This window comes from Pomacea canaliculata, linkage group LG2, assembly GCF_003073045.1.
Source record: "Pomacea canaliculata isolate SZHN2017 linkage group LG2, ASM307304v1, whole genome shotgun sequence".
NCBI lineage: Eukaryota > Metazoa > Mollusca > Gastropoda > Architaenioglossa > Ampullariidae > Pomacea > Pomacea canaliculata.
In genome coordinates, this window is record NC_037591.1 from 4,428,166 (window position 1) to 4,568,826 (window position 140,661).

At 40.0% G+C, this 140,661-nt stretch overlaps 14 protein-coding genes, 2 long non-coding RNA genes and 1 pseudogene across 30 annotated transcripts in view; 13 read left to right on the forward strand and 4 right to left on the reverse strand.

Moving 5' to 3' along the window:
- Positions 1-6,905, forward strand: part of LOC112557670 — a 15,343-nt gene extending 8,438 nt beyond the window's left edge. The window contains exons 6-10 of the mRNA XM_025227661.1: positions 1,458-2,441; positions 2,972-3,174; positions 5,116-5,339; positions 5,683-5,925; positions 6,018-6,905. Coding sequence (XP_025083446.1) covers positions 1,458-2,441; positions 2,972-3,174; positions 5,116-5,339; positions 5,683-5,925; positions 6,018-6,696 — 2,333 coding nt within the window. The 3' untranslated portion in view covers positions 6,697-6,905. The remainder of the gene's footprint in view (positions 1-1,457; positions 2,442-2,971; positions 3,175-5,115; positions 5,340-5,682; positions 5,926-6,017) is intronic.
- Positions 6,906-9,169: 2,264 nt separating this feature from the next.
- Positions 9,170-15,158, forward strand: LOC112556853 (poly [ADP-ribose] polymerase 11-like). Of its 2 annotated transcripts, none has more exons than XM_025226246.1 (8): positions 9,170-9,429; positions 9,863-9,999; positions 10,639-10,938; positions 11,287-11,492; positions 11,788-11,982; positions 12,570-12,760; positions 13,205-13,429; positions 13,631-15,158. In XM_025226246.1, exons 3-8 carry the CDS (start codon positions 10,899-10,901, stop codon positions 14,133-14,135), a joined length of 1,362 nt encoding a protein of 453 aa, XP_025082031.1. In that variant the 5' UTR covers positions 9,170-9,429; positions 9,863-9,999; positions 10,639-10,898; the 3' UTR covers positions 14,136-15,158. The 2 variants fall into 2 exon arrangements, with proteins under 2 accessions (XP_025082031.1, XP_025082032.1); XM_025226247.1 differs by having other exon boundaries at positions 9,901-9,999.
- A 6,319-nt stretch (positions 15,159-21,477) lies between these two features.
- LOC112556850 (TCDD-inducible poly [ADP-ribose] polymerase-like) lies at positions 21,478-26,401 on the forward strand. Its single transcript, XM_025226241.1, has 5 exons — positions 21,478-21,684; positions 21,940-22,125; positions 22,505-22,695; positions 23,704-23,928; positions 24,337-26,401. Exons 1-5 carry the CDS (start codon positions 21,640-21,642, stop codon positions 25,403-25,405), a joined length of 1,716 nt encoding a protein of 571 aa, XP_025082026.1. The 5' UTR covers positions 21,478-21,639; the 3' UTR covers positions 25,406-26,401.
- Positions 26,402-29,506: 3,105 nt separating this feature from the next.
- On the forward strand, positions 29,507-32,460 carry LOC112556857 (poly [ADP-ribose] polymerase 12-like). Its single transcript, XM_025226252.1, has 4 exons — positions 29,507-29,725; positions 29,910-30,106; positions 30,886-31,113; positions 31,388-32,460. The coding sequence occupies exons 1-4, from the start codon at positions 29,678-29,680 to the stop codon at positions 31,572-31,574; spliced, it is 660 nt and encodes a 219-aa protein (XP_025082037.1). The 5' UTR covers positions 29,507-29,677; the 3' UTR covers positions 31,575-32,460.
- A 3,704-nt stretch (positions 32,461-36,164) lies between these two features.
- LOC112557671 (poly [ADP-ribose] polymerase 11-like) lies at positions 36,165-38,185 on the forward strand. Its single transcript, XM_025227662.1, has 4 exons — positions 36,165-36,256; positions 36,366-36,593; positions 37,133-37,647; positions 38,181-38,185. Exons 1-4 carry the CDS (start codon positions 36,165-36,167, stop codon positions 38,183-38,185), a joined length of 840 nt encoding a protein of 279 aa, XP_025083447.1.
- A 912-nt stretch (positions 38,186-39,097) lies between these two features.
- On the reverse strand, positions 39,098-41,175 carry LOC112556861. 2 transcript variants are annotated; one of them, XR_003097841.1, is made up of 4 exons: positions 41,042-41,175; positions 40,356-40,624; positions 39,605-39,772; positions 39,098-39,235 (listed from the first exon to the last, which is right to left on the reverse strand). It is a non-coding gene; the product is annotated as an uncharacterized LOC112556861 (long non-coding RNA). The 2 variants fall into 2 exon arrangements; XR_003097840.1 differs by lacking the exons at positions 40,356-40,624; positions 41,042-41,175 and adding an exon at positions 40,003-40,326.
- LOC112556849 (poly [ADP-ribose] polymerase 12-like) lies at positions 40,793-51,262 on the forward strand. The gene is made up of 7 exons (XM_025226240.1): positions 40,793-41,226; positions 42,027-43,657; positions 44,510-44,721; positions 46,558-46,755; positions 47,215-47,408; positions 47,829-48,055; positions 48,468-51,262. Exons 2-7 carry the CDS (start codon positions 42,094-42,096, stop codon positions 48,482-48,484), a joined length of 2,412 nt encoding a protein of 803 aa, XP_025082025.1. The 5' UTR covers positions 40,793-41,226; positions 42,027-42,093; the 3' UTR covers positions 48,485-51,262.
- A 5,169-nt stretch (positions 51,263-56,431) lies between these two features.
- On the forward strand, positions 56,432-62,201 carry LOC112556858 (zinc finger CCCH-type antiviral protein 1-like). Its single transcript, XM_025226254.1, has 6 exons — positions 56,432-56,713; positions 57,023-57,225; positions 57,903-58,076; positions 58,552-58,742; positions 58,936-59,159; positions 59,445-62,201. The coding sequence occupies exons 3-6, from the start codon at positions 57,924-57,926 to the stop codon at positions 59,459-59,461; spliced, it is 585 nt and encodes a 194-aa protein (XP_025082039.1). The 5' UTR covers positions 56,432-56,713; positions 57,023-57,225; positions 57,903-57,923; the 3' UTR covers positions 59,462-62,201.
- A 494-nt stretch (positions 62,202-62,695) lies between these two features.
- LOC112556855 (putative nuclease HARBI1) lies at positions 62,696-65,126 on the forward strand. 2 transcript variants are annotated; one of them, XM_025226249.1, is made up of 4 exons: positions 62,696-63,433; positions 63,829-64,093; positions 64,230-64,502; positions 64,993-65,126. In XM_025226249.1, exons 1-3 carry the CDS (start codon positions 62,906-62,908, stop codon positions 64,499-64,501), a joined length of 1,065 nt encoding a protein of 354 aa, XP_025082034.1. In that variant the 5' UTR covers positions 62,696-62,905; the 3' UTR covers position 64,502; positions 64,993-65,126. The 2 variants fall into 2 exon arrangements, with proteins under 2 accessions (XP_025082034.1, XP_025082035.1); XM_025226250.1 differs by having other exon boundaries at positions 64,997-65,112.
- Positions 64,966-68,531, reverse strand: LOC112557677. Its single transcript, XM_025227670.1, has 6 exons — positions 67,497-68,531; positions 67,184-67,228; positions 66,511-66,579; positions 65,904-65,975; positions 65,258-65,284; positions 64,966-65,048 (listed from the first exon to the last, which is right to left on the reverse strand). Exons 1-6 carry the CDS (start codon positions 67,759-67,761, stop codon positions 64,966-64,968), a joined length of 561 nt encoding a protein of 186 aa, XP_025083455.1. The 5' UTR covers positions 67,762-68,531.
- Positions 68,532-70,748: 2,217 nt separating this feature from the next.
- LOC112556846 (poly [ADP-ribose] polymerase 12-like) lies at positions 70,749-78,400 on the forward strand. Of its 5 annotated transcripts, none has more exons than XM_025226227.1 (7): positions 70,749-71,000; positions 72,690-74,408; positions 74,703-74,917; positions 75,156-75,350; positions 75,687-75,883; positions 76,274-76,501; positions 76,654-78,400. In XM_025226227.1, exons 1-7 carry the CDS (start codon positions 70,988-70,990, stop codon positions 77,459-77,461), a joined length of 3,375 nt encoding a protein of 1,124 aa, XP_025082012.1. In that variant the 5' UTR covers positions 70,749-70,987; the 3' UTR covers positions 77,462-78,400. The 5 variants fall into 5 exon arrangements, with proteins under 5 accessions (XP_025082012.1, XP_025082016.1, XP_025082013.1 ...); XM_025226231.1 differs by having other exon boundaries at positions 75,687-75,784; XM_025226228.1 differs by lacking the exon at positions 70,749-71,000 and adding an exon at positions 71,054-71,193.
- A 5,419-nt stretch (positions 78,401-83,819) lies between these two features.
- On the reverse strand, positions 83,820-87,122 carry LOC112556859. Of its 2 annotated transcripts, XM_025226255.1 has the most exons (7): positions 86,985-87,122; positions 86,280-86,318; positions 85,825-85,863; positions 85,369-85,407; positions 84,943-84,984; positions 84,516-84,737; positions 83,820-83,913 (listed from the first exon to the last, which is right to left on the reverse strand). In XM_025226255.1, the coding sequence occupies exons 1-6, from the start codon at positions 87,112-87,114 to the stop codon at positions 84,577-84,579; spliced, it is 450 nt and encodes a 149-aa protein (XP_025082040.1). In that variant the 5' UTR covers positions 87,115-87,122; the 3' UTR covers positions 83,820-83,913; positions 84,516-84,576. The 2 variants fall into 2 exon arrangements, with proteins under 2 accessions (XP_025082040.1, XP_025082041.1); XM_025226256.1 differs by lacking the exon at positions 85,825-85,863.
- An 8,667-nt stretch (positions 87,123-95,789) lies between these two features.
- LOC112556847 (poly [ADP-ribose] polymerase 12-like) lies at positions 95,790-120,324 on the forward strand. 6 transcript variants are annotated; one of them, XM_025226238.1, is made up of 8 exons: positions 95,790-96,660; positions 104,136-105,854; positions 106,118-106,332; positions 106,917-107,111; positions 107,443-107,639; positions 108,061-108,288; positions 108,442-108,933; positions 119,985-120,324. In XM_025226238.1, the coding sequence occupies exons 2-8, from the start codon at positions 104,195-104,197 to the stop codon at positions 120,208-120,210; spliced, it is 3,213 nt and encodes a 1,070-aa protein (XP_025082023.1). In that variant the 5' UTR covers positions 95,790-96,660; positions 104,136-104,194; the 3' UTR covers positions 120,211-120,324. The 6 variants fall into 6 exon arrangements, with proteins under 6 accessions (XP_025082023.1, XP_025082017.1, XP_025082022.1 ...); XM_025226232.1 differs by lacking the exon at positions 119,985-120,324 and having other exon boundaries at positions 108,442-110,431; XM_025226237.1 differs by lacking the exons at positions 95,790-96,660; positions 119,985-120,324 and adding an exon at positions 99,063-99,082 and having other exon boundaries at positions 108,442-110,431.
- LOC112556860 lies at positions 111,242-118,497 on the forward strand. Of its 2 annotated transcripts, XR_003097839.1 has the most exons (6): positions 111,242-111,256; positions 112,764-113,173; positions 115,399-116,963; positions 117,187-117,537; positions 117,885-118,081; positions 118,310-118,497. It is a non-coding gene; the product is annotated as an uncharacterized LOC112556860 (long non-coding RNA). The 2 variants fall into 2 exon arrangements; XR_003097838.1 differs by having other exon boundaries at positions 117,187-118,081.
- A 1,823-nt stretch (positions 120,325-122,147) lies between the features above and the next one.
- LOC112556854 (serine/threonine-protein kinase PINK1, mitochondrial-like) lies at positions 122,148-130,100 on the reverse strand. The gene is made up of 8 exons (XM_025226248.1): positions 129,606-130,100; positions 129,173-129,323; positions 128,501-128,695; positions 128,170-128,349; positions 126,977-127,146; positions 124,544-124,840; positions 124,043-124,104; positions 122,148-123,313 (listed from the first exon to the last, which is right to left on the reverse strand). Exons 3-8 carry the CDS (start codon positions 128,608-128,610, stop codon positions 123,059-123,061), a joined length of 1,074 nt encoding a protein of 357 aa, XP_025082033.1. The 5' UTR covers positions 128,611-128,695; positions 129,173-129,323; positions 129,606-130,100; the 3' UTR covers positions 122,148-123,058.
- Positions 130,101-131,766: 1,666 nt separating this feature from the next.
- On the forward strand, positions 131,767-137,881 carry LOC112557954 (endoglucanase A-like). Its single transcript, XM_025228122.1, is given in 13 exon segments — positions 131,767-131,790; positions 132,439-132,619; positions 132,737-132,971; positions 133,182-133,340; positions 134,096-134,283; positions 134,468-134,630; positions 135,082-135,181; positions 135,594-135,744; positions 136,286-136,339; positions 136,341-136,431; positions 136,731-136,911; positions 137,167-137,357; positions 137,636-137,881. Coding segments are annotated over 12 exon segments (1,755 nt in total). The 5' UTR covers positions 131,767-131,790; positions 132,439-132,448; the 3' UTR covers positions 137,707-137,881.
- A 1,659-nt stretch (positions 137,882-139,540) lies between these two features.
- Positions 139,541-140,661, forward strand: part of LOC112557689 — a 4,592-nt pseudogene continuing 3,471 nt past the window's right edge.

The following is a 140,661-nucleotide window of genomic DNA, read 5'->3' on the forward strand; positions in this document are numbered from 1 at the left end:
GTTTTTAGTTGAAGTTCTCATTGTTTGTAATGAAAACTATAAGAGGATCTAGTAATTTCTTCATCTCGTTGGCAAAATATCAGAACTATGACAGTAGAATCGGCCTATAAAAAGAAAAAAGACATAATGACCGCATTATGACATTATACCTAACATTATAAAAATAGTATTTATTTGCAAAGGTGCACCATACTGATAAATAAAATATTTTAGTTGTTTAGGAAAAGGATAACCCATGATGTGTTTTAACAGAGACAGCATTTACGTAAATGTCTTTAATATAATTCTACAATCGACCGCTCATGCCATATCTAAACAGTTTTTCCCACAGAATATTCATTTGCACTCTATCCTTCCTGCAATCAATAATCTGCATCTGTCGGTGATAAATAATCAGGACACAGCTGGCTGGCTAACCGCTCACAAGTTTGAAAACGGATGATGTGTCATTCACCATCGATAGAATCGTTCCCTGAAATAACAAAGAACCGTCACCAAAGTTTTCTGTAACTTTTAACACTGCTGCATGGGTGAATACATTGTCAAATGCATGACGATGCTGAGTATGGTGATAGTGTCATAGCTTTAATCTTCATTCATTTCTTGTCAGCCTCTTTTTGTTTTCTAGGTGAGTAAAACAAACATTTCTTTGCCTTACCTGTGAAAGACATTGCTGATATGGCAAGCACTTGCTGGTATTACCTAACCTTCTGTTTTTTTATTTATTTTCTTTGAAACAAGATTGGGACTTCAATAACTTATTTTGATGGTTTATTGAAAAGGAAAATAAATAAATCATTAAAAATAAACAAAAGAAAAAATAAATTAATGTTACAGAGGAACCATAATGGAGGACGATGAATGGGATAGAAAAGTCACCAAGCTGCTCATCTCTGAGTTTGGGGGAAGAGCCAGGACTGCTCAGCTGGAGAAAAGTCTTCTCGAAGCAAACCTGTTGACGGATGGAATGGATCGCGTGCTGAGACGTCTCTCTGACAACAGCAGGTTCTTGATCTTCAGAAGAGGGGAACAGGTGAAATACGTTTCAGTAGACTGGGAGAACGTCGGCATTTGTAGTGAATTCCGGAAAAAGTGCAGGAGAGAAAACTGTCCAAATTTTCATGTTTGTAAGTTCTTCATCAGTTGTAAATGCAAGAAAGGTTCCAATTGTGACTTCAGTCACGACCTTCAAGACACACACAACACAAGAGTGTCTGACAGCCTCGGTCTGTCTTCATTTTCACCGGAAGAAATCCGTGCCATCATATTTCGTAGTCATCCAGCAGTTTGCGTAAATTACAACAAAGGTGGGTGTGAGGACAATGACTGCCCAGACCTTCACGTCTGCTCCTTGTTCATCATACGTCAATGTACAGACTGCAGGTTGGAACATTCCTTTCGAACGTCCGAACACAACCAATGGGTCCTGGACACATTTCATGTTGGCCATTTGACAGATGAGGAGTTAAGGAAGAAAATCCTGGTAAGAAATCTGAACCAAGCTCAGTCCCAGCTCACGCGCAAGGTATCGTCATCAAGTGTGTCCAGGTGTTCCACGTCTACATCAAAAGAAGAAGAAGACTGCATCGTCAATGTCTTCAACTTTCTTCTGAAGCAGTTTTTCGGTCGAACTAAGTTCAACACGTTCTTAACAGACAGAGGGAATCTCCTCCAGGGTCTGAAGAGACCAGGTATTATTGAATGGTTTAAAGACAACCAAGACCGATTCCTCTTGTACGAGAGTGAAGGTGATGTGAAGTACGTTTCTGTTTACAACAGCCGAGCGAGGGCTTGTCGCAGCTACCACAATCCCAGTCGCCCTGACTTCGGCAATCATCGTTGTCATTACTTCCACGTCTGCAGACGTTACGTGGGCGGCGACTGTGTCAACCCCCGGTGTAGTTTAACTCACGATTTATCCTCCGGGTCAAATTTCAAGGTGCGGTCGGATTTGAATTTGGATCAACTCACCGACGATGAAGTCCTGGCGCTCATTCTGTGCAGCAGTCCAGCAGTGTGTGTCAATCATAACAAATCCGGGTGCAAGCTCAGTGATTGCCCGGACCTCCATGTTTGTGTGACGTATATCTTCAACCAGTGTCCCAGAGGTGAGGGCTGCAAGTCAGGCCACGCCATCAGAGACTCGGGGGAACACAACTCGTATGTCTTGAAGGCATTTGGACTGGACGAGTTGCCGGAAGACGATCTGCGCAGACTCGTGATCGTCAAAAAGGGAAATAACCGGGAGGATCCACAGGACGCTGGTGTCTTTGCTGTACAGACAACTCCACCAAGAGGTCAAGAGGTTGCCACAGTCTCATCCATTCATCAGGCAGCGACTGATGTTTATCAAGCAGCAGCATCAGGCGTTGCTGAACCTCAGATAGAGATTAACTTCATTGACTACATTCTAGATCTTTCGAATTGGAGCAGTGTCGAAGGTCAGCACCTCGTTTTCGACTTAACTCTCAAACAACTTTCCTGTAATTATTGACGAGGATTCAAGTAGCGCTGTTACTGCAATTGTTGTGTTATTTAGAAGTAGCTCATTAATCTGCCAAGTTTCTTTATTTGTCTCTATTAACAATCTGTTAACAATTACCACAGCATAAAAAAAGTCGATGGTACTTTAATTAACATTCAAAGGGTTGAAAGAAAGAACTCTTCCATGGCCAGACTAAGCCTTTTAGAACTATTCCTTTTTATTATTGCTAGTCAGCGCAGAGTGCGACCTAGCTTGGTCGTGATGCTGTGCGATACAAGTGCACAAATTATAATTATTATAATAATTATAAGTCATTATCTGTACTTTTTAATCACAAGATGTGCTTAAAGCGATGTCCTACCTTTGTTAAGCTTCCTTATCTACAGTGATACCTTTCATAACGAATACTAGTCAGAAAGGTATGAGCTTTAAACAGACACCAATTGGTATCAAAGTTATAAACATTTTTAATAAATTATTTTACAGCAGATGATGATGTGGACACATACGAATACATCTGTGAAGCATACACCTGGACAGGTGCGTGTCCTAAAGGCTTAAACTGTCCCCATTATCACAGTCCTCATCGCCACCCTTACCTGTGGCTGAAGTTGGAGGACGGACACCCGCCAAGCGTCAGCGTTGTCTTCGAGGAAAGGTTTTGTGCCGTCGATGATATTTTTAACCAGGTGAACTTGATATTTCTCTCTTGCCTACCATACACAAAATATACAAGCAAAGAGACAGACGGTCTGATATTTTTACCTTCGATATCACTTGTCTGAATACGGGCTTGAGTTTTGCGTTTTCCTAAACCGTCAAAAATTGGGGTCCTCTTAAGATGAAGAATATGGTAATCTTAAAAAAAAACCATGGCCATGGCTGGATTTATCTGTTTTACAGTTTCCAGTCGACTTTAGTACGATGTCATTCACTGTGGAAAGAATGGGAACAAATCATTCCATAAAAGTCAGACGACTGTCAACGCCATCATATGTAGATGCAGAGCCAGGAACTCCTCTCAACTTCTACACTCAGTGGGTGTGGTACCGAGAAGAATACGATGGCAGATACGTCGAGTTTTACCCGGTATGTAGGGGCGAAATTTATGTTGGTATCCAGGTTGTTGTTGTTTTTTTTTTTTTTTTGGCAGTATTCCCCCGTTTGAATTTATTTTCTATATTTATATATGTAGAAAGTTACAATATTTGATATATATATATACACATCTCGACATCAAATGGAGATCATCACTCTTAACTCTAACCATATTGTTATCAGCCTCCGTTTGACTGTTACAGTGATTTAAATATTAATAAGAAATGTAACTCTGTTCCCGACCTCATACACTCTGTCTACGATTGACTCATGACATCGCTTGTTCCTCTGCGTGGTAAGGCATGAACTACAAGATTAATTATGTGAACAGCACTTGTGTACACCTTTAGTTTACTCCGATAAAAATCAACATTGCTGCTACAGGATCTGTAGTAATGTTTATCTACTATACCACGTTACACAAAACATTACGTTTCTGTAGGTTAATATACATGTGTGTGTGTGTGTGATATCAGGGAAGCTTGCAGTACACCCTGGAGGAGAAGTACCTCAGGGGACAGCACACGTACTACTTGAGTTTGAAGGCAATCACCTGATGGTGGACACACACAGCTCACCCATGACACAAACCAACCTACATACACAGTTAGGTACACCTATCTGTCGGCGCCCAGTCTTTGTATCCCACGAGATGTCAGACCCAGCCAGCGATGTGAGTGATAAGGATTTAATATTCTGGATTCTTGTTTGTTTGATATAACAGAATTATGCTACAGTCTCCTGTATTTACAAAACTACATCTACAATGTTTAAGGACGATAGTGATGAATTTGCAACAACACATGGAGTATCTTTATAAAAAAAAAACACCAGTCTGTCAGGGTCAAGTCCTGAATTACATTGTGTTTGGTGTTTTTGTACGTATGTTTGAGTTCGAATAAGTAATATTATATTTCAGTTTTTTATGAAAATGCTACAAAGTGCTTATATAAAAACTATATTGAAACCACTAATATAAACTATGAACGTTGACTATTCCTTGATCATTGAGAAATCGGTACATATCTAATAAACCTAAACAATACAAAAACAGAATGAGACAAACTGAAAAACACCACACACTGTGCAAAAATGTACCATAATGGTATACAGACAGACTCAAAAAATATAATGATATGGAAATAGAAAAAACTCTGTAATAGTAATATTTTCCAACAGAATCAACTATAAAACTCTGTAAACGGTATTTTGAAGACAAGAAGTTAAAAGCAATTGCTTCTAAATTATGACATGAGTTCTTAAAGATGACACGAATTTTTTCAAAACAATTGATAAGGAAATAATGAGAGACTAAGGCAGATAAAATTGGATCCGTCATGTATTGTATTATGCCATGTATTGACAGGTATTTCATGGATAGGGTCTGTGTACGGACATCAGTGTTTTTAACGGGACGCGAGTATGAGTATGAGTGTGAGTATGAGTATGAGTATGAGTATGAGTATGACTACAAACATCACTCTAGCCTGCAGTATCCGTGAAGGACACAAAGTCTGGCTCCTGTTCTCTAGGTCTCCATTGCTGTTCAGCGTTGTCCCGACATTATCCACCAGATTCCTGAACACTGGACTGCTGTGGACCGCTTCCAAAGCTTCGAGCTCGTTGAACTGGACTATGATGATCCAAAGTATGTGGATGCGCGACGACAGTTTTTCTCGACGATGAATGAAGAGAAGCACCAAGTTGTACACATATTCCGCGTTCAGAACCCGGCGCTGTGGGATAAATATTGCAGGTAGGTGGGTGTGCTACACAATGTGTCTGAAAGCGTTTGAGGGGTGGGTGAAACTGATATATAACTCCGGGCCATCGACTATGTATGTTGTCCAAGCGCCAAGCAAGCAAAATTGAGAAACAGCACAAAACACAGGCTTGTGGGACAAACATTATTAACAGAGACTACACGTGAGTGCGATGTTTCAAAATCATATTCCTACTCTAAAAACTTGGTAGACAAGGTGTTATATTGGCCATCAATAGCGCAGTACTCGTTACTGAGATTTCATTAGCTCATTTGCTGTTACTTACTGTTTCTCCTGGTATTATAAAATGATAGTATTAATATCTTTTGCCTTCAGTGCCAGACGTGCTATGACACCACACGGTGAGTCACCAGAAGATGTGAAAGAGCGCCAGTTGTTTCACGGAACCCCGACACTTCAGGCGGCCAGGGGCATCTGCGCCAACAGCTTCGACTTCCGCAGGTCTGGAGAAAATGTTGGAGCTATTCACTGGGGCAAGGGAGCTTACTTCTCCACCACAGCTGAGTATAGCCACAGCTACACGACAGACCAAATGGAAGCCAGTGGCCACCACATGCGGTACATGTTTCTGGGAAGAGTGCTTGGGCAGCACACCTTGGGCCATCCTTCGTACAAAATGCCACCAGAACGTAAAGATCGGAAGAAGTATGACTCTTGCGTGAACAATGTAGACGACCCACCATCTTTGTCATCTTTGACCTGGCACAAAGCTACCCGGAGTATTTTATTAAGTACACTGATGTTCCTCAGAACAAACAGTGTAAACGCTATCCAGCTTCTTCACTTGCAGGGTCATCTTGTACTTGTAAACCTGTAGGGTCTTCTTCCATTTGCACATCCACTTCAAGATCTGTAGGATCCCCTTCTACTTCCAAGTCTGTTGGATCACTATCCTCTGTTACACCTTCAGGATTCCCTTCTACATCTACATCCACAGGGTCTCCTTCATCAGCAGGATCAACCCCTACTTCTAAATCTGTAGGGTCTCCATGCACGCCTACAAGTGCAGTATCACCCTCTACTTCTAAACCTCTAAGACCACCCTCTTCTATTTCAACTGCAGCCTCTACTTCAAAATTTATTGGGTCTGCCTCCACTCCTCAAACTTTAGGATGCAACTCTGCTCCTTCATGTAAAGAATCCTGTTATACTTCTACAATTGCTGAATCCTTCTCTTCTTTCAAATCTGTAGCGTCCCCTTCTACTGCTACATCGGCAACAACGGGACTCCCTTCTACATCTGCAGGATCCACCTCTACTAAATCCTCATCTATTTCTCCATCTGCTGGATCTCAGTTCCTTCAATTGCAGGATCCCCGTCTACTTTAAGATGTGTAGGTACACCATCTACATCAGGATCCACTTTTGCTTCTACATCTACATACTCTAAGCCTGCGTCAAATCGTTTGACATCTTCTGCACCCAAGCACACCCCATCCATTCCATGCAGCCAGTGACACAATCGGCACACATGCCTTCTCGGCAGCACAACCTCTACCCGCGTCACACCCAGCACCTCAACCTCCTACTTCAGCAATGACGCCATCAGTGTCGCCATCAACAAACTCGCCTTCCGCTCTGTCTGGCAGGCGCGCGCAGTCCCTCTCACCATCCTCCTCGTCCTCCTCCTCCTCCTGCTCATCATCATCATCATCATCATCATCATCATCATCATCATCACCGAACATGAGCACCTCTGATTATCTACCTTTATCAGACAGCATAAGTGAACTCTTCGACACGGCTACCATCTTTGCCATCATCATCACCATCGTCGCTATTATCATTTTCGTTAGCCCTCACAGGCCGTAGTGGCACGTGATGTTATAACCAGACTGCGCATGTCCTCGTTTCTCTGTTTTTCTTGAGAAGAGTTTGTCTGCGCGCGTCTGCTTCACACTTTCTGGTCGGGTGGCCATTTTATAAGACTTCATCTAACTTCACGGGAAAGGCCAATGCCGGGCACTGTGTACAGCCAACAGTAAATACACGTTTGAGATCCTGTAGTCCTTCTCTTGACACAATCCATTTGGGAAATGGTGTGTCAGGTATTACAAAAAAGATTGTGAACTTTTGTCTGACAAAACAAAATAGTAATTTGATACAGAAAAGCTCATTTTCACAATAACAGTCCATGTCCCACGACTTCCTGTTCTTGTGTTGCTGCCTTGTGTATCACACCCACCATGTCTGACAGTTGAAAAAACTGTTCACAGGAACTCTCCTACAAAGTCATAAGTTCACCAGAAGTATAAACTGTCACAAGTCAGTCTAACTCACAGCCTGAAGTTTGGTTGTGAATTGTTTATTTCAATATTGCCTTTCTTCCCATCACAGAATTTTGTCCGAAAAATCAGGAGTTTTCTAGCCAAATTGTGTTTTAAATTTGAGTGTGTGAGAGATAGAAATTCAAAAGCCACAGATTCACTTATTGTAAATAAACTTTCATGAAACTTGACAGAGCAGTCTCGAATTCTCTATTTTACATGACTCAGCGAATCAGTAATTGCGAGTAATTTTGTAATCATGTAAACTGTACATACACAGGCTCATGTCAAAATAATAATTTGTAATGTAATTTCAAATGATCAGACAGGTGTGTCTTCCACAGGCTGTTAAGCAGAACAAGATTTGTAAAGTTACTGTCAGGCAGCGAGTGGGTAACTACAGTATTACTCATTATATCTATACAGCTGCATGCACAATAAAATATTTCTCTAATATTCTTGTAGTCCGTCTTCTCTTTGTCCAGTCTCGTTATCAACTTCTTGTGGGAGGAGGAGGAGAGAGCTTGTGTCTGTGAGAGAATATGGAGAAGATTTACACACAGAGAGGAGAGCTGCCTACAGTGGGAGACTATGAAGAAGGTTTGAACCCAGTGCCAGTGTTTGGAAAAGGCTTTGTAAGAGTGACTGGAGAAAAACAGTTTGGTAGTGAGAGTGCAGGAAGAAGGAATGAGCATGGTGAGAGAGAGAGACTGTGAATAATGAAAAAAGAAAGAAGAAAGGTTTGTGCACACGTTTATTATCTCGCATGTGATTACTTGTGTTTAACAGGAGACTTCGAGTTTTCATTCCTCTGTTTACAAACGATGATGTAAATGTTTTAAACTGAATAAATTCACACAGTATTCTTCTTTGTAGGTTTAATTTTATTTATAATAATCATTTACAGGTCATAGCGTTTAAACATTTAAATTGTTGATAGGTTTCAATTTATTTCATAATTTTAAAATAAAGCCAAATACCTATGTTTCGATTATTTAGGTAGAATGTTTATTCAACAATGTCGGCAGCACCCAAAGTAAGAATGATTTAGTTTATTTTTCAAAGGCTCCATCTTTCAGAATAAAATGAATATCAATGACAGCCCGTTCTCGAGAACAACTGTGTGTAGTAATAAGTGTCAAACATATAAAGCATTTGGAAATCAAGGCTAAATGTTCTTATCTCGAAATTAGCTGATTGAGGTACCTATAGTATAGTTTACCTATGTTTGACAGTGCGCGATAAAGTGCCGTGAGTAGTCACACATTCAAACGCATTGTCCGGAATCCGGGTTAATGTCCTTGTGTGTGTGTGTGTTCTCCACTGTGATAAACTATCTGTATAAAACGCACAGACCTCAGACTACATCATTTGAGGACCTATCAAGTTTCTCAGTGTTCTTGCAGATCTTGAAAGCAGCATCGCAAAGCTTCTCCCTCTGAAATCGTTTGTTCCAATGTTGTCATTGCATGTGACGAGGACTTGACTACCTGATACACTCTACACCTGTCCCTCGTTATCTATATGTGCACTGTGACACGGACTTACTTCCCCTGTTTAACCTATATCCCACCTACACCTAGGTATGTGTTTACGTGGACGGACTGACCTGGTTATTCGTGCGGAACACGACTCAGTCACACGTAACAGCTTTGCTGCGACGCTCGGAGGTCGTCATACGTTTGTACTCCTTGGCGACGAATATTCAAATGAAGACGGACACCAGACAGGTTCTATGAAGTCATTCCACAGCAAAAGAAGGCGGCCTTACAGAAGTTTTACACGCCATTGTCAGGTAAACCTGTGTCTTGCAGCCAGAGATAAAATAATTCAGAACTTTAGTATTTATCATTTAAGCCCATCTTTCCATTTTTCCTGCATCTTTCAACAAAGTGATTTATTTGACTGATACATTCCACTTATGACAACATATAAAGAAACCGCACTCAATGGCAGGAAATCAATGTCGGCTTTTTTTCAACTTTCGCTTTCGTTTTGTTTTCAATGCGTTCAGTGCAACAGTTTTCTTCACTTTCTAGCTTTATACACACACATAGTCCGTCACTTGCAGTGAGGTTACAAAGAGTGTTTCTGTTGGAAAAACCAATTTCTCTAACTGGACCGCGATCACTTTCGGTATTTGAATCGACAAAATGAAATTATTTCGATGTACGCTTTACTTACGTACCTCACAATTAAATGAGTAATTAATGATTTAATATTTTCAGGCTCTCTGACTAACTAGGCTTTTGAATTGTCAAAATAGACGGTTGGTAGCGAAGTGACCAAAGTGTTTATCACCATTACGGATATCAAAGGTTCATCCCCGGCTGGGACATAACTCTGTTAGCAGCCTGCACAGAAGGTAGGTGGTTTCCTCCCTTTATGTGTGTCTGAGTGGGTGATAACGTTTGTTTTGTCTGTGTATGGTTAAATTACCTTTAGAGAGGATTTGATGTAGAGTGAGCTTATTACCAGACCTGTGAGAGCACAACCATCTGAGTCATAAATGATAGGAAAAAGAGGTCTGTCAGCATTCTTCGAAACCCTTTATAACTTATCTCAACTTTCGGTTTCGTTTTGTTTTCAACGCCTGCAGTGCAACAGTTTTCCTACCTTGTGTGACTGTGTGTGTTGGAGGGTGTGTAGGGTGGCGTTGTGTGTTTGTGTACTTGGTTATGTATGTGTTGTGTGCGTTCGTGTATAAAGTAATATCAGGTACCTACCCTAAAAAGCTGTGTGCTCGTATATCTGTCCATGTTGTGTATAAAGTTATTAAATTTCGTCATCAACACCAACAAAAGTATTAATAACAAATTCGTGATATTTTTAACCTCCTTGGTATTTTTATTTTAGTTTCATTTTTCAATATTTGTTTCCCAGAAGTCTATTAATCATTGAGGGTCTGGTGCCAGCGTGCTATTTTAATAAAACAATATATAATTTTATTATCTAATATTTTAATATTTATTAATTTTTTTGTTTGCTGGCAATTTGTTTCCAGTAAACACAGGAATAGGAAGAAAATTAAGTAGCCGAATAGTCAAGAAGATACTAGGAACCACATCGAGGAACTGTAATGGGTGACGATGACTGAGCAGCAGAAGTCACCAAGCTCCTACTCACCGAGTTTGGCGGAAGTTGAGAGAACTGGACGCAAGGTTGTACCAAAGAAACTTGTGAAGGGTGGAACCTCTCACATGTTCAGAAATATTTCTCATTGCAACAGGTTCTCGATCTTTAAACAGAGTGAGGAGGTGAAACATGTTTCAGTCAACTCAGATGATGTTTGCGTATTTTGAAGGTGAGGACAGGACAAGTGCAGATATAACAGTTACAACCGTTTTATTTAAATAAAGAGTTTGTCGTTCAATGTGTGTATTAAACAGTACAGTGTCGGAGACATTTTAACTTTGTGATAAAGCCGTCTAACATTTAAAAACAAATTGAAGAGATCTTCTGCAATATAACATACAAACACAGAGACACTCCATGGGACAAGGAATAAACAAAGTAACAACATTAAAGCAGCTCGCGATGTCTTTGCCGCCCGCTACGTCAAATGGTTTATTAATTATACTGTCAGGTATAAATTAAACTTTATATAACGGTCAAAGTTGGTATCAAAGTTTCACGAGGTGTTTGTCGACAGATGCAAACCTTGGCAGGTACGAACACCTTTGTGAGACCTACACGTGGACAGGTGTGTGTCGCAATGGTGTCAACTGTCGACATTACCACAATCCTGAACGTCTGCCATACCTGTGGCTGATTGGAAGGGAGGGACAGTGGAGCAAAAGCCCCGACAGTGTCGCACTCGAGAAGCACTTTTGTAAAGTTGAAGAATTTAAACCGAAGGTAAAATTGATATATCATTTTTGGGGTCACATAATAATACACTTTAAGACCGAAAACATTTGTGCTCTGACCTTCAACCAGCTTCTCAGTCAGGTATGCAAGCAAACACAGAGAGAGAAAAAAATTAATTTAAAAAATCGACTCTGAGCGATTTAACAAATTTGTTTGTTTTGTTTGTTTTGTTTGTTTTGTTTTGCTTTGTTTTTGCAATTACTTAAGAACGATCGTTGTGTGGAAAGTTGACCAGCACCATCTGTCATGGTCGTTATCGTGATTACCTTTATCTGTTTCAAAGGTTCCTGATGACTTCATTAACTTCAGTGCCTTGTCAATCACAGAGGAAAGTGAAGAAAGAAATCATTCACCTACTCTCAGGCGACTGTCAACGCCATCATATGTAGATGCAACGCCAGGAATTCCTCTTAACTTCTACACTCAGTGGGTCTGGTACAGCGAAGAATATGATGGCTTCTACACCCCGTTCTACCCGGTATGTAGCTGCTATCTTTATGTTCTTACCCGAATTTCTAATGTATAATTGAGTTTGATTTGACTGATTATTTGTATGTTTATCTACAGCAGGTTACAATATGGAGAAAGAAAGATGGTGAAGAATATATCTTGGGCGTTGGGCGTATAATTTGTAACATGCCACGACACATGGATATAGCTAACCACATCATTTAACTATCTTTGTTTTGTTTTTGTTTTTTGCTCCTTATTTTTAACTTAGCACACATGCTTGGGGCCCTTTGTAATGTAGTGGGTTGAAAAAAAACAGCAGTGAGCGGCTCAGGGTTCAGATCCTGTCTCGGGACACTCTGTATGTGACACCTGTTTACAAGGCTGGGCGTCGGGGACTTTCTCCGGTATTCCGGTTTCCTCCCAGCTACCTCTTCCCCTATAGCGCGAAATCACGTCAAGGTGGAAGCACTTTCCTACTAAATGAACCAACAGCTAGTCAATCTTCTGACACACAAAGTTATTTTCTTCAGATATATATATATGCACACACATCGATACAAAAGCTAGGTTTTTTTTTGTATGTTTTGCGTGAATGTTTCTGCAAAATATTAGGGAAGCCTGCAGTACACTCTGGAGGAGAAGTACCTCAAGGATCAGGGCAAGTACTACTTCGAGATTGAAGACCTGCGCCTGATGGTGGACACGGGGAGTATGAAACAAACCAATCTGGACACGAAGCGATCCACTAAACTCATTCGACGACCAGTCTTTGTACCCCGTGACAAATTAGAGGCCCCAGAGATGTAAGTATTTTAGTCCCTCATTATTCTCAATTATTTCTTTTCGCATTACGATACGGGGAATTTATCGTCTAATCCCGTAAGTTTTAAAAATAATACGCACGAATTGCAATCCAGAACATTGCTGCATGAAAGATATATTTAATTTAATATAGTCTTTAAAATAATAGGAATCATTTAATCAGAAACTTCAAAGAAATAATGAGAAACAGTAAAAGAGTTGCTTTAGGTGTCTAAGAATAAATGTAACCAAAATTTCCAAGACTGTCGCAAACGCCTTCTCTAAATAAATGATTTATTAGAAGACATTGTGTCATCTTAGCTGAGAGGTGTGGGAATACACGGTTGTTAAGTAAAGTCATGATGACTTACATCTAATTTCCAGCGGACAAAGAGTTATAGACCGTAACACCACAGAGTATAGTCACGTGACTTGATGTGTTTCAGGTCCCCGCTGCTGCTTCACGATGTTGCTGAGCACGTGCATCAGGTGCCTGACACCTGGTCTGTCGTGGATCGTTTCCAGGACTTCGAGCTCGTTGAGCTGGATTCAGATAACTCAGATTACTGTGCCGTACACCGACAGTTCTTCTTAACCATGGATGTCACCAAGCACAATATTGTCAACATCTTCCGCGTGCAGAACCCGGGGCTGTGGGATAAATACTGCAGGTAGACTTGCTTTTAAACGCACGTGTGTGTGTTATTGTGTTTGTATTCATAAGTGAGGTAACAGAGTGAAAACGCAAGTCATAAAAGAACAAGAACTGCCATCCACTTTCAATTTATTGGTCCCCAGGGTAATGTCTTGATCTCGTTCAAAGAAATTTTTTTGCAGACAGTTTTATTTTCAATTTATTTTGATACTTTCAGCGCCAAAAGAGCCATGACTCCTAAAGATCAGGTACAAAAAGGGGTAGACGAGCGTCAGTTATTTCACGGAACCCCGACACTTCAGGCGGCCAGGGGCATCTGTGCCAACAGCTTCGACTTCCGCAGGTCTGGAGAGAATGTTGGAGCTGTCTTGGGCAAGGGAGCTTACTTCTCCACCACAGCTAAGTACAGCCATAAGTTCACAAGTGTTCACATCCCAGCCAAGGGCGACCCAACGCGGTTCATGTTCCTGGGAAGGATCCTGGTGGGACAGTACACTCTGGGTCGTTCTTCCTACACCAAACCACCAGAGCGTGTCCGACTAAAGTTGTACGATTCATGCGTGGATAATTTGTCCAACCCCACCATCTTTGTCATCTTTGACCTGACACAGAGCTACCCGGAGTATCTGATCCAGTACACAGATGTTTCAGGCAACAGACGTAAGGCACAAGGCCAACGACCCAAACATATATCACAACTCAACAGATCCCACCAGCCATAGACACGTCAGTGTCTTTATTAGCAAGATCCTCACATCACCAGTTGCCTTCACTAAATTCTCAGACGAGTTCAGTACTGCCCTCTACACTCGGACACCAAAGCACGTCGTCTACTGCAACATCTACCACTACATCTACACCAGCCTTGTCAACATTCTCACTTGCAGTATCGCAAATGTTATCAGAATATTCACTGTCACGCACATATCGGGAGATCGACGTCAGCAACTTCTTCTACATCAGCGCCATCATCAGTAAACTGGCCTTCTCAGGTAGATTATGAAGAGGCTATGGACTGGTTGCCGAGCAGTGGTTCTTAACCGGGGTTCGATCGAACCCTAGGGGTTCGGTGAGTCGGTCTCAGGGGTTCGGCGGAGCATCCGTCACAGAGGTCAAGACACACCCGCAATTCGTGATGACACTAAAGAAGGGTTCGGTGAATGTGCATATGAAATTGTGGGTTCGGTACCTCAAACAAGGTTAAGAACCACTGTTGTAGAGGGACAAGAAATGTTGTTGCTGTTACAGATGGGTTTCGATTTCGTGAATGTTAAGTAGTCTGCATATTCTGCAGAGGACAGTAATCATTCCATTAGATTCTCCAGTGTGTGTGCACTCAAGACCTACTTAATACACTCCTGTAGAAATATTCTGGCCAATTTTGCAGAATATGAATTCAATATTTTTCTGGAAATTATTTTGAAAAATATTTGTCACCTAGATTTTTAAAAACTTTGAAGTACATAATTTTACTTTATGAATTAACACTTTCAAAGTGTATTCTCTATTGGTAATGTCGTTAAATTATTTTTCTCCAAGTTATACCTGTCTTAATGGGAAGGTTTGTTCTGTTTTAAAGAGAATAAATTGTTATTAAGCTTGAATTTGTTTCTCAAATACTGGTTGTCTGTAACCCTTACACAAGTGCATGAATTTAAAAGAAGCAGCAAAATATTTATTTCTCACGTAAATTTTAAAAGTGAATTTGTAACAACTTTTTTTGTAGGTGATACTATCCAAATACAATATATCTTTGTTGGACCTTTTCAGGAAATTGTTTTGTCTGCCAATGATAACAAGAGAATACCAATTTAAATAAAACATGAATAAAACATAAACTTATTACATCCACTCATTTACGCTGACACAGTCTCTGTCTCTGAACTAATTTCACAAGCTAAAACAAACTAACCACATCTGCATCTTTCAGTACAAGTAAGCGTCGTGGGTAAGTGGGTTATAGGGTCAACTAGGAGCAACTGGAAAATAATCGTTTGCCAACAGTTTAGTAGTACAAGTACGTGGTTGCCGCAGTTTTACGATTCGCTTGAACCGCTTCTTGATGTCCAAGGACGAGTAAAAGGCAGGAGAGAAGAAAGCACTCGGTGAAAATGCCTACCTTGATCTCTTATTACAACACGCGTATGGGCGTTGTCGACCATCATAGCTGGCTTGTTTCAAGGTGTACTTTGTACACACAGTATACAGTGTTTGTGTTCGCGTGAGACACCCTTCACCCGCACGTGCTTTGAACTACATAAGAGTTATTATTTGGACTATGAATCCGCTTATACTTTGAAATATGACGAATGTACACTCACCTTGCACGACGTATTACACTCAGCACAACGCTCCACGAACCCCCGCAGATGACGATGACGATGACGATGAAGAGATTTGTAGGTGAATCGAATCGAAGAGACACAAGTTCAGAGGAATGTCACTGAGAGTCATAAAGAAGATGGCGACGAAGACCATTGTTTTCACGCTCACTCGGCCATTTTGACGGAAACTGCTTTTCGTATCTATGACGTCTTTTTCTGCCTCAAATGACGTGGAACAAATGACGCACACAAGACGTCAGACACAAGACACCATTGGTACACGAGACAGCACGTGACCTACACAACTCATTATATATTTGATACTTTCATGCAAGGCTATAATTATGAGAATACATAAAATCGTTCTCATATTGGGCAAAGAGATTATTTTCTCTCAAGTCATCTCAGTGTCATATTTATAGGACAGGCTGTATCTACACAGGCAAAAAAAATCCACTCATATTTTTTATGTTCCGTGGACTCCAAATAACACAAATTTTACAACAGAACCAAAATTACTAAACAGAAAATAATATGGGATATAACCGGTTAACTGTCAAATATTTTCAATATCTTTTTACTTTATTCCTGTTCATCTAAGTACTGATAGTAAGAAGAATATTTATTTCACTGCAGATTGTCTCTCATCGGCGAGGTCTTTTTTCGAGTAAAGCATCCTGTTTTCCTGCTTGACTGACAGATGGCGCTGCGAGATGAGTTTTCAGCTCATTGTGATTTACTCCTTTTCCTTAACCATAATATTTACTTTCGGGGATTTATATGAAGTAAATATGTGAATTACGAATCATTGATGACTCACCAAATGTATGCACCATCTATACAAGCTTTCCATTTTCCATTTGAACCAGTCATCTTGTAAAAGTAGTAACATAGCATGTTCTCACGATGTTTTGCATTTTTTTTTATCAAACTCTAGACATTGGGAACTAGGAACATGAGTGAAAGTTGGTTAAACTCCGACCATCCATGTTAGTATAATACTGTAGTGGTAGTAGTATACAATGAACACACGTCGGTCATAATTAAACAAAGTCGAAGATCACGAGCATCTACACCTGCTCTTCTCGGATCCAAGACACGCGGTTTGCTGTCAACGTATTTATAAAGTTATAAAAACATATTAAGCAACATGTAAACATAGTCTCAGTACCAATACCGCCAGAGACACTTTCAATATTTGTCGGTTACTCTCCACTGGTGATGCCTATCGACTGTTCGTCGTCTTCTCTCACTCGATCTGTCTTCCACGTGAGCAACGACTACTCAGACACGAATATCGATATGAATGCTGAATGAGCAGCTATAAACAACTATAGTGAGACAGAGAGACAGACAGAAAGAAAGTGTGAAAAGTCACTTCCACAATAGACAGGTCACATACATAGTAAATTACTTGAGGTCATCGTCGTTGCCGTCGCCGTCACTATTCCATCTTGACAATAGAGCAGTGTGTGTGTGTTATTCCACTATGGCTAAACTACCTGCACCAACCTCACAGGGTTTAAACTACCGTCATTTGACGACCTGCCAATTATCTCAGTGGTATTACATCTCGTGACCTTTGACATCATAGAGGCCATTAGCAGCAGGTAGACTTCTCAGAGAGAACTCGAATGCGTGGCATTATATGTGATCACTGACGCGGAACCAGCCTCGACGTCGCTGGACGGCCAGAGACTGTTCGTGACGTTCCAATCGAACCGCAGCTGAGCTCAGACTACATGGCAAAGACGGAGACAAAATTTGCGTAAAAAAACTAATTTATTACACACAAAATAATACAAGAAAAATGTCTCATGCATCTCTAACACCCGCAAAAAAAAAAAAGGATAGATTAGAATAAACAAACGAACAAAAAATAAAATAAAACAACTGCCCTGTGCGAGAGACAAAGCAAACCATAAAGAGGACACAACACCCGTGGGGTGGCAAGTCGTAGTTCTTGCTCCGTTAGGAACAGTTTTAACAGCCGTCACGTGACGTGGGAGGAGCTTGGTCGTGCAGGTTACGTTACAACACATCAGTGACGACGACACCGCCGCCTGCACACACACCAAGGACGCCGCTGTTAGCTGTTGGGACATTACAGCTCTGATTACAGGAACATTCACCAGGACAGATTTTGTCTTCTTGTAAGTAATATTTGTCCTATAATTATAACTGTACAGGTGTGTCGGTTAGACCAAGGTGACAGTTGTTTCTAGAAACCATGATAACATTTTTTATGCCTGTTATTTGTTGTACGGCCACGATTTATGTAAAGTTGGTAAGAATGGCTTGATGAGGCCTGTACATTATGAGTCAGCAATGACAGGACAAGGAGATAGTTCAATGTTCGCCAAACACCTTTACAATGGGTCGTTTTCACGTGACGTCATCAGTTTTTGCGAGCTGCTTCAGCGGCCATTTTGTTTACCCTACTAAAGCAGTGCATGGTTACAGAAGCTTGCTAGCAACTGATCGGTTATCATGGTCGTCTGCGGAAACAAGCCCTGCAGTAAACGAAATGTTCCTCTAGATGTATCTTTTCATAGGATACCCAAAATTATTTTGAACCAAGGTGACGAAACGAATACTTACAGAAGAACGACGTCGTCTGTGGATGGCTTTACCGAAAGGATATTACAACAGAAGAGAAGTGGAACAAAATACTTATCTGTTCGAAACACATTGTTGGCGGTAAGAAATCAGACGTTTTCGAATTGCTAAAGTGTTTAACGTTGTTCTGCATGTTGTACACATTGCGATAAATATTCTCTTTAGTGTAGGTTGGTGACAGTTCACGTGACTTGAGTGAACATCAAAACAAGACTTGCATTATGCATGACCATGACTAATAAACTATAGCTATAGAGAGAGAGGATAAAAAATGTTATTTCTATTTCATTATTTTCCTTTTAGACGTGTATTTGGTTTATTTTGTTTCAGTGCTTATTATTATTATTATTATTATTATTATTATTATTATTATTATTATTGTAGTCAATGTCACAAAGATGTAATTCATGGGTTGTTTTATTCTTGTGTCTAGGAAACCCAGCCTATGTGAATTTATGGTGGTGGGTGGGGGGAGTGTCTGATTGATCCAGCAGGCAGACCACACCAAAAGTTCAATACTCAATACCTCAAGAACAAGGAAACAAGGGAAATTTATAACTGTCAAGTCAAGAATAAGTATGAGGCCCTTTCAGGACTGACAGAAGAATCGGTGGAAGAGCACTGGTGAACACTCAAGAGCTTTTGGAAGAAAACCTGTACATATGTTTTAGGGAAGAGTGAAAAAACACAATGAATAGATGACTGGAGAAACCTGGGCAAAGATTGAATCAAGAAATGGGCTAAAACAAGCTCATCCAGTGTCAAGATCAGCAAGAGAAGGAAGATCTGAGAACTGAATATTGGGAAGCCAACTGCCAAGTGAAGAGGTCTGTCAGAGAGGACAAGAGACGCTTCAACCATGAACTGACAGAGGAAGCAGAGACAACAGCTATACAGGGAAACATGAAGCGACTATACGAAATAACATGAACTCCGTCAGGCAGGAACATTAACCTAAACGAGCGGGTGAAAACCAAAGACGGGAAGACCATAGCAAGTGACGCAGAACAAGAGACCGCTGGAGGAAAACTTCGAGGAGATCCTGAATCAACCTAGTCCACCATCTTTACCTGACATACCACTAGCAACTGAGAAACTTCACGTCAACACCAGCCATCACAATCAGACATAAATCATCAAAAATTCAAAAGTATGAAAAGTAGCAAAGCAGCATACCCGGATGGCATACCCTCCAGAAGAACTAAAGGCAGAACCAGAAGCAACAGCTGAAAGTTTACAGAAGATCTGTGAACAAGAGTTAGTACCAACAGACTGGAAACTAGGCCACCTGGTCAAGTTACCCCTGTGCAACAAATGGCGGGAAATCATGCTGCTGTCCATCCCCAGCAAAGTCCAGACAAGTGTAATACTAGAGAGATTGAATAAGGCACTAGACAAGAGACTGAGACCAGAACAAACCAGCTGACATTGTGTGCCAAGCAGGCACTTGACTGGACCCTCAGGGGAAGAGAAGAGTTGGGAGACCGAAGCAGACTTGGAAAAGAACAGTAGAGAGTGAGGCAAAGGGCATCGAAACCACATGGACCAAACCGAAAGGGGGGGGGGAGTTGTCCTATACCGGGTCCTCTGGCGAAGTGTTGTTGTGGCCCTGTGCTCCTCGAGCAGTAACAAGGAATAAACTAAACTTTGGTTAATAAATTATCTCTGGTCCATCCTTAAGAGACTGAAATTCCAAATGTGTTTTACTATCCCCGATAATTTAGGGTTAGGGAATAAATTATTTACGGTGAATTACTTGGCTTAAACACCGGTTAGTGTGATCCTTGAACGGGAGACAAACATACTATCCACTATCTTACCGTATTTTCAACTAAGGAGCGAGCTTTTGCTTCTCAGGAGTCCATAAATCACTGAGGGTCTTGGACAGCATGTTGTTTAATTTGATATAGATTATTAAATATTATAAATATTATAATAACTGTTATATTTTTCTATTTGCAGGTAATTTGTTTCCAGTACACAAAGGATTAGGAAAGAAACTCAAATAGTAGAAGATACATGGAAGAATATCGAAGACACGATGACTGGGCAACAAAAGTCACCAAGCTCCTAATCACAGAGTTTGGCGGAAGAGCCAAGTTTGGAGAACTGGAGACAAGGTTGTACGAAAAAAACCTTGTGGGAGGCGGAACCTCTCACTTGTTAAGAAATCTGTTCCTTTTCAGCAGGTTCTACATCTTTAAACAGAGTGATGGAGTAAAATATGTGTCAGTCCGAAAGGATTATGTCAGTATTTGCAAGTCATTAAGAAGGCGAGGACAGGACACGTGCAAACGTTTTGAATGTAACGGATTTCACGTGTGTAAATTCTTCATCAGTGGCAATTGCAAATATGGTTCAAGATGTGTGTACGGTCACGACCTTAAAAACGAAGCCAACCTGCAGGTGTCTCGCAGATTAAATCTGGATTCTTTTTCACCTGAAGAAATCCGCACCATCATATTTCGCAGCAATCCAGCCGTGTGCTTGAAGTACAACATAGGCTGCTGTGATGACGATGACTGTCCAGACCTTCACGTCTGCTCTCTCTTCATCTTAAAAAAGTGTACAGCTGGATGCAGATGCCTCTTTGAACACTCCCTTAAAGCGTCTGTACACAACCAGTGGGTTCTGGACGCCTTTTTTATGGGCCATCGGGAGGAAGTGAAGTTAATGAAACGCATCCTAGTAACACTTCCCTCCAAGACAGAAATAAGTAATTATAAAGAACATAAATATCTTTATTTAATTATGAATTAGCACTTGCATCTAGTTGGCTTCATGCGAGAAGGCGTCTGTCGAACGCCTGTATTATTATAATGTCGGACATTTTCGCTCTGTGCTAACGCCCCTACCACTTATATCAATAACAAATGGGATGTGCAATCTAACATATAAAGACATAGAAACATACGCAACACACTCATACATAGATACACAAGCTGGCAGTCACAATAATTAGTGTAACAATAATTAGGGTGTTTCATTAAAGTAGCTCGCGATGTCTTTGCAGCTTACTAAAGGACACGTCATCTGGCTTAGTAATTATACTGTCAGGTAAGAATAAACTCTATATAACAATCAAAGTTGGTATCAAAGTTTCACGAGGTGTTTGTCAACAGATGCTGATCCTAGCAGGTTCGAGTACATCTGTGAAACCTACACGTGGACAGGTGTGTGTTACAATGGTGCCAACTGTCCACATTACCACGGCCCTGATCGTCTGCCATACCTGTGGCTGACTGAAGTGAAGGGACACTGGAGCAAAAGCCCCGACAGTGATATGCTCGAAATGCGATTTTGTGATCCTGGAGATTTTACATCGGAGGTAAAACTGGTATATCATTTTAGAGTCCACAAAATAATACACTCTGAGACCGAAATATTTGTGTTCTGACCTACAGCCAGCTTTTCAGTCATGTAGGCAAGCAAACACAGAGACAGAAACTGTAATCGAACATTGGACACAAAATGATTTATGTAGCAAATTTTAAAGGTATTACTCAATAGCGTGGTTATGTGGAAAGCTGACTAGCAGAATTTTTCATGGTAGTTATCATGATTACCTTTATCTGTTTCAAAGTTTCCTAGTGACTTCAATACAATGTCAACCACAGGGGAAAGTAAAGAAATAACTTGTTCAAGAAGTCTTAAACGACTGTCAACACCATCATATGTGACTGCAGCGCCAGGAACTCCTCTCAACTTCTACACTCAGTGGGTGTGGTACCGGCAAGAACATGATGGCAGCTACACCCCCTTCTACCCGGTATGTAGCCGCCATCTTAATGTTCGTATCCAGCTTTTAACTGTCTTGTTGCGACTGACTTGATTGATTATTTGTATGTTTATCTGCACCATTTACTAGATGGAGTAAGATGGTGAGAATACAAGTGTTAGTGGTTCAGCACCTATTTTGTAACACCTGTCACTGGGTGTTACCCCCAGACACACTTGTAACAAGTTGTTTTATTTCTTTTTCTTTTTGTGTTTTTTCGGAACTTATTTTTTCATTAGAGCACACATACCTAGTAATTTTCGTCCACTGGGGTTGATAAAGTTGGTCACTTGTCACACAAAAACTTACTAAAAATATGTATAAAAAAGTTTTACTGTATGTTTGCGTGCATGTTTGTGCAAAATATTAGGGAACCCTGCAGTACACTCTGGAAGAGAAGTACTTCAATAATCAGGGCAAGTACTACTTTGAGTTTGGAAATCTGCGCCTGATGGTGGACATGAAGGACTTGAAACAAACCAATCTGGACACAAAACGATCCACAAAACTCATTCGACGACCAGTCTTTGTACCCAGTAAGAAATTGAAGATTCCAAAGATGTAAGTGTTTGAGACCATGATTATTCTCAATTCATTTTGTATTAAATAGTGAAATTGTTCTCGCATCCCTTAATTTTTTAATAGCATATAAAATACTGCAGTTTAGAATACTTGTGTATGAGATATTCTTATCTATATAAAATCAATTATTTAAAATAATGTAAAACATTTAATCAACATCTCCAGAAAAATAATGAGAAAGGAGACTGTAAACATGTTGTTTTAGGTGTCTTTGAGTATGTCACAGACACTCGTGTCCACGTAGAGGCCTGGACATCTGCGCCTTCTTTTCTTCACAAACACTCAGTCTCTTGTGTATGCCTGTATGTGTGTAAGGATTTTATCTAATAAAAACACAATAATTTTTCAAAATAATTTCATAGTAAACATGCATCACTTAATCCTCACTTTCTTTCCGTTTCTGAGACGATGATTTAACCACGCTGTCAACGACATCTTGGAACTCAGTGCAAGGGAAGTAACTCTCACCTTGTAGCAGACGACAACAATAAATTGGTCTACGATGTCAGAAACTACACTTATTTTGCATCTGTTCTTCGCCCAAATTTGAAGGGGTCCCTCCCCTGGGACCCCCTTGACGAAAATTGAAAGCGGTCCTCTGAACTTTTAATGAGTAAGCAGAAGCCCTGAGTACAAAGTTTCCGGCTTAGTCTTAGTCGTTGTTTAGGCTCACCGAGACTAACAGCGGATCACTTCGCAAGGGCTAAGCGTTGGTCTCGGCAGACAGACAGCAGTCCACCTTTACATGTCCTTGAAAAGTGTTCCTCCAATTGCCTAGTCTTCTTGGGAAGTGAAGGGCTGGCCGGCAACAGCTAATCAAATGGTCTTCTCCCTTTCTTTCGTAGTTTCTTAAAAAAAAAAAAAACAAACAGGTGTGGGTATACACATTGATAAAGTAAAGCCAGGTGAAAACATCTGATTTCCAGCGGACAAAGTGTTGTAGGCCGTACGCCTACACAGTACAGTCACGTGACTTGATGTTTTCAGGTCCCCGCTGCTACTTCACGAAGCTGTTAAGCACGTGCATCAGGTGCCTGACAACTGGTCTGTCGTGGATCGTTTCCAGGACTTCGAGCTCGTTGAGCTGGAGTCAGATAACTCAGATTACTGTGTCGTACATCAAGCGTTCTTCTTAACCATGGATGTCACCAAGCACAATATTGTCAACATCTTCCGCGTACAGAACCCGGGGCTGTGGGATAAATACTGCAGGTAGACTTGCTTTTGAAACGCATGCGTGTGTGTGTTATTGTGCTTGTGTTCATATTTCTGTATGATAACAGAGTGAAAAAGTAAGAGGAGAACAAGAGCACTGCTACTTTCCAAGTGATGAGTGAAAGTACCTAGATGCATTACTTCAGGTGTTTTGTTGTGAATGCGTCCTTCGTTAAAATATCTGCTTTGAAACTCGTCTATTAAATTTTAAATATTTCTGATCTTTTATTATTGTTTTTCGACATTTCGTGCTAAATTCCCTATCATAAACATTTGACTTTATCACAACCTTTTTACATACCATGTCGTGTATGTGCTAATAATTTATTGGTCCCAGGACCATACTGTCATGCAAAAGATGTTCTTGTAGACACTTTTATATCTTCTTTATTTCGATACTTTCAGCGCCAAAAGGGCCATGATTTCTAAAGATCAGATACAAGAAGGGGTAGATGAGAGTCTGTTATTCCACGGAACCCCGACACTTCAGGCAGTCAGGGGCATCTGTGCCAACAGTTTCGACTTCCGCAGGTCTGGAGAAAATATGGGAACTGTCTGGGGCAAGGGAGCTTACTTCTCCACCTCGGCTCAGTACAGCCATGACTACACGGGTGTTCACACCCCAGTCACAGGCGACCCCACACGGTTCATGTTTCTGGCAAGGATCCTGGTGGGGCAGTACACTCTGGGTCATCCTTCTTACACTAAACCACCAGTGCGTGAAGGACTAAAGTTGTACGATTCGTGCGTGAACGATGACTTGTTCAACCCCACCATCTTCGTCATCTTCGACCTTACACAGAGCTACCCGGAGTATCTGATCCAGTACACAGATGCTTCAGACAGCAGAGAAGAGGCACAAGGCCAACAACTCAAACAGATGTCACAACTGCAGCAGCTCCCACCGGCCATCACGTCAGCGTCTTTATTAGCAAGATTCTCACATCATCGGTTGCTTTCACAAACGTCTTCCAATACGAGCTCAGTACTGCCCTCTAAACTCGGACACCGAAGCCCGGCGTCTACTACAGCATCTACTACATCTACCACTACCTCTTCACAAGCCTCACGTGCTCCTGATGGCGGCTTGTCAACAACTTCACAGGGAGTATCAGCATCCACATCAAAACATTTACTGTCACATACAGAACCCGGGATATCTACTTCAGCAAAAATACAGCCATTTTCACGACCATTGCCACTGACACTCGCCACACCACAGCCAGTGTCAAGATCAACAAAAGCAATGCAGTTTGTGTCCCCACCAGCCACACCAGAGCCATTGTCACCTCCAGCCATCCAACCTCCTAATTTTCCCCATTCTCAACATCAACAACAGTGCAGCCAGCGTCAAGATCAACAAAAGCAATGCAGTTTGTGTCACCATCAGCCACACCAGAGCCATTGTCACCTCCAGCCATCCAACCGCCTATATTTTCTCCAGTCTCAACATCAACAACAGCGCAGCCAGTGATGTCACCGACATTATTATTTGACTCTATTTCCGATGAAGACGTGGAATACGTGCCTCCGCCGCCTTCATCATTACACGCTTTGTTATTATGAAGACGATGTGTATTAGGGTAATACTAAAATGACGAGAAATGTTACTGCAGATGGGCTTCAATTTGATGAGCACTGAAATAGTCTACATATTCTCTACACGACTGTAATCATTTATTAGCTTCCTCACTGTACTTTGCACTCATCTACCCACCTTCATACATTGATGCACAGGAAATATACTCACCAGTTGTGCAGGTGATTAAATGTCTTGATATGGAACTTACTTTTGAACATTTTGCTTTCTGGATTTTTTTTTTTTTTTTACAAAATTTAAATCCACAATTTTACTTTATGAATGGAATGTTTGTAAACATGTTTTGCAATCCATTGTTGTATAACTCTAAAAGTTAGGGCTAATACTAGCCTTGGGGAAAAGTGTTTTGTGTATTAATGAGAATAAGTTGTTATTATGAGGGAATTTATGTTCTCGAATAATGCTACTCAAGAGCATTAGTGACCTGTACACAAGTGCATAAAAGTTCTACATACTCAACAGATTTTTATCAGATGTTTACACCTAGAACTTTAATAATTTATTTTGATAAACTGGGATTTAGTGGATATTAGTATTACAGCTTTTCAGATCAAAAGCGTGTAAAAATATTATTAGTTTTGCTATGCAGACTAGTTAATGAATTTTCTATTCCATCTGCAGAAAATTCAGCAAAATATATCAAAGTGTAACATAAGCTTGTTATGAAGGGAAACGTTTGTATATTTTGTTTTTATTTGTAAGCTTGATGCATCTCATTGTGTTAAGTTTTAACAGTACTGACTGTAAACTGCATTCAATGACCCGTGACTGTTAAGAGCAGCAAAACACGTATCTTGTCATGTAAAATGTGAAAATGAATGTGTAACAACTTTGTATGTAGATGCTGCTTTCTAAATAAAAAAATATCTTTAACAATTTTTTTTAGAGATCATCAACTGGCTGCATCCTTTCATTTGCACTAACACTGTCTGTCTCTCTCTCTGTCCCTTTCTCTCGGTATGTGCTAATGTAGCAAATTAAAATATACTTAGCTCTTATGCAACATCTTTCCTGAACAACTCACTGAAAAAAACTAGCATAGGCGTCGGGGGTAAGTGGGCGAGAGGGTCTACAATTGCTTATGACAACCACTTCAAAGAAAGTCCCCGCCATAAAACAATGTAAGACCTGCCACAGCTCACTAAATGTACTTAATCCCTGGAGGTGTCTTTCTTATCGTGGTTTGTTTGTCCTACCAGGAAGCTGTCACAAAACCTGGCGTTATTCCAGACATACATACCTTGTAGAAAAGTAATACAAACCGTCAGTATTGCATGGAAGGAGTTTTGATTAGAGATAAAGATTAGACGCACGAAGAGATATAAAAGGAAAGAGACCAATACAGTGAAACAAAGAAGGAAGGTGACGTCGAATCAACGGACTTTCTGGTAAGGTTAGCATGTATTTCTGTTTTTCTAATAAGTTATTAGGAATATGATTACAATACATCAGTAAAATTCTCTCTATGTCTAGTCATGATGAACAACGTCCTCTTCCTTCTTGTAACAGGACGTGTCGAGCGATGAATAACTTATTTTTCACTGCAGTGTTACAATACACATTAACACTACAATTCGTACCCACACAATTAACAATGGCTGTGTAGAAAAGAAATATAATGTTGGTGGTCCCATCATCAATTAAAATCTAATGTTGAAAACGAGTTTGTATACTTCTGTCATTCTAGTGGTGCTAGCAAGAAACCATCAAAATCAGAAAACCAAAACCTTTACTTCCTCTCGAAAATCATTTCTTTGTTGCATTTCGAGTATGAAAAACTGTTTTGATAATTATTATAAATGCTACTATGAACTGCGGTATTCATAATCCCCATCAATAGCCGCTAAACATCACAAAGACCTGTTACACTACTGCTGCTACTCGCGCTAGGAGATCGCTCACCTCTCCTGATAAGAAAATTTATTGAGCAAATCTCTCGACAGTCCTCGGTTAGGTCTATTGACGAGACAAGCGAAACCTAGATAATACCTACTAAACCCCAGATATGGTTGTAGTTAAAAGAAAGCGATGAAAAGAAATGAAGGATGGGTGTTTTACGATAAAACCCAGCAACTGCTACAATGTAATGGATGACATCAAAGCGGCACAACATAGAGAGAAGACAAAGTACAATAGATAAAAGAGTTGTAGTGTAAGTATTAATTAGAGTGCTATACCACTTCATTTGTTAAGAAGATGGTTAAGATAAATTAATGAGTCGTGATACATCGTGTATCAGCTGTCCTCCTTCGTCCTCGTTGTTCTCCTTTTCTCTCATTCCATCTGATCTTCCATCTTTTTTCTCAAACTCTCTTGTCTCGTCTGTCCTCTTTCTCTCTGTTAAGCTGACAGTACAGTAGGTGAAAGCGTATCGGCTTAGTGACATTTAAAAAACATTTTCATTTGAAAATTTATAGCCCTTTAGAGAAACCTACTAACAAGAAACTATAGTAAGTCATGTTCGTAAACATAGAGACCTTCATGATGTTACACATGTTCTGTAGCAATGGCCGCTTGGGGTTACTAAAGACCCCGAATAAAACAAGTTATGCGATCGTTATTAGTCATTTGCACTTAATTGTAAACCTAAATTTCTTCTAAAATATTTGCATTTTATTTGCATTAATTAATGATGATAAAACTAATGATGACAAAATACTTATTAGACTTTATGGAGTTAGTTGTTTGAGGTTTAGCAATCAGTGGAAGAAATGGCACTATTCATAGTTGTTGGCCCTCTATAACTCAAAAAGATGTTTTTTAAGAATATTATAGAATTTTTGATGCTATAAGAGTTTTTTTTTCTACTCCTGAAGCAATGCATTCATCTACAAAGGCAGCGCCTACTTGGGGTGAGATTCAAAGACCGACTGTCTCAAAGAGTGAATCCGACTCAATTGAACAGACAACACTTACTGGAGAAAAACCTGAGAACTTTACCGTCTCACCTGCTGAACAATCAGAGAGTGAGATTGTCTCACCTGTACAAAACACGCCTTCTGTAAATGAATCAGTTGGTTTGTTCAATTCACAAGAGGAGAAACTATCTGATGGAGGTCAACCAATCGGAGGTCAACAACTTCATTGCACTCTCTCACCTTCAGATGAAGCAGGTGGTAGAGAAGGATTTCGTTTTATCATTTCGCTTAACAAAACAGCTGGAGGCAACAATGAAATCGTCTCACCTGTACAACCAGCACCTTCTGTAGACTTACCACAGGGTTCGACCGCCTCACCTTCAGAGAAAGCATCTGACGGGAGTGAAACGGAGAGTGGACCCAAACATGACACCTGCAAAGCAGAAAGAGGAATCTTTGTTAGGTTAGTCCATTTCTTGATGCACATGTCATTTAATATTTCTCTTAATTCTTGTTATCATCAAAGTATTACTGTTCGAGGTCTAGTTATTAGCGTAAAATGGTAGCAAATACTTGATACATTGTAACATATATTAGAACTGAGTCCTTGATCATTTCGAGGTTTTTACAGGCATGAAATACAATAAATTGTTTCTCTGCAGCTGCCAATATTAACGGATACATCTGTGAAGTGTACACCTGGACAGGTGCATGTCCCAGAGGTCTGCACTGTCCACGTTACCACAGCCCTGACCGCCTCCCTTACCTGTGGTTCATTGAGGAAGATGAACAATGGTGGAGTGTCCCCATCACTGACAGCATCCACCTCGAAAAGCGTTTTTGTAATCTCGATTATTTTCGAGAAGTAAAGGTACAATTTATCATTTTAACATCTGCATCAAATATTCTGACAATTTTTATTACCAGGCGGAAATAAATACCGCGATACCAAACAGGGGATTAAGAGCAGCTTTCTAATTAGTAAATCAGTCATTTCTCTGCCCATCTTGACACGGTTAGCTGCATAGCTCACAGCTCCTATGGACATAAGGACATAAACTGCATGATGCCATTTTTGTGATTAGTTGTCACTTCTGGTGGGAAAAGTTATAAAAAGAATATTTATCGTTAACTACTTATAAAATTTCCATTTGTTACAAAGTGTTCTGGAGACCGTTGTGCTCTGTCAGCCACATTCAGAGGAAAACCAGCCAAACTCCGACGGTTGTCGACTCCATCGTACGTGACTGCTGATCCAGAAACTCCTTTTCGGTTCTACACTCAGTGGATGTGGTATCGGCAAGAGCGTGGTGGCAAATACATCCCCTTTTACCCTGTAGGTAGCTGTCGTTTATATATGTCTGGTCGTATGGTGTGTATGGCAGGAGTGTTTTGCATACATTCAGCATATTTATATAATATGCCCATAGAGCAGCCAACTGGATCTTTTTTACTGATTCTAATTTTCTGACTTTTTTTCATAAATACTAAGTCTTGCTGGTGTGTGTGTGATATATCAGGGGAGCTTGCAGTACACTCTGGAGGAGAAGTACCTCAAGGGACAGCACAAGTACTACTTAGAGTTTGAAGAGCTTAGTGTGATGGTGGACACTCACAGCTCACCCATGACACAAACCAACCTCGATACACAAGCATCAACACGTATCGTTCGGAGCCCAGTCTTTGTATCCCACGAACAACCCGATGCTCCGAGGATGTAAGTGTTACAGACTAAAGTATCACCAGTCTCGTTCTTTTAAGTTTACAAAGAGGAAAACGATAATGATAATAATGGAGCAGTTGATATTGCACAGTCTACAATAAAGACTACATTAAATAATGTTTTTGAAAACCCAACATTTTAATAATTTTGTTTCAGTTTTGTGTACGTTTTGGAGTGATGCATGTGATTAATGTGCGTGATTTTTTAAAATTGTATTTCATAAAATTGATGCCAATCTCAGCAGGCTGTATGCTGCAGACTGTTTGTGTTACTAATTATAATTACTTGCAGTTTAGAGCCTCCATTCAATAATGAAATAGTACTCGAGAGAACGTTTTGAGGGGAACAAAAATTCTCCATTAATTTTTCACAATACTACCAAATATTCTCACACAGTAACCCCTAAAAGCAATACAACCAATATCAATTTTAAAGACTACAAAATAATATAACCAAATTATAGCTACCGAAATACTTTTAAAAATTTAGAATTGGCGAGAATGCAATAAAACCAGAAATGATGTTTGGTCAGAGGAATGGACTATTGTTTAACAGTCTGCAAGTGTATTAAAATATATTTGTACAGCTTTAGCCAAAATTAGAACATTTTTATATTTATTCTTGATATAAAAAATTTATGAACAGTTAAAAATTAATCAAATAAATATTTAAAATGAATGCCTCCACCGTGTTAGTGGCAGAAAAAGTTAAGTCTTTGAAGGGTGTTGTTGTATGTAATGTCAGGAAGTTGCAGTTCATTTCTTGTGTTGCAGATCACCACTGTTGCTGCCCGAGGCACCCAAGCTACTGCTTCATCGGGTGCCTGAGCACTGGACTGCAGTCGACCGCTTTCAGAACTTCGAGCTTGTTGAACTGAACTCAACTCACCCTGAGTACGTCAACGTTCACCGACAGTTTTTCTCGACGATGGATGTCAGCAAACACAAGATTGTACACATGTTCCGTGTACAGAACCCCGGGCTGTGGGATAAATATTGCAGGTGCGCGTGTGTGTGTATGTGTGAGAGAGAGAGCATACTTGCGTCATGTTGTCCCAACACACACACACATATAAATATATTATAGTTTTCCGTGAATTTTTTTTAAGAGTGTGAGAATCTGATTTAAATAACGTGCTACTCATCTTTAAAATAAACCTGTAACATCCGCACTTTAATTTTAAAAACATTTTCATGATCGATTATCAAAGTCTAATTAATATTCTGCACTTGTTAGTTACATACAACTTGCTGTTTGAGCAAAATTCATTCTTAGTGCTAGACGGGCCATGACTCCAAAAGATTGGTCACCAGAAGACGTGGACGAGCGTCAGTTGTTTCACGGAACGCCGACACTTCAGGCGTCCAGGGGCATCTGTACCAACAGCTTCGACTTCCGCAGGTCTGGAGAAAATGTAGGAGCTGTCTTGGGCAAGGGAGCTTACTTCTCCACCACAGCCTAAGTACAGCCATAAGTTCACACGTGTTCACATCCCAGCCAAAGGCGACCCCACGCGGTTCATGTTTCTGGGAAGGATCCTCGTAGGGCGGTACACTCTGGGTGATCCTTCTTACACCAAGCCACCAGAGCGTGACCGGCTGAAAATGTACGATTCATGCGTGAATGATTTGTCCAATCCATCCATCTTTCGTCATCTTTGACCTGGCACAAAGCTACCCGGAGTATCTGATCCAGTACACAGATGTTTCTGACTTAGTTCAACCACGCACGAGCCCAGCAGTGTCAGTGCCACCCCAGCAGCAAACATCCTCCTCAAGTAAAAGGGCAAATAACCAATCCTCAAACATTTGTATCATTTTGTAATTAGTCAATCATGATATCAAGAAAAGCTGTTTAATATCAATACAAACGTTTTGGTCAGTGATCTTTGATACTCTCATTTCATTGGAGATACCACGGAGACTAGTGGCATAGAAGTTGGTAGTCTGGTGCATTTAGTTATGTAATGCGTTAATCTCAGTTCTTTTTAATGTGTGTTACATGAGTTTGTTTTTTTTTAACTTATAAAATTTATTGAAATATAGTAGAGTAATAACTTCTCTAGGAACTAAAAGAAAAAATGTCTTGTTTTTATTAGCTGCATCCCCAGAGATTAAAGCAGATGTTATGTGTGAATGCTTAAAGGACGACTTGGGTGCACAATTTTTTTCTTATGTTAAGACATTATTTCTCCAAATATGGGTAGATACCCAAATTTTGTTCTCGAGATACACTCCTACCAGCATCACCATCCATATTTCTTAGTGACTTAGTAAGTGGGACAGAAAAATCTCTCAATTTAAATTTACACAAAAACTGTTGACGAATTTAGTTTTTCTTTAGTGATAATTTGAAAACGCTAATATAACACGTGTTCTGTACGTGATTAAACTGTATATTCTGTATTTATTAGCAGTTTGTCATTAATGAACACAGTCTGAATTTATCTCCTTCACCGTCAAGAGTGGTGCATCAATGATCTTTTCAACATTTCTCATTGTATAGGTAACACTCACGTAAAATAATGAGGGTGGTGGAAGGTGAGGTAGAGAGGGACTTGTTATTGGCACTAAAGTTGCAGAATTTTCTGATTGGTTGGAAACAGTAAAATGTTGTTGATGTGGAAGGGAATCGACTCCCCATGTTCTGTGTCACGCGCAGCGTTTCTATCTATTCCTGGAAAACAGTATGGTGACGTGTTGGAGGCGGGGCTTCTTTGATCGATTTCATCGATCTGCTTGTATCAGCAGATGGTGAAGTCCGTTATATAACATCAGCTCCACACAGGGACGTGCGTACTCAAAAGATGCTACCGAGACTTACTGTACCAAGGTGTTTCTCTACAAAGAAATGTTTTACAGAGTATGTATTAACTGATGTGAAACACTTTGAATAAGATAACAAAACTTTCAGTCTGCGAGCTCTTGAGCACATTGAGAATTCTCATCACCGGCAGATAGGAATAAAACTTTCCTAAGCAGAAGGTGAGTGAGGGTTTTTTTTTCAGATTTAACTCAGATTTCATACACTTCAGCATCATGGCATTATAAATTAAATAGTTTGGCATTAGGGGATGGATTGACCACCTCTCTCACTTACTGTCACTCGTACAGAGACAGGCGAGGGCACACAAGCACACACTCACAAATTTCCGAAGGAGTGAAGGCAAGATCGAGAAACAACACCGATGATGATGATGACGACGACGACGACGACGACGATGATGATGATTATGATGTAAATTTCTAGAGAGGAAAGAGCGATCTTGTGGTAACATTCATCATTCATTTCATTGAGCAAGCTGTTACACACGAAGAATTGCTTACGTGGCAAGGATCAGCGGATCAAATAAAATCACAGGAGAGTTGTATTTACGTGTGAACAGCTTGTATATACAGGTAAGCTACTCTGTGCTCCCTCACAATACCACAGGCCTCAACATCACTCGATATCTGTTCTTACGATTCAGGTCGTATCACAGTAGGTCGCACTTGCTTTGTAATAAATTACCGTCAATATAACTAAATGACAACTATTTAATATTTCGTTATATTCTTTACACTACGCTATGTTCATACCACATCCATATGTAGTTGTTGTTGTTTTAGAACAGTTATTTCCACATTCTTAATTAAAGTCTGTAGGGAGTTAACCTCTTTATAATAAACATTCTTCTATCTTTGTTTTATCTACTATTAATCTGATTTAACTAACAAACATTTTCATGATTACAGAGCCTTATTTTTATTTTAGAATCAATACAAAACAAGATATATAGTAAACGAAAGCCACTGCGTCGACACAAGGAGACAAAATGGCGGACGATGACTGGACGATGGAGGTCACAAAGCTGCTGCTGGAGGAGTTTGAGGGACGAGCCAAGTTTGGACTAGTCGAGAGAAGTCTGTACCAGCGAAACCTTCGCGAATCTCGGAATCTCACGTTATAAGACAGCTCTCCTACAGCAACAGGTTCTCGGTCTTTAGAAAGAATGAGCAGGTGAAGTATGTTTCGGTCGCCTGGGAGGATGCTAGTATCTGCTGTGGATATCGAAAGAAAGAGGATGGGACACGTGCAGAAAAGACGACTGTTCCAATTCCACGTCTGTAAGTCCTTCATCAGTGGCAGTTGCACGCGTGGATCCAGATGTCGATTCGGGCACGACCTCGAGAACGAGGCCAACAGGAGGGTGTCCGACAGTCTGGGTCTGTCATCTTTTTCCGCCGAACAAATCCGCACCATCATATTTCGCAGCCATCCGGCCGTGTGTGTGAACTACAACACCAGAGGATGTGAGGACGATGACTGTCCAGACCTTCACATCTGCTCTCGCTTCATCCTACAGAGATGTACAGCTGGAGCTTGTTCTATTTTAGGACATTCTCGTGGTGACAGCTGCAGGTTTGGCCACACAATACAGAATTCGGGAGAACACAACTCGTATGTGTTGAAGGCTTTTGGAATGGACACGTGTCAAGAACAAGTCCTGCGGAAACTCGTCATTGTCAGCAAAAGAGAACATCCAGAGCCTCCACGTTGTGTCCCAGCTGTACACCAACAGCTGACAACTCGTCAGCCAGGAAGAAACGAATATACCCGGCACCTCACAAATTCAGTTGGTGTCAAAGGTCAGCCTTCTTCATTCTACTTGATTTGCTAATTTATATAACATATTTACTTTTATAAATAACATCATGGACATAACCACCCCTAACACAATTAATACCAAGCTGCCAGTCGGTGTCCAAGTTTTAACTCATTCCTGTGTATTGACGCAATTAATTAAGCATAGAATTAATTTCAGGATGTTACTTGTGCAGATACTGATCCTGGCGCAGATGAATACCTGTGTGAAATATACACCTGGACAGGTGTGTGTCCCAAAATTCCAAAGTGTCCACGCTACCACAGTCCTGATCGCCTCCCTTACCTGTGGCTGACTAGGAATCAGGAGGATGGACAATGGCGCAGAGTCCATTCAAGTGTGAACATAGACTTCGAGAGAAGTTTCTGTTGCCTTGACGACGTTAGGTCATTTCAGGTAAAACATTTATATCGTGGGGCGAAGTTAGACAAAGCTTTGTCTATAGCTGGCAACATAACTTCCTCTACAAAGGCAGACGGACTAGCATACAGACAGAAAATTGTAGGACTTGGGATATTGTGTGTTTAATAATGTGTTCTGTAAGTAATTGCTTTTTGTATCTATTCTGTTAGAATAGCGGTAATTTAATGTTTCTTTGTGTGAGTGCGTACATGTGTTTGTGTAAAAATATGTATACATGCGTTAGTTCGAGCGTATCTATATAAATGTGTGTGTGTGGGTAAGCTTGTGAATGCATGTGATTGTTCTAGTCAGTTAATATGTGTGACTGTATACATGCGTCAGTGTGAGTATATATATATATGATTGTGTGAGTGTAAATGTTTGTGTGTACATTCACTAGAAGAAGTTTTTATTAGATCAAAATATTTGTCATTATCATAATATACTCATGCCTTCCTCTGATTTGAAGTTTAATATACCTGGAGTACAGAATGTGGACTTCCGTGCCATGTCAGCCAAAATCGATGGAGTACGACAGTCAGTTAAGCTCAGACGACTGTCAACGCCATCATATGTGACTGCAACAGCAGGAACTCCTCTCAACTTCTACACTCAGTGGGTGTGGTACCGAGAAGAACGTGCAGGCAGATACCTCCCTTTCTACCCGGTATGTCATTGTCCTTTTCCCTGGGGCCATTCTCGGTTCACTTGTATTTTATTTAACTATTTTCTTAATTAGAAAAAAAGAGGCAGGCATCAGCTTAGTTTTCTTTTTAATTATCTCTACACGGTTTCTTTATAAATCATATTATACGACAATATGCCTCTTCTGTGCTTTACCATTTCTCTACTACTAACTCGAGAGAGTGTTTGTTTGCGTTTGCGTGCGTGAAATGACAGGGAAGCTTGCAGTACACTCTGGAAGAGAAGTATCTGAAAGGACAGCACAAGTACTACTTTGAGTTTGGAGATTTACGCCTGATGGTGAACACTCAAACTTCGTCGATGGTACAAACCAATCTCGACACGCAGCGAACAACGAGTGTCATCCGAAGACCTGTCTTTATAACCGCTGATACGTCCGGGGCTCCAAGAATGTGAGTTTTCTCCTAAATGTCGATGTTCATGACTATTTTAAATAAAGTCATACTATGTCACGTGGTGCCTCACATGTATGAGACTCACAGTGGGTTCTCTGTGTTGCAGGTCGTCGCTGTTGTTGTCCGAGGTCCCTACGTCAGTGCTGCACCAGGTGCCAGACCACTGGTCTGCCGTGGACCACTTCCAGGACTTTGAGCTCGTCGAGCTGTCAGAAACCGCAGCGGAGTACATCACCGTCCAGCGACAGTTTTTCTCGACGATGAACAGAAGAATGCACAAGACCGTACACATATTCCGTGTACAGAACCCGGGGCTGTGGGATAAATACTGCAGGTAGACTTGTTTGTGAATGTGTGCTGTGTTTGTATGGGCTGGGGTGGGGTGGGGGAAGAGGAACAGTTTTGTGTTTAGATGTGTTTGCTGTTCACGTCTCTGCTTATTGGTAAAGGATGAAAAGGAACAAAAAATTAATTAATACTTAATATTAAAATTATCCTTTTTCTTCAAAAATGTGAAGAACATAAACAACGTTCACTCATTACCAGTTTTTCTGGAATGTATCTAAATGTAGGCAGGAGTAAATATGAATAAGTAAGCTGGGCATGTCGTTACAAAGGACTTTAAGCTCGTGTGTTTCTTGTGACCATTGATAAAAGTGACTGCAAATATGTGTTACAGGGCGTGTTTGTGTGCCGAACTCACGGGTGGCATATTACGCTGAATTACCATTTGTCAATATTTCATTAATAAAAGGGACAAGGGAAAGGATTTTATAGGTAGACCGGTATCTAATGGAGATTCAGTGTATTTGAGAGCTCACTTAATTCATTGCTATTCATCGTTAAAAGATGATTTAGTTTGCTTTCCTTCAGTGCTAGACGGGCCATGACTCCTCGAGGTCAAAGGCCAGGAGAGGTGGAGGAGCGTCGGTTGTTTCACGGAACCCCGACACTTGACGCGGCCAGGGGCATCTGCGCCAACGGTTTCGACTTCCGCAGGTCTGGAGAAAATGTTGGAACTGTCTGGGGCAAGGGAGCTTACTTCTCCACCACAGCTCGCTACAGTCACAGCTACACACGTATAGACACCACAGTCACAGGCGACCCCCTGCGGTTCATGTTTCTGGGGAAGGTCCTGGTGGGGCAGTACACTCTGGGTGATCCTTCCTACACTAAGCCACCAGAGCGTGACCGGCTGAAGCTGTACGATTCGTGCGTGAATGATTACTTTAACCCCACAATATTTGTCATCTTCGACCTGGCACAAAGCTACCCGGAGTATCTGATCCAGTACACAAGCTTTTCTGCCAAGCCCGAAAAAATGGTGCGGACACAATCACAGCCTCGGTCACAAGCGTCAGGAACATCGCTATCAAGGAGAATCACTGGTAAGGCACACATCCACTCAACAACCTGTTATATGGAACATTTGCCACACTCACACCTGTCAACAGCATCTCGTCCTTTGAATAGGACCTCTACATCGTCGTCTGAACAGTCAGTAGTTCACCATCCTTTCACTGGCACCGCTTCATCGTTGTCTGCACAGTCAGACCAGTCTACAGCAAATCTTTCTTTGATTAGTGCATCTCTACCGTCGTCTTCTCAATCATCGACCCAGTGTCAAAGTGCGTCGTCTGATGAGCCGTTTAAGAGTGCCTGCCTTATTACATAATGACCAAACTGAGGCGAAATCATTTATGAGTAGAGTCGACGAGCTCTAAGCCGAAGTTTGGAGTCTGGAATGTTTGATGCAATGTCATTGAATTTCAACATAATTATTTTGACATCAGCCTACCACAAGACGACCGTTTAAAATTCCCTTATTTCTTAATCGATATTCCTTGTGGTAGCCACTTTAGATACAGCGTGTTAACTATATAATATGGCATTGTTAATTATATTGCATGCTGTCTTTAAGAATGAACTGTTGATTTTTCTTTCGGTTTTATGGAAGTTATAAAATAAACGGTCCTCTCTGTGCTTATACTTTAGGGTCAAATTTGATAATTATTAATAGAAATCATTGAATCTTGACTAGAATATGTGTTAATGAATGAATTTAGGTGAAAATCTCATAAAAATATTTCAATTAACCCATTGTTACATGGACAATATATTTATTTTCTATATAAACTTTGTATGACTGAAGAAAGTTGATAATTAGAAACGGATTTTACACCTCTACCCTTTTTGTTGTAATGCTGAACTTGAAAAATTGAAATACAATTAATATTGTGTACGTAATATAATGTCTTTCTGTCGTGTCATTTAGTCAAATAAAAAAGATAGACCTACTGATTAAATTTATATCATTCATGAGGAAGATTGGTGCATTATGATCACCATAAGATTTCTTACTGTGTCTGAGAGTGAAACAGTCAGATAGTGAGAGTGGTGTATGATGACATCTTTGCCATCTATTAATGACTAACACCTCAATGGTAAAAAACATCCGTTTTTCTTTTAGACTGATCTTAACACTAATCTTAAACACCAATCAATATTATTTACAAATGCATACATATCCATATATCAGTATAACGATTACTTTTTTTTCAGGGCTAACCATTGCACTGATTATTCAGATGTTTTCTACATATTTTGAAAAGGCAATAATTATTTTATACAAACACCCCTTGCAAAAAAAGATGTCAAGCACACAATCTTGTCAAATGCATATATAAAAAAATATCAGCATGTTCAGATGCTACTAACCTGTTTTTTTTATATACAACATCCCTACCAAAAGAAATAGAGTGCACACTCAAATAAAATGAATGAATACAAATAAGTCAATGCACACAAAGTAATTAAATACATTTAATGTAAATAAATCTCTTTACATGAACAAAAACATGGTACTTCTAATTCTCTAAATATACAAATGTTTAAATGAAATCTTACAGTCAATAGCAGTGCCTGAAGATGACCTTGGCACTGGTGGCATAGAAAGATGCAGGTCTAGCAGCGTCCCTAGAAAAGCAAAACCATAAAAAAACCTCTCATAATGCTCATCTATTTACATGTAGATACAAAGGGACTAAGTCTTTCTTATGTATAAAACAAAAAATGGCATTGAAATGTTTCTGAATGTACTATCTAAAAGTTTATGTAAAATCTGTAAGTCAGTAAAAGCTCTTGAAGGTCTACTAGGCACTGGTGGTGAAGCAAAAATGTCAAAATAGTGTCTGATGCCAACCTCTTTAAAGCAAAAACAAAAGGCAAATTTCTTTTAATGTTGATATATTCAAGCTAATGTTATGCACAAAGTGGATAAAACAAGCCACAAAAGGTACTTTTCTCTTTAATATTTACTAACTATAAGTCCAAGTAGAATCTTACAATTGATAGCAGCAGATGATCCTAGTACCATGGATGAGGGATACAACCAAACCTGTCTGATGAGGGAGGATGTTTGCGCGATTCCCATGGATCTCAGAAGTGCTGGGGGAACTGTAAATAAGCTTCATGGGGAACGCGACTTTGCTCGTTTACTTGAATCAGTTGACACTGAAAAACAAGCACAGCTGCCTACTAATGTGTTGTTTAGTGTTTACTGAAAAATGGATCAATAAATTCACAAATTTTTATCTTACTTAGATAAGCATGCTGTAACAAAAATGATGAAACTCACACACACTTTTCCTTTGCCCCTTCCCCAGCTTAACAACAAATTGGAACACATTTTTTATTTTATCAAAGCAGACATATTTAAAGTCAATTTCATTGATGGTTTATACTTTTCTTTGTAGGTCAAGATTTTGCTCCCAACCAGTCATCATCCATGTCCCTGATGTCATTTCTTTTTGGAGTTTCACCGGTTTGCTCATCTTTGCTAATATTTCAGGTACTGATCGATGAATATTTAAAATCTGGATACTTTTACCACGAAACTTGCACCGAAAAGTGAAGACCTCAGAGGGAACGACTACGTTTCTCTCTGTTTACACAAACAAATGCGAAGGCTTCCGCGAGTGCGCGTTCTTGATACTATTTATACTTTACGCTTTGTTAGACTGATAACCATAAAATATAAAATATATTTATACGTTATTTAACAAAGTACAAATAAATTATAATTACAAACACGTACAGTATATATCTATTTTTTTAGCGAACGACAACTTGATAGTTATGAATATTCATGTCAGCGAGACTGGCTCAGGAATGTCGCAAATGTCGACGAGTTGGAGCCTTCATCTGTCGTCTGCTTACACTAGGCGATATATGGGAATCGATTTCCACAACATCACACAACCATCCTTCCCAGACGACTCAACAAGTTTGTTTTCGCTAGCACGTGTTGAAATTCTCCCTGTCTTCAACATTCAGGAACAAACCGTCTCACAATCCGTCAAGGTACTGAAATAGTATTTTCTTGATTAGATTACACTCTCAATAAACAAAGGGGATGGTATTAAAATAATCCTACGAATTAACCCCAAAAAAAAATCTGTAAAATTCTGTTGTGTAAAATGTAGGCAGCATGCTGATAGAATGTATTTTTATCGTTATATAGAATACAAATAGAGATATTGAGGGTGGGACATGTAATGTGGTGAATGTGTTTTGTAATCGGCACGAATTTTTCTGATTGGCTGGAGATGCACAGCAGCACCGCAGTCTACTGCACACGTGACGCGTCTGCCGTGTGTTGTGTCGCGTGTAGCTTATCTATTCCTGGAAACAAAATGGTGACGTGGAAGAGTTTCTTTGAATGATCTCTGTCGATGGTTAAATGGCAATGTATGCGATGAATAGCAAGTAGCAGCAACAGACATTTTGCACGTGAAGGGTTGGTGTGTCCTGTGTTACGGCACAAAGCAAACGTGTACAGCAAGGATGTGTAGCTCACTGCACCTGTGACAACCAGGATCAGCAACTTTCGGTTTTGCTTTCGATTGAGCTTTTACCTGAAGCTTCTGAACCCCGGGTGGTTGGTGTAAACATTCTCTGAACAGAAGGTAAGTGTATTTGTTTAGGACTGATCTTAATACTTATCTGAACATTAATTTTAACACACCTTTCTTACAGCTGCCCAAGCTTCAAGGATTTATAAATTGAATCAGAAGGTAGATCTGTCAGATCTGTACAGCTTAAGTGTTTATTGACAGTTGCTTCTTTAGGAAGATAGGTGTTAATATATTATTGACATAGGCTAGTATACCTGTGCATTATATAATATTTTCTTTAAAGCAAAGGAAGAGAGTTGTACGAAATTGAACAACCTGTAATGGCGGTAGAGACTTTTCCGAACTTCGATCCTTAGACTAGTACAGGGCCCTCGAAGTTACACGGTACCCATGCCTATGACTCATGCCGTAGTTGATGTAACACTGATAGTCGGCAGTCACCACCATTTGTGCACGAATCCACTCTCCAGGTCATGTCATATGGCAGGGAGCCATAGCATAAAATGTCTTCATGCTTGATGTTTATTATAATTTGTAGTAGTGGTAGATTTAGTAGAAGTACTATCCTTCAGAAACTAATTGAGTAACTACTCTTTAATGGAAACTTTATTTCATTTATGGCAATCTTATATTCTAGACCCTAAGTCCTGCTTATACCATTTGTGGTGTGTTTTTCATGGTCGTTGTTGTCAAAGCTCTTGTTTTTACAATTAACAGCAGCAGTCTGGTATGCATTACACTCGTTATAGTTAACGTACTTACTCCTCTTCTTTTTATTCACTATAAGTGAGATTTGATTAGAGTCTAACAGGCTTATAAAGAAAGTGTCATATTTTCTTTCTTTTTTTAAGAAAAATAATACAAATCAAGAAATACACAAGCGAACAAAACCCACGGTGTCGACACCAGGCAACAATAATGGCAGACGACAGCTGGACGATGAAAGTTACTGAGCTACTGTTGGAGGACTTTGATGGAAGAGCCAAGTTTGGACAATTCAAGAGAAAGCTGTATCAAAAATACCTCGCGAAGGGTGGAATTGCTCGTGCTTTAGATCGGCTCTACGACAGCAACAGATTCATGGTCTTTGAAAAGGATGAGCAGGTGAAATATGTTTCGGTCGCCTGGGAGGATGCTAGTATCTGCTGTGGATATCGAAAGAAAGGATGGGACACGTGCAGAAAAGACGACTGTTCCAGATTCCACGTCTGTAAGTTCTTCATCACTGGTAACTGCGTACGTGGTTCCAAATGTTTGTTTGGGCACGACCTTGAGAACCAGGTCAATAAAAGTGTATCTGACCGACTGGGTCTGTCATCTTTTTCAGCTGAGCAAATCCGCACCATCATATTTCGCAGCCATCCAGCCGTGTGTGTGAAATACAACACGGGAGGCTGTGATGATGATGACTGTCCAGACCTTCACATCTGCTCTCGATCCATAATACAGAAATGTACAGCAGGAGCCAGTTGTAATTTTGGACATTCTCTTAAAAAAACTGAGCACAATCAGTGGGTTCTGGAAACATTTGATGTGGAAGATTTAAATGATGAAGAATTGAAAAGGCGCATCCTAGTAACAAATATCCCTAGCACTGACACTGGGCCACGATCCCAAATGACACCAGCAGCATCTTCATTAAGTGTCTTTAGTGGTGCTACAGCAGCATCATCAACATCCTCAATATCATCAATAGACACAGAAGATTACATCCTTAGTGTCTTCAGTTTTCTTTTGAAGAGTTTCGGCGGGAGAGTTAAATTTAACACATTCTTGACCAAAAGAGGTGAACTTCTGCAGGGACTGAAGAGAGTAGACATCATTGAGTGGCTGAAGGACAACAGTGACCGATTCCTCTTGCATGAAAGTGATGGTGATGTGAAGTTTGTGTCTGTTCACAACAGACGCGCCAGGGTGTGTTTCAGATACAACAACCCTGGTGATTCCATGTGTGACAATCAGTTTTGCATGTTTTTCCACATCTGCAGAGATCTCTTAACTGACACCTGTATCAGGACCAGATGCCGTTTAAATCATGATTTTTCCTCATGGCCAAATGCCAAGATATGCTCAGATCTGAACTTGCATCAGTTTTCAGACGAAGAGATTTGTAAGATCATTCTGTGTAGTCATCCTGTCGTGTGTGGGAAATATAACGAATCAGGCTGTCAGCTGAATGAGTGCCCGGACCTCCACGTTTGTTCAAAGAATATCTTCAGTCAGTGTGCACGTGGTGATGGCTGCAAGTTTGGCCACACAATAAAGAATTCAGGAGAACACAACTTGTATGTGTTGAAGGCTTTTCAAATGGACACGTGGCAAGAAAAAGTCCTGCGGAAACTTGTCATTGTTAGCAAAAGAGAACACTCAGATCCTCTAGGGCGTCAAGGCTATGTCCCAGCTGTACACCAAGTGCTGGACATTCGTCAGTCAGGAAGAAGCGAATATACCCAGCACCTCATAAAACCAATCGGTGTCAAAGGTAAGCTTTCTTCATTCTATTTACATCATTTGCTAATTGATATAACATATTTACTTTTATAAATAACATAAATGGACTAAACCACACCTAATGTGATGATTCAGTTGATATTTCAGGGAAAAAAAAGATAAAGAGCTGCCAGTTGGCGTCCAAATTTTAACTCATTCAAATGTATTGATGCAATTAACCAATAACCAGCTTTATTTGTCCCAATGGGCATTTTAAATGGGAGGTGTGCTTTGTTTTCAAAAACAAAAAAGGTCATTACAATTACAATGCAGTGGAATAGAGATAATAACATTAACAAGAGCAATGAGAGATATGGGCAAGACATTCCTATGCCCACCTACACACACACACCGCTGACAGTTCATCTGTGATTGAGCTGCTGGACTGTTGATGGCACAAAAGATTTCAGATGCCTATTGCTTTTGCATACAGGCATGGCATAGCGTTTACCTGAACTTAATAATACAAATTCACCCTCTAGCACAACTATTTAACTTCTGCAGAAGGTACATTCTTTGCTGGCCACGTTTGACAATGTGTTCAGTCCATTTAAGCTGGCAATCTAAAGCAGTTCCCATGTACCTGAAAGAGGTAACAGTTTCAACAGGTTTGCTATATATCACCCTGGGAGCAACAAAATCCTCTGTGATTCTCCTAAAATCTGTATTCAGTTCTTTTATTTTGTCTACATGTAACTGAAGAAAGTTCTCATCGCACCCCTGTACAAAGTCTGTTAAGGTATTACCATGATCTTTCTTATGTTCTTGTAAAAGAGTCAACAATGCAGTATCATCAGAGAACTTAATGAGCCATAGAATTAATGTCAGGATGTAACCTGTGCAGATACTGATCCTGGCGCATATGAATACCTGTGTGAAGCATACACCTGGACAGGTGTGTGTCCCAAAACTCCGAACTGTCCACATTATCACAGTCCTGATCGCCTCCCTTACCTGTGGCTGAATAAGAATCAGGAGGATGGAGCATGGCGCAGAGTCGTCTCATGTGTAAACACAGAACTCGAGAAAAGTTTCTGTGACCTTAGGTCATTTCAGGTAAAACATTTATAATGTGAAGCGAAGGTAGATATAGTGTTGCAGTAGACCTGGTTTATAGTAGACACGTGAATACTGGCCCCAGGGAACCGGGCACGTGGGCGAAAGTTAACCTCAGTTCTTACTATACCCACGTCAACATAAGTACCAGGGGACCATAATTACAATAATCACGCAGTTTACTACACGTCTCACGAGCCCCCACCACTACTGTTCTCCGAACACAAAACTCGATGTGTGATGCTACACATAGAAAGAGATATAATAAAAATAAGAACATACAAAATGCATACAATGTAAAGATTCGTCTAGGCCAGACCTGGGCAAAGGCCGGCCCGCGGGCCGGATCCGGCCCGCCTCCTGTCTGTGACCGGCCCGCCCGCTCACCCGCCAGTACATATACTATATATACAGTATTGGGTAAAACTGAGTTAACTATATTAGTCCGGCCCTCTAAAGCAATTCCAATTTCTCATGCGGCCCCTTGGGACAATTAATTGCCCACCCCTGGTCTAGGCCCTAGTGAGACTCCCAGTGCTATCCATGCTAACGCGTACTTCCACTATTCCAGTACTGTTACTTCTCTTTATCTCTGCCATTAACTCTTAACTCAGCTCTGATGTTAAAGCCGTTCTTGTTATTGTGGGTACACGATGATGGGTTGGTGGAGACTAATACTTCAGCCGACAGTCCGATGGCTTTCCATCGAAAGTGTTGCTCCCCCTGTCGGTCGTCCATCCCGCCCGATCTGCCAACCTCGTCAGAGAGCGACGACTGAACTTCCGGCGACACAGAGTCAAGCCTGTCCAGGGATACACACATGGTGTCTACGACTGATATGCCACGTACAGCCGCCGAATAAACACCACCTTTGTGCAAAGTTTTCCGGTTCCTTGGAGTGCGGCGAATCCAGCAGACGTTCTCCTCCTTTGAGAACGACGACTTCTGGCTTTGGAGTCAAACGTTTACCTATCACAGGTAGTGCAAGTCCTCTCACATACACCGAGGGCTACCATTGGTCACTCACCAACCCATCAAGTAGCCAATATCGACAAGAGAACAACCACCCTACTGACGCTCCTCCCTGCCTGCAGTGGCGTGGTGCCCAGATGACTAACCCCCACTCCCCGTCAGCCTGGCGCAGCCCCCAGGGTGTCACTCTCTTCGTTGACTTTATTGATACATCTGCCAGGCGGCTGGTCGCGTGTGGCTGCTCTAACCACTTAGGGCTGTCTCCCACTGATAACACCTCTGCGCTCCTACCGCCTACACCACCTCTACACTGGCACAAACTCCCCCGCACCCACCCTTTTTTTCTTGCCTAAGGGCCCTCAGGCTTGTGAACTAGCTACCCCTAGACACTAATCTGGGCGATTGTTACCCCCCCATTTAAGTTACCACATGACAATGACAATGATTTGTTTATAGACCGAGGAATACAAACAGCAAATTTAAAGACGAGAAATACTGCGTCTACTTTATCTGGAATTTTTTTGTAGCTTTGCTGTTAGAGTAGCAATAAGTTAATAATTCTTTGTGTGAGTGTACACATGTGTTTTTGTTAGTGAATGTATGCATGTATTTATCTAAGTATGCACGCGTTCGTATGAGAGTGCACATGTGTTCGTGTGAAGATATATATATGTGTGTTTGGCTTAGTCGGTGTATACATGTGCTTGTGTGTGTATATACGTGTTTGTGTGAGTGTATACATGCGTTTGTGTGTGTATACATGTGTTTATTTCTACGTGCACTGCACCGTTTTAGAGATTTTTGCTCAAATCAACTAAATAGTGTCCTTTTTGACTAATTATGCTACCTTCCTCTGATTTGAAGTTTAATGTAGCTGGAGTACAGAATGTGGACTTCAGTGCCATGTCAGCCAAAGTCGATGGAGTACGCCAGTCAGTTAAGCTCAGACGACTGTCGACGCCATCATATGTGACTGCAGCGCCAGGAACTCCTCTCAACTTCTACACTCAGTGGGTGTGGTACCGGCAAGAACGTAATAGAACATACACCCCCTTCTACCCGGTATGTCATTGTCCTTTTCCCTGGGCCAGTTTACTTTTACCATTATTTGATTTAATTGATTTTTAATTTGAAAAAAGGAGGGTTACTTCTACAAGGACTTTTCTTTGAGTTGCTGTTTACACCAGGCCAAATTTTATTAACATATGTCTTCTTTGCACTACTATTTCTCGATAATGAACTTCAGCGCGCGCGTGTGTGTTTTTGGTGTGTGCGTGCGTGCGTGAAATGACAGGGAGCCGTGGATCAGCTTAGTTTTTCCTCGGGATTCGATTGATCTATTTTCTCCATCAGAAAAAGGAGGAATGCATCGGCAAAATTTTTTTTTTTGTTGTTTTTTTTTGAGTTATTAGCTTACTTCTCTTTTTTAACAACATACATTTTATGGAAATACGCGTCTTCTTTGCTTTACTAGTTTTCAACTATTAACTCGAGAGAGTGTTTGCGTGCGTGAAATGACAGGGAACCTTGCAGTACACTCTGGAAGAGAAGTATCTGAAAGGACAGCAAAAATACTACTTTGAGTTTGAAGAGTTACGCCTGATGGTCAACACTCAAAGTTCATCGATGGTACAAACCAACCTCGACACACATCGAACAACTTGTGTCATCCGAAGACCTGTCTTTACGGCGGCTACACCCAAGACTCCAACAATGTGAGTTCTATACAGATTCTAAATGTCTCTGTTTATAGTTTTTTTTTAATTCACGGATTTGTCTTCAAAAAGAAAATTTGCCTTAAGATAAAATAAATATATCGATAAATATCTAAAAAAATGCTTCACAACTTTTCCCAACATACATTTTGCTCTTTACATCTTGTAAAGCGCAATGAGCTCGCTTCCTTTGATGGAAATGCTGTCAAATCACCCATACTGTGACACATGCCACATAACATTGTGAGGTTTCGAGCTAAAATAATAAGAGTTTTGAAAAAATGAGTGATTAACGTTAACATCTGTCTAATATTTTTGAAATTCTCTTGTTGGTTCTAGTGGACAATAACTTATTACAGCCCACAATCACGTGGTGGCTCACCTATGCTATGACTTAAGGTCATGCCCGCTGTGTTGCAGGTCGTCACTGTTGCTGTCTGAGGTCCCTACGTCAGTGCTGCATCAGGTTCCAGACCACTGGTCTGCCGTGGACCACTTCCAGGACTTTGAGCTCGTCGATCTGTCAGAAACCTCAGCGGAGTACACCGCCGTCCAGCGACAGTTTTTCTCAACGATGGACAGAAGAATACACAAGACCGTACACATATTCCGTGTACAGAACCCAGGCTGTGGGATAAATACTGCAGGTAGACTTGTTTGTGAATGTGTGCTGTCTTGTGTTTGTGTATACGTGGTAGGGGGCGGGGAGGAAGGAGTTTTATGAGGGGATATGTTTGCTGTGCACGTGTCTGTTTATTAGTAATAAATAGTCACCAATACATTATTTATTAATGTTAAAGATGTTCTCTTTTAAAAAATTTAGTACCTAAACAATAGTCAGTTAATGCCGATATTACTGGAATTTATCTAAATGTTTGCAGAAAGCTCGTGTGTTTGTTGTGATCATTCATAAGAGTGGCTGCGAATAGAAATGACATGGCATGCTGTGTGTTTCGAACTCATACTCTTAGCAGTCTTGTATACTACTCTGGACAATCAGTGGTGGAGAACTCACTGCATAGCTTTTGTAAAAGCCGATTTTTAAAATTTTCTTTTCAGTGCTAGACGGGCCATGACTCCTCGAGGTCAAAGGCCAGAAGAGGTGGAGGAGCGCCAGTTGTTTCACGGAACCCCGACACTTCAGGCGGCCAGGGGCATCTGCGCCAACAGCTTCGACTTCCGCAGGTCTGGAGAGAATGTTGGAGCTATTCACGGCAAGGGAGCTTACTTCTCCACCACAGCCAAGTACAGTCACAGCTACACGCGTGCTCACATCACAGCCAAAGGCGACTCTCTACGGTTCATGTTTCTGGGAAGGATCCTGGTGGGGCAGTACACTCTGGGTAACCCTTCTTATACTAAACCACCAGAGCGTGACCGGCTGAAGCTGTACGATTCGTGCGTGAATGATGTGTCTAACCCCACCATCTTCGTCATCTTTGACCTGGCACAGAGCTACCCGGAATATCTGATCGAGTACGAAACAGTTTCAGACGATGCCAACGTAGTCTCTGCAAGACAGCAACTGCCGCCAGCATCGGTAACATATCCATCTGCAGCCACCAACAGTGCTGCGACGCACAGATATTCTTCGACTAGTAATTACAGTAAAATATCAGCACAGCCTGTGTCAACTCTTTCTTCAGTTCCGACCTCTCGACCTCTGATCACTGTTGGTTCAAGTAACCCTTACACGGCGAGATCAGGTCCTACACTCTCTGCACGTGCACCGTCGTGCGACACTTCAAGACCCGTGCCATCACCACAGTCACCTTCAACACAAACTTTACGGACATCGCCATCAGCAGCAAACACTCGTGCCCGCGATCGCTTATATACATCAGACGATTGGGCCTTTACCCTTAATTCTCAACCGCCAAGACTATCGAATGATCAGTCCAAAAGTTCCTGTATAATATCATAGCACAGCCTGGAATGTTAATTACGAATAGAATCATTGAACTGAAGGCTGCGTTCCGAAAGAGTTTCAAACGTATGTTCACTTTTTGCTAGCTACTTCTGGGACGAGCAGCAGACGAACTTTTTACACCATTTATCTTCCTAAGCACTTTCACCTGGGGACAGAACTTTGTTATAACACCTGGTGATGGAATTTTATGTTATAAGACCTGGTGACGGAACTTAATCATCGGTACTTTTGTGATTTTTATTGTTTGTCCTTTCGACATCCAGCAATAAGTAAGAAACTTTCGCTGACACTGGAGATTACCGGAACCACTTGGGACTTTGCCTCAAGCATCAATATATAAGAGTTCTAGTTTTTCGGAGGTAAACGAGCGTCTTTCTCTGGATGACAAAAAGAAAAAGTGTTCTTCAACTCTAGCAATAAATAAATTAATTGATCCATTAATCTGGTTTTCCCTTTAAGCAACACTGCAACTGCCCTCCTCATAACTAGTCATTGCTGCTTTTTAACGATGTATTAGCATCGAACAGTAGTTCCTCCTTTTTTTTCGGTACAACCCTTAGGGCACATTCTCGCTCGGGAAAACACAATCAAATTTTTATGCTTTAGTTAGGAGAAAAAGAACAAATTGAAAAGATTCTATTTCATTTCTTAAATCATAAGTGGGTGAAAAGAAAATCAAACGGATCGCGAAGCAAATGAAACGTGGGTTGCTCAGGTTTGGAAGAACGAGGAAGAGGAAATTGATTCTTCATAAATATTTCCTAGTAAACTCAGAACTTTTATCTCGAGCTTTTTACTTGAGAGATGATCAGTTGCTCTGTTATTGTGAAACAGAAGTAGATTGTTTTAAAGTGTTAATTATCACAAGGTAGTGTACTAATATATTTTAGCTCACTACATAAGTTCATTTTAAATAACATGGCAGCTGAGTCACTCCATGTACATCTCGAACCTAATAGTTCCATTTTAAAATAAATCTGTAAACAGCATACAGGCCCTTTTTCATGCCTTGATGTATTCTAATGTACTGAAATATATCTTTACATGTAAATTTATTTTCATGAAGATACCCGTGGTATCAGCCTCTATCATTTCGATGTATAGACGTACTCATATTTAGTCTTTTGTCTGTTCTATTCAGGGCGTTTTTAACATTGTTAAACACATTCCGATGCAAAATAGTGTTCAACTTTTTTTCAAAAATGTAATGAATGGGATGCTTTTGAGTAGGAAGTACCATAGAAATTGGTCCACGCATGAGAATTTCCTGTTACCCAGCAACGGTGGGGAGCAAACAGCTTAACTTGAAGACTTGCTAGGGCATCTGAGAAATACGGTGGCAGCCATAAAGCTATTTCCTTCTATGAAGAACATCGACTTCGAAATAGTGCAGCACCGAGACACCACTCTGGCACCTTTCTGCCTAAAGCCATTAACAGAAGAAACCAATGATGTTTAAGGCAGAGACTGAGTTGTCCTCAAGTTTTTCCAACAGTATTTAAGAGGAAAGAAAGTGAACTGACTACCCTATGAATGTTTAATATGGTGTCTTAATAGAACAAGAATTTGAATAAGACGCTGTTACCAACCTTGAAGCTAGGTGATCCAAAATTTCCAAAAACGATAACCGCATTTTATCCGCACGATCAAGTGTCCTATTTGTAAATTATTTTGAGGGGTTTGAAAATATTTGTCATTTTTAAATTTTGAAAATCTATTAAAATGTTTTTTGCAAATGGGAAAAATGTATCATTTCCTATGCTTTGTTTGTCAGAAACCTAGAAATGTATGTCATGAAAATTGTCACAAAATCTGTCCATGTGTGAGCAAAGAGTCGACAATGTCAAATTACATAAAAACATGTGCCTTCAGGTGAAAAATGAATAATAAAAATACTACTGCATTCACCAAGACACGAAAACAACCTCAATCACTTCGACTTGTTTGTAATGAGTGGTTTGCACATGTAAGCACTTTGAAAACTGTGTGAATACTTTGACTCGTATATTTTGCTTTTTTCAAACGCTTAGATGGGTAGTTAGTTATTTAACAGTTAAATGATTTAATTTCAATGTTAATTTCAGTTTATTTCAGTTTAACCTGCCCAAAATCCTCCATTGTCTTATTAATAAAGCACAATGTGACAAAATATCTGCTTGAGTTCTCTTCGTTTATCCGACCCTAATCACATTTTGTAGGACGACTCTTTCTATTCACAAAAATACTTTAATTTTGATTACAGACATACGGTGATGATGCGAACAGTCAGAAATGCTCTTATCTCACCAGCTTTTGTGACACAGGTATTGGTGACAGATAATCTGCTTATTGAACTTTGTATTTGCAGATTGCTGGTTGAGAACCGAATCTGTCCCAGAAACTGCTATTAATTCGCTTCCTTCTTAGTGTCTTGCAGATTTAGAACTAAAAGACAAATTTGGTTTACTCGGTGATATGTGACTGTCCTTGGTTCCGATCTCGGCCAAGGTACTCTTTCTCTGCATGCAGCACCTTTTCCCCCATCACACGCTCTTCTGAAAAGGACAAGTATACAATTCTGAAGGCTTGGGGGACATAGTGTACTTGTGTCGAGGTTTGCTGTTGAAGAACTTTGTTAAGAACATTAGTTCCTGCTAGTTCATTTTCCCCACCTGTTAATTTTACTCATGACTTATATTTATTAAAATGTAAACATCACGAGACCCAACTGCAAATCTGCAGCAGACGACCACGAGCAGGACTAGTTTCGACGCATGCGCAGAATACTAGTTAACGACTGATAACATACCGATGAATCCTTTAGAGCTTTGTCCGTCTTTGAAAACTGCGCAGGACATGTTGAGTAAAGCGACCAGTAACTAGCTCTACACATGCTACTTATCTTTCATGTATCAGCTCTGTTGCAGCTAGAATATTACCATCTACCATATTACCCTGGGCGAGTGTCCTATGCGGGGCCGAGAGTAGTAAGTGTAGGACACACACATGTACAAGAATCTCCTGGCACGGGGCCTGGGGTGGTTGCTCCACTTTCACCCCCAGGACTCCTCTGTCTGGCACAGAGCTAGGCAAGTGTATAGCTCCTTCCATCTGCCGCTACATAAGCTTGTGGGAAGTGATACATTGTCCTGAGCGTGTTTCCTTCTCGGATCTGAGTTTTCCTATAAGCCTGACAGTCGACTTCCCCTGTGCTGTGCCTGATGGTGTAGCTATTCCTGGCAGCAGATCTGTGAGGTGCATCGTGTTCTTACAACAGTTTAACTGAGTGGCGTGCACCTAGCAAGGGCTACGTGCACGGGAAGTATTCAGTGCAGACTGAGCGTAATGCAGGTTTCGTTCCGGTACGGCCCGCCCGTCATCGGCGCCCGCGTGCGCACGCATTGTGGAACGCAGGACTGGCACGTCGGGAAGCTCAGCACAGACAGGAAACAATTTTCTGATTGGCTTAAAATGCTCCAGTCATCTGGTGCCGCTCACCTGGTGTTCGTCCACATCGACTGCAACACAATGTAGGACGTGCAGCAGCATCTTTACTGGAGCTGTTATAATAATGGGAACTGGCGTTGAGAGCGTGTTTTGTCGATTCTGTTTGCATTCACAGATGGCTGAGTCTGTTCTCTAACACAGGATTCGCTGTGTCCTCAACAGACGTTAAGCAATCTGTGTAATTACACGGACTATCTTTTACAGCAATTATAGCTGTGTGACTTGGACTTGCAGAAAAGGATTATTACTGAGGATTTTTTCCCCCCTCGTTCATATGGACAGTGGTAAACGAGTGTGCGGTGAGTGTATTTCTCTGTCTCGTATAGGGTTTGTATTTTCATTGCAACATATTTACACTTCCTGACAAACACGATGGCGGGGTGTGGTTGCGGCCCTATGCTCCACTGGGGGCGTATAGGAAAGAAGAGAAGAAGACAAACACGTAGCATTACAGTTTTACACGTAGCATTTACAGCCCGTACTGTTCACCTTGGAGTGGCCTCCCCTTGCCTGGCAGTTGTCTGTAATTTTTTGTCTTGACTTTTTATTAGTTTGTTGTGTTTGGTGCCCGTTGTGTAGGCCGGTGCTCTTTTTGTTGGGTTGTTGCTGTCCAGGACTGTTTGACTTCTGTTTTCTTCTGCGACTTTCGGATTTTCCATCGACTGCCGGACTTCTTTGTATAATGGTTTCTTATGAAAATCTTGTAGAGCATACGGTCAGTCCTTTGGTTCAAAAATTTTATGCAGTTTTCCTCTGCTTTGTGATTGCATTGATACCAGCAGTCTTCTGGTGATTTCATCTCCATTGACCCGAGTTTCTATTATGTATTCTATGTTTCTGCTGACGGCACAATGGCTTTCCGAGCTGAAGATGTGAACTCAGGCCATTGAGAGCCAGCACTGGCTATGGGGCAAACTGACATGACACCAATCGTATGTTGCCAAGCTGCACACATCGTGTTCACCCTACATCTACTGGCTGCTCGAGTTTGTTCTGCGTGCAGCAGCGCGTGTGGCCGTCGTGTACCTGATGGTAACAACCCAGCCTGCAAGAGAGACGGGAAGGTCTTGGGCCCCTGGAAGTGAGGCGAACTATCACACATGTTGCTTTTATTGTAGAATAATAAATAATTTTTTTTAAAAAATACCGGTCGAAGTTTCATTCGCAGGAGCTCACCTCCTCGTCTACCTGGGCGGAACGGGCTACCGCAGCCGCGGGGTCAATGAGTTTAATGAAGCAAGCAGCATACTCTTTGTGAATCGCCAGCTGAACATACAGCAAAATAACGGGTTTGCTGTGTTCACAAGCTTGCATGTGCCACCTCCCACACATCTTAGTCAACTGCAATCTTTGCTGCCAGTAAGCCATCCAGTTAATAAGTTTAAAAAGGATGTGTACCAATCAACTTGAACAACAAACAAAAAAGACACTCTTGGTATTTGATATAACTATGGTCTGTTTAGCTCTTTGGTTCAGTTTAGTTAACTTATTCCTTGTTACTCCTTCCGTTGTATTTGTATGCAGCACCTCCGCATGATTATCCACGCCTTATTTTGTTTGAATTGTAATTTTACATTCAGCTCTTCAGTACCATCTCTTTGATTAACAGATGCCGAAATTTTTCAAACTATATTCTCTTTCAAGTGTTCAATCTTCCGCTAAATTAATGGAACTTCTAACTAACGCCTTGAATTAATGTACACCAAGATGTAATAAGATTCCGTTGAAATATTTTCGTATTATGTTTCAATTTCCATCCTTGAACTAACTTTATTTGCTTTTCTTCCTTAAAAAATAGAAAGGAAACAGAGACGCTACAAACACCATTTAGGACGAAGTGGCGACACTGAAGACATAAGCCAGAATGGCTTACGAGACTAGTGACACGTGGGCGGCGAAAATCACCAAACTACTACTCAAAAAATTTGATGGAAGAGCCAAGTTTAGTAAACTTAGAACTCACATGTACCAAATGAAACTCATGGAAGGCTATTCAATGAAAAAAGTTCTAAAAAAACTCAAAAGTGACAAGTTCTTGGTCTTTGAGAAAGACGGTCGTGTTAAATATATTTCCGTTTTCTGGAAAGATACTGATATTTGTTCCGAATTTCAGAGCAAGCATACAGTTTGCGCAAAAGAGGTTGTTCGAAATATCACGTGTGCAAATTTTTTTGTCACCGGTAGCTGCACCGACAACTCCGGATGTCTCTTTGGTCACAACCTTCGAAATAAGACTAATGTCACGTTTCGGACCACCTGGGTCTGTCTTCCTTTTCACCTGAAGACATCCGCACCATCATACTCCGCAGCCATCCAGCCGTGTGCTTGAAGTACAACACTGGAGGCTGTGATGACGATGACTGTCCAGACCTTCACATCTGCTCTCTATTTATGCTACAGAAATGTACATCCGGGACCAGTTGCAAGTTAGGACATTCTTTTCGAGCTTCTGAACACAACCAGTGGGTTCTGGACACATTTGATTTGAGCCATATGACGGATGGAGAGTTAAGGAAGCAAATCCTTGTAAAAAATATAACCCTACTGTAGGTACTGGGTCTCAGTCTGAGCTGACACCAGCAGCAGCCTCATTCCAGTCTTGTTAGTGATTCTATGCCTACACCAGAAGAAGAAACACAGGAGGAAGTTATTAAAGTTTTCCGCTTTCTTCTCAATCGTTTTGGTGGAAGAACTAAATTTGACATATTTTTAAAAGAAAGGGGGCAACTTTTACAACTCTTTAACCGCACTGCCATCATTGAATGGCTGAAGCACAACAATGATTGGTTCGTCTTGTATGAAAGTGCAAACGACGTGAAGTTTATTTCGGTTTTCAACAAACGAGCCAAGGTGTGCTTGGAGTACAGTGACCCTAAGCAGTTCAGGCTGCAACAACCTGTCTTGTAAGGACTTTCACATTTGCAGTGATCTTGTCACTGGTACCTGTATCAACAAGACCTGCAGCTTAAGCCACAGTTTCTCCTCCGGGCCAAATGCCAAGTGTGCGCTCGGATTTGAACCTGGATCAGTTCACCGACAGTGAAATTTCTGTGCGCTCATTCTCTGCAGCAATCCTGTCGTGTGTGTAAATCATAACACCTCAAGCTGTAAGAGTAAAGATTGCCTCGATCTCCATATTTGCTCCAAGAATATCTTAAATCAGTGTACAAGCGGTCACGACTGCAAGTTTGGTCACGTGATACGAGATTCAGGCGAACACAACTTGTATGTTTTGAAGGCATTTCGAATGGACACGTTACAAGAGAGCGAACTCCGCAGACTCGTTGTTGTCAAGAAGAGAAACTTACCCCAGACGGCTGCAGGTGCAAACCACCTTACTCTTAAAGACTACGCTGTCTGGAAGATCACATAGGGCATGCCACCGTCTTACCTGTACAGCGAGGTCCCTCCGCCGGTCAAACAAAGGTTGCGACCGTTTCTTCTGTACAGGCAGGCTCCACTCAAAGTCAAATAGGGGCTACGACCGTCTCAGGTGTACAAGCAGCATCCACTGGAAGTCAAAAAAGGGCTACGACCGTCTCAGGTGTACAAGCAGCATCCTCTGAAGTCAAATAGGGGCTACGACCGTCTCAGGTGTACTAGCAGCATCCACTGGAAGTCAATAGGGGCTACGACCGTCTCAGGTGTACAAGCAGCATCCTCTGGAAGCAAATAGGGGCTACGACCGTCTCAGGTGTACAAGCAGCATCCACTGGAAGTCGAACGAGGGTTACAACCGCTATACCTTTACAGATATCGCCTGCTGAACCACTGAGGGAGAGAAAGATAGTGCGTACCAGAGACTCGAAAGCTGCAACACCAGACATTGATGAAGCTCACACAGAGGACACTGACAACATTCCATTTATTTTTTTGGACAGCAACGGAGGTCAGTGCAGTTTTGTCAGGGAACAAACTCTTGTAAACTGCATTCTTAAAACCAGTCCTTTGTGAAATGACATCATAGTTCCTCTCCTTTAATCTCTAGTGTTATACAAATATTTTAATTAATTTTTTTTACCACTTCTACATAAGTGTACCAAATCAGCAGCCATATTGAATATATTCTTGATTAAGTTGAAAATTTGCTATCAAAAAGTTACCGGTATCAAATTTTTGTTGTTGTTTTGATGTTGTTTTAATGATGTTGTTGATGATGATGTTATTGTAGTTGTGGTTGTTGTTGATGTTGTTGCAGATAATGATACTAGAAAGCACGAGTACATCTGTGTATCATATACCTGGTTTGGTCTGTGTGCCGGCTGTCCCCGCTACCACAATCGCACTCGCGAGCCTTACCTGTGGCAGAGTCGGAAGGATTCTGGTGAGGAATGGTACAATCTCCCATACGATGCCAGCTTATTCTTCGAAAGGTCCTTTTGCGACCTCACTGATACTCGGGTAAATAAGACAAATTAAAAAGAGGTGAAAATAATTTTTCAAGACAGCATCAGATCTCTTTACATGGTCAGACAGAATATTTTGCTCATATATTGATATGTTGCTCATATGCATATATAAATGAGAGAGAGAGTGTGTGTGCCTTTTGAGGTAGAATGATGTATTGTCCCTGGTTTCTGGCTCCAGAAAACCTTTTGTAGCCTCTATAATGTTCAAGCGCCAAACTAACCAGTCATGTGAAATAAAACACTTTATTAAATAAAAAGTAAATACAAAACATGCATAAAAATTTGACGTGATATATGTGCTACTTGTATATATAACTTTCTCTATATGACAAACTGACAAATATTTATCCTCAGTTTTGATACTGTTATAGTGTGTCCCTATACGGTTCTTTGTTTTTAGTTTTTAGTCTATAAATGTATGTTGAGTTAATTTGAGGATTTGTTTTCATGTTCGTACATTTTAAGTGTTGTTTTGTTTTTGTACAGCGCATTGAACCTCCCACAAAATCAGGAAATTCGCAGTAAAAAGCTACTTTCATGGCATTACTAATTAGTTAATTGTGCAAAGGGTTTTTTAATTATTGGGTAGTCCGGCGTTAGTATAAAAAGACAAACTAAATGCTAATTATTAATGATTAACAGTGTGGTCTCCCTTTGCTTGTTTACAAGTTTGCTATAGACTTCGATGCGATGTCATTCACAAATGGAGGAACACATTTTTCACTCAGACGACTGTCGACACCATCATATGTAACTGCAAGAGGAGGAACTCCTCTCGAATTCTACACTCAGTGGGTGTGGTATCGACAAGAACGTGATGGTTCATACACCCCGTTCTACCCGGTATGTAGGTGTCCTACTCAAGTTTGTCTCAAATTTCTAGAATTTTTTTTTACGTTTATTCTGTTAGTCGAACGCCTACAAAAATATTTTTGACCGTTTGGGCTTAAATAGAAAAAGCTTAACAGAAATAAACTAATCTCTTTTTATCTAAATGGTTCAAACTTCCCTTTGTGTCCTCAAGAAACACAGTATCAGTTTCACCCTCAATGTCTTGAACCTCATTTGGTTAATTTTGTAGCCAAATATATCCAAAAGGCTTACAAGAAAACAAGTTATTCTAAAGTGCTCAAAAACTCCAAAGATAGAATGATTATGTAGAAAATAGCCACAAAAAGTTGCATGACTGTGTCAAAGACACATGAGGTCACTTGTCATGCCATGAGTTCATGCCGATAGACACACTAGAGTAAACGTTTGTTTGTTTGTTTGTTTCCTGCGTGCGTGCGTGCGTGTGTGTTCCTGTGTTAAATAACAGGGCACTTTACAGTACACCCTGGAGGAAAAGTACATCACAGGACAGCACAAGTATTACTTTGAGTTTGAAGATCTTCGCCTGATGGTGGACACTCAACGCTCACCAATGATCCAAACAAACCTAGACACGCTGCGATCCACAAAAGTCCTTCGTCGACCAGTCTTTGTATCCAGAGAGGAAGTGGATGCGATGTGAGTCTCGTATATTCTGAATACTCTTGATTGTTCTTCTTAATCGTTAATAAAGCTATGTTCTAGTAATGTTACAAAATTCTTATCTTGTGGCCGTTTGTACTCACGTTGACCATGAAGCGGAATTTTCAGTTGACGGTGTTAGTGGCAGAATAATGTGCAATATTTGTGTCGTATTGCTTCTGATTGCCAGGTCTCCACTGCTACTGAGCAAGACTCCTAAGCCAATGCATCGGGTACCTGCTCACTGGACTACTGTGGATCACTTCCAGGACTTTGAGCTCGTTGAGCTGGACTCAGATAATGCTGAGTATGACGCCGTGAAGCAACAGTTCTTCGCGACCATGGACGTCAGCGAGCATGACATCGTGCGCGTGTCCGTGTACAGAACCCGGGGTTGTGGGATAAATACTGCAGGTAGGTGAGAGCAAAAGAGAGAAAGAAAAATAAAGACAGACAGAGATGGAATTGCAGACAGCAATAGTTGCATGGAGCATTGACCATCTTTCATTACAACCTATTCAAATTATAATTTAAAAGCGATTTGATTTTTGACACAATATCCAAACATTTTACAAACTTTAATCTCCAGATGGTGATGCTGATAAATATTATTATTCAGAGGTGTGTAGCACTTCTTATTACGATCTTGCTAAATCCCGTGTGTATTTATTTGATTTTAATTTAAATTGTTGCCATCAGTGTCAGGCGGGCCATGACACCAAAAGGTCAGACATCAAAAGAGGTGGAGGAGCGCCATTTGTTTCACGGAACCCCGACACTTCAGGCGGCCAGGGGCATCTGCGCCAACAGTTTTGACTTCCGCAGGTCTGGAGAAAATGTGGGAGCTATCTGGGGCAAGGGAGCTTACTTCTCCACCACAGCCAAGTACAGTCACAGCTACACGCGTGCTCATATCACACCCACAGGCGACCTCACGCGGTTCATGTTTCTGGGAAGGATCCTGGTGGGGCAGTACACTCTGGGTGATCCTTCTTACACTAAGCCACAGAGCGTGACCGGCTGAAGCTGTACGATTCGTGCGTGAATGATTACTTTAACCCCACAATATTTGTCATCTTCGACCTGGCACAAAGCTACCCGGAGTATCTGATCGAGTACGAAGCATTTTCAGACTAATGCCAGGGAAGTCTCTGGAATACAGCTACTGCCACAAGCATCGGTAACATATCAATTTGCAGCCACCAACAGAGCTGCGTCGCAAAGATATTCTTTAAGAAGTCAAACATCAGCACAGCCTGCGTCACCTCTTTCTTCACTTCAGACATCTCGACCTTTGACCTCTTTTCCCACACAAGCATCTTCAAGCAGCTCCTACGGGGCCACAACTGTGCCCAGTCCTCACCTCGTGGCTTTAAAGGCACTTTTATCCAGGGCTCGCGCTGACACTTCAAGACCCGTGTCATCTCCACAGTCACCTTCAACACAAACTGTACTCATATCGCCATCAGCAGCAAACACTCGTGCCCGCGATGTATCTACATCAGACACTTGGTCATCGCCTGATACAGACTCACTAGTGACCTTAACCGTTACTGATCCGCCGCCTAAAAGTTATTGCATAATATCATAGCACAGCCTGGAATGTTAATTACGATTGGAATAATCGTTAGATGCAATATAGGAAGTTTTGGTGAATGCAATTTGACCCTTTTTTGCAATATTTCATTTCATTTTTGTACAAGGAAAAAAAAACAATAAATTTTTTAAGTCACACCACGTAAATGTTTACAAAATATTCTTTAAAACGGTTATCACAGTTAGTTGTCTTTATTATAGGTTAATAGTTATAAATATTCAAAAACATTTGATCGCTGATTTTCCAGTCCAAAGTCACACATTCCATTAGTGTTCGTTTTTTCCAAAAACTTAGACATGAATAAGACGCTTTTGAGTGTAAGAAGTACCATAAAATTTGGTCCGCACATAAGAGTTTCCTTTGTCCTGTTGACAAGGGAGAGGAACATTCTGATTAACATGAATACTTTCTAGTGGATCTACAACTATTTCCTTCCAGGAAGTACATCGAGATCGAAATATTGCAACCCTGGGGCAATACACTGGCACCTTTCTCTCTCAAGACACGAACAGCAGAAACCAATGATGTTTTATAACAGAGACTGAGTTGTCCTCGAGTGTTAACAACAGTAATGTAAGAGAAAAGAAAGCAAACTGTCTACCCTGTGAATGTCTAATATGCTGTTTTAATATGACAGGAATCTGAGAAAGATGTTACCAACCTTGAAGCTGGTTGATTCAAGGATTTCAGAAAAATCGACAACCGCATTTCATCAGCCCAGTCAGTGTAATGTCCTATTTGTTAATGATATTAACAAAGTATTTTGGGGTATTTGAACATGTTCGTTATTTTTCCATTTAAAAAAATCCATTTAGAGTTATTTGCAAGTAGAAAAAATGTATTATTTCCTTGGCTATGTTCGTAAGAAACCTATAAATGCTATATCATGAAAATTGTTTATAAAAGCTATTTATCTGTGAGCAAAAAGTCTACATTGTCAAATTATATAAAAATTGTTGCTTTCAGGTGAAAAAGATGAATTTCAAAGAAAGCTTCTGCATTCACCAGCACACGGACACAAACTCACTCACACGCTCACTCACAATCTCACACACTCACTTTGGCTTGCTTGTGGTAAGTGGTTTGCACATGTAATGTGTGTAAAATTGTGTAAATACTCGTATATTTTGCTTTCTTTGTAAACGCTGACATGGGGAATTTGATATTGATGACAGATAATCTTTTTCCTGAGATTTGTGTTTTGCAGATTGCTCGTCGAGAACCGAATCTGTCCAGCAACTGTTATGAATTCGTTGCCTTCGTAGTGTCTTGCAGATATTATATGTTCCTTAACTTTGAAACAGCATGGCAAATTTTGTTTACTCGGTAATATTTGGCTGTCCTTAGTTCCGATCTCGGCCAAGGTACTCTTTCTCTGCATTAAGGACCTTTTACAGTACCAATAGCTTGGCCGTTATATTTTACCTGTGTCGCTACTTGGCATAAAAACCTTCTTTCTCCCACTCCTTCCAGATAATAACTTTTGGTATATCAACTTCTTCAATAGAATGGATAAAAAAAGCTTTTTGACCCAGTTGAAAATGGCAAAAACGAGATCGATTACACTTTACTGTTTACAAAAATACCTTTTCAACGGAATACATCACAAGTATTTATGTTTGAAAACATTGGAGGACTGGCAGGACCTTGTCCTACTATTCCTGCCCGTGGTTAATAAGCATGTTGGATCATCTTGACCTCGTTAACTATCGCTTTGATAATGATGTTCACACTAGTCGCTGTCGGTTCTAACCTTTTGTTGATCATGTGATCGAAGATGTATTGTTTGGTGCCCGGTGACATCTAGAGAAAACCTTGTCAGAGGTGTTTGTAACGATCTTATTAAAAAGTGAATTACAGCGGGTTTTTGTTTTTGTGCATTCATTTTATAAGTTTTTAAGGTTTTACTGTTGTCTTATCTGATTGTACTCAGTCCCTCTGCGTGAAAGGTATTCCATTAACGTCTGCCGTGTTAAAATAAGAGTTTCCTGAAGATCAATTATACATCTGTTAACAATGGTACTCATTATTTCAGGCAATAATTTCTCTTGAAAACTCGTGATTGACTTTGATAAGAATTCTGTAACCTGATTAAACAAGAACTCTGGAACAAGGACTAAGCCCTGGTTGATTCATACTCAGTTTTGGGTTCCAGTTGTAACTGCCACAAATAATGTATGAGTGTTTCAGAAGAGGTACACTCAGTGCTGACATGATTGGTTCTAATATGTAATTGCGATTCCACTTATCACACTCTGTATGAACAAGTATACAAACATAGCCGACTTGTGTCGAGGTTTGCTGTAGAAGGACTTTGTCAAGAACATTAACTCCTGCTACCTCATTTTCCCCACCTGGTATTTTTACTCATGGGTTATGTTTATTGTGGGCCGTAGTCTCATCGGGCCTCTAAGCCACTTAGAGGCCATCAAAGGTCCGAGCGCCCTCTATGTGGTTTAGAGGCCGAAATATGTCGCATCTTTTGACTCCGCTGGCGGCTGATTCGGCCTGTAAGTGTAGAGACGGCCGCTGGCGCCTGTAACTCGCGAAGGGCTCGTTAAACATGGCCGCCGTGTTGTTTATGCTGTATGATGCCGACCGAAATCTTCGCAGAGAAAGGATATTTCGGGATCGAAGTAATCCCATCGATTCATGGAATGACATAACCATATACGAACGTTTAAGATTTCGTAGAGTTGACATCCTGGAGATCGTCGACGAGATTCAGGAGGCTTTAACATTTGCGAATCGAGGGCACAATGTCACACCGACATTGCAAGTATGTCTTGCCCTTCGGTTCTATGCGACAGGTACATTTCAAAATGTGTGTGCTGACCTAGCCGGCGTCTCACAATCAATGGCTGGCCGCATTATTGACAGGGTTACCAGAGCCCTGTTAGATCGGGCACACAGATGGATAACATTTCCAAATCAACAAGAAGCCGATAGACAAAAGGCGAAATTTTTTAACCTCGGAGGATTTCCCGACGTTGTGGGATGTATTGATGGTACGCACGTACGGATTCAAGCACCTTGGAGAAACGAACATGAATACGTGTGTAGGAAAAACTACCATTCCATCAATGTTCAGGTAACAATTTACATTGCAATATATATATATTTCACTTCATTGAATGTCTTATGTGTAGCGCATTTAAAAAATTATCTGTACAAGATTTTCCTTATGAATTATTCTTATTCGTATTATTATTATTATTAATGCGCACTGGCATCAACATTTCACATAGAATGTATTTAGTTGCTGTTGACTATGTATCCGATAACAGTGTGCAATGCTGTAGGTAAATGAAGTACACTGGCTACATCATAATGTGGGTCCAAGCCACACACCCCCAACATTTTATGGACTTAAAAAATGTCCCCAGCCAAATATAATGCATAGTAACTTAAAAAATTTAATATTTTGAAGCAGATGAAAAGAAAAGAATAGTTTAATAATAAATTGCTTTATATATATATCATCAGGTCATCTGCAATGCTGACTTACTATTCATTGACGTTGTGGCAAAATGGCCGGGAAGTGTTCACGATGCACGGATTCTTAGACAATCAAGTATTTTTGCTGCTTTTGAGGGACATCCAAAACCAGTGGATGGCGTCATGCTTGCTGACAGTGGTTACATGAGCAGAGAGTGGCTTATGACACCCTTTCTGAATCCCACCACTAGGCATGAGAGGCGGTATAATGCAGCTCATGCTTCTACAAGGTGCACAGTAGAAAGAGCCATTGGTATGTGAAATGTACATCAATTACAAATTATTACTAGTGTAATTCCAGACTGACTGTGGTTAATTTGGTTTTTAACTTTCTGTGTCAATAGTCAGTGTATATTGCTTACATTTTGTGTGTGTGTGTTGTCTTTCAGGTGTTGCCAAAAGAAGATGGCACTGCCTGCGAGGTCTCCGGCTTGAACCTACAAAGGCATGCCATGTTATAATAGTATGTCTCATGTTAAGCAACAAAGCAAGAATGCTCAAGCTGGAAGATCCAGAGGATCAATATGACAATGACGAGGATGATGACTATATGTATGACATGCTCCAGGATAATATACTTGTGCACAATCTTCCAACAGAAAGGATGCGAGTTGCTGCAGGTCAAGCTGCAAGGCACAGATTTGTTGATCGGTTCTTCTGAGGTATGTAGCATAATTGGATATACATTTATTGGTTCAGTATTAGTTAATAGTCACAAAGTATTGCCCATAGAACAGTGCATGGTGGGATTTGTGATGAGTTACTTATGCAAGCCCTTTAATATTGATATTAATTTAAGATTGCATAATGTGCATTGTGCCACAGTTGGAAATAAGAGATATGTATTACCTGGCTTCAAAATGTCACTGTGGAATATTTTGGAGATTACAGCGTATAAAAATCCACAATGTCACTTGCATTCATCATACAAAGTACATCTGTATGATTAAGACATTTTTTTATTCATGTCATTATGCAAAAATATCTGGACAGAAATTACACATAGGTGACACGGTCAAAAATATCTCCGTGAGATATATCATCTATCTTGCCAAAGCTTTTTGTAGGATTTCCTTCCGCAGCTTGTTCAGTTCCAGGTTGGACTCATTTAATTCAATAATAGATTCATTTTTTTTTTATTTCTGATTTAAGGTAGTCGTCCACAAGAGGACCTCCAAATGCAGCTTTCCTGAGAAGCTTCCTTTTACCTGTTTAAAAAACAACACATATAGTAAAAGCAGTTGGTTCACTACAGCAATGCATAACTTTGATGGCTTTTTTTTCTTTTTTACTGCTAATTCTTGAGTGGTATGAATGAATGTGCACAATAAGCAGTAACATCTTCTATTATTATGCAATTGCAAGTTGAAAAATATAATCTGTGCATTAAACTGGTCATAAGGTTATATTCATTCACCTCTGTTAGCCTCCTTTGACGCCATCCCTGCAAAGAAACATCCATTTATTTTCTTTATGCTTTATGTTTAAGTACTACTGCATTTAAAAGTTCAGTTGTATGGTTTCTTTTGAGCATCATAGTACTCTACAAAAGTGATATCTGATTTTGCTTCACGTAGATGAGAGTTTTGTGCACAATAACATCATTCTGTGGATTTTTTTTGTGTCATGTCTGTGATGTGACATTGATATTTTTCTGTACTTCTTGCTAACTCTTTGTTTTTGTCTTTGTACATAATTGTGTTCATGAGCATTACACAAAATTATCATCACTATATACTTGTGTTAAGTTGTCAAGTAACAGTTTTACAATAAGGGGAAAATATTAAATAAAATTACACAACAGCATACAAATTTTTATTCTGCTTGTTAGTGTGAAAAAACCCTTATTAAGAAGTGTACTTCTAAATTGTGGTGCTATGTCAGTTTTGAAGAAGTATTTCAGTAGTATAGCCACAAATCGTGAAGTGCAAGTGTTAAGGAAATAGTAAATTTAGAAATATGTCTTTTAGTTAATGACTCAAAATCTTTTATTTCTTTTTATTTGTTTACTTTTCATTTGTTTTTTAATATGCATAGTACTTAGCTAACATATTGTTACAAACCTAGTGAACTGTCTGCCACTTCCTCTTCCACCAGCTCGACAGATTTTTCGGTGGCAGATGTTGATGGAATGTCTACAATGATCCATCATACTTGATTAAGAAAACTATTGCTTGACAGCACCAATCACTGTTTAAATTTATTACCTAAAATATAGCTTCACATCTTCAGAAATTGTAATATGCATTGATGTGATTTTATAGTTTCCAAATAAAGTGAGTCATGTATCACATACCAGCTTCAATTTCTTTCCTGGTTGGATATCATCACATTTGTTGTGGCCATAGGCTCATCGAGGTGTAATAAGGAATAAACTAAGCTAAACTATATCATCACATTATAATGTGTGAGCCATAGGATCAGATGGGATTGCTTCCTAAGTACATGTACTCTAAAACACAAGAAGTTTCCCAGATGTTAATGCAGAAATGTAAAATTAACTGTTGGCTGTTTGGCATGATTTTTGATGTTACACAATCTCTCCCAGTTGTAAAATCTTAAATACTTGCATATTGTATATCATCCACTTTCTTCAGATTGTTTAAAGATCATTTTATAGTTAACTATTATCTATAGAACTTCACAGATGTAAATTGAACAAATACAAACCCTCCTGTGACAGTTGATCGGTTCTGACACAAGTTGGGCTGTCACTAGTGACAGTCTCTGAAGGCATATCTGCACAAATAATGAAAAGTAGGAAGTACCTGTACACTTATGTTTTATAAAAGAAGGAGCCGTATACACTGATGCTGCTTCTCATACATGTTGTACAATGCATTAGTAGATTCTACATGTATGAGGCTAGTATAAATAACACTTAAAAATAAGTATTAGCTTATTACAGAGTGTAATGACAGGTTGTCGCAAGCGTGCTGTACTATTTTTTTATTTTAAATGCTTTGTTAGCCTGGAAAAGGCCTGGGAAAATTAGGTGGAAGGAGGAGGTGTAACAGACCCCAATTGATGCGGCTGTTAGTGTCGACAGTCTGAGGCGTGCCGCGCCATGCTGGGATGGCCGGCCGGTCTTTTTTTTAATCAGTTGGTGTTGATAGGTTGTTTTGTTCGAAGAACAAAGGAAAGAGTGTTGTGATTTGAATGTTGTTGTGTGACTGAGTGTTTTTACTTGATGGGAGCAGGGAGAAGAAGATTCTCTTCGGTATTGTCAGTGAGTCCGGAGCGGACGTCGGTTTTTTTTTTTTTTGGTACCAAGTCTTGAACCAACTTGGTGTTGACTGTAGAGTGCAAGTGACACATGTACATAATTTAAATAACAGCTAACCTGAGCAACTTGGGGTTGTTCTTAGGCTGAACATATCTATTCCACCTGAAAAAAAAGTAGCTACAGCATCGGTATTGCTTACATATAAACTACCATGACTCAGAACATATTAGTCTGTAGCCTCTAATAGAAGTAGGAAAAGCTAGTTGGATACAAACAGAAATAACATTCCATTTTATCTGAGAAAAAAAACCCATCAATGACACTGTTATTACATGCTGCTTCTATGATAAAACCAAGCAAAAAATAAAAGATGTAGAATACGCTATGATTTACTATATAAGCATAAAGATTCTTTTTAACAGGTACTCACCATCTATGCCATCTGCTATGTTGGATCCTTCGCCTAATATATCGAATATGGTATTGTCGTATTCGCATTCTTTTACTGCACCACCCCCTGTGGCCTTTCTTTTGTCACGCCTTCGTTGTGCCTCAGACTTCAAAGTCCCCCACTTCTCTCTCACACTTACAAGACTGCGATGTTCTACGCCGCAAGAGGCGGCAATTTTGTCCGCAATTCGCTGCCATATTGCGCTCTTCTTTTTATTAGTTATTTCATTTGTCAACGAACTCATTAAGTACTCCTTTTCCAACCTTACCTGACAAAAGAAAAAAATAAAACAAAAGCACAGTCAAGATATGTAAAAAGAGAAGATAGCGAACACTACTTCAGAATTCAAGGAACAGTGCAAATAACTGTCAGTTACAAACCTCTTCTAACAAGATCCAGATTTCCTTGTTTGTCCAGTTCGCCTTTCTCTGCTTCTTAGATGGCATGTTGTCTGTTTCATTTTTTTCTTCCATTGTTCTCGATTCTTGGTAAATACTCGAACTTGTACTACACGTTGGTTCGCGCATGCGCACACGCGGAGTTCCCTAGGTATTCCCTCAAGGTCAGGGTGTCGACGGCCCGATTGCTGAAGTGCGGTTACACGGGTGACAATTTTCGCACGCATCGCGCTCGCCTGGCGGCCGGCCAGCTCTCGGGGGGTTAGAGGTTAGCGACCAGGAAATTGTCGACGCGATGAGACTATGGCCCCAGACTGTAAAGCTGCAGCAGACGACCACCAGCAGAATCAGTTTCGACGCATGCGCAGAACACTAGTTAACAACTGATAACATATCGACGCGTCCTTTTGTCTGTCTTTCAAAACTACTTAGGGCATCTTGAGCAACAAACCAGTAACTAGGTGAGCAAGTTTACACTGAACTCATCCCGCATCCTGCTCCCTGCACAGTTTAACAGCAGGAGCACGAGAAACCAAAAACGAAAACAAGGATTTGCCAAGCCCGCTTGCCAACTGTTTCACAAACATGTTTTTTGGGACTGTTGATCACACAGCGAAACGTTCAAGTACGCTGTTCCGAAAACTTTGTGCATGACAGTAGCTGATGACAGAGTTAATCTGATCTCTTCATGTTAGTTTACGCGTGTGTGTATATATATATCTCAAAGTCAATATCTAGTGCATATTCAGGGTTGTCCATGGGACATATTTTTCTATCCCATCCCATCCCATGGCGATTTATGCCTGTCCCATCCCGTCCCATCCCACGGGACGTTTCCCATGGGATTCCCATGGTATTAACAATCCAATGGACAACACTGAAAACCACTTTTCGGCTTTTGTTCTATAATTCCTGCTACTTCACATACAATAGATGATTCAGAGGAAAGATTTAAATCCTTGATGAATGAAATAACAGTAAATTTATTTTGCAATATCAAGTATCGACTACCATGGGAAATACAAATGTGTGCTGTCCCATCCCATCCCATCCCATGGGACGTTTCCCATGGGATTCCCATTCCTATGGACAACACTGTGCATATTTGTTTTCAACACTTCTAACTGACCTCCATACTGAGGATTTTTTATTCATCTTCTGCTATGGTTGTATTTGTAAGGAGTGATTAATTTATAACATTAATTCTAGTACTGACCGCACTATTCTAGCGATAAAACTACAGACAAGTGATACCCCTCATTTCAGCAGTTTACATGTACCTCATGCAAGAAAAAAAAAATCTTTTTGATTGAAAATTTACAGTCAAATCATTGCGAATAAATATTACTTTATTACAGACAGTATTGACATATACTGTACATAGTTTTAATAAAAGCAAAGGTGCTTTATGATTGTTCTTAGGCTGAACATATCTCTTTCGTTAGAAAAAAGAAAAAAAGTTGCTACATATCTTTATAAAACTAATAAAATTAAACTACTCAAGAAAAATTAGTCTCCAGTGACAGGCTTGTAATTATGCAACAGTTTTCTTTTCAGCTGTGTAAAACAAATTATTGCATAGTGATACTCAGCTGTATAAAACATATTCTATGTCGTTGTATATATATATATCTATCGCAAAATATTTATTTGAAGATTTGCCGGGGTGTGTCGTGTGTAAACCTAAATCCTACAACCATGGCAACCATCTTGGTGCAGGTGGCGTACCACATGTAAACTAGGTTCGCGGGCGCACGTGGCGGGCAGGCCGTACCGGAGCGAAACTTGCGTGAGCGCTCGAGGGCGCCCGCGTTGTGGAACGCAATTCTGGCGACTGGCCAGCTTACGGGGGAGGGGGAGGTAGGGAGGAAGTTGCTGTTTTAAGCCGAGACAGCAACAAAGATTATACCACGGCAAGGCAGCCAGCCCTCCACATGGAGAGAAAGAACATTTTGCCCGAGACAAGAGCTGAACCCAGGACAGCGGATCTTCACCGTATTGGTGACAGGCTCTAACCGTTGCGACACCTGACCGCCCCCAGCTCACGTGCGGTTCGAGGTCTAGCGATGCTGGAAAGGCCCGTTCGATGAGACTTCGGACCCTGATACAGCCTGCCGAACTGATACGAGGCTTGTTTCTTGTAAAAAGTCATTATCTTCGCGTACCCATAATTCATGATCAATTTATAAACAATTCACTGAGGCGAATGGTTTAAAGGGATACTCAAGGCTTGTGATAAGGCTCTGGCGACGGTCAAGAGTTTCAAAAATATATTTAGTTACAATTACAGAGCACGAGAGCAATACAGGAGAAATAAAGGATTCATTTCTCACTTAATTACTACTTATTAGCACTATTTCCGTCCGCCGAGTAACCACGATAGCTTCCCGAGATGGTCAAGCAGAGGAGTCTTATTGTGATGTCAGTCTTGTTGTGACGTCAGTCTCTGACAGGAAGTGTCTGTATCTGTCAGTGAGAAGATTTGACGTCTTTTTATTCGTATGACGCACTCTGTGTGTAAGGCTCTGTCTTTCGGAAACTGATGAAAAGAAAATTTTGAATCTTTTCCCATCTTTTCGTGGCAATCGGATGCAGCACATTCTCGAGGCATGGTTCTCACTATGGAAACCACACGTTATAGGGTCACGTGACGGAGAACGAGACTTCGTGGAAGCAAAAAAAGAGCCCCGTGTCATTTCTCTTATTAAACACAACATTCTACTAAAAGCCTTCAACGTTTTCCACATGAACACACATATAAATAGACGAGATTCAAACTTATCCTACTCTTTACGCGATTCTAAGCAGTTTTATTTTGCCTTTAGAATCCCTTCAGTCAAGCTGGCGAGCGGCCATGAAAGCCATGTTGAAAAACTGAAAACCGACGCGAAATATTTAGAACTGGTTGTAAAACAGCAAACAGGCCGCACACAAGAGCCAAACAGGTTTGCCAAACCGTTTCAGAAAAGTTTCGTGCTTTCGGTTTCTTATGTGCAATGAAACTTCCCAGAAGCGATATGGTGTGAGCTTTCCTAGAATCGTTCGCCGTCTACTTATCTGCAGCAACAATAGATGCATCTTCAGGGTGAGTGAAGGACGAGGCCTACTTCTGTACACCCTGCAGGCTTCCACTGCAAAATGGTGCACAGTGGTGTAACGCCAACAGAGGTTCACTGAGTTTTTTAGTTATAAGGTTAGCTTCCTCTTTGATGTGCAAATCACAGGAATTACTTCCCTTGAACTGTCCCTTCCCCAGCACAAGAAGCTGAAGGTGATCGGTAAGTAGAAGTGTGCGCCGTTGTTTTAAACGAGACTGTGTTGCAGTTGTCATCAACTTCATTGCAGGTCTGTAAACGTTGCTAACTTTAAAGATCTGTGCTTGCGTTACAGAGGTATTATTAGTGTACAAACTACACAGTCAAAAATAGTTTGTGTGTGAACGTATCAAAAATATATCTGCTCCATGTAAACAGGTGTCTGTTGGAATATTTCTCTAACCTTAATCAAGGCTGTTCGGAGCAACGGTTATCACCTGTCATGAATATAGCGAGGGTTGGCTGACATGGTTTCAACTCTCGTCTCGGGCACGCTGTGTTTTCTCTGCACTTGCTATCTGTTTACATGGCTGACTGCCTTGTTGTGATATAACCTTAGTTGTTGGCTCTGAGTAAATCCTCCCTCCCTAACCTTAGTCCCCATAATCACATCTTATCAACATTGACAAGCACTCAATACACATTTAAGGCAGTCTTTCATTACACACCCGTTGAAACCTTTGAGAACCTCTCGATGTTGGGGTCCTGTTGCTCAAACATACTGAGACTCAAAAGAATCAGCCATCATTTTAGTCTCATACTTCTTGGGTGGAACATGTTCCTCTTCTTGTTCTTGCTCTTTCTTACGTCGCATACAATACTCTCCTAGCACAAGTGAACTCGCCCCGGACAGAGGCTTCTCTCACTATGAACACGATAATCTCAACACATTGTTTGCGCATGCGTATCTCTTGCGGGCCCTCGCACTGAGAGAATATCCAGGTATCTCAAATACATTATCGAAGAGATTGTTATCAGCTTGACACTGTGAGGTAGGGGCCGTTGGTATGTAGATGTTGAAGACTGCTTCGTGTGGGTTGTCGCAAGGCAGAAGACGATTTGACATTCGGACTCGTGGACGCATTGCAAGAAATAATTTTAACTTTACTTCATCTGTTCGTATATCCAAATGTTCGTAAGTAGGGTGGTGTCTGTATCTACAGCATAAAATCTGCTGTGTTTTGCTTGCTTTGCACCCCTTTACATATTTATACAAACACCATGTCTCAGTTAAACATTTCTACTCAGTAATCTTATATCTAAATACTTCATTTTACAAGAGGTCGTTTGCTTTGCGCAAATAAATGACCAACAATTCCTCAGTGAAACAAATGAACGTAATCAAAATAATAAGAACTTTAATTTATAATCTGTATTTTAAAACTGCTTGAAAGCATAAACTTAAACATTGTCATCCCTACGAACATACCTACCAGTCACCCACTAAAGCACTGTAAAACCTGGGGTCATGTGTATCAGTCTTTGTACTCGTGGATTTTTATGTGTATCATCATGTCATAGCGCATTGTCGGTCTTAGCTTCTTTCTTCTTCTTTTCCGTTTTTAAAAAGTCCACTGCAATGACTGAATAACATAACATGGCATTTCCTTCCATTACACTTACACCAGATAAAGTTATCTCTTATGTTAACAGCGAGCTGTTGCTTTTTTTTTTTTTAGAGAAAGACGATAAAACACAATTCAACGATCGGCGAGGAGACTGCAGACTGAAAATCAAGATGGCGGGTGTCCCTGATGATGAATGGGAGACAAAGATGGCAAAGCTGCTGCTAAAGCAGTTTGATGGGAGAGCTAAGTTTAACAAACTGAGAACTATAATGTACCAAAGGCAGCTCCTAAACAACCAGGGAAAGAATAATATTTATCTGAAGTTCAAGAACAGCAGAAAGCTACTGGCATTTAGACATGATAAATTCATAAAATATGTTTCCGTTTTCTGTGACGGTGCGAGCATTTGTAGTGATCAGAGGAGCCCCACATCGGAAACTTGTATCAAAGAAAACTGTGACAAATTTCACGTGTGCAAATTCTTTATCAGTGGTGTCTGTACAACTGGCTCTGCTTGCTCTTTTGGTCACAACCTTTCAACCCGGGCCAACAAGAGGGCAAGTGAAAGTCTCGGCCTGTCTTCCTTTTCCGCCAAAGAAATCCACACCATCCTATTTCGCAGCCATCCAGCCGTGTGCGAGAAGTACAACACCAGAGGCTGTGATGACGATGACTGTCCAGACCTTCATGTCTGCTCTGCCTTCCTGCTTGAGAAATGTACAGCTGGAAACAAATGCGATTTAGGACATTCTTTTCGATCGACGAGACACAACCAGTGGGTTCTTAACACATTTAATCTGAGCCACTTGACAAACAAGCAGTTAAGAGAATGTATCTTGGTGACAAATATGTCTCATGGGGTCACCGACATAGAGGTCATGCCACAACCAGAAGTGACGTCATCAACATCGTCGCCAAGTCCTCTCATACTTGATGCTCAGTCCCTACCAGAAGAAGAGACAGAAGAGTACGTTTTCAGTGTCTTCAGCTTTATTCTGAAGCGCTTCGCTGGGCGAACTAAGTTTCCTACATTCTTGTCTGAAAGAGGGTCTCTGCTCCAGCGGTTAGGGAAAGCAGACATCATCGACTGGTTTCATGATTACAGTGACCGATTCGTCCTGTACGAAAATAATCACGATATTAAATATGTTGCCGTTTACATGAAATTTGCTAGGATTTGTCTTAATTACTCTCAGCCAGGAACTTTAATTTGCAACAATCCATCTTGTAAGTACTTTCACGTTTGTAGAGGTTTCGTCACTGGTGATTGTGTCAACAGTGCCAAGTGTTGTCTCAGTCACACTTTCACTTCCGGGCCAAATTTGAAAACGTGTAGAGATTTGAACCTCATGACCTTTACGGACAGTGAGGTCTGCGCGCTCATTCTTGCCAGCAATCCCGTCGTCTGTGTAAATTACAACACATCAGGCTGTCACAATAATGATTGTCCCGACCTCCATGTTTGTTCAAAGAATATTTTAAACCTGTGTACCAGAGGTGATGGCTGCCACTTTGGCCACCAAATAAGGGATTCGGGACGACACAATACATATGTTTTACAGGCGCTTCAAATGGTCACGTGGCAAGAGACTATGTTGCGCAAAATTGTGATAGTAAAAAATAAGCAAGACAAAAGTGTGAAAGGAGCTCGATACAGTATGGCGAAGGAACTGTCATTAGGTGACATCGCTGCTGCAGCATCAGCACCAGAAAGTTGTCCAGATGAAAGGTCAATGAAAGCTAAAGGTTCACGTGTGTCAACACGAGGTGCTGCAGTGGAAGGGGCAAAGAAAATTGACAGAGGACCAGCGTTGTCAAACTTAGTATCTGGTGAGTTCTCTTTGTGACATCTGAATGCTAACGTTTAGACTGATGTTGTTTATCATAATAATGACTATCAAACAAACATGTATATTCCAGGACATTGTTCATACAGTGTTATTTAAAGGTTTCATGGTACAAGAAGCAAAGCTTTCTATTAAGAAGGTAACAGTTTTTCTGTATATATCGTACATCAAAACTGATATCGCCGGGGTTTTGATTTTCATATGGGTAGCTGTTTTTTTCTTAAATTGCACAGCTACTAAAGAGGTTTCGTAGACAGTGGAAAATATTTGTCTGCAGGTGAAGATCCGAGCAAGTTTGCATACATCTGTGAAGCCTTTGTCTCGAGAGAAACATGTTCTCGTGGTTCGGACTGTCCACATTATCACCACCCTGATCGTCTGCCATACCTGTGGCTAATTCAGACAGACGATGGTTGGCATAGCATCTGTTCTCTTTATAGTGACCAGCTGGAGACCAGTTATTGTGACCTCCGTGATGTTCAATCATTACTGGTAAAATAAGTCAATCAATCAATCGTTAATCACCTTTGTGGGTCAGTGATATCTAGAGGAGAGCCTAGCATATGGACGCCAATATAGTCATTTTAAGATTTGACTCAAAGCAAAATATTAAATGTCGTTGCACACTTCATCATCTTAACAAATTTATTGAGATCATACTTGAGTGAAAGCCTTTATCATAGGTCCCTTATGATTACTATTGTTTCTGTTTTGGAAATCACTTTGAAAGCTTGGAACACAAGATGTGTCCATAGACTTCGAGGCTATGCGTGCCCGACTCCAAGGCTCGAATCAGTCCTCGCCTCTCGCCCGTCTCTCAACACCATCGTACGTGTTGGCAGCACCAGACACACCCCTCAGCTTCTACACCCAGTGGTTGTGGTATCGGCGAGAGAGCTATGGCGTGTATACCCCGTTTTACCCAGTGTGTATTTTATTTCCATTTGCATGGAAGAATTATCTTCTCTTCGTAACTCAATTTTCTTTCTTTTTCTCTATTTTCAATTTTCAAAACGTAGCCATCTTAAAGTAAACTGTGGTAGGAATGTGTACACGCTGGTTTTCAAGAGAATGCGATGGAGATATATTTTGTTATTTTGTGAGCTCCTAAATCTGACAATTTTTGTGTTTGGTTGTAGGTACGTGCAAATCAATTAGTGAGTAGACAATGCCATTACCCAACACACACACACATGTATGTGTAAAAATACATCTTTAAATACGTGGTTAACAGTTAGTAAAGGCGACATGTGAATAACAGGGGGCGCTGCAGTACACTCTGGAGGAGAAGTACCTCAAGGGACAGCACAAGTACTACTTCGAGTTTGACGAGCTTCGCCTGATGGTGGACACTCACAGGTCACCGATGACACAAACAAACCTTGACACACAGCGAGCCACACGGATTGTTCGGCGTCCTCTTTTTACAGTAGATGTTAAAGCTAACTATCCACAAATGTGAGATTTGAAAATATTTAAACTGCTGACTTTCATACATAATGCTTGATGTGTAATGTGATTTCTTTTATAAGAGTTTTCCTCGATTTGATTTTTTTGTCAAACAAATTAAAAATATAGATCAAGGGAAAGGAAATGTCGCAAAAATTAATTTTTGTGCATGATTCATAGTCAACAAAGGATAGCTTATTAATCATTCTCTAAAATCTAGGAAATGCTAGCTACAAGGTGGGCAAAATACCATAGTATGACTCTAGACAAATGTGCTTACTTTTCTGCAGTTTCGTGGGGTAGATTAAGAACGAAAGGTTACCCTTCAAGCTTGTGAAGCGTCCTGAAGATTGCAGGTGGTGGCAAGAAATAAGCTCACTGTTGCCCCGGATGTTACAGGTCGTCGTTACTCCTCGACAAGACTCCAACGTCAGTCCTGCACCAGGTGCCTGAACACTGGTCTGTCGTGGACCACTTCCAGGACTTCGAACTCGTGGAGCTGGACTCAGCTAATCCAGAGTACGCTGCCGTGCAGCGACAGTTTTTCTCGACAATGAAAACCAGAGAGCACGAGATTGTGCACATGTTTCGTGTACAGAACCCTGGGCTTTGGGATAAATACTGCAGGTAGGTGTGTGTCTGTTCGTGTCTGAGGAAGAGAAAGCCTGAGAGAGTGAACGTGTGACTTTATTTTGAGTTTACCTACTCATGTGCGTGTACGTGATAGTTCGTAGTGCCTTTTTATTATTATTATTTTTGTATACTTTTTTTCTGTTCAGTGCAAGACGGGCCATGACTCCTAAAGGGCAGGCACCAAACGATGTGAAGGAGCGTCAGTTGTTTCACGGAACGCCGACACTTCAGGCGGCCAGGGGCATCTGTGCCAACAGTTTCGACTTCCGCAGGTCTGGAGAAAATGTTGGAGCTCGATGGGGCAAGGGAGCTTACTTCTCCACCACAGCCAAGTTCAGTCACAGCTACACACGTGCTCACACCACAGTCACAGGCGACCCCCTGCGGTTCATGTTTCTGGGAAGGATCCTGGTGGGGCAGTACACTCTGGGTCATCCTTCTTACACTAAGCCACCAGAGCGTGACCGGCTGAAACTGTACGATTCGTGCGTGAATGATGTGTCCAATCCCACCATCTTCGTCATCTTCGACCTGGCACAGAGCTACCCTGAGTATCTGATCCAGTACACAGATGTTTCAGACAGCAGACCACAGCCACAGCTCCGCCCACCAACGTCATCACCACCACTACGGGCGACCAAGACTGTGACTTCTCCACCTCCTTCTGTCTTAGCGACTAGGGTCCAGAGTTACTCTTCTACAGTTCAAACCCCGATCAAATCGCGTGCAGCGCCACCTCCTCCTAGACCTACAACCAATCCGTCTGCACCTTTAGTACCACGTGCCGTGACGCAGTCTGTCTTGCCACTTTCATCAACACTTCAGTCATCGCCATCGTTACCAGACATGCGGGTTTCATCTTCTTTGTCGCCTGGTTCAAGTTCTCCTGTAGCAGAACAGCAGAAAAGTTCAACACTTATGCGGAAGAAAAAGAACAAGTGTGTTATTTCTTGAGGCTTCAGTGAGAGGGAGAAAAAATATCCACGTAAAACCACAGGCCCAGCTATACGCTCGAAATCTTTTCATAACTGTTGGTAAATACGGGCATTTCAACATATTAATATTATGCTATTTCTAGAACAATTAACGCAGTCACTTTTGTAACACAAATGAAGACGATTGTTTTTATGACCTTACTTTCTGTGCAGTTATAAATGATAGTTTTACAGTTATAGATTTTTATAGCATATGTTTATACAGTTACAGGTTATAGCAATACAATTGACTTGCTTCCTAGTGAAAATCAGGGTGGGTAACTCCTGCACTACACAAGGAAATCAGGGGTTTATCAATGAAGTAATTGTTTTGTGACTACATGAAGATACATCATGTTTGTACAATAAACTTGAGAGGGAAAGCAAGAAAAACAGGGATTTCCTTTTGGTTGTTTAGCTTTGTTCTTCCTAGCTATTTATGTTCTCTACAGTTTAAAGGCTAAAACAAGAAATTATCCCCATGTTGATGCTATTTTTTTCTTTTTTCGCCATGCACTTTTTAATACGTGGTACTGATTCTGTCGCTGACTTGAATAATTTACTTTACTCCACACACTTGTGCATTTATTATTTAGTATGCACATTCACATTTATAGTATTTCTGTACCACTAACCGTCTATGCCTGCTTTATCTCATGTGACTAGTTTGAACATCACCAGCCAGCATGACTTGTCTTGTCCATAACTATACTGTCATCGTTTTGTATAATTTACTTTGCCCGTATTTATGTATTGCAGTTATGTAATATATCTTTTCATCTGTCTTGAAAGGTCTACGGACTTGATTTACAAACTGCCTTAAATACTGAAATATCGTTAAGCCTTTGAAAGTATGCACACTCTTGTAATAATTGTTATATCAATTTTTCATACCTCCAACTAAAGGTTTCGCACTGAAGCGTTCGTCTGCTGCTTGTCGTCTGCAGAATTTCGCGCATGCGCAGTGATTGATGAAGTATGGTGCAGGAGAGCAGTGTTTGATCACGATCGCTGAATTTCTCTGTAATAAAAGAGTCTGCTGTCATAAAACACCAAATTCCACGAGAATAGACTGCTAGTGATTGTACATGTCGCATGGAAATACTGACATTAGCCTGCAGTGGGCAGTAAACATAAACATAAGCATAAACAGACAAGTACATGGGACCTGAAAGCTGAGGATGTCTTGCGATCATGAAAAGAAGGTGTAATCGCCGTCATGTCACAGTATTCTTAAATTTTAACTGCTCAAAAGTAACATTTTAGATAGTAAGCCAGATTCTTTTTTAAATGGACCATTCAAGTCTCACCAGTTTTCTTTTTCGCACAAATTATTTCCTGTGATTCTATTTTCTAGACTGTGTAGCAGACGACTCACGTGCATCTTTCACAAACAGAATCCTGACTTCAAAGTGTTTGATTTTGCTAATTAAAAAAAGAGAGCATATGTGGACTTTTTTAAACTTTAGGGTTGTAATCTAACTTTGTAGGGCCATAACACTGGAGTAGTTAAGTAGAGTTCATAACTAAGAGTTCGTCTTGGTAAGCTTGAATTGAATTTATATAAAGATGACAGAGAATGTTTGGCTTAGGTTAAGTGGTAACAGAGAGCTTAGATGTAGAGAGGGTGCACTCCTTCTTTATTCTTACTTGTTAAGAAAAGTAGTGACGGAGTTGCGTCCCTTCGAAAAATGATGCTACGCCGCAGTAGCTACTATCAACCACTACTAAACAAAGTCGTCTCTAGCAGTGTTTATCTTTGGAGTAAATGTCTAGGTGCTTGCGATATCAAATGACCTTCATCTAAGAACAGATTTTTGTGTCTTTTATTCATGGGAATTGCTTAGATGAGGGTAGTTTAGGAGAGTTTTAATACATCTATGACAGTGACTATATAATTCAAACAGCACATCCATGAGCACAAATTTGCATTAATTTAAAATCCATAAAAATCTAATTTGTGAGAATTTATTAATATGAGAAAAGCAGTTAAAACAGACTTACACATGAATATAAACATGCCACATTCAGAATACTTGCTTACATATACTGAGACATATAGATTTCTGTTTACAAACAAGCATGGGCAATAAATTCTCACACAAATCATAATAATCATAATTAATAACAAATCATAATACTGCTATTAATAATAATGTATATATCTACATACATTCATATCTCTCATTGTAAGAACATTGGTGGACTATTTAAAGATAACAGCTATGCTTACCATGAAATATACAGCAAGCAGATACTCAAAAGGGATCATTCACACATGTACTTTAAATAAAGATTTATAACATTTTCTTTCACACTGTTCTAAAACAATTTTCAATTACTTTAGCTTAAAAGCAACAAATGATGTAGCTTCAACATTTTTTAATTTCTTTTTGTTCCTTTCTTTCTTAAAGAGTTACCTACAATACAGGTACACGGAAATGTGTTTTACAGATTTTGCACCTATTAGCATAATGAAAAGAGTTAACAGTAGCCAAAATATCCAATAGATCTATATGTAGAATCTGTACAAACACACACACAACACACACATTCAACAGACGTTTTGCAGTGCAAGCTATATGAATCATCATTAGCCTATGTGCCAATTAGAGTGGACTCTCCCCTTTCATGATAAATGTTAATTAAAAAAATAAAATATGACAGAAACAAAGGCCCATGATGGTAAAATATGGCTTAGTAAATATATATTGGAATATATCATTATCTAATAATCATAAGTTATCAACCGTGAATGGTGGATTTGAATAGCGAAAATTGTGGGGACTGCATTCCAGAAAAAGACTTTTTTGGGGGTTTCACAGTTGTACTGACTTTCCTCGAAAATAATCCGAGCAAAGACAGTAGCCTTTTTCCATACTACATCAGATGGTGTAAGACGGTCAAAATCTTTCCTTCTCGTAAAGTTCATCCTATTTTGGACCTGTTGTAATGATTTTTTCAATATATTAATAACAAATCTTTTTATAACACCTCATCCCAGAGCCGAATGCCTTAAATAAAAATACTATAACAAATTTAAATAGGTTTCTAATCAGATAAGTGAGAATTCATCACACAGTTTCACAGTATAATCAGTAAAGTCGTTTTAATAATCATAGAAATCAAGCAAACGCGTTGCAGTATAGACTGCTCTCAACTACAGTACACTTATGGATCGTAATTTGAGAATACATTTGTAGCTTAACCTCTCCTTCGTCCTTTGGAAATTGTGGAAACGTTTTTCTTTTGAGGTTGATTTAAATCTGGCGTTCTGACAGTTAATTGCAGAACAAAATTGACCACCTTGACTCAGACGATCGCCTTGTGCCGTGTTGTTTCGTAGCATCACGTTACGAAAGATAACTCTAACGGACGAGTTTTCCCGCGGTCACGAGTGAACCCTCTCTACATCTAAGCTCTCTGGTGGTAAAATACAACATTGGAATGAAAACAAGAGTAAAATGATCTCAGGCATAAGATGCCCGTAAGGAAGTCGCGCGAGACTCGTGGCTTGACACCCCCACCACGAATGCGAGTGTACCGATTCAACTTGGATTTAGCGCATAAACAACACCCCTAATGATATGGATGGGTACAGCTTTGATGAGGGGTAACTGTCAAAGGTCATTACAAAAATGAAGTACAGGTAGGCGGAGCTATGCAGATGCTCTGACCTCGCCCTCCATCTGTCGTCTGGGACAAGAGGTCCACAAAAGCACAGAACTTATCTTTCCCAGACGACTCAACAACCTTGTCAAGCAAAACGTTCGTTAACTGTTTTCATTAATCAGGAGCAAACTGTCTCACAATCCGTCAAATTCCTGCAACAGTATTAGCATGCTTTTTTATTATTATTAAATAACACTCACTTAAGAACGACGGGGTGGTTTCGAAATAATCCTACGATTTGAAAAAAAAAAAGTTATTGAAAAGTCCGTTATGAAAAAGGTAGGCAGCATGCTGATAGCAGGGCCGTGCTTAGGGGCAGGCAGACGAGGCATCTGCCTAGGGCCCCGCACATTTCATTAAATAACAACCGTGGCGATCGTGGTGTCAAGGGCCCCGCACATACCCTATGCCTCGGACCCCGCGGGGGGTAAGAACGGGCCTCGCTGATAGAACGTACTTTCATCATCACATATAATAAATACAGAGAGCTAGAGTAGGACATGTAATGTGGTGAATGAGTTTTGTAATCGGTACGAATTTTCTGACGGGAGGTGCACAGCAGACCGCGGACTACTGCCTACGTGACGAGGGCGGCTGCCCAGTCCCAGCCTGCAAGAACTCTTGGGTCCCTCATGGGACCTCTTCGGGAAGAAAGTTGGGTCCCTCGCGGGTTTTGGAAGAGGGACCCTAAGGGGACCTCGTAGGGAATTCCCAAAGGTTCCCATGTTTTCCCACGAAAGACCCATCCACCTTCCCACGAAAGCACCATTGCATTCCCATCGATCGCCCATGAGAAGTCGTGTTTTCCCACGAAATACCCATAGCACAGCTACCAATCGCCCATGAATATTCATTTCCCACGAAAGCCCCATTGATTTCCCCCCACCCCTTTCTGCATCCCTCACCCAATCTCACACTGGTACACAGCTGGCTGTCACACCATGAAGAAAACATTCAACAGCTTTCCAAAATCTCTTCATTTCCTCAACGCACAAATAGCAGGCAAAAGATGTGATAAAATTTTATTTACAACAAAATCTATTTTAATAGTTTATGTTATCTAAAGCATAAAAGTTCATTGTTTTTGAATATACAAGCATTCATCCAGTTATTTACATAAAATTAGTCAAAAATCTTTTACAACACAATGAAACTTATTTTAGAAATAATTATTTATAACCAAGTGAAACAATTTACTTACATAAAAGATAATTAGAAAAAAGATAAAAGATAATTAGAAAATGTGACCACAAATATCAGTCCATAAGCGGTGGAATCCTGTAGAAAAAATGAAAAAAAAATTACACTGTATTTACGTATTTCGATTTTTGCTGTGTATGTAGAACAAACCTCTCACATAGATGAAAGCTTAACTCTTTCTTTATGCACTCAACACGGGTGGCTGATCTTGCCCCGCCCGCTTGTTTACACAGTATAAACTTAGAACTGATGCATTTTTGTAATTTTTTTAGGCCTATACAGCTCGTGGTTTAAAAGAAAAACTTAATAAATAAGATAGTTTAGGCCTTTCTGAACACAATTATCTCCCTTACATGACGAAGGACGTACGTTTGAACGAAAGTCTCGCCGATATTCTACACTACCTGTCCTTTACGGTTGTACACGATAGTGAACATCATGCATCTGAAACGTCGAATAAGAACAGAAAGAACATCCCAAAGATATTCCTGCTTCAGATGAAGGAGAATTTGACCACGAACTGTGTAAAAATGGGTTTCTTTTGTTCCCGAATTTCAGGCCACGCCATGTTTGAAATGTGTAAAAAAAAAAAAAAAAACAAACAACTTTCCAAACTTCACTTCATATACCTAATTTTGGTAGGATTATCATAAAAGTGAGTTCTCAAGCAAGATTAACTTAAAACTGTTCCACTTCTACACATTTTGATCTGTCGTAATCAATTTAAATTGTTGTTCTATCTTGTTTAGTTATTTCTTAATAATTTTTTGAAAAAGGGTAAATTCATGCCAACAGGGGGGGATTTGACCGCCTTTAGCCTTGAGTAAAGAAAGAGTTAAAGCTTTCATCAATCTACTAATTACTAGTCAAACTACAAAAAGTTGAACTAAAGTCAATTAAAAAGATGTTAAATGTTAATGTCTTGATGGCCATTTGTGTGTATAAGGAGTTTTAGATACTATCTGAAAGTAGCCAATTTATCCTTAGTACAAAAGGTAAGGTAAATAGGCCTACTGAATAAATCCACAAAGAATAAACAATGCTCACATTAATAATTTTAATTTAACAAACTCATTATTGTAATTCCACTCACCAGAGGATGACATTGCCCTTCGAATCCTCACCTCCATCCAAATCTCTTGCATTCGCGAACCATTTCGAGCAATGCAATCCACCTCTACTTCTGATGTGGCAGCAAATGTTTTACGGACTGCAGCTGTGTACAAAAGGAAATTGTAATGGTAGATTTAAATACTATCCTTCGTAATAATAAACTTGTAAATGTAGGTCCACTATTAAAAAACTGATTTGGTAACTTTGTCCTTTTCTAAGTACAGATTGCTTTTCTAAGCAGATTGGCGTACACCCCCAAGAAGTCTAAACAAACAAAAACTACGCACCAATTAATACGCTTCTCAGTTGAAGTGACTGGAAACTTTTCTTTCCTCTGGCTCCACTATAATGTAAATTTTGAGCCAGCTGTGAAGAGAAGAGGCGTTTTAAAATTCTCCGTGTAACAGAGGTGACGCAGTCTCCTCCGATGCATGAGAGATGCTGAACCTGTTAAAACAAATATCGATAGTTGTTTGCAACATGTAGAAACCTACAACACAAATGAAAAATAAGTTAATTCACTAGATTTGCTCTGTTTATGCTTGACCCTACACCACTGATAAATAATTGCATGATGAATATAGCTGTGATCCAGACCCAGTCTTTTAAACCCTTGGGGACTTCAGGGAAAATAATGGCACTAAGTGACTCAAATCAACAAGTTAATTCAGAGTCTAATCAATGTTATTCTTTATGAAAGTAGAACAATTTTAGTGGTCATAATTGATAGACACACACACACACAAACTGCTTATTTTGACACTATGAAAAACAAATGACAAAATCCTTTTTTAATGAATTCTGATATCCCCCCAAAAATACTGAATTATTTTGTACTTCATAGAATATGTATTACTTGTAAATACAAATATTACACTGACCACTAATTCTTGTTAAGAGTTAACGTGTTAGCTGATGCCACATCCTGTCAGTTTGTTAAATGGTTTATCAAGACTGTCTAGCATACTATGATTTATATATATCAGTTATTGCTAAAAGTAATATTTAAAGGAATATCTATTACTAACACATTATATTTAATGACATACCAGTTTTGCTCTAAATTCCTTCTCCATCACCTTCTCCTCCAGGCTTCCTATTTCCTGTTCATTAGTTAGAGGCAGAGATAAGCCCTCGGCATCGCTGCGGTGCCTTCACCCCTTCCTCCGCATTTTGAAGCAGCAGGGTGATCTGATTTAATTTGTGAACTATGTTTTGTAATACTTCACTCTGCTCTTCCATTTTGCTGACTATTCTGTTCGATAACATACCTGAAATCAAAATATTATTTAGAGTCCTTAAAGTAGTGATAAATATAAACTATAGGCATGTAAGTCTATTGATAATATATGTGGTTTAAATTAACAGAATGTTTAGATATAGGGATTGATGCATGTGTTGACCATTACAAACACAAACATGTGTTTGTATTGTATTCATTATTAAATTATATAGGGAGAGAAAAAAAAAACTTACTGGTAAAAGCAATTAGTGAACCAGAGCCAAAATCTGTGTGATCTGCAATTAAAGATTGTTATAAGGTTTTTCTTGTAAATCAAGAAAAATCATTGTAAGTAAATGACAGATTTTGACTAAGTTCTTCACCTATAGATTTTTATTTTATAGATTTTGTTTCTATTTTCTTAAGTTTCTGTTACATCAAAACAATAGGACTAGACAATGTTAATTATCTAGAACCCTTTACTTTTCCATATTAACAATTATTTAGACCTTAAGTTTGTCTAATTTTAAGTAGTATTAATGGCCATGTGGCTGTCATGTTGGTTGCTTTCCCTTCCGATATTATGACATGGCTGTACATCACTAGAATGTAGCAAGACGCACATGTGTGCTTATAGTGCTCATCATGAAATCACACAGGGAGACAGAAAATAAACTTACTGGTAGAATTAAATAAGCCAGAGCCAAGGTCAGGTTGATCTGCAATTAAAGAGTGTTATAATTAGTTATTTCTGTAAATCAAGTAATGTCAAGTGAAAAATGGCATACAATATTTTAAGAGAATAGAACATGAGTCAATGACAGACTTTGACTTTTTCACATACAGACTTTTTTTTGTTATTTTCTTAAGTTTCTATTTTACCAAAACAATAGGACTAGACAATGTTAATTATCTAGAACCCTTCACTTTTTCATATTACTTAAAAAAGGAGAATTATTCTGACCCTTAATTTGTCTAATTTTAAATAGTATGAATGGTCTTGTGGTTATCATGTTGGTTGCTTTCCCTTTCAGTATTATGACATGGCTGTACATCACTAGAATGTAGCAAGACGCACATGTGTGCTTATAGTGCTCATCATGAAATCACACAGGGAGACAGAAAATAGACTTAACTGCTAGAATTAAATGAGCCAGAGCCCAAGTCAGGTTGATCTGCAATTAAAGAGTGTTATAATTAGTTATTTCTGTAAATCAAGTAATGTCAAGTGAAAAATGGCATACAGTATTTTAAGAGAATAGAACATGAGTCAATGACAGACTTTGACTTTTTCACATACAGACTTTTTTTGTTATTTTCTGAAGTTTCTATTTTACCAAAACAATAGGACTAGACAATGTTAATTATCTAGAACCCTTCACTTTTTCATATTACTTAAAAAAGGAGAATTATTCTGACCCTTAATTTGTCTAATTTTAAATAGTATGAATGGTCTTGTGGTTATCATGTTGGTTGCTTTCCCTTTCAGTATTATGACATGGCTGTACATCACTAGAATGTAGCAAGACGCACACATGTGCTTATAGTGGTCATTATGTAATTGCACAGGGAGATATAAAATAGACTTAACTGCTAGAATTAAATGTGCCAAAGCCAAAGTCAGGGTGATCTGCAATTAAAGAGTGTTATAATTAGTTATTTCTGTAAATCAAGTAAACTATGTATAACTATATGTTAATCTTTAAGAAAAATTTGATAACATAAGGCCAGCAGCAGATTCAGTCTATACAAGACTATGAAAACGAATGTGGTGAGGTGTATTGGTGAAATCATAAGTGATGTTTCATGACTAACACAAGGGAATTCTAATAGTCAAACAATAAGTTCTGGAAAATCTTGGATGTTGTACATTGTACTGAGTGGGCTTACAGTAAAGTCATTTGCACTTATTCCCCCAGTTGCGATGGGCAATTGAGGATTGTTTCCGGTAAGCCAAATCTGGTATTATGTGGTTAAACAGAGGTATCAGGTATGGTATTGAAGTGAGGGAAGAGGAGCTGAGCAGATTAAGCATATGAGAGAGGATTGTCAAGTTATGAAATGCTTTTAATGAACCTGGTGATTTGATGTGTTATTCAACATTTATCTTCACAATCATTTTCTTTAGCAGGCATTGCAAGGCTTTTGCATATGAAAGACAGTATACATTGTAAATTATACATCACTACAATTTTTTAAAAATATTATTAATATATTTATAAAGATTTGACACATTTCTTATATTCACACATGAAAAATATGGGTATTGAAAACCAGAATGTGGAATGAACTGTACCTTCACTTGACTTAAGTGAGTCAGACATGTTTGGAGATGATGTTACAGGTAGTGGGCACATGTTCAGTGCTGGCCTTCCAGGCCGTAACCGTGCATTTAGCTGTTGAGGTGTACGTGGCTGCGGCAGCATGCCAAAAGGTTGGAACCTCAGGCCTTGGGTGCGGAAGCATGCTGAACGGTTGAGCCTCAGGCCTTGGGTGCGGCAGCATGCCAAATGGCTGAACCTCAGGCCTCAGTCGAGAAGCAGCCCTTGGCGCTATGGCTGATGGATGGGGAGTAAATTGTCGTGTTGGAAGCCTCATTGTCAGGGGAGGCTCATTCTCATCCACACAACTGGAAAGGCATGAAATAGGTGTATTAAACAACACTAGTGATAGTGCTAGCTAAATATCTCAAACCTAAAAACTTACCAGTTTTTTTTTTCAAAATGTAAAGTATGCCTAAAAGCCATAAATGCCAATTTGTGATTACTACTATGACACTTTTTTAAGATACCTTTTATTGGATGGCTTTGCTGAAAATGTTCGATCTTCATCAGAATCAGATGAAGACATCCACCTACAACATGAACCAAAAAAGCATGTTGCAATTTTCTCTGAATGTCTATTTGTATTGAAAAAAAAACCCCATAAATAACAGAATAATAAAGATGAAAAGAGTTTGCTGAACCTTTTTTTTTGTGTCAGACGCTTCCGTCTGTTCCCCTGATGGCCGCCATCCGAAGTGCTGCTGCCTATATCAGAAAAGCCTTGCAGCAATAACTTCAGCTTTGCTGCTGCTTTTGGATAATCATCTATGAACAGATTAGAACACGTGCTTAACATGTGTTTTTTAGAATGCAGAGTACAGACAATAATCCTCTCACCAATTGTTGCAGTAAATATGCCTTAATATCTTACCAGTCTCGTATTTAATAGTAGTAAATGGATAAAGACTCCATGAAGCATTCGGTTCTAGGCAGTCAATGACCGCTCGTTGGGAATCTCCTTGATTGGGCCAATAGCATTGTCCCGTCGCCATCTTTATCCAGCTGCTCGGGACAATGCTGGTTTCAAATCCATCTTCCCCTTCAAAGTCTATTATTGAAAATTTCTTCATCTAGAACCAATTGAAAACATTTTTAGATCGCAAATGTAGTATACAGGCAGAAATCACAATGTTTTAAAACCAAACCTTCATTAGCTTTTAGACCTATGCTTGATACCTATTCAAGTGGAAGTGCGATAAATGAACTTTTATAAGGTAAAAGTACTAATTTTCTTTCAACTTCTGAAAGCGATACATGTTCAAACAAACCTGTCAGATCAGACACTTTAAATATGTTTAACTTCGAAGAATCAAGTGGACTGGTGAAAAAGTTAGTTGATGAGGAAAACTGCTCGATTACTAAAGCAATGTCTGAAGTGTGTACAGGGACTATAATGTTTCTTATCAAGCAAACTTTACCTCTAACCTGTACACAGTTATTACCCTCTGTCACTGAAAAAAACAAATTCTTTGAATAAATTTGTTGAAATTGTTGAGCATCACTCATTTCAAACGGGAGTGGTCCCATGTTCCTCTTCATTGGAATGTTATCGGGCAGTGGAGATGTGCACTCTGGGAACGAATTATTTGACATTTTTTCGCTCAAACGCTTTATAACTTGCTGGAGTGGATATCGTGGATTCAGCACTAATCTCTTTAGCCTGCTTAGAAAGTTCTCAAAAGGAAATGCAGAGTAAGCATCCAGGGGTCCAAACAGTTTAACATCTTCTGCAATATGCACCAGGCCATGCACATTATAAACAAGAAAATCTCTTCCATAAAATTCTGCAGCTTGAGAAACAAACATGCACAAAAGTTCATTAGCATAATCAGCATTAATTTGACAAAGCTTAGGATCACAGAGACACTTAATGGCAACAAAGAGCAAAAGAAAATGTTGGTAAAGCTGAGAAGATACAGTTCCTTTCAAAACAACAATGCTACTATACAGTAAGAACTGTCTAAATTCTGTAGCCTTCCATCTGTCAAGCTCAGCCAGACTGCGGCACTTTCGTGAAAATTCCCGTGGTATGTGTCTTTTAAGATCAAGAAGCAAACGTGACATTTGAGAAATGTTTTGTTGACCAAGCCGAAATCCTTTTGCAACTGGGCTTCTAATCCAGTACCAGAGCAACCTTCTAGTTACACCTAAGCAAACAAGATGCATGTAATCAAGAGGAAACTGGGTAACCATTCCAACACCCAAATCTTTTAATGGGGAATGACCTGTGTGGTGTGCTGCTTGTGCCATTTCATCAAACTGAATATCAGTACGTAATGGAGCATCCACATCAGGGAAAGTCATTTTACCATTCCATACCCCTTTCTGTGAACATTTATCACACCCATAATAACCTGTGTGACTCTTTACTTGTTTGACAAAAGCTCTTGCAGGTGTGTCACAATAAAACAGGATAAGATAATGTCACTTTATCAGCAACTCCTGGAAGACAATAACAACCTTCTTGCAGTGCACACATCTCTGTAATAAAATCATTCAGATAATCTTGAACATTGTTTGGTTTGTCTTTGCCACAGTAAAGACCAATGACAAAAGGATCAGTCATGAAAGGACCAGAGACTCGACCAAGAATAGGCCAGAACTGAGTTCCAGATGACTTGAAAAGTGGCAACCCATCAACATTTACTTGGATCATTACATGGCAACTTCCTAGATTTAAATTCAAACCTGAAACAACATCAGTTAGTGAGTTTAAAATACCAAAGTGGTGGTAACAACCTGATCCAACAGCTTTCAGTTTGTAATTTTGTGGTGTTTTCATTAGAGTTCTAGGGTCCTTAGGTAGAGAAGGATGAAACTGACGCAGTAGGCATAAAAGCTCTCCTACCGCAGTCATAGGAATGTTGTTTTTTGACACCCATGAGCTCAGACCTATGTGCAGATTTTCTGATTGATTCTCACCATCAGAATCAGAATCAGACTGCACATTGCCATTATCTTCTTGCCCGTCAAGTTCGGCAATAAAGGCTGAAAATTCAGCAGAAACCAAATCTTCATTGCTCATAGTATCACCAGCTACTGGTTCTGAAGAGCAAGAAGGGATTTGGAAGTACAATTCCGTTCAATTGTGCTTGCTAAAGTAGCACAATTTTCCGGCCTTGTCTGATTATCAATGGTACTGGCCTTAGCGGAACAAAAAACGTCATTGTTGTTGGTAGAGTCTGTATGTAATTCGTCGCTACTTCTACTAGAAGTTCTAGCATAAAGTATATGAGCCTTTGCTCTAGCTAAAATTCTTCTTCTCTTTGTTGAGTAGGAGTATAATGCCATGCTACTGTCAAATGTAAATACAGGTAAGAAATTTATACAATGGATGCTGTTTAAAAATAAACAACAGTAATTACGATAATATATATATAAGGAACGTAAAACTATATATGTAGTGTAGAATATATATATACACGTGGTATCTGAAAAAGAGGATTATACTTTTTTGTCGTTAGTAAATAAAAATGTACAAATAAGACTATTAACTAATCAATCGAGTGATTTCCCCAGCAGCAAAGGAATATTGGCTACAGGTGGGACACATGTCTTGAGTATCCGGGGGCCATGTGGCAAAATGGCGTCCGACCCATGGCGAAAGTGAAACCGGGCCGTAACAACGGGGTCATGTCGGTTTTACCTGTGAAACAAGCGTGGGACGCTTCTCTGCCCCTTGTGACCGCTAGTCAACCCTGATGGCTCATGGGTACGTCCCATCTTTTTTTTTATATATCCACTATTTATATCTTCAGATTATTGGTATTTTAGGGATTTCGGCATATCCTGATTTACATATTTCTAAATCAAGACACGCCAAAATTCCAAAAAATACCAATATCAAATGGATTAATAATTTGTGTATTTTGCAATAATTATATATATATAACAAGCAGCAAAAGAGTGCACAAAAGTGCAAAATGTTATAAAAAAACAAACAAACATGATTTGTCATTTATTGGCGTTTATTGAGGTAAAATAAGGATAAAAAGCAAACTAAAAAAATTTTTTTTAAATATAAAATTTTTTTTTAAAGCATTGTCTCATTTGTATACATAAACAATTTTATCATTTATCAAGGTAAAAATGTTATCATAAATAAGGATAAAAAGCAAAACTGATAAAAAAAAATAATTTTAAAAATATATAAAATTTTTTTAAAGCATTGTCTGTTTGCATACATAAAAGATGTTTCCTCTTGATATATTAATGCAACATTCGTTATTTAATTATAAGTTGTAGAACGATGCAAAACCATGTATCCATTGACAAAACAATTAAAATTAAATTGCAGTTTCCTTAACACTAATTACATTTTCCCAAAGAAAAGGTTCAAAGATCTATGACAATATATCAAATGATAAGTATGAACTGAATTGCTGTCAAAAAAGAGTGATGCTTTAATAGACATTTCTAAAAATAAATCAAAGTCATGAAATTAACTATAAAAGGTTCTAGGTTGGATTGCAGCTTATGGTATTAACTACAATCTTTTAAAACAGATTAAAATTTTAAATTGCACCTTTATCACTAAGAAAAGGAAACCATCAAACACATGTTTGAAACACAATTATGTTCAAGAATTTTAGAAGGTATTAGAAAAGAACTGTAAACATATAAATGATTCTGAATTTACCACAACACATCTCTTATTGGATCGGGTGAAAATATCCTCATTGATAAATTAATGGGTTAGAGTAAATAATAATCACAGCACAGTTTTATATAATTATATAAATCCAGATTTAGTATATGCAGGTTTATGTACAAGAATTTTACAACTGTAGGTAGAAAGTTGCACAGCTTTACTTGTCCTCCACCCCAGAACAATTAACTGACGTATAGGCTGTGCTCAACCCTTTCCCTTCTGCCATTCTCTTGATCCCTAGCACCAGCTAACCAAGTTGATGCATGCAAGTCAGCATCAGTAGCTTCAGGATAACTTTTTCTTGCAGCATCTAAAAATAGAACAAATATAAGAATATGAGGTCTGCATAAAAAAGTAATCACTTAATTGTAGGTTTCTGACCCTAAAATCCAGAATATAATGTGAAACAAAAAGAGGTACAAGCAAATTATACTGATATGTAAAGTGGCATAAAAATTTAAAGCGTTATAAACAGAAAGGAACTACAAGTGGAACTGCATTTGAATTTCAGTTAGAATTTCTATAGGCAGAAAACTCTGGAAATTCTAATTTCAAAAACAATCCCAATACATGGGAACTGTAAAGATGTCTATAAACTGTCATTTTAATTCCTTTCTACACAGTGCTAACCAGCTGATTAAAGGACTACAGTCACTAGAAATTGCGTAAACATGTGTCCATATTTATTTTGGCAATGTAATTCAATCACAATAAAATGAGGTAGGGACAGTTCTCCAGGCCTGATTTATCTTCCTGTCATGTTTTTTTTTTTTATGACTCATGAAAATTCTTGTCTGCACCTAGCAGAGTCAAAGGTTAAGGTTCATAACTAAAAGATAAAGAAACAATCCAAACAGTCCTATTTTATGACAGGCATGTATTAATGTACCGTATACACACACACACACACAGAGTCAAATATTTAAATCCTTACCCTGAACTGTTTGTAAAATGAAGGGGTGGTTCTTGAGTCCCATTGAAGTTGTAAGATCAGGCCAACTCAGTTGAAAATAGCACAGATAGAATGCCCCTCACTACATGCTTTAATGTGAAGCCCGACGCATCACCGAATGGCATTCCTGAAAACAGACAAAAATAAATACACATCATTTTTAAAAAAAATTGCAGTGGGCAACATTATAATACCTGTTATGACAACTAGTATTTAAAGACACCCCCCCCCCAAAAAAAAAAAGACAGCAACAATTCAGGAAGTTTCATACAACCAAGCAAAAGTGGGTACAGAAAATTTACTATCTGCTCTAATCAATGCCACCATAACAATGCCTTTATTACTTTTTAGTACTGCAAACATGTCATTAGTTTTATACAATGAATGGTATGGTATGGAAACCTTTAAAGGGAATCAGATAAAAAGATTTGACTCCTCCTACTAACAAATCAGAATAAAGCACATACCAAGCATGTCCTTTTTTATGGGTCTGTCTTCATATCTCCCTCAAGACTCTCTACATCTTCTGCTGATTGTTAAGCGAGACTGGAACCCCTCTGGCAGATTTCCCGTGTCATTTGCCTTTCCTGTTCTTGTTCCTCCATCCATGTAAACATCCTTTTAAGGTTGTTTGTATCATTCTTCATCTCTTCCAGAAGAGACAGTTGTTGCATCCCAACTTTCTCTAGTTTAGTTCTAACCTAAGAACACAATAGCAGAAAACATGTAAAATACTGATCTTTGCTAGCTTTGCTATAGTTCACAATGCCTGGAAAATACCATTAATTTTGGTTACTCTTTACCATTTGTCATATCTATCTGATATGTGATCCATATTTGTTTCAAATTTTTTCACTATGGCAAAAGGCTGGGATTTTCCGCTTCCAGTTTAACTCATAAAAGCACTGTTCATAACTCTTGGCCAAGGGTAAGAAGAAAAAAAAGCTAAAATGATTATAAACAAAATGGCTTTAAATTACCTTCCAAGGGGTTATGGGTCTTTATGCTGGCAGGCTGAAAACCAGACAATGGAATCGGAAGGCGCTGGGGGTGTGAAGGCAAAGGTGAAACAGTCCTTTTTTGAAAGCTGCTACTTGGGGACACCCTTGAGATGGTGCCAACCACTAGTGGCAAAGAGTATGGCAATGGTGGTGGACATTGCTGCATAACTGAATGGTCAGCATATAGTGATTCCTCGGCATCCTTCTCTCCTTCGCTGTTAGCTGTGCATCCCTGTGTCAAATGAATACATTTGCATAAACTTTTTTCAGCTTAGTACATTTAAAACTGTCAGCTGCTGATAGGTTGTTAAAATTTTTTTAAAGAACATTTTTGTTATTGTACAAAACTTGTTTATCACTGTATGCTATTTTACCAGAAAGAGGACACAGCCTTGTGTCCCTACATGATGTCCACCAAAAAAATTCCCTAAAATTAAGCAGAGGAAATGAAAACAGACCGAAATCTAATCGGAGTTATCCGTATCCTTTTTGGTTGAGTGGGAGCATTTTTGTCATCACTCTCCACCTCCGACATTTTTGTCCCTTGCAGATTCAGCTAGATTCTTGGTAGTTACCTGCATGGAAATAAATATAGAAGGCAAATAAGATTTCACAAATCAAGATCAAAAGTATAATAATAACACACTCTTATAGTGCAGCATCACAACAAAAGCTACACTATCTGTGGTGTAATGACTGTGTTCAAACAGTTCAGGTATTATCTTTTTCTCCTTCCTTAAATCTGCAGCACACAATAACATAGAAGTCATTTTGACCATTAATGGTCACATGCTTCATAAATTTTCTTTCTGCACAAGGATTATGAATATTATGAATCAAAAAGTAAATTGCACTTACTTAATGACTTGTGCAGGAGAACTGGAAGCATAGGACATGAGGAATCAGCTTTATAGCTCTAATTGATGAAGCTTGCATCTGGTTCAATAGATTGTAGTGGGAAGTTGCACACCCTGTGACCACTTTCATCTTAAAATGCCAGCAGCCAGCTATCTAGAATAACAGTAAAATAAATTATTGACCATTATGCAGTTATTATGATTTGTTGTTGAAAAAGACCATTAAAGTTGTCTGAAATGATACTTCCAGTCACAATCAGTTGTCAATGGGCTATCTATATAAGTTTTTTTTTTGGTTCACCACTGGGAACACAATCCTTATGCTGCTCTTTGACAAATATTCTTAATTAGCTGCTGCAGTGGAAAGTTTGGTGTTTGAAAAAGTCGTTTAAGCTAGCCTAAAAAGTTATAAAATTGAGAGGCAGAGTTAAGAGTCCAAAGGACCAAATCTGTCAACATTATCAGCAATATGTGACAAAGCAAGTACATTTTACACCAAAAATCCTTTACCATACAAACACTGCTTCTTGAACAAATAAACATGAAAGGTTATGAGCCTAATAATCAGCATAGTTCACACACAGCCCAGGACTTGCAAGACAAAAAAAAAACAAACCCACAATAAATAAGAGAAAAAAATATTATACTGCCCGAAGAAACCTGGCATTTTAACGCTATCGTACCAGTAAACAGACGGAACTGTCGAAGCTCTGTTACGTTCCACTTTCGTAATCGCAATTTGAGGAAATTCTGACAGCTCCAAATTCTCTCCATTGCTAACGGCTAAAGAATTATCAAATGCAAGCGTTCAGAACTGCTGAGCACGATTTCTACCTCTGTCTGGAAAACTTGTGCATTTATTGCGTTAATGTGTACTCTTAATCTTTTTTCTCTTAGAATGATATTCTGCATTAAATTTGGACATTTCTGTAGTTAAAATCTCAATAACTATGTTAATATAGAGTATAAAAATTATACGTACTGTTATCGAAGCGTCGAACACATGTATCAGTATAGAAATTGACCGCTTGAGAAGCTTTTTCTGTTGGGAAAAGTGTAGACTCACACATTTGAAAATGGCGGCTTTGCCTGCACGCATGTGGTCGTATGTAGCACGCCATGGCGAAGAGTCATTGCCATTGTTAGGGGTCACGACCCTATATGTGGGCATGATCTCCCGCACTCTGGTTTCGCCTCGGCGAGCGTGGAGCTTGGCTTATGTGCGCATGCGCTGACAGCGCCATGCAAGACGAGTCAAGCATTGCGATAGATTGACCCCCTGTATCACAGTCGGATCAAGACAAACTTGGTGGACCCCTTGAGCTTATGGTTTCCGATGCTGCTAGGGTTCTTAATGCGATATCCTGAAGGATGCGCAACACAGCGTCATGCAAAAGCGAGCGTAAGGGGAAGTATACGATGGGTGAAGGCAAAGTACAGGCACTGTTAAGAAAAAGTGAAATATTACGCAAAATTTAGGAGAACAATATCTTTTAACGATCACAAATTATTGTTGACTGTATTCACTGTCGTAACAGTTGTCTTATAGAATCTTTCACTCAACTTTCATGCACTCACTTCTGAGATCGCTGGTTTAAATTTTCACTTCGAAAAGGACAAAATCCAAACAACGCTTTTTGTGCACCGGTCGAAGCGAAAAGGACCAGTTTGACCCTGATCTAGCAGTTTTAAGCGGGAAAGTTGTGTAGGACGGAGGGAGGGAGACTGCGTGCGACAAGGAAACGCGAAGTCAAGCACGAAACAAGCTCTTTTTTTTTTCTGCGTGAGCGCGCGAGGTCAGTATCACCGCCAAGAGGTCATGCTCTCTTCCCTACTGCTCATCTCACTTCCCTATCGGGGCCGATGGAATGCCCGCTGGTCTTGCAGGCTGGGGTGTTGTGTCGCGTGCAGCTTATCTATTCCTGGAAACAAAATGGTGACGTGGAAGAGTTTCTTTGAATGATATCTGTCCATGGTTAAATAGCAATGTATGCGATGAACAGTAAGTAGCAGTAACAGACATTTTGCATATGAAGGGTTGGTGTGTCATGTGTTACGGCACCTAACACTAATCCTAACTGCACGTGTGACAACCAGGATCTGGCAACTTTTGGTTTTGCTGTCGACTGATTTCTTATCTGAAACTAAAGCCCTGGGTGGCTGGTGGAAACATTCACTGAACACAAGGTAAGCGTATTTCTTTAGGACTGATCTCAACACTAATCTTAACATTAATTTTAACACACTTTCTTACAGTTGCCCAAGCTTCAAGGAATTATAAATTGAATCGGAAGGTGAATTTATCATCGCTTTCCATTACTGCTGCTTCTATTTGTTCGCTCATATATATATAGACAGGGGTGGGTACACAAACATGCGCATAAATTTCTCACTCACCCTTTTGCGCGCGCACACACACACACATTGACCCCGACGGAAGCAGTGAAAAAAAAAAGGATCAAAGGCGACCAAGATAAAGATTAAAACTCCGACAATGATGACACGATCGGTAAAGTACTAAATCAGCAATGGCCTGTTACACTATCACCACCACCGCCACCTCAAACAACATGTAAAGGCGGGCAGACTTCTCGGAGCTTCCTAGACTAGTACAGGGCCCTCGAAGTTACTCAGTACCCGTCCCTGTGACTTATGAAATAGCTGAAGTAACACTGATAGTCGGCAATCGCCAACATCTGTGTACGAACCCACTCTCCAGGTCATATCATATGACAGGGAGCCATAGCGAAAAATGTGTTCCTGCTTATCGACTGACAAACGCCGACTAACCTCATTCATTACACGGTGTATATCATCTTTACTTCCGATACAAGATTGGCGACCATGACAAGCCGTTTCCAGTCCCCGTGATGTGGAGAGAGCCAAGCAACCACACAAATAACTGTTAATAGCGCTTTCTCGGGTTACTAAAAATAGATTGTGACGTCACGCAGCAGAGCATCATGGGACTGCTTTGCGGCCAAACACTGCGCGTTGTTCTTTCTGTTTACGCTACGGCGACTGACAAAGAGCGACATTTTTTTAAATTAATCTCTGAAACAATGCTGAAAACAGGAGGAACCAAGCACTGCTGTTGAGGTTTATGTAAATCGGACTCCAGATATCCAGAGCGGTTACCGGAGGGGACGTTTTTTATTCCATTTCCAAAGCCTGGTAAGACCAGTGACAAAATGACCCAGTGGGAAAGACAACGGCAAGTTAAAGACTGAGAAAGCAAAGCGCCGGCAGTTTTTATGTGGGCGATCTGATTTCCAAAATGTGGAGAAAATAACCAGGAACACATATATCTGCTCTCTGCATTTTCGTGGTAGAAAAGGCCCAACATCTGAGAGCGACGAACCAGTATTAGCGACTTCTGAGGCTGCGAAAAGGACTTTCACCGAAAATGATTGTCTACATGTTTGACACATCTGAATCGTTTGAGAGCAAATTTTGATCAGTTTATGTTCCTACACTTCAAGTCTATGAATGTCCCTATATTGCCAACAAAAGATATAGTTTAAACATCTTTGCCAAGAGTGTTTAGACAGTTTAAAAATGTCAGATACTCTGTAGACCGCACACAATTCTTTTGTCAGACACCCAGGATTATGGGCAGCAAGGCAATGTGTATTCCTCTTACAAGCACCATACCACAATAAAAGAACTGATTGCAGTCGCCCCTAAAGGTGCTGCATGTTTTATTGATATATTTGAGAAATGTGGCATTCTACAACACATTGAACAAGATGTTTTGCTTGTGGACAAAGGGTTTAAAGTACATGTATAGCATTTGCTTTTGTCGAGACCAGCTTCTATAAAAATCCCTGCATTTCTAGGTAAGCGAGCTAGCCTGTCTGCAGAACAGATGGATACAAGGAGGGTAACCAAGGCAAGAATTCATGTAGAACGCTTTAATGAAAGACTGAAAAAGTTCATGCTTCTCAGTAGAACTATCCCGCTAAGCCTCAGTTGTGTTGCCTCCCAAATGGTTTTTCTTGGATGCTGTTTGGTAAATTTTCAGAGTAGCTTATGTATTTAAAAGCAAGTGAAATGCTAATGTACCACATAGATTGGTCAAAGATAGAAATGTGGGAGTATTTTTACCAAAAACAGACTGAAAAGAATTTTTGGTGTTAAACTGATGGTCAGCCTATCAATACATTCAGGGACATATGACAGAAAGGTATTGTAAATAAATCTGTATATAGTAATTAATATTATAGGTTACAAGTACTGTTCTGCTTCATAGTAAACAAAGAGAAAAATAAAAAAATCAAAACCGCATTTTTACACGTTCACGTTTTGTTTTTTAAACAAAAAACTGCGCAGCAACGCATTCGCTGCAAACGCTGGTGTAGTACATGCGGGGAATACATGTCCGCTTTGCATTCCCAGAAGCCCTTGCGCGGCTAGATCGTGACGTCATCTGTGGAAAGCGCCATTGTGATTGGGTCCTTCTCTTTCTGGCGAAATAACAAACAAAATAAGTCGGAAATCGTCTACTCCAACACTATGTCTACATTGAGACCAGTTCCACATGGTCAGGGACTCTCTATTCCAGAACCTCCAGCAGAGTATTGTCTTTATTCATCTGTAAAGGACGAGGGTGAGTTGACCTGTTCTTCTCCTGGTCAGTCAGCATGCAGTGATTCAGATTTTCTCTGTGGTGCATCATCAACCTGACAAATAATAACATAGGAAGAACTAAATGACCTAGTTCGTGATTTGGACTTATCCAAGAACAAAGCCTTGTGCCTACAAATTTGCTCGGGAATGTTAGGGCAGAAAACAACTAGGAACTTAGCAGAAGACATGCTGATGCAATATCAGAAACATGGCTGCAATATGTCTCTAAAGATCCACATTCCCATCTGAATTTCTTTCCTGACAACTGTGGTATGGTTTGTCACGTGTCAGACATGTTTCTGTGCCGGCCTTTCTCTCGGCGCTGGGGACGCACCGGCATTAAAAATACCGCTTATAGCAGACGACGTTTGACGTCATATTCCAGGCTATTTTTATACGGTTCGCGGGGAAAGGTCAAGGCCTTTTTTCTCTGACTGTAGCAACGCCTGACGTCATAGCCATATTACGTCAGGCATCGTCTGCATGAGTTCTCAGTTTTCTGTTTGTTCTACGGTAGGTAGGTAGGTTGTTTAGATGGGAAAGTGCTTCCCCCCGAGGGCGATTTCGCACTGTGAGGGAGAGGGAAAGGAGGGAGAGGGTAGAGATGAAAGAGGGTGAGGGAAATGGAGGGTGAGAAACAGAAAGAAAAGGGGAGAAGGAAGGGAGGGAAGATGCCGACCACGTAGCCAGCAAGCTCAGGTTATATGAACCAAGTTAAATTTGCATATGATGGTCCAGAGGTCTGCCAGGGTCGCAGAGGTGGAGCAGCGTCACAGAGTTGTTGCCATATGTCTACTACTTAGGCTATCAAGTACACAAACGAATCATCCAATCACTCTGTCAAAACAATGGGCTGAGCCCCAGTTCCAATAAACAATCACCAGGTAGGTAGCCTAATCCCATACAATCATACCACGAAACACTCACTCAAAGTGACCCTCATTACACTTAGCCTAACCTATTGAAACCTGTTTAAAGAAATTTACCACACGGATGGTGAGCCACCATTGACACCACCAATGACAGTACGGTGTGCCATATATCTTTAGGTGGGTTAAGACAGGTGATAAAGTTTAAGGATAGCCCGTGATTATGTAAGATCTGACTCAGGACAACTCGATCATCTTTAAGTTCAGGACACTCCAAGAGCACATGGGAAGTGGTGAGCCGAACCCCACATGTGCATGTAAGAGGTTGTAATCGACATGTAGTGAAATACTCCCCGCCAAGCCTCATTCTGGCTATCTTTGATTGACTAAATCGATTGGCACCAAAATAGATCAGTGTATGGCTGGGGCAATCAGCTAGCAACCTCCTATTACCTTTACCCGAAAGCTTGTACATCTCAAACCACCGTGATTGTATCGCTGGCATTAAAGCCACTCTCCTCTCCTCAGGTGAAAGAGAGATGTTTAGGGTACTAATGTTTCGTGTAATGGGTGGAGTAACAGCCAATTTAGCCAATTTGTCAGCTTCCTCATTCCCTTTTAACCCAATATGGGAGGGAACCCAAAGGAACCTGACTGCACCACATCCAGCAGTGATTTTGTTTATGGTGGACAATATACCAAAAACAATGTCTAGTCTTCCAGACGATAAGTTTTGAATAGCCTGGAGCGAAGAAAGAGAGTCTGAGAGTACTAAGAAATGATGATTGGTGATGGTTCCCATTGCATGGTGGACAGTCTCGAGGGCTGTCCGTATGGCAGTCATTTCAGCAGTGAAAATGGAGGTGTGATTTGGTAGTTTGAGAGAAAGGCTAATGAAATCAGGACTGTAGACTCCTAGACCAGACTCGAATGTCTCTGGGTTGTGGGAGCCATCTGTGTATATTTGTACATAATCTCTGTAGATGGTATCCAGTCTGAGTCTGATCTCGGAGATGATGAGATGTTGTTGTTCCTCTTTGTTAAATTGAGAGAGACCAGTGTCTATAATCGGTTGTGGAAACAACCAGGGAGGAGTTGCCAAGTCAGTTAGTGGGTAGGGAGCCGTTATGTTGATCTGTGCTCCTTTGGTTCTTTCTAACTGCTGGACATGATGCTGTAGAGTTGGTTGAGGGGTAGGACGACCTGTTCTGTGTCTGTGTGGTTGAGAGTGGACCCGCCGCACTGGATGGTCTGGAAGGAGACATTGCGTTTTGTAGTAGTAGGTGGCAGCTCTCTCCTTGATAATCAACTCCATTGGTTTTTGCCCTGTCTCTGCTAATACAGACAAGTTTGGTGTATACGAAGGGACACCCAACACTACTTTTAGTGCCCTAGCCTGAACTGACTGGAGTTTCGCTAGATGGTTAGATTTCAAATGTACAAAAAGGGGAGCCGCGTAGAGTAGTTTTGACATGACATGAGCTTGATATAAGTTAAGCAGTGACTTTGGGTGGGTGCCCCAGCTGTTACCGCTCACTACTCTCATGAGGTTTATGCCATTTTTAGCAGATTTTGTTATGTGGTCTACATAAGGGGACCAGTTTGACTTATCCGAGAATATAACTCCTAAGAATTTTACCTGGGAGCTATAATCAATGATTGTGTGGTGAAGCATGAGCTTGGGATAATCAGTCGTTTGATTCGGCTTTTTAAATATTATTGCCTGCGTCTTAGGAAGAGATAACCGAAAGCCCTTGTATTTTAACCAGTTTGCAACTTCATTGAGGTCCTCTTGAATCTCAGCAATACCTAGGTATTTAGAGACTTTCGGGTTACGGGTTTTGCGTATTTCCACTTTTCCCAGGAGGGAGGTGTCATCAGCAAACTGTTTGACACTTACATACTTGACACATTTGGGAAGGTCAGCAAGCATAATGTTAAAAAGCAATGGACTGAGAACACTCCCCTGAGGCACTCCGTTATCAAGTAGTACCTCTTTGGACATCTGACCGACCACTCTGACTGAGATTTTCCTGTGCGATAGAAAGGAGCTGATTAAATGGACAATTTTATTTGGTGTGCCCATGTGGTAGAGTTTATGGATCAGCCCTTCATGCCAGAGCATGTCATAGGCCCGCTCAATGTCCAGGAACACTCCACATAGGTTCACTCTCTTTTCAGTATGGGTGTTGAGTATATCCTGTTGTAGCGCTGTTATATGATCCATTGTGCTATGGTTATTCCTAAAACCACACTGTTCCGGGGGGAGTATGCTATTCTTTTCACAGAAGTAGTTAAGTCTCGATTTAATAATTGTTTCAAAAGTCTTACCTAAGTGGGAGGTAAGTGCTATAGGCCTGTAATTAGCAGGTGATGTCTTTTCTTTACCAGGTTTCAGGATTGGGACCACCGTGGCCGTTTTCCATAAAGCTGGGAATGAACTTTGATCTAGAATTTCATTAAAGAGTTCAAGGATATGAAGTTTAGTTTTAGAAGGACACCTCTGAAGCATTTCATATGTTATTAGGTCCGTTAATTGTTTGACGTCATATTCCAGGCTATTTTTATACGGTTCGCGGGGAAAGGTCAAGGCCTTTTTTCTCTGACTGTAGCAACGCCTGACGTCATAGCCATATCACGTCAGGCATCGTATGCATGAGTTCTCAGTTTGCTGTTTGTTCTTCCAATAGCAGTTAGCTTTACATTGCCCCTCCCAACCCTGTCCGCAGTTTTTGCGCGGAAAGCCTTCACGCGCCGTGGCGTCACGTGGGTGTCGTGGGCGCTGGCTATTGGTTCCAGCCCCTGGGAGACAATGTAGCGAACCCTGGAGGTAACCAGAGGTCAACTACTATCGGCATGCATTTCATGGTGTAAGCAATAATTATTGCAGATTACAAAAAATTAGAACCAATTTTGCCTTTTGAATTTCATATTCGTGTTGAGCACATAAAAATTGATAAGAAATGACTAATTTGATTTCAGTAGCATGACTTTTATAAAACTTTGTTGACCAGTGTATATATCCTTCACAACAAGCTGACCAGTAACAAGGGAATCTTTAATAGAATTTTATTTTTCTTATTTGTGTATAACCTTTATTTCATGATACCTTTTTGCGTAAGACTTTGACGAGATAATACAGAATGAACCACTATTTAAATGACTTCGAGAAAAAAAAGATAATAGGCGAAAAAAGCAGGATATGAAATGAGCGCAATCAATAAAAATTGGCCAGAATATACACAAGCCACCCAACTAACCAACGAGTTATGTTCCACACCAAAAAAAATTCGTTACATGAACTGTTCGTAAGTCATTATTTTGGCATAACGTACTGTCGTAGCACATGTGACCTCATCTCGAACGGTGGCATGTTTCACTATGAACAAGATAATCTCGACACATTGTCTGCGCATGCGTATCTCTTGCGGGACCTCGCACTGAGAGAATATCCAGGTATCTCAAATACAACACCAAGGAGCGTGTTACCAGATTGACACTGTGAGGTAGGGGCCGTTGGTGTGTAGATGTTGAAGACACTGCTTCATGTGGGTTGTCGCAAGGCAGAAGAAGACGTGCAACTGGACATTCGGACATGTGGAAGTATTGCAAGAAATAATTTTAACTTTACTGCGTCTGCTCGTATGTCCGAATGTTCGTAAGTAGGGTGGTGTCTGTATCTACAGCATAAAAGCTGCTGTGTTTTGCTTGCTTTGCATTTCCTTTACATATTTATACAAACACTATGTCTCAGTTAAACTTTTTACTAAGTAATCTTATATGTAAATACTTCATTTTATAAGAGGTCGTTTGCTTTCCGTAAATAAAAGGCCAACAATTGTACATGGAAACAAATGAACCTTATCAAAAATGAGAAATTGGTTTCATAATCTGTATTTTAGCAACTGCTTGAAAGCAAAAAATTAAGCATTGTCATCCCTACGAACTGAGGCACTGTAAAGAAACCTAGGGTCATGTGTTTCAGTATTTGTACTCGTGTATTTTATGTGTGTCATCATGTGAAAGCGTATAGCATGTCATAACTTTTCCGTTTTTAATAAATCCGCGGAAATGACTGAATAACATAACATGGCATTTCCTTCCACTACACTTACACAAGATAAAGTTATCTCTCATATTAACAGAAATTTTTTTTCTTTACAGAAAGACGATAAAACACAATTCAACACAATCGGTGAGGAGACTGCAGACTGAAAATCAAGATGGCGGGTGTCACTGATGATCAATGGGAGACAAAAGTGGCAAAGCTGCTGCTAAGGCAGTTCGATGGGAGAGCCAAGTTTAACAAACTGAGCACTATGATGTACCAAAGGCAGCTCATAAGCAACCAAGGAAAGAATAATATTTTCAAGAAGCTCAAAAGCAGCAGAAAGCTACTGGCTTTTAGACATGATAAATTCATAAAATATGTTTCCGTCTTCTGTGACGGTGCGAGCATTTGTAGTGATCAGAGGAGCCCCACATCGGAAACTTGTATCAAAGAAAACTGTGACAAATTTCACGTGTGCAAATTCTTCATCAGTGGTGTCTGTACAACTGGCTCTGCTTGCTCTTTTGGTCACAACCTTTCAACCCGGGCCAACAAGAGGGCAAGTGAAAGTCTCGGCCTGTCTTCCTTTTCCGCCAAAGAAATCCGCACCATTCTATTCCGCAGCCATCCAGCCGTGTGCGAGAAGTACAACACCAGAGGCTGTGATGACGATGACTGTCCAGACCTTCATGTCTGCTCTGCCTTCCTGCTTGAGAAATGTACAGCTGGAAACAAATGCATATTGGGACATTCATTTCTATCGACGAGACACAACCAGTGGGTTCTTAACACATTTAATCTGAGCAACTTGACAAACAAGCAGTTAATAGAATGTATCTTGGTGACAAATATGTCTCATGGGGTCACCGACATAGAGGTCATGCCACAACCAGAAGTGACGTCATCAACATCGTCGCCAAGTCCTCTCATACTTGATGCTCAGTCTCTACCAGAAGAAGAGACAGAAGAGTACGTTTTCAGTGTCTTCAGCTTTATTCTGAAGCGCTTTGCTGGGCGAACTAAGTTTCCTACATTCTTGTCTGAAAGAGGGTCTTTGCTCCAGCGGTTAGGGAAAGCAGACATCATTGACTGGTTTCATAACTACAGTGACCGATTCTTCCTGTACAAAACAAATGACGATATCAAGTATGTTGCCGTTCACATGAAATTTGCCAGGATATGCTTCTATTACTCCCAGCCTGGAACTTTAATTTGCAACAACCCATCTTGTAAGTACTTTCACGTTTGTAGAGGTTTTCTCACTGGTGATTGTGTCAACAGTGCCAAGTGTTGTCTCACTCATACTTTCACTTGCTGGCCAAATTCAGAATTGTGTAGGGATTTGAACCTCACGACCTTTACGGACAGTGAGGTCTGCGAGCTCATTCTCAGCAGCAATCCCGTCGTCTGTGTAAATTACAACACATCAGGCTGTCACAATAATGATTGTCCCGACCTCCATGTTTGTTCAAAGAATATTTTAAACCTGTGTACCAGAGGTGATGGCTGCCACTTTGGGCACCAAATAAGGGATTCAGGAAGACACAATACATATGTTTTACAGGCGCTTCAAATGGTCTCGTGGCAAGAGACCATGTTGCGCAAAATTGTGATAATCAAAAAAAAGCCAGACGAAAGTGTGGAAGGAGCTCAATACAGTATGGCGAAGGAACTGCCGCTAGGTGCCATCGCTGCTGCAACATCAGTACCAGAAGGTTGTCCAGAGGAAAGTTCAACGAAAGCTAAAGGTTCACCTGTGTCAATACGAGGCGTTGCCGTGGATGAGGCAGAGAAAATCGACCTAGGACCAGTGTTGTCAAACTTAGTATCTGGTGAGTTCTCTTTGTGCTATCTCAATGCTAACGTTTAGACTGATGTTGTTGATAATGCTAACGACTACAGTGTAATTTGAAGGTTTTATGGTACGAGAACCAAAGCATCTTCTTAAGAAGGTAAACGTAATGCTTTGTCTGTGAATATCGTACATCAAAACTCGTATCAGCTAGTGTTTTGATTTTGGTAAAGGTAGCTGTTTTTTCAAAATAGCACAGATACTGAAAAGCTTTCGCAGACGAGAGAAAATATTTGTCTACAGCTGTCAATCCCAGCAAGTTTACATTCATCTGTGAAGCGTTTGTTTGGAGAAAACCATGTTCCCGTGGTTTGGACTGTCCATATTATCACAACCCTGATCGTCTGCCATACCTGTGGCTGATTCAAATGAGCGATGGTTGGCATAGCATCTGCTCCCCTTACAGTGACCAGCTGGAGACCAGTTATTGTGACCTCCGTGATTTTCAATCATTACTGGTAAAATAAGTCAATCGATCAATCCTTAATCACCTGTGTCGGTCAGTGTTAGATATCTAGAGCAGTGGTTCTCAAAGTGTGGTCCGCGGACCACTAGTGGTCCGTGGGCATAAGTCAGGTGGTCCGCGGCTGACAGTCGTCATATGTCAGCAAAGTGATGTTTAAAGTGATGCATTCCTCGCATTAACATTTTAATTACAAATAACGAGGTATACGTAGTTTTATGTCAACTTATTACTATACTACTGTCACAAAAGGACATTTAGTTTTGAATTGTAATGAAACAAATGCGGCAATTTAAATTTGAAATTCATAGTACAGAGTGATTTTTAGGACTTGGTGGTGCGCCATATTTTTTACTTAAGTAAAGTGGTCCGCGGTCCGAAATACTTTGAGAACAACTGATCTAGAGGGAGCCTAGCCTATGGACGCCAATGCAGTCATTTTAAGATTTGACTCAAAACAAAATATTAAATGTGGTTGCATACTTTAACATATGAAATTTATTGAGATCATACTTGAGTAGAAGCCTTTATCACAGGTTATTATTACTATTGTTTCTGTTTTGGAAATCACTTGGAAAGCTTGGAACACAAGATGTGTCCATAGACTTCGAGGCTATGCGTGCCCGACTCCAAGGCTCGAAACAGTCCTTACCTCTCGCCCGTCTCTCAACACCATCGTACGTGTCGGCAGCACCAGACACACCCCTCAGCTTCTACACCCAGTGGTTGTGGTATCGGAGAGAGAGCTATGGCGTGTATACCCCGTTTTACCCAGTGTGTATTTTATTTCCATTTGTATGGGAGAATATTCTCCGCTTCGATACTCAATTTACATTCCTTTTGTATATTTTCTATTTTCAAAACGTAGCGAACTGTACTGTAGTATTGATGTGTACACGCTAGTTTTTAACAGAATGCGATGGAGGTATATTTTGTGATTTTGTGAGCTCTGAAATCTAATTTTTATGTATGGTTGTTGGCAAAATCAATTGCATAGTAAACCATGCATTTACCGAGCACACACTCACATACACATGTGCACATGTATGTGTAAAGATACATCTTTATATACGTGGTTAAAGTAAAGGCGACATGTGAATAACAGGGGGCGCTGCAGTACACTCTGGAGGAGAAGTACCTCAAGGGACAGCACAAGTACTACTTCGAGTTTGACGAGCTTCGCCTGATGGTAGAGACTGATAGGTCGCCGATGATGCAAACAAACCGCGACACACAGCGAGCCACACGGATTGTTCGGCGTCCTCTTTTTACAGTCACTGCTAAAGCTAACTATCCACAAATGTGAGGTTTCAAGATATTTAAACTGCTGACTTTCATTCATGATGCTTGATGTGTAATGTGATTTCTGTTATAAGACTTTTCCTCGATTCGATTTCTTTGTCAAGCAAATTAAAAATAGAGATCAAGGCAAAGGTAATGCTGCAGAGTAAGACAAAAATTAATCTTCGTGCATGATTCATTGTCAACAAAGGATAGCTTATTAAAGTATCCTGCAGTGTATTAATCATTGTCTAAAATCTAGGAAATCCTAGCGACAAGGTGGGTAAATACAAAGGTATGACTAGAGACAAGTGGGCACACTTTCTTGGCATTTCGTGAGGTTGATTCAGAGGTAAAGGTTACCCTTCAAGCTTGTAACGCGTCCTGAAGATCGCGGGCGGCTGGGAGAAATAAGCTCACACTGTTGCCCCGGATGTTGCAGGTCGTTGTTGCTCCTAGGCGAGGCCCCAACGTCAGTCCTGCACCATGTGCCTGAACACTGGTCTGTCGTGGACCACTTCCAGGACTTCGAACTCGTGGAGCTGGACTCAGCTAGTCCAGAGTACGCTGCCGTGCAGCGACAGTTTTTCTCGACAATGAAAGCCAGACAGCACGAGATTATGCACATGTTTCGTGTACAGAACCCTGGGCTTTGGGATAAATACTGCAGGTCTGTGTGAGCGCGTGAGCGTTCGTGTGAGGGAAAAAGAGCGTGAGAGAGAGAGAGTAAACGTGGGACTTTATTTTGCGTTTACCTCCTCATGTACGTGCACGTGAGGGTTCCTTGAACCTACCTTATTGTTGTACACTTTTTTCTATTCAGTGCAAGACGGGCAATGACTCCTAAAGGGCAGGCACCAAAAGAGGTGGAGGAGCGTCAGTTGTTTCACGGAACCCCGACACTTCAGGCGGCCAGGGGCATCTGCGCCAACAGTTTCGACTTCCGCAGGTCTGGAGAAAATGTCGGAGCTCGATGGGGCAAGGGAGCTTACTTCTCCACCACAGCCAAGTTCAGTCACAGCTACACACGTGCTCACACCACACTCACAGGCGACTCCCTGAGGTTCATGTTTCTGGGAAGGATCCTGGTGGGGCAGTACACTCTGGGTCATCCTTCTTACACTAAGCCACCAGAGCGTGACCGGCTGAAACTGTACGATTCATGCGTGAACGATGTGTCCAACCCCGCCATCTTTGTCATCTTCGACCTGGCACAGAGCTACCCGGAGTATCTGATCCAGTACACAGATGTGTCAGACAGCAGACCACAGCCACAGCTCCGCCCACCAACGTCATCACCACCACTAGGGGCGACCAAGACTGTGACTTCTCCACCTACTTCTGTCTTAGCGACTAGGGTCCAGAGTTACTCTTCTGCAGCTCAATTCCAGATCAAATCGCGCACAGCGCCATCTCCTCCTAGACCTACAGCCAATCCGTCAGCACCTTTAGTACCACGTGCCGTGACGCAGTCTGTCTTGTCACTTTCATCAACACATCAGTCATCCCCATCGTCACCAGACATGCGGGTTTCATCTTTGTCGCCTGGTTCAAGTTCTCCTGTAGCAGAACAGGAGAAAAGTTCAATGCTTAAGCGGAAGAAAAAGTGTGTTATTTCTTGAGGCTTTAGTGAGAGGGAGAAAAAATATCCACGTAAAACCACAGGCCCAGTTTTACGCTGGAAATCTTTTCCTAACTGTTAGTAAATACGGGCATTTTAACATATTAACATTGTGCTATTTCTAGAATAATTCATAATTCCTTCTGTGAGACAGTAGAAGACGATTGTTTTTACGACCTTATTTTCTATGCAGGTATAGAGTATAATTTTTCAGTTTGGGATTATAGTTATACAGAAATCGTTTTAAATTATATTCACACAGTTAATGTAACTGTGGTTGCGACGTCGTCTGCCTCGCTTTTTATTGTTCTTTTCCAAGTCTGCTTTGGTCTCCCAACGATTCTCTTCCTCTGAGGGTTCCAGTTAAGTGCATACTTGACAATGGTTTCAGCTGGTTTGCGCAGTGCGTGTTCTATCCAGCCTCATTTGTGCTTTTTATGTCTTGGCTAGCGGCATTTTGGCTGGTTCTTTTCCACAGGCTGGTGTTGGAAATCTTGTCAGGTCATATTCCAGATTGTGGCATAGTCATCGTTTTGTAAAGATCTGGAGCTTTGTTGATGGTGTTTGTCACTCTCCAGGTTTCAGATATAGATACGAACTATATACTAGGACTGACTTCACACTGGTGTTAAAGATGCGGGTCTTACTGCTGAAAAATAATGCTCGGGAGTTCCAGATGAGGAGTAGGCTGTTGAAAGCATACCTGGCCTTGTTGATGCGGCTTTTGATGTCATCCTCCGCTCAACCGTCCTTGTTGACAATGCTCCCGAGACACGTAAAGCTTTGTTTCCAGGATATTCTCTCCCTGAAGTTGGATTGGGAGTTCCTGTTTGTTGTTGATTCTAATTACTGTGGTCTTCTTTCTGTTGACCTTTAAGCCAGTCTCCTCTGCCAGCTTACTCAGTTTGGTTTGTGCATGTTGTTGCCGATGTGATAGGAGACTAATGACTAATGTGAAGAGAAAAAAATAAAAAATAGAGGGATTTCCTTTTTGGTTGTTGTTTTGCTTTGTTCTTCCTAGCTCATCGTCACGTTTAACCGCGTCAGTGAATTCTTTGCTTTCCCTTTTCTTTAGGTAGACATTCATTTTTATTTACATTAAATTATAGTTTCTTGTAGTAAAAACAAAACACTAGATTGATATACTGCTGCTTTGATCCACTTGTAAAATAATAAAATTATGTTTGTGTGCTACTGCTTTGTAATTGGTACATGATGTCAATGGAGGTTGTTTTTTGCAATGTGCTCATACTAATCATGTTCTTAACAGTTTGAAAGACTGGAAAAAGAGATTATCCCCATGTTGGTGCCATTTTTTCATTTTTCGCCATGCACTTTTTAACACATGGTACTGATTCTGTTGCTGACTTGAATAATTTACTTTACTCCGCACACTTGGGCATTCATTATTTAGTGCTTTGTCTTATGTGACTAGTTTGAACATCACCAGCCAGCATAACTTGTCTTGCTCATGAGTATACTGCACAATCTTTGAATCTGTCATTGCTTTGTATAATTTACTTTGCCCGTATTTATGTATTGCAGTAATGTACATATATCTTTTACATCTGTCTTGAAAGATCTACGGACTCGGTTTACAGACTGCCTTAAATACTGAAATATCGTTATGCCTTCGAAAGTATACACACTCTTGAAATAATTGTTGTCCCAAGTTTTCATACCTCCAACTAAACACGCTTGCATAATTGTAAAATGCCGGCCGTTTCGCCCCGAAGCGTTCGTCTGCTGCTTTGCGTCTCGCAGAATCTCGCACATGCGCAGTGATTGATGAAGTATGGTACAGGCCGAGAGCAGTGTTTGATCACGATCACTGAATTTCTCTGTAATAAAAGATTCTGCTGTCATAAAACATCTAATGCCACGAGAATGGACTACTAGTGATTGTACGTTCCCGAGAAATCCGGAGCTTTGCCTGCACTGGACAGTAAACATAAGCATAAGAATAAACAGAGAAGTACATGGGACCGGAAAGATGGATGTATCGCGAGCACGAAAAGTAGGTGGAATCGCCGTCACGTCACCGTATTCTTAAATTTCGATTAGTTAAAGTAAAATTTTAAATAGCAAGATTTTCTTTGTAATGGACAATTCAAGTCTCACCGGTTTTCTTGTTCATAGAAATTATTTCCTGTGATTCTGTTTCTAGACTGTGTAGCAGACGACTCACGCGAATTCGTACAATTGCATTCTGGGAGCTCTCGATCTTTCACAAACATAATCTTGACTTAAAAGTGTTTGAATTTGCTGAATAAAAAAGAGATCATATGTGTACTTTTTAAATTTTAGGGATGTAATTCAACTTTGTAGCGCCATAACACTGGAGTAGCAGAAACGAAATCTAAAAATAACTTTTTTGAGACATGAACAGTTTTCATAGTCTTTCAGTCTAGCCGCTGATTTTTTTTTAAACTTCGAGAGCCTTCGGAAGCGTGACGTCAGCGACCTTGACACTTCTGCGCTAAGCGAACCCTCCGCTTAGATTAGTGAAGACCGCGAGCACTGTCTCCGTGGCGTAGGAGTTATCTTGCTAAAGAAAACAAAAACAGACCTATTGAAATAAACAATTTCAGTAAGGGAGTAAACATTGATTTCTTCTATCTTCTTTTAAAGAATTGATTATATATATATCTTCAGAAAACAATTTTTCAGTGCGGATCAGGTAACAAACAAAACACTGAAGAATGGGAGATAACAAGCGAAACCATTTTTTGTGTGTCTTATGTCCCTTTGATTAGTTTATCTGGCAGTTTGAATCGGTTTTAATGTGGCGTCTATGCACATAGTCAACATGCTCAGGTTATTAGCTTGAGTATTATTTTAATAGCTTAACTAAGTAAATTGAACAACACTTTAATTCAGATGGACCTTTGTCCATGTCCATGTTCAGCGACAATGTCAAAAGATCCGTAAAGAACGATTCTTTGTGACATTCCTTCCTTCCACACAAAAGCAATGGCAAACTTATCCACTCGGGATTTTTTCCAAGTGCCCTCCCACTTACAGACCACACCAAGCCTGACTATGACCTGATAAAAGCTATCGGACTGTAACGGTTCAATTTGCGTAATGGAATATTCGGCGGAATGTCTTGTCTTTTTCTATAACTTTTAGCATCTGGACCACCTAAGTGCTGTGCCGAGCTTTCTAGTGCTACCTCTCCACCTTCCCCTCCTGCATTCGATCCTCCCTCCCACAAAGACAGCTACACACGGACAATGGACGTCCTCCCTCTGTGCTGCTGAGCAGTGGAACTCACTTCCACATCACATTCGCCACTCGGACTACAAGGCTACATTCAAAGCTTCTCTGAAAACATATCTGTATTTATGTATTTATCGACAACTTGCTAACTTTTCATGCAAATTTCAAGGCTTTTCATATATATATATATTGTAAAATTGTATATGGCGTCAATATAGTAATAATAATTATATATTGGTTTTGGAAGAGCATATTTTTATTTTTATATGTGCTTTTCTTTCCTCAATTCGAACCACTCTCAGCCACTGCGAGATAAGTTGTTGGACACACCTTTGCAAAGTGATCTGTAATTTCAAACGATTCGAACTAGTATTCAGCGAGGGGTATAGGTAAAGTTTACGTTCAAAACATAGGAAAATTAAAGGGCTGATGTAGAGTGCAGCTTATCTATTCCTGGAAACAATGGTGATGTGGAAGAGTTTCTTTGAATGATATCTGTTCATGGTTAAGTAAGTAGCAGTAACAGATATAGTGCACATGAAGGGTGGGTGTGTCCTGTGTTACGGCACAAAGCAAACGTGCACAGCAAGGGTGTCGCTAACTGCACGAGTGACAACCAGGATCTGGCAACTTTCGGCTGTGCTGTCGACTGAGCTCTTACCTGAAGCTTCTGAGCCCCGGGTGGCTGGTGTTAACATTCACTGAACAGAAGGTGAGTAAGAGTATTTCTTTAGGACTGATCTTAACACTAATATTAACATTAATTTTCACACACCTTTCTTACAGTTGCCCAAGCTTCAAGAAATTATAAATTGAAAGGTGAATTTATCATCGCTTTTCATTACTGCTGCTTTGTTTGTTTGCTTATATATAGACAGGGGTGTGAACACAAACATAAATTTCTCACTCACTCACCCATTCTCTCTCTCATGCTCACGCACACACGAGCGCGCGCGCACACACACACACACATTGCCCCCGACGATAGCAGTGAAAAACAACATCGATGACTACCAAGATGAAGATTAAAATTCCGATGATGATGACACCATGGGTAAAGTAATAAACGAACAATGGCCTGTTGCTTCTTTAGAAAGGTAGGTGTTGATATATTGACCAAGGATATTATACCTGTGCATTATATAATTTTTTTTAAAGCAAGAGGAGAGAGTTGTACGGACTCGAACAAGCTGTAAAGGCGGGCAGACCTCTAGGAGTTTCCTTAGACTAGTACAAGGCCCTCGAAGTTACTCGGTACCCGTCCCAGTGACTCATGCCGTAGTTGAGGTAACACTGATAGTCGGAGGCCACCACCAGATGTGCACGAACCCGGGTTATGTCATATGACAGGGAGCCCTAGCGTAAAATGTCTTCCTGGTTATTGACTGACAAGCTCCGACAAACCTCTAAATCAACGCTCTTACTCTCGGTGTAAGGTAACGACAATTTTCTCAGCTGTGAGAAATGAGAGAATGAGCTTTTGTCACCAGCCTAGGAAAGTTATAACGGGTAGTAGTCATAAGGCACGGGTCACCGCACACCGTTTTATTTTAAACCGGATGAGGCATCATGTTTTATTGTTGCTTGCTACTGTGGTCGAGATATAATGTCTACAATGAACACTAATGGTCTTCAGGAGTGCTCATCTTTCTTTGTTTTTCAAATGTTTGAGTTGAGCTCAGCATATTGTAACCCTAACCCTGACGCAGGTCTCTCGAGATCATTTGCTGTAGCCTTGAAAACAGAAGTGAAGACACCTACATCCTAATCTCACTCTTTTTAACATCACCCAGTTATTCGAAAAGATGTTTTACACTTCTGTAGACCTTTCAAAAGACCTCGCGAAGATGTTACTCTGTCGAACAGTGGCTGTGGTGTGACTTGGGAGAAGCTTTGCTGGACCCATGATATCATCGAGATAAGTTTCACAACTCAGTAGCATACGGGGGAGTCCAATGTCAGTTTAATAACTCGCCTTACTGAAGGCGCTCTTTACTTTAATCAACAAAGACTAGTGAAGAGAGGTGAAGATCAGCAGTGAAGATCAGCAGAACCTCAAACACAGCTTTCTTATATGAATCCACGCTCACTAACCGTCAGGTCGCAGTCTCACCAGAAAGTGTGTTGTTGTGGTCGCGGTTGTGTTTGTTTAGTTTGTTTTATGGTGGTAGTGGTGGTGGTGGTTGTGGTGGGTGGTGGGTGGTTGGTTGATTGGTTGGTTGGTTGTTAACTGGTGGTTGTTTCTTGTTGGTGGTTGTTAGATGTTGTTGGTGGTTGTTTGTTGGTGGTGGTGGTGGTTTTTTTTGGTGGTGGTGTGGTGTGTGGTGGTGGTGGTGGTGGTGGTGGTGGTGTGGTGGTGGTGGTGGTTGAAGAAGGCGATTTTATACTTGGGAGGGAGACGGAAGAGACAAAATGGGGAAAGAGGGGGAGGGAGCTAGAGTTCCTCGATGCTGCTGCTGGTGTTGGTTATTATTTCATTTAATTATTAATCTTAAACTAATTTCGCTTGCTCTATATTCAGCCCTAAACTAATTTTTTGTATAAATGCCAAGAATAAGCAAATGTTTTGTAGTGGCAGTATCAGTAAAAGTAGTATCATTCCCAAGCTAATAGAAAATTCTTTTTTTAGTGGAAACAATTTTATTTAAGGCGACCAATTACTTTATTTTCTATGTATTGTATATTATATTCCACATGCTAGGCCCTGTTTTTACCACCATCGACATGCTGCTTTTCATGGTGATTATTCTCAAAGCTCTTAATCTCACAATTAACAGCAATAGACATGTCAAATCTGATATGCATCCTATTTTTTTTAAGTGAACATTTTTCTACCTTTTCAATTTTATTTACTGTGAATTCCACTTGATTACAGTCAAACAGGCTTATGACTAAAGTGTCCTTTTTTTTTTTTCTTCTTTACAAATAAACAAACAGAGCAAACGAAAGCAGAAAATGGCGGTCAATGGCTGGACAATGAAAGTCATTCAGTTGCTGCTTGAAGAGTTTGATGGAAGAGCCAAGTTTGGACAATTCAAGAGAAGGCTGTATCAAGAATACCTCGTGAAGGGTGGAATCGCTCGTGTTTTAGATAGGCTCTACGACAGCAACAGGTTCTTGGTCTTTGAAAAGTATGAGCAGGTGAAATATGTTTCAGTCGCCTGGGAGGATGCTATTATCTGCTGTGGATACCGAAAGCGAGGATGGGACACGTGCGTTAAAGGACTGTTTCAAATTCCACATCTGCAAGTTCTTCATCACTGGTAACTGCGTATATGGTTCCAGATGTTTGTTTGGGCACGACCTCGAGAACGAGGCCAACTGGAATGTGTCTGACAACCTGGGTCTGTCATCGTTTTCAGCCGAACAAATCCGCACCATCATATTTCGCAGCCATCCAGTTGTGTGTGTGAACTACAACACGGGAGGCTGTGATGACGATGACTGTCCAGACCTTCACGTCTGCTCTCGATTCATCCTACAGAAATGTACAGCAGGAGCCCGTTGTAATTTTGGACATTCTTTTCGAACGACTGAACACAATCAGTGGATTCTGGAGACATTTTATGTGGAAGATTTGAATGATGAAGAATTGAAAAGGCGCGTCCTAGTAACAAATATCTCCAACACTGACATCAGCCACGATCCCAAATGACACCAGCAACATCTTCGTTAAGTGTCTTTAGTGGTGCTAAAGCAGAATCATCAACATCCTCACTATCATCAATAGACACAGAAGATTACATCCTTAGTGTCTTCATGTTTCTGTTGAAGGATTTAGGCGGGAGAGCTAAATTTAACACATTCTTGACCAAGAGGTGAACTCTGCAGGGACTTAAGAGAGTAGACATCATTGAGTGGCTGGAGGACAACAGTGACCGATTCCTCTTGCATGAAAGTGATGGTGATGTGAAGTTTGTTTCTGTTCACAACAGACGCGCCAGGGTGTGCTTGAGATACAACAACCCTGGTGGTTCCATGTGTGACAATCAGTTTTGCAAGTTCTTTCACATCTGCAGAGATCTCCTAACTGACACCTGTAGCAGGACCAGATGCCATTTAAATCATGATTTTTCCTCATGGCCAAATGCCAAGATATGCTCGGATCTGAACTTTCAGCAGTTTTCAGACAAGGAGATTTGTAAGATCATTCTGTGTAGTCATCCTGTCGTCTGCGTGAAATATAACGAATCAGGCTGTCAGCTGAATGAGTGTCCGGACCTCCACGTTTGTTCAAAGAATATCTTAAATCAGTGTGCACGTGGAGACGGCTGTAGGTTTGGCCACACAATAAAGAATTCGGGAGAACACAACTCGTATGTGTTGAAGGCTTTTGGAATGGACACTTGGCAAGAACAAGTCCTGCGGAAACTTGTCATTGTCAGCAAAAGAGAACACCCAGAGCATCTACCATGTCCCAGCTGTACACCAACAGCTGGACATTCGTCAGTCAGGAAAAAACGAATATACCCGGCACCGCACGAAATCTATTGGTGTCAAAGGTCAGCGTCTTTCTTATATAATTCTATTTAAATTATTTTCTAATTGATAGAAGATATATTTTTATAAATAACATAAATGGACTTAACTACCCCTAACAGATTCAGTGGGTCTTTAAGGGGAAGAAATGATGCTAAGCTGACAGTCGGCATCCAAGTTTTAACTTATTCGTATGAATTGACGCAGTTAAACCATACAATTAATGCCAGGATGTTATTTGTACAGATACTGATCCTGGCGAGTATGAATACCTGTGTGAAATATACACCTGGAGAGGTATGTGTCCCAAAACTCCGAACTGTCCACACTACCACAGTCCTGATCGCCTCCCTTACCTGTGGCTGACTAGGAATCAGGAGGATGGACAATGGCGCAGAGTCCATTCAAGTGTGAACACAGACTTCGAGAAAGTTTCTGTTGCCTTGACGATGTTAGGTCATTTCAGGTAAAACATTTATAATGTGGGGAGAAGATAGACAAAGCTTTGTTTACAGCTGGCAACATAACTTCTCTACAAAGGCAGACGGACTAACATACTGTAGGACTTGGGATATTGTGTCTTTAAGCATGTGTTCTGTAAGTAATTGCTTTTTTGTATCTATACTGTTAGAATATCGGTAATTTAATGTTTCTTTTTGTGAGTGCGTACATGTGTTTATGTAAGTATACATATGTTTTGTGAGTGTATACATGCGCTAGTTTGTGTATTTGTGTATATACATACGTTTGTGTTAGCTTGTGTATGCAAGTGTTTGTTCTGGTGAGTGTATACACACGTTAGTGCTTAGTACATATATGTGTTTGGGTGAGTGAATGTAGGAGTTTGTGGGTACTTCCAGTATAACACACTAAAGAATTTTTACTTAGATGAGCAAAATGTGTTTAATTATTAACTAATATTCTTGCCTTCCCCTGGTCCGAAGTTTAATATACCTGGAGTACAGAATGTGGACTTCCAGTGCCATGTCAGCCAAAGTCGGAGTACGCCAGTCAGTTAAGCTCAGGCGACTGTCGACGCCATCATATGTGACTGCAACACCAGGAACTCCTCTCAAGCTTCTACACTCAGTGGGTGTGGTATCGGCAAGAACATGAAGGCAACTACACCCCCTTCTACCCGGTATGTCATTGTCTTTTTCCCTAGACAAGTTTTAGTTTCACCAGGATTAATTTAAGTATTTTCTTTATTAGAAAAAAGGGTTCCATTGGCAATGATTTTCTCTTAATTATCTGTTTACTCCTCTTCTTTATAAGCTATATTATAGGACAACATGCTTTGCCATTTCTCTAGTATTAACTGGAGCGAGTGTGTATGTGTGTGCGCGCGCACGCGTGCGTGAAATGACAGGGAACCTTGCAGTACACTCTGGAAGAGAAGTATTGAAGGGACAGCAGAAGTATTATTTTGAGTTTGGAGATTTACGCCTGATGGTCAACACTCAAAGCTCCCCGATAGTTCAAACCAACCTCGACACACATCGAACAACTTGTGTCATCCGAAGACCTGTTTTATGGCGGCTACATCCAAGACGCCAACAATGTGAGTTTTTTACAGATTCTAAATGTCGATGCTTATAGCTATTTAAAAAGTTATAAACAATAATATGAGTATTCAACTTTGTGTAGATACATATATATATAATGTTGCCATTAACATTTTGTAAAGCGCATTGAGCTTGCCTCCGCGTTATTGTTTGGGGTAGATGTCTCCTTCCTGAATGCATATGACTGAGAAATGATGTGTAAGAAGATAATGAGCATCTTATTTCTTTGCCCTTCTTAGCTTACACGACTTTAACGTCCTTACTTCTCTTACAGCCTTGGTATAATTATTAAGATATTGCTGTTAATCTTTTCATTTTATTTTTATCTTATTGTTGATTCTTAGATAATCCCTAATGACACGTATGCTACATAATATTGTGAGATTTAGAATTAATAACAAGACTCTTGAAAACGTAATTGTTTAGTGTTTAAATTAAATATTCGTTAATTATTGTAGTCGATATTTTGATTCATTTTAAACTCTTTCTCTCCCTCTAACCATTTTGTAGTGGACATTCTACAGCCCACTGTGTCGTAGTCGCTCACAGTAAGATTTACTGTGTCGCAGGTCGTCGCTGTTGTTGTCTGAGGTCCCTGAGTCAGTGCTGCATCAGGTGCCAGACCACTGGTCTGCCATTGACCGCTTCCAGGACTTTGAGCTCGTTGAGCTGCCAGCATCCGTATCGGAGTACACCGCCGTCCACGACAATTTTTCTCGACGATGAACAGAAGAATGCACAAGACCGTACACATATTCCGGGTACAGAACCCGGGGCTGTGGGATAAATATTGCAGGTAGACTTGTTTGTAAGTGTGAGATGTGACGTGTTTGTGTATGTGGGATAGGCGTTGTCGTGTCCGCGTTGCATACTACACTAGATCTCCATTTGTTAATAATTACCGGTGTCTCATTCAGTCTCAGTGTAGTTGAGGGCTCACTGCACTGTCTTTTACATTTAAAAGCTGATTTTTAACAATTTGCCTTCAGTGCAAGACGGGCCATAACCCCTCGAGGTCAAAGGCCAGAAGAGGTGGAGGAGCGCCAGTTGTTTCACGGAACCCGACACTTCAGGCGGCCAGGGGCATCTGTTCCAACAGTTTCGACTTTCCGCAGGTCTGGAGAAAATGTGGGAGCTCGATGGGGCAAGGGAGCTTACTTCTCCACCAGAGCCAAGTTCAGTCACAGCTACACACGTGTTCACACCACAGTTACAGGCGACCCCTGAGGTTCATGTTTCTGGGAAGGATCCTGGTTGGGCAGTACACGCTGGGTAATCCTTCTTACACTAAGCCACCAGAGCGTGACCGGCTGAAGCTGTACGATTCGTGCGTGAATAATGTGTCCAACCCCACCATCTTCGTCATCTTTGACCTGGCACAGAGCTACCCGGAGTATCTCATCCAGTACACAGATGTTCAGACAGCAGACCACAGCCACAGCTCCGCCCACCAACGTCATCACCACTGCCAGTGGCGACCATGACTGTGACATCTCCACCTCCTTCTGTCATCTTTGACCTGGCTCAGAGCTACCCGGAGTATCTGACCCAGTACACAGATGTTTCACAGCAGACGACAGCCACAGCTCCGCCCACCAACGTCATCACCACCGCCAGTGGCGACCATGACTGTGACATCTCCACCTCCTTCTGTCTCAAAGACTGCTGTCCAAAGTTACTCTTCGTCAGTTCAAACCCCGAATAAATCGCCTAAAGTGACACCTACCCCTGCACCTACAGCTAATCCGTTTGCTCCTTCAGCACCACGTGCCGTGACACCAGTGTCACCAGGTTTCTGCTTGCCCCTTCCCGTGCCACAGCCAACGTCATCACCACCGCCAGTGGCGACCATGGCTGTGACATCTCCACCTCCTTCTGTCTCAAAGACTGCTGTCCAAAGTTACTCTTCGACAGTTCAAACCCCGAATAAATCGCCTAAAGTGACACCTACCCCTGTGTCACCAGGTTGCTGCTTGCCCTTTCCCGTGCGACGCGCCCAGTCTGTTGTGTCCCTTTCATCAACAACACCGCAATCATCTTCATCTCCACCAAACATGGGTGTTTCTAACGATCCTTCACCATCTCCATCGTCTGGAGCACGTTCTCCTTTAGAAGAAGAGCAGAAATGCTCAGCGTTTAAGAGGAAGAAAAAGCACAAGTGTGTTATTATTTAAGGCTCGTCTTCATCTGAGTTTTACATTTGAAATTTTTTCCTGTTAGTAAATACGAGATTTGTAATACTTGATCATCTCGCTATTTCTGAAAACATTAACGAGTCGTTTCTGTGAGACAGTAGCAGACGATCGCTTCCATTACCATTGCTCATAGAACAGTTATAGATTAAGTTTTACAGTAATAGCTTTTACACAGTTAATATAGATTATAATTACAAAATTTTCTATTTAAGTTATTCAATTATAAATTCTATTTATACATTTATAGATTAATGTTACAATGAAAGCACAACAGTGGATTAGTACAGTTCACTGAGATTGCAGCTGACTCTTTTTCATTTATAAAGCAAAAGTAAATTTGTTACATACATCCATGTTACACCTGCATGTTATATTTGTAAACTTAATCCGTAAACTGTTTGTGAACTAAACAGGTATTGAGACAGTTTTTGAGAAACACAGATTATCTAGAGTATGTTTTCTGGTGGAAAAGGTGAAATTTCCTTTTCGGAGGTCTTGTATTTGTCCTTCCTTTCTGAATCTGTGGAGTGGGGAGCGGAGATCCGTCTGAGGAGACATGGTAAGTTGTGTGGGACATACGTGTGTGGAATATATATGTACAGTGGATTATTATATGTACTTGGAATTACATTTGTAGACTGCGGATTATTGTTATGTTGCTATGAAATATTAAGACCCAAAAATGACTTGCGGAGGCAGTTGCCCAAGGTTCGGACCTAGATGCAACTAATTGTTGTATATATATAATCATTGCGCATATTTCTTTCTTTCACTTATATTCTTCGTCAAAACTTATCAGTTCCCAGACCATCATACAATATCACTAATTTTCAGTTCCTGTGTTGTGTCTTGATAACCAAGCTTCGAAAACAAATACCATAATCATGAACTAAATATCTTAACCTACAGCCTTGTCCTCTTGTTAGACAGGGCTTCTGCTTACGCAAAAAATTGCGTACAGTACGCATTAAAAGTTCGGAGGACCCCTTCAATTTTCGTCAATGGGGTCCCCTTCAAATTTGGGCGAAGATCAGGGACCCCTTCAAAATCTGAAGAAGGGGTCCCTAGGACCCCAAAGAATTTAGCCTTAGCAGAAGCCCTGTTAAAAAAAAAAAAAATTACATATATATCTCAAACAAGCTTCAGAAATACTATCCAGTGAGTGTTGACATTTTAACCTCGCATTGCTGCAAAGTGGCTCAGGACTGAGTGAAGCATTTGGGAATGACCCAACAATAATACACAATTTCAACGCTGCTGGCAAAACTTCAATATGGCAATATAATGCCTTAAACACTGCTCCACAAAAGTGAAGCCTGTAAATGTGAAAGTCAACTGTATGAAATAACAACTTTGTTCATACATGGGATTTTAAGCAATTTTTAATGTTATGTACAGCACCCATTTTAACAACACTTCAGAAGATAAACAGGAAATTCAAAAACGATTTATGATCCTTCAAAGGCATTTTTATTCTTGCTTATGAAGTTGAAATGCTTCTGAAATGCTTGCCTATACTTTTAAATAAAGATGACTGCTTTACAACATTATCATTACTTATACCTAAGGTTAACTTTTCATTAATTTTATTACATTGACCCATTAGATCTTGATTATGGTTGGCATGAAACCTTAGTCACTGTCTATGCAAAAGCAACACTATGCAAAAATACCATTGGTTTCAACACACAATCATTCTTAGGCAATCCAAGTCCTAAAGCCTTTCATGTGCTAAAAACATTCTCCCCTCTAAAAGTTCACATTCCCTATAAACACGGTCCATACTACTTTGACAAAAATCAAAATACCGACTTTCCTGACTTTTTTCAAGGTAAACTTCATCTGTCCAGTCCACATACCGAAACCACAAGCACAGTTTGGAAGTAACCTATGCAAACTTTTAATTTGTCCAAAAATCCATAATTATTGAACTTGTGAACCTAACCCTTTTTAACAACATAAACTTTAGACTTAGTTGTAACTGCTCAAATTTTGACTGCCTGGGAGAATACCTGATACCAAACTTTATAACTGCCGTAATAGATAAATTACACATTCAAAGCCTTGTTAAAAAAGTTATCACATAAGATGCAGGGAATCCTGATTAAACATTTCTAAAAAGCATACACTGTGAATAAAACCCTACAAAGAGTAAAAGGAAAGATTGCTTTATTTTCTGAAAAATAATAGTTTGTGCCTGACAACACAGTCTTTCTACACCAACACCGGAAAGCATGAAAATTGTGTCCTACAGTAAATATGCATTTAAAAAGAAAGCTCATTACAGTTAAGATTATTACAGTCCTAAATATTTTATCTACAAAACAGTCTTTTATCACAAATGGAAACAATGCTTTATCACTGTTGGTCTTCACAGACAAGCAGCAAGTCCTGTAGAGTAATACGACACAGAAAGGTATGCTTCAGCCATAACTCTACACTGGCCACAGAATTTGGAAAAACGAGTTGGCACATTGTTTGCACAACAAACTGCTCCAGCCACCATTTCAGGTGCTTGATACTCTGTTTAGGCAAGCTACGAATGCTTTCAAGGTAAACAGCACCCCAAAGATGAAGCTGCATGATGGTTGCGGCTAAGGTTGGTGTTGGGCGCTGTTATGAAGAAAGAAAAGGTGTTTATATATTATGTACTGTGAACCAGGAACATATTTCCTGGGTAACCAGAAGGAATGTTTTATTATTATATACATACTTAAAATTTAATTAATTTATAAAAGTAAAATTGTAAACTAATGTATAGTATTTCTTGCCAGCACAAAAGTTCTTCATGAAAATAATTATCAGGGATGCAAAAAACACAATTTATTATTTTATCAGCAAGAATCTGGAAAAGTTCAATTCTAAAAACAATTTTAAATTTAAGTTGTCCTGCTATCCTACTGTTCACACTTTTAATGATTTTTTTTAAAACTCAGGTTATATCATGAAAATCAAATGTCAAGGTAACATTTTTAGTGTATTAAGCTTGAGGCATCTAAGGCACAGACATGTTAGATAACAGCAGAAGTACTCGATGACATGCATCACATTTTTGTAACAGTTGTACCATTTCAATGTACTGATGCTATGCATGTCAGTTACTAAGGTTAGCTCAAACAAAGGGACTAATGAAATTTTACAATAAATCAGGGAGTTTGCATGAGATTCGGGACCATATGTGGTATGATCTCCCTTGGAATTGCTCGCAGGAAAAGTATGGGAATCACCAAATCAAATCTAATCAAATTCTAGGCAACACCAGGTACCCTTGCGAGTAGAAACTATTTGCAAGAGTAAAACCAGGAAGTGACTGCAATGTGAAGAGCACTAAAACAGAATTACCTTGCTGGAATCTCTCTTCAGCATACTGTAAACCAGGTCTTTCACAAGTAGGGGAACCTCATCTGTAAACATAAACAAGATCATGAACTTCAACAGAGATCAATAAGGAAATCATTAACCAACAACAAAGAACTAGTTTAAAACAAGCACACAAGAGACAGAGATTCTGAGCATTTACTACAAAAACTCTGAGTAAGAATAACAGCATAAACGTAACATGATCAGATAATCCAACATAATAATAAAACCTAAACAGACAAAATAAACCTGGCTATTAAAAAAAAAAGTAAACCAAAAATCCTAAGTCTGAAGCTAATATATTTAGTACTATTTGGTCGCTCTTACGCAAGTTTAGAAGGCATTTGGCAGTGAATGCATGATATACAGATTCCTATACCTTAGACATGAACAGAGCACTTAATGAATATTTCTTTTCTTCTCTTATATTCTGCGGTGTTAAAATAGGAACTTCTAACTGCACTTCACGTAAATTAGGTATACCTGGTAGTTTAGGCAAATCCTTTTCTTGATATGTACGACTGTCTAATTTGTGTTCCTTGCCGTAGAAAGGGTTTTCCAGCCCAAAAATTTCATACGCCAGTGCTCCTGCTGCCCACAGGTCCGCCTTGCTGTAGTCAAGTACACTATGTTTCCCCGGGTTTGCGCACTTTATTTCTGGTGCCATCAAAGCAGAGTTTCCCCCTTTGCTGACCTCTCCAGTGGTATAAGGTATTTGGAAGCCATGCTCAGATTCCATAAGGCAACACCCAAAATCACAGATTGCTAGCCATGGTTGATCTGTCTCACGGACAAATAAGCAATAATTTACGATTTATTTTAATTCTTGGATTAGGTAGCGACAGTCAAAATTTTATTTCCTGCGTATCACTTAGAAACATGTGCTACTTTGATGTGTATGGAAAAGAAACAGCTCTATCATTTCTAGAAGCAGAGACATACTACTTCAAAGGTTTGAAGTTGTGTATTCATCATATTTGGAGAATTATTTAGCAACTTTGCATGCTTTTTTAAGACAAGAGAAGGTAACAATGTAACATGCTGCAACTATAGGCAGCTCTAAGTTAAGACAAGCAAAATCAACAATCAGGATTATCATTTAACCTTAAACAAATGATCCAAAATCAGCCAAAATGAAACATTTTGCCTATGTGACTTCACTTCTAGAGAATAGTTGAAGGCTTCAAAAACAAAGAGAAATGCTCTAGTACACATCCAAAATGATAAAATCAACAGACAGTGCAAATACTAGTGCTCAATTTGTTTTTGATCTGTAGTCTTAAAGTTTGATAATTTTTACTTTGCTAGGTGGAAAAACATGGAATTAACACATTGTTAGAAACATCTTTATCTTTTAAATTACATTAGTTACAGCAGGATTGTTCAGTGGTATGTAAACTATTGATAGGTTGTAAATCTATTATAAAACATTTACCCAAAATTTACAGGAAGAGAATAGATATAAATGAAATTCAAAACATTCACTAATTTACTCAATACCATGTCCAGGAAAGAAATCTAAATCTCATCATTAAATGTATATGTAAGAATTATAGTTGGTTATACAGCCATAAGAAATTTTGGCTCATACTATTTTTAAAAGCAATTTACAAGTCATTTAACTTTAATTAAGGAAGGCCCTTAAACAAAAACTGATCCTGTGTGTTAAATCATAAACTCAAAACAAATATTAGTAAGCTTATTTATCACAGATCTATAGATTATATGAGGAAAGCCACATTTCTGATTGTTCTGCACGGAATAAATATAAGCCATCTATGTTTCAAATAACAGCACATCATGACTGAAATAGTGCTAACTGTACAGTGAAGCCTACAGCAGACGATACATTTAAAAAAATCACTATTGGTGTGACACGTGGATATATTCGTTAAATAATGTATGGCTTGTACACAAATGTCAAAGTCAAACCTATTTCATATATGCTACATAAAGTTTTCTTCTATTGTCGTATATGATTACCAGCTCATAATATTAGCTACCAAAATAAAAAATCTTTCATCTGGTCTACCTGTGATACATGTTCCATGGTTATGAAATAAACCTAGTCTTATTGTGCTATGGATGGAATCAATTTCTCTTCCTTAAAAAGCTTATTTGCATAAACTGCGCTTACGATGGTTGTAATTGATCTTTTCTGAAAGATCAACATTATTTATGCCACTGCAAAAACACTGTCCCTATCGGCAACCTTATCATTCAGGCAGAGATCTGTAAATACATATCTATGGCTAAGGCCAGCATTATCAGCCATGTTGAACTTTCAGAGTGGCAAGACTGCAGTGGCACTCAACTTTGAATAGCTGGTGAGACGGTCATCACAAGTAGTTGTAAAGTTCTAGTACCAGTTTATTCAATGAAAAACAAACCTTCTGAACATAAATGACAAACAATTGTTATTTTCAACAGATTTTCCATGAACCCATGTCAAAGTTTACCATATTTTAAAAAAAAAAATTTTCTCCTAACCCCTAACACAAAGATGATTAAAAAAAAATAAATAAATAAAAATAACAACAAATTGTGTGATCTTTCTGCTTTTTCATCAGCTGTTTCTCAATTCTACATCTGGCAAAATCAGCATGTTGTGTGGAATTTTCCAGTGAAACTGTTTTTGCTTTGTAAAAAATGGCAACCATAAGAAAGCATGTAAGTGTCAAAGGTAAAATGCATAAATAAAATACAAAATATGGCAGTGGGAAGTCCAAACTTAATTTCAAGTATTTTTCTCACAACGAAACAGGTATAATGTACCAAAAAGCAGTTTCAAAACACTATATTTAAGGGGGTTTTGTGTGTTTCTCTATCCACCATCAGGCGACTGCCGCTACCTACTCATGTTTGAAAAATAAAATAACCAAAGTCATTAATAACTTAATTTTTGCATTTACTGACCCTTGCCATTGGAGACATCAACCAGAATGTTGTCACTTTTCATATCTCGATGAGAAATGGCATGCTGATGCAAGTGCTGGACACCTTCAAGTAACTGAGTGAACAGAACACATCTGGTCGCCATACTAATATCATTCTCTTCCAGAAACTCTCTTAATGTCATAGAGTACCTAGAATAGACAGAAAAGAAAACTTAAATAAAATGTCTTTGACTCAAGTGTCTTAATTATAATAGATTACGCACTTTTGGTTTGTTTGTAATGTCTATATCCAAGGTTCCCAATAATGATTATTAGTTATTTCACCAATTTTTGCCTCTTACTAAATTGACACATGGTAAAAGTATACAACCAATTACTAAAGACCCTCACCAAGACAGGTCAACACAAGACCTCAGTCTTCTTTGTCTCAAAACTTTTCAGTACCTAATTGACAGACAGGATATTGTGACTACCTGTACAACTTCCAGATAAAGAAAAATACGGAAATCCTTCAAAAAACCGAGACAGGAACCAGCAAAACTGCAGATCTACCAGCCTACAGAAAGGGGTCAAAAGACTGATATTCTGATTTGCAGATTTTTGCAGCATACACTCTAAAAATGACACAGACACCAGCAAAGAACTGAAAGATCTTACCAATATAGACTGACTGACAGTACAGTTATAATGCATAGGAAATGGAGATCAGTCTTACAAGAGGAAAGTCACTATCACTAGCAACAGCAAAGTCAATATCTACAACAACAGAGTACAGTTCAGAGATAGAGAGCTTTAAATATGTGCAAGCAACCCTCATCCATTGCAGCTTCCCAATCAGTAACCACATAAGGATCAGAAGGTTGATGCTGCAATGACCAGAGGAAGACTGGCTTACAAACAGAAAGCAGTGGACTGGTTGTTCAGGTTTTGTCTACTGCCATGTCTATTCATGTTTCCTCCAATGACCAGTGCCAGTCAAAGAACAAATGACTGAACATTGACCCCGAGCTTTTGAAATAAATCAAGTAATAACATGTTTTGTGATATCTTTATGATTTTAGCTGATGCCAGTCAGTTTAGGCCAACAAAGTCAAACGCTACAATTCAGCAATAAATAAGCAGCAATTAAAATAATGCACAGTATTTCACATAGCTGATAATAAACAAATATGTTTTCTGATACTAAATTACTTTCAAAAATGGTAAGCTTACTTTTTCATGACCAGAAACATGGTTGAATTCCTCCCAAATCCCCCTTCATGCAGACGACTTGGCAAGGCAGCTGGGTAAGCGTCAGCACCTCCTGAAAGATATGGTGTCTGGTCGACAAAATACCCTGGCATGATCACTATGTTTGGATGAAGTGGTAGTAGCTTTGTTTTGGCTTGGTCTCTGTTGGGAGCAAAAGTCAAAGAAAAATATAAAAGCAGTAGCCTTTTGCCTACATCCAAGCTATTCCTATTCATTATTTTACAATTTTTCTTACTGGGCTTTGATTTTTCTCTTCAATCCTTTCTCCTAAATATATATGTCCACCACTCACTTTTCGTTTGCAATGGCATTCACTGGACAACACTGGGAAGGAACTGTTTCACGCGCCATAGCTGATCTGATCTGTTCTGCATCTGAGGCCACACTGTAGTTGAACATCATCTTGACAGCAAGAGGATACTCTTTTGTAGTAGGAGAATTTACTTCTGGATTGGATCTTCCACATTGCCTCCAGCAGTTGCTTCTTCTGGACAAGATATTTTCATTAAAACTAAAAGAAATAATAATAATAATAGAAATATGTAGCATTCTTTCAAAACATTTATTCAAAAAAATTATTTACATTTTATAAAAAAAAGGAGGATAGAAGAAATTTGTTCTGCTACAATATGTGGGAAGAAGGGGATCTGGCAAGATACCATGCATGGGAGATAAGTAGTGTTCGAAACATTACAGAAAAGGTGTGAAAAACTGGTGGAGAGATGTCAAGTATAGGTACAGTTATGTGGACTGTCATGTTTACACTGCTCTCAAAATCTATCTTGATAAGATGTGCTATAATGAAGGAGGCCAAAAGTTGCCAGAAATTGTACCTTCTGTCTTGTGAGCTACCTTCTTTCTTAAGTATTAAGATTCCAATGCTTCAGACTAAGAGTGACAATTTTCACAATAGTATTACCTTAAATGTTGCTGCAGGTAATCGGAAAAATTTGATAGTCATTACCTTGGGAACCTGCAATATTCGTGGGTCTGGCTTCATAAACAGCTGCATTACATCCCTTGCCAATCAGTTGACCTAGCTCTAATGACTCAAGTGACAGCTCCTGCTGAGACTGCATTAATGCTATCTTTGGTGTGTACAAATGAAACAGTTCCTGAAAAAAAAAAAGGTCATAGAATGACTGCTTATGATCTGCATCCCTTTACTTTCCTTAAATGCATTGTAATGTCCGACTACATATTACTATTATATTATGTAAAGGCTAATAATTTATTGAAATTTCTTCTCACAACTTTCACCACTCCCAACAACCCACACTGAAATGTTAAAACCATGCACTATTAGTTGCCAATTAATGTAAAGGTTATCGATATTACATTTGCACATTTTTGGGTTCAATTTCGTACTTTCCACATGAGCTAAGATCAGATCTTACCCGAATGCCAGCTGAGAATGCATCTTCGTTGTCTGTCTTCTTGGCCAGTGATGCACCAAGCGACAAAGTGACAAAACCGAAAGTGGGAACATTCCTACAGTTAGGTCTACTGATCAAGCGAAAGGCAGTCTGACGTCGAAATTCAGAAGCCAGCGTTTTCTTTGCATATTTAGAGACGAAATCACCCACTAGTTTTGATGGTTTCTTGTTTGCCTCTACTGCTTTCGTTTTCAGGTTCCATGTTTGTTTTGGTAGATCCGCGCCCTTGGACTGCTGGCCGTCATTACGCAGAACCGACTTCAAGAGTTGCTTGCCATTTTTTACAAGTCGACTAAAAATATTCTCACCTCCTTTCGCAGCCTGTGCCCACAAGGGGCCGGCTGCGTTTAAAAAGACTGCTTTCAGTGTTCTGGTTTAAAATAATCACTAGATTACTAAATAAGTGACCTCGAAAGCTTCTCCATCATTTTACGCAATAGAACTACTATTGTAGTTATATTAGTTTCGAATTAAATGTAAACATGCAGTCTAACTTTTATTGTTGGGAATATTTTGGGACATCAGATTGAAATATATATAAAATTAATTTAATGAATTTTATTAGCACAACAATGATTATAGTCTGTTGAACTATGGCTTATCCTTTTCCAGCTCTGCATTTAGTTTCGAACTATTGGGAGAGGGCCAGATAAACATGCGAATAATTATTTAAACTTAGTGTGTGTATGTGTTACAATATTATAGCATACTCTGTGAGATTCTTTTGGTAGTATTTTTGCTCTACAAAGTTTATACACCATCGAAACCTACCCTACAAATCTAGGACGTGTTTAGGTGGATAGATGTCTGCCGAGACCAACGCTTAGAGTCTTGCAAAGTGATCCGCTGTTAGTCTCGGCGAGCATAAACAAAGAATGAATATACCGGAAGCTTTGTAGCCTAATGCCTCGTTTTAGGAGTTAACTGGGAAAAAGAAAGTCGTCTGCCAGCAATTCAGTAAAACAAGTTCGTGATCAAATGTTTCATACAAAAGCCATTTAAAGCCTCATTACTCTCTGCTGTCTACTGCTGTGCTTGTGCGGTGGCCGCGTGTAGTGGTGTCGAATTATAGTTTATTACCCAGGGTACCCGGCGTTGCTCGGGTGACTATCACTCACAGAGCATTTGTATGAAGGAAATAAAAATTGCGGTGATTTTTTCCCTTCCCCACCCGTCTTTCTTATGAGTGTCCTCTCAAATTATGTTTATCAAAATTTCTCATGTTTTGCACTTGTATTTTTTTCCATTTCTACATATTGGAATGAAAAAAATATATCAAATTAAAACTCTGCAACATATACCAAGCAAACATATACTGATTAAGCTAATATAGACACAAAAATATTTCTTCCAAATTTCATGAGGACATAAATTTGCATCAGTTTTAAGCGCCGTTCGCACCCCCGCCGATAAAAAGACAATGACATGCGAGCACGTGCGTACGCTAGAGAGAGAGAGGTGGTGGTGGGGTGGGGAAGAAGAATTCGACAAGTCTTTCATTGTTATCCTTGTGACCCACTAAAAGAAAAGCATGGGCCACAAAAAAAAAGGTAGCAAAACTGACCGTGCACCAGTAGAGTAGTCATGAAACAAGATAAGAAAGGGTGTGTCTTAACTGTATCTTTGAGTCGATGTATCATTAAATATCATTCTATACATTAATTCTTACAATTTTTTTCTGAACAGACGTCTTATTGTGATACGTCGCCAGAAGATTTTTAATATTGAGTCTTTATCTTCTTAACGGCAGCAGTGAATTAAAATGTCTGCTAAAGACAAATCGATGGTTGGCTTTCCTAAGACCAGTCTAGTACTTTATTTTACCATAATGTATAGACAAGTATTTTAAAAATGCAGATAATGTAAATATCATTCCAATATTTATTTGCCAACACAAAATTCTACACGCTCTCTTTATCTTTTCCATTGTCTATGTTCTCCAGCCTTATTCTGCAACTTTATTTCTTTCTGTCTTATCAGCATGGCTTCCAGATATTCTTACTAAAAATAAGGGAAACATGATAGAGATTAAAGCATTTTGTGAAAAAGTTGGATGTCATAAGGACCTAGCAATGCATTCTTAAGTTTTAAAGAGTACTGAAGACAACGAAAAATCAAGGCAGAGTGAGTCTATCTTAGAGCTCAGGTGAGGTTTCTGTGTCTTACTTATCTTTTTACTGTTATTACGTATGTGTGTGTACGTGCGTGCGTGCAAATACTCGTAGTTTTGACTACTTGGTGTCATAACGGCCATTAACGTAGTTCGCATTTCTCAGTATGTCCTCCCAGCACCTGTTGAGGTCAAAGTGCAGCTGGTTTATAAATAATAATAATAACAACAATTAGTAAATAGTACATTCTTCTCAGAGTTGCCTGAAAGTATCTATTTCGCTGCTTAAAGATAAGGTTCGAAAAAAGACATACTAAGCCTTTTTTTTTTTTTTTTTGTTTCTTTATCTCTAGTTGAAGGTTAATACAACAAATGTACAAAAATAGTTCATCAGCCTTATAAATCAGAGAGCTGGTGACTGGGTTCTCACATTGTCGAAGGAAGTATCTGAAACTTAGCGACAATCCTTCAGGTTGGTATAAGCAGGAATATATACGTATATAGATATTTTGCAGGAAGAACTTTTTTAAAAAAATAAAAAGCAATTTCTTATTTACATGTTTTGGGGGTTATTTTTCAACATCTATAGATGACTCAATTACTGGAGGCTAAATTAAGGCGCCGGTAAGATTGTTTCACTCTTGGATAACTAACATAGTTTTAATTCGCTGGTGTGTTCGCCAGTCTGTGCAGCATGAATTTGCTGCTGTTACCGCTGTTGGTCGTCGGCGTGTCGTCGGTGACACTTCATCCCCAAAGCCACTGGGCAGGTGGATTCCAGTTGCAGGTTGAAATACCTGTGACCTGCGAGCTGACCAGCTGGAAAGTGCATCTTACCTTTAGCGAGGATGTGAACACAATTGAGGTAAACTCAAGCTTTAACCGAGATCCTCGAGACTGAAGAATGCTTGGGTAAAACAGTGATAGAGGCTGGAAGGTGTGCATACAATACAAACAAACAAAATGTTTTCTCATGCAACAGGTGTGGGCTGGTACCGCTGAGCAAGGGTCGAGCTCTCGTGAGTACATCATAACAAACAAAGAGTACGACGCTGTACAACACACAGGAGACACTCTCTCATTCTCACTGGTTGCTCGCACCAGCGGCGACAGCAACCCATCTATCGAAGCCACTATTGAAGGCTGTGGTGGTGACAGTGGCTCGAGTGGGAGTGGGGGCAACACGCAGACTCAATGGACGGTGGCTCCCAGTTCAGGTGACACCTTATTTTCTTGGTATTGACTTCTATCGGAAAAAAATTATTATCCACGATTAACTGACAATCGTATTTGGGTGACAATGAGTGCTGTTGGACAAAACATCATTATTTGTATTGCAACCGTACTAAATGTTTGATTGCACTCCCTAGCGCTACTGCAGGTATCTATAATATTTAGTAATTGTATACATGATGGACATGTACCAGGTGGAGGATCTGCGGGAGGTAAAGACTACGGCGATGCCTTGGCCAAGTCCATTCTCTTCTACGACGCCCAGCGGTCCGGCAAACTGCCAGCAAACAACCCCATCCACTGGCGGGGCGACTCGGCCCTCGGAGACTGCGTTGTTGGCGGATGGTATGATGGTTAGTGTCAAAGCAGCTAAAATAAATACATCAAAATTGTTCTAGAAAACTCTTAGTTTTGTTTGTTTATTTTCCTGCTAATATTTTTGTAATTTGTCTTGAAAATTTGTAAGCAACGGATCTTGCAGGTTCGCGATTCGAAAAGGTGGATACTTTAATAGTGAAACCAACAGCTTCCAAATCCCAAAGAGCGAATACTATAGTCAGTTCGATACCCATACGAGGCAGCCGATTTCCTAAGATCACCCATATGTGGAATGGTTACCTTATCATTAGAATGTTGGGAAAGGTAAAGCAGCCATGCAAAGGAAATAGGCAGAAGTCTTTACAAAAATGCTGACTCTGAGATAAGGAATATCTCTCATTTCTCCCTTTACTACAACAGTGAGGTTACCAGACTGATTAGCCTTATGCAGAGTCAGCACTAGTGAAATCAACCCTTTAAGATAAATAAGACAAATCAACCCTAATAAGAAGACACTCATCAATGCTATCATTCAGAACCTGCAAAAATATGCAGATCTCAAGCTATAGATAAAAGCCCCAAAAGACTTATACAAATATTGAAAATTGTTTTGAGTGAATGCCATGCCTGAAAACATATAATTGTTTGAAGCTGCATTCACCATAAGAAAAAAAATTAAAAGATGTTTTTAAAGATACTTTAAATGTATGCCTAATCATTTGAGACCACAAGAAAAGCTATAGTAATTCTTAAAGCACAAGTTTAAACCTACATTCTTACTCTTGGGTAGCTGGGGACCACGTGAAGTTCGGACTTCCTTTCGGAGCTGCTACTCACATCTTGCTGTGGGGACTTCAGCTCTTTAAGGACGGGTACCAGCGAACTAACCAGCTGGACAACATGTACGATATGATCAAGTGGGGTTTGGACTACATGCTCAAGGCCTGGAACCCTTCCACAAAGGAACTGGTGGTACAGGTGAGGTTTTCTTTGCTGAACCTCAAGTTATGACACGATTAACATGACATGAATGTTATCAATTAAAGGTAAGAAAAAAGCTTGAAAAAGTGAATGTTTCGTGATATTTAAATAATAATAATAACTTATGGTCATTTTGGTCATTGACAGAAAAAAGTCTTTGTTTTCAACTCTACCACAATAGATTGGGGATGGCAATGCAGACCACTCGTTCTGGGGTCGTCCAGAGGACATGACCATGAACCGACCTTGCCTCAAAGTAAGGAATCCTCAGGATGGTGGGGCGGACATCGCAGGCGAGTGGGCCGCGGCGCTGGCTGCAGGGTCCATTGTCTTTAAGGACAAGGGTAAGAACTGGTCTTAAAAAGACTCTTGACAGAGTAGTTGGTGAAAAATATGCTTTTACTAATGTCTGTTGACAGACTGATGTCCTAGTAGAAAAATGTAATATCCTGAAATATGGAAGATTAAAACACTTAGAACGCGACAGACAGACAACTGAGTTAGAAACATTTACACCGATGCCTGTGATGGAAATGTATCGACTGGTATCTGTAATGAGATTATATTCTCTGTTTGAGATTGCAACCTATGTACTGATGTCTGAAACGAGAGCCTATGTTTGAAATAGACCACAACAATTGTTCACCTTATGCCAGTTCAGTCATTCTCAGCCAGCCATCTGTCTATTAATCATTTAAAAGTAGACGAAGAAATAATTGATAATTATGTTGTTACATTTTTCGTCACAACAATAAACTGTCTTAAAGAAGCATTCGAAACTTGCCTGTCTTGAAGATTCGTCCTACGCCTCCCAGTTGTTGACGGCTGCTGAATCTTTGTACTCCTTTGCCAAAAGTCAGCATGGGGTCTTTAATGGTTCTGCACCTTTCTACGGGTATTTTATTGTAAATCTTTCTTAAACTCAAGATTAATGTCACCTTTCGGGTGCGCGGATGTTCCGAACCTTTGATTCTTAATTCGTGTCATAAAGTATCTCGATTATTTTGACAGAGTTTGTTAAAAGTTGGAAGCAACCAAGAAAATGACTATATTATGTATATCTATGGGGTGTACAACTATTTAATACGATTCACAATTAATTCACGCTTAGGCAGAAAATATTTGAAGGTAAGACTTACATAGTCAAGACCATTACAATTTATTTGGTCTCAGGAAAAATTTACACCTTCAGACTCCAGTTTTAGATTACATTTTGTCCAATATTGCCGACAGTAAGGTGAAGGGACTTTACAACATGAGCCGTGCACTGTGCCAAAGAATGACTGGGACTGTGTTCCATCTTGCAGGTCCACTGGCTTTAAGGACGAGCTTTGCGAGGGCGGCGTGTGGCTTTACCGGGCGACCAACAACCAGCAGTACTTGAGTCAAGCAAAGTCCTACTTTGAAGATGAATGGGCGTGGGGTCTCTCCTGGGACGATAAGAAGATAGCATGCCAGGTAGGTACTCACACCAACATCTTTGGACTGCTTGAAAGTCTCTCAGCTGAAATTGCCGTGAGAAAAACTGGCAGCAGACTTGCAACTTTTTATCTGTCGACCACAAATATTTTATTTATCGTGGGCGCAATTGTAAAGAGCAGGTCATGTAAAGACTAGTGTTTACTCTTGTGGAAAACTTCTTGGATACCGTTAGCTGGGACCGACTCAAGGAAAGTTCATTGTTTAAAATCATCGTATTCCTGTTACTTTTTCTCCCAAGTACAGTAACCACACCCAAAGAAAATTTCGGAAAACCCTTAGACCCACTTTGGAGAAAATGTCTCAAGTGTTAAGATGAGTCTGATTTTATAAAGTAATTAGTTGAGAAATTTATAAATCATACTTTAGAATTACCGTACTTATAAAATCATTCACACACTAATGAAAAATAATGTCTAAGGTGTTGAGAAAAAATTCACAATCCTGATCAAAAGCAGCTTGTAATGTATGGTCGTTCAGTGATGTTTGCTCCATGAGACTATATGTTCTGTTCCTTCAGGTGTTGCTGTACGAAACCACGAAGGATAACACCTACAGAGTAGACATCGAAGGCTTTCATGCAGACATGGATGCCTGGAGGTGAAGTGCCCTACACACCATGTGGACTTGCCTGGAGGGACAAGTGGGGCTCAAACAGATTAGCTGGTCAGTACAGTTCACTTTATGAATGTGTGTAGATAGTCCATCTTAACTCATATCTCACAGCAGTTCATATTCATTAGAACTTTTAACAAAGACAGTTTGCAGAGGAATTTCTGTCACAGTTTGATGCTACGATCTTCATTTAATGCTGATTTTATCAGCTGTATCCCTATAAGAACCGATACGCTGAATCCACTGCATCATTTCACCGTGTAGGTGTGTGTTTTCGTTGAAGTTTCTATTCCCGGTAAACACGATGCTTTTTTGTCTCTTATCAAAAACCTTTCTTGGTTCAATTTCAGGCAACGCGGCTTTTATTGCAATTGCTGCTGCTGAAGCAGGTATAAACTCTGCCGAGTACCGGAAATGGGGTGTCGAGCAGATCAACTACCTGCTGGGAGACAACCATCACGATGGTGGCTGTTTCAGCTTTGAGATTGGCTATGGTAGCAAATTTCCCAGAAGCCCCCACCACCGAGCATCGTGAGTAGTTGTCCTGATTCCAAATTTGCTTGGACGTACTTCAAACTTATATAAAAAGAGTAAAAGTGAAATAAAATAATCCACTAAACTTTCCCCAGTTATTAGAAACAAATTAGACAAACCAGACCCTTTAAGATTCATCACTGCTTGGCCAGATAACATCAGTCACGGTGAATGAAACACCAGCTCAGCAGAGAAAGCCCAATAAATGTATCTTTGCATAAAGGAAATGTTGCTCAATTTTTGCCCTGGAAGGTCCTGTCCCGACATGCCTCAGCCGTGTGGAGGTGACAGGGCGAACGCTCCTGGTCCCAGCCCCCAGATCCTGTACGGAGGGCTTGTGGGTGGTCCTGATCAGTCCGACAACTACAACGACAGTCGCCAAGACTACGTCATGAACGAGGTTGCCCTTGACTACAACGCAGGCTTCCAGTCGGCGCTTGCAGGTGAGGGATAAGTTCATGTCTTTGTAGACTTTGTTCTTATCTTCTGGTTTTGAAATCTGGTATCCTGCCTTCAGCTAGGAGTACATGAGAAATAGTAACAGTAACTCTAACAATTTGTTTAAAAAAACAACTAAAACTGACAATAAAATAAAAGACCTATTATTATTTTAATTTATTATTATTATTATGTTGTTGTTATTATTATTATTGTTGATGTTGTTTCCGCTGTTGATGTTGTTGTAAAATGGGTTCTACATTTTTTCCTTATTGTTTCCTAGGCATTGTTCATCTCATTGGTACAAATAACTATCCTACCACAAACAACAAATGTCCCTGCACCAGCAAGTAGGATGTTCAGAAGCAGGGACTCTTCTTGCGACCAGACAAAAACATAAACAGGATTCGTTCATCTCTTCCTGAATATTATAAGTTATAATGATGGAATTTGACATTTGTGATATTTTGTGATCTGTTCAAGAGTACGACACACGAAAAAAGAGTAAAATAAAGAAAGTATGAACTTACTTTTGGCTTCTTTGTTGAACGTTTGAATGCATTCCACACTTTTATACTTGGATTTCAATTATTATTGTGGAGTAAGATATTCTTTACATAGAATTTAAACAAAAGCTAAATCAAGATAGTATTGTTTCAGTTTACCAGTAAATCACATAAGAGACAGATCACGAACACTCGTTCGTCTTCACTTCTCGATTTCCTCATACACGCCCGTTACTTCTGTACAATATTATATACATAAATATATATAGAGAGAGGGATGGTGTGTGTGTATGTGTGTGTTGACGAAAAAACAAAAAAAACTGATGCAAGTAAAATATAACACTCACGTTCAAGTAGAAAGCGAGAATATTTTGGGGTAGGTGGGGTGTTGCGGGGGACGGAAAGACGGGTAGAGTTGGGGTGTAAAGCTGATCCAGCAGCTCAGGCTTTATTACAGCAAAGCATCTTGCTCAGGAAGGGTGCTATGTGAGGAAAAATTAGCATTACTGGTGCAAAGCGATTGACATTGCTCCATCGAAGCAACTAGAAAAAATAGTGACAGCGAAATAAACAAACCAGTCATTTGTGGACTATGCAGATTTTATTTCAGAAATAGAAATACTTTTTTGCGTCTTTTGTCATTTACTTTTGGTATGGTGACTGTTTAAAGTCATATAGTATGTAGATAAACTAATTCACATTATCATCACTTGAGGTTTACAGGTGTCGTGGTACCCATTGTCTGGCTTTAAGGTTCCAAGCTGTGGAAAAAAATGTGATGGATTTGGTAGACTTGTTTGTTATCTCTGCAATTTAAGTTGCTAGTGAGTACACACGTCCTCTCTTGCAAACGTGGGGATGAGCAGAGGGCACAGGTCATGTGCACGTGTATACTCACTGTTGAGCTAAAATATAGTCTTGGCCATGAACACCTGCCACCCAATCAAAACATCTGTAGCTTGCTCTTATCATCAGGTGTTCACTCACTCTCTCCTTCCTACCTCCAGGGGTTACCCACGGCCAAGCTGCAACCTAGTGGCAAATGTTTATCTTAGCCCTAAAATGTCTGACATCTGGTGTACAAGACTTAAAAAAGTAGGATCCTATCCGGAAAAAAAGGACAGCGAAGAGATAGAAGGAGAGAAGAGAGATGAACATGGTTTTTATTTGTATTGAAATCGGATGTCTGCAATATTGTGTCAGCTAATAAATAATAAAATGAAAAGAATACTTGCAAACACATTCATTATCAAGTAAACAGTAAACTGGTCCCCTTTACCCAATTTTTTTCGTAAACAGAACAATTAGCGGACAGACAGCTTTTGTGCGAACAAAAATAGTGCATCAGCTCGAGTTACATCATCCCTTGAGAACCACAAGCATCCTCCCCAGTTGGCTATTTTCGTGAAAGATAAGTTTAACAAAAGGGTTTGGCATGTCTTTTGTTTCTTATCTCTTCTTTAGATTATAGACAAAATACGGCAAGAAACTTATCTGTCCTATATAAAATAAAGTTGACTACAGGTCGTTATGTGGTTTCTGAAACAGTGAAACAATCAATCAGGTTTGTATCGCTACGCCATTAATTACAATAAACAAAGGGGTAAAGAAGGATGTTTATTGTAAAACAACAGAAGTCCTCATTTTAAATGCTGTATAAACAAGGACTGCTTCATATGTTCATGCAGCATGATCCTGCTGTGTTTGTCACTGCTCATCACCGGGCGTCGTCGGTGATAATCTACACCCAGAACCACTGGGCGGGTGGATTCCAGATGCAGGTGGAAATACCTGTGGCATGTGAGCTGACTGGCTGGCGAGTGCACCTGGAGTTCAATGAAGAGGTGCAGAGCATTGAGGTGAGCATGAAATGTTTGGAGAATGAATACATTGTGAGAGTACATCGTGGGCAAGAATTCTAAACACTCAATTAATTTTCTTTTTAATAAATGTGAAATCACTAGTCATTTCACATAAACTAAACTGATATTTTCAAAAAAGCACTTCTTGTCTGGATAACTTTTACCATATTTTGTGAATGCTGTGAAATTTGCTGTTGTTAAAATCTTAAGTGTTCTCAAATACGACTTATGAACTTATTCATTCAGACTATCTAGCGCATCGAAGTTTTGGACCCTATCTGTATCCTCAAAAAATAAATATAAAATATTTCCTGTGAGTAGTATTAGTTTTTAGCCATTAATTATCTTTTTGACGCTTCTCCACCATCTTTAAAAAAGCAATCCCATTTATCATTTGAATAGTAACAGATATTTATTGAGATATTTAAATACTCAAGGTACAGACATAATTTACTAACTGTACCTTGTCCCTTATGTAACAGGTCTGGGCTGGGGATGCCGAGAAGGGATCGCACAATCGTGAGTTCATCATAAGCAATAAATCCTACAATGGTGTGCTGCATGTAGGAGAGACCTTGGCATTCACCCTGCTAGGTCACGGTCATGGCCATGCTGATATAGTTCCTTACGCAACAGCCACCATCGAGGGCTGCGGCAGCAATACGGGTGGAGTCGTCACTGAGGCTCCCTGGACACCCGCTCCAAACACAGGTGACAGGTTTCTTCAGTAATGTTTTTCAACACATAAGTTTAGGTTTGTTTTTGTTTTGTTTGTTTTTGTTTTTTGTATGTTCTTTGTTTGTTTGTTTTTGTTTGTTTGTTTGTTTGTTTGTTTGTTTGTTTGTTTGTTAAAGATCAGCACACAGTAGTGTACCAACTGAGAAAAGAACTTCACTTGTCTTTACTTATCAGTAATAATCCGCATCAACAATAGTTTAAAA

Coding starts and splice junctions, on each gene's coding strand:
- LOC112557671 (XM_025227662.1), top strand. CDS start 36,165: ATGGTACAAACCAATCTCGACACGCAGCGAACAACGAGTGTCATCCGA. Junction 36,257..36,365: donor ACGTCCGGGGCTCCAAGAAT/GTGAGTTTTCTC, acceptor TCTGTGTTGCAG/GTCGTCGCTGTTGTTGTCCG. Junction 36,594..37,132: donor CTGTGGGATAAATACTGCAG/GTAGACTTGTTT, acceptor GCTTTCCTTCAG/TGCTAGACGGGCCATGACTC.
- LOC112556849 (XM_025226240.1), top strand. CDS start 42,094: ATGGCAGACGACAGCTGGACGATGAAAGTTACTGAGCTACTGTTGGAG. Junction 43,658..44,509: donor AAAACCAATCGGTGTCAAAG/GTAAGCTTTCTT, acceptor TAACCTGTGCAG/ATACTGATCCTGGCGCATAT. Junction 44,722..46,557: donor GTGACCTTAGGTCATTTCAG/GTAAAACATTTA, acceptor TCTGATTTGAAG/TTTAATGTAGCTGGAGTACA.
- LOC112556858 (XM_025226254.1), top strand. CDS start 57,924: ATGTCATTCACAAATGGAGGAACACATTTTTCACTCAGACGACTGTCG. Junction 58,077..58,551: donor CATACACCCCGTTCTACCCG/GTATGTAGGTGT, acceptor GTTAAATAACAG/GGCACTTTACAGTACACCCT. Junction 58,743..58,935: donor AGAGAGGAAGTGGATGCGAT/GTGAGTCTCGTA, acceptor TCTGATTGCCAG/GTCTCCACTGCTACTGAGCA.
- LOC112556859 (XM_025226255.1), bottom strand. CDS start 87,114: ATGCTGCCGCAGCCACGTACACCTCAACAGCTAAATGCACGGTTACGG. Junction 85,864..86,279: donor TGGCACATTTAATTCTAGCA/GTTAAGTCTATT, acceptor CTTTAATTGCAG/ATCAACCTGACTTGGGCTCT. Junction 84,985..85,368: donor TGGCTTATTTAATTCTACCA/GTAAGTTTATTT, acceptor CTTTAATTGCAG/ATCACACAGATTTTGGCTCT.
- LOC112556854 (XM_025226248.1), bottom strand. CDS start 128,610: ATGATGTTCAACTACAGTGTGGCCTCAGATGCAGAACAGATCAGATCA. Junction 128,350..128,500: donor AATGCCATTGCAAACGAAAA/GTGAGTGGTGGA, acceptor TGCTCCCAACAG/AGACCAAGCCAAAACAAAGC. Junction 124,841..126,976: donor TGATGTCTCCAATGGCAAGG/GTCAGTAAATGC, acceptor TCCGTGAGACAG/ATCAACCATGGCTAGCAATC.
- LOC112556855 (XM_025226249.1), top strand. CDS start 62,906: ATGGCCGCCGTGTTGTTTATGCTGTATGATGCCGACCGAAATCTTCGC. Junction 63,434..63,828: donor ACCATTCCATCAATGTTCAG/GTAACAATTTAC, acceptor ATATATCATCAG/GTCATCTGCAATGCTGACTT. Junction 64,094..64,229: donor CACAGTAGAAAGAGCCATTG/GTATGTGAAATG, acceptor GTTGTCTTTCAG/GTGTTGCCAAAAGAAGATGG.
- LOC112556846 (XM_025226227.1), top strand. Junction 74,918..75,155: donor GTGATGTTCAATCATTACTG/GTAAAATAAGTC, acceptor TCACTTTGAAAG/CTTGGAACACAAGATGTGTC. Junction 75,351..75,686: donor TGTATACCCCGTTTTACCCA/GTGTGTATTTTA, acceptor TGTGAATAACAG/GGGGCGCTGCAGTACACTCT.
- LOC112556850 (XM_025226241.1), top strand. CDS start 21,640: ATGCTCGAAATGCGATTTTGTGATCCTGGAGATTTTACATCGGAG. Junction 21,685..21,939: donor CTGGAGATTTTACATCGGAG/GTAAAACTGGTA, acceptor TCTGTTTCAAAG/TTTCCTAGTGACTTCAATAC. Junction 22,126..22,504: donor GCTACACCCCCTTCTACCCG/GTATGTAGCCGC, acceptor GCAAAATATTAG/GGAACCCTGCAGTACACTCT.
- LOC112556847 (XM_025226232.1), top strand. CDS start 104,195: ATGGCGGGTGTCACTGATGATCAATGGGAGACAAAAGTGGCAAAGCTG. Junction 107,112..107,442: donor TGTATACCCCGTTTTACCCA/GTGTGTATTTTA, acceptor TGTGAATAACAG/GGGGCGCTGCAGTACACTCT. Junction 107,640..108,060: donor AAAGCTAACTATCCACAAAT/GTGAGGTTTCAA, acceptor CGGATGTTGCAG/GTCGTTGTTGCTCCTAGGCG.
- LOC112556853 (XM_025226246.1), top strand. CDS start 10,899: ATGTTTCAGTCAACTCAGATGATGTTTGCGTATTTTGAAG. Junction 11,983..12,569: donor TCTACACCCCGTTCTACCCG/GTATGTAGCTGC, acceptor GCAAAATATTAG/GGAAGCCTGCAGTACACTCT. Junction 12,761..13,204: donor AAATTAGAGGCCCCAGAGAT/GTAAGTATTTTA, acceptor GATGTGTTTCAG/GTCCCCGCTGCTGCTTCACG.
- LOC112557677 (XM_025227670.1), bottom strand. CDS start 67,761: ATGAGTTCGTTGACAAATGAAATAACTAATAAAAAGAAGAGCGCAATA. Junction 66,580..67,183: donor AACAACCCCAAGTTGCTCAG/GTTAGCTGTTAT, acceptor TTATTTGTGCAG/ATATGCCTTCAGAGACTGTC. Junction 65,976..66,510: donor CGATCAACTGTCACAGGAGG/GTTTGTATTTGT, acceptor GGATCATTGTAG/ACATTCCATCAACATCTGCC.
- LOC112556857 (XM_025226252.1), top strand. CDS start 29,678: ATGTGGTATCGGCAAGAGCGTGGTGGCAAATACATCCCCTTTTACCCT. Junction 29,726..29,909: donor AATACATCCCCTTTTACCCT/GTAGGTAGCTGT, acceptor GTGATATATCAG/GGGAGCTTGCAGTACACTCT. Junction 31,114..31,387: donor CTGTGGGATAAATATTGCAG/GTGCGCGTGTGT, acceptor ATTCATTCTTAG/TGCTAGACGGGCCATGACTC.